This window comes from Leucoraja erinacea, chromosome 17 (genome assembly GCF_028641065.1).
Source record: "Leucoraja erinacea ecotype New England chromosome 17, Leri_hhj_1, whole genome shotgun sequence".
Classification (NCBI taxonomy): Eukaryota; Metazoa; Chordata; class Chondrichthyes; order Rajiformes; family Rajidae; genus Leucoraja; species Leucoraja erinaceus.
The window spans coordinates 16,560,961-16,677,610 of NC_073393.1; the positions used below are offsets into that span (position 1 = coordinate 16,560,961).

General features: G+C 44.8%; 2 protein-coding genes across 4 annotated transcripts; both read left to right on the top strand.

The window, feature by feature from the left end:
• The first annotated feature begins 29,520 nt into the window (after nt 1-29,520).
• exoc3l1 (exocyst complex component 3-like 1) lies at nt 29,521-86,171 on the top strand. Of its 2 annotated transcripts, none has more exons than XM_055648683.1 (13): nt 29,521-29,869; nt 50,401-50,561; nt 53,865-54,084; nt 57,920-58,592; nt 64,752-64,872; nt 68,195-68,320; nt 68,979-69,079; nt 69,883-69,990; nt 72,743-72,893; nt 73,443-73,565; nt 75,149-75,304; nt 78,627-78,751; nt 80,999-86,171. In XM_055648683.1, the coding sequence occupies exons 1-13, from the start codon at nt 29,836-29,838 to the stop codon at nt 81,183-81,185; spliced, it is 2,286 nt and encodes a 761-aa protein (XP_055504658.1). In that variant the 5' UTR covers nt 29,521-29,835; the 3' UTR covers nt 81,186-86,171. The 2 variants fall into 2 exon arrangements, with proteins under 2 accessions (XP_055504658.1, XP_055504659.1); XM_055648684.1 differs by having other exon boundaries at nt 64,755-64,872.
• Nucleotides 86,172-89,351: 3,180 nt separating this feature from the next.
• tmem208 (transmembrane protein 208) lies at nt 89,352-104,426 on the top strand. Of its 2 annotated transcripts, none has more exons than XM_055648685.1 (6): nt 89,352-89,456; nt 91,552-91,650; nt 92,532-92,591; nt 95,156-95,292; nt 99,182-99,266; nt 102,228-104,426. In XM_055648685.1, exons 1-6 carry the CDS (start codon nt 89,451-89,453, stop codon nt 102,363-102,365), a joined length of 525 nt encoding a protein of 174 aa, XP_055504660.1. In that variant the 5' UTR covers nt 89,352-89,450; the 3' UTR covers nt 102,366-104,426. The 2 variants fall into 2 exon arrangements, with proteins under 2 accessions (XP_055504660.1, XP_055504661.1); XM_055648686.1 differs by lacking the exon at nt 89,352-89,456 and adding an exon at nt 89,968-90,117.
• The last annotated feature ends 12,224 nt before the right edge of the window (nt 104,427-116,650 follow it).

Here is a 116,650-nt window from a genome sequence, read left to right on the forward strand (position 1 = left end):
TTGCAGTATTGATCACACAGGCGGGAGGTCTGCCACATCCATATGTCCATTTTTAGGTCCTGGAGCTGATTGGAAGGTAAGGTGAAGTCAGGTGTAATTGAGATTTTCAATTTGTCTCTGAAAATGGAGCAAAGCAATTCAATGCAGGAAACCTGTTTCTAAAGTCATGAAGAGAGCATCATTTGATTCAGTACCCTAGCATCAGGGATTAAGTATTAACTAATGCAAAAAAATTAGAAAGAAAGGCCCCAACGTGAAATGTCACCTATCCATGTTCTCGAGAGATGCTGCCTGATCCACTGAGTTACTTTGACACTTTGTCTCTTTATAGCAATGAATTAATTGCATATGTTGCAACAATTGGTTACACATACTGGTGACATTGTTGCATTTCCTGTGGAATATTTTTAGTTACAATGATGGATTGTTTTTAAAATGTGGATGTTGTTTTGAACAGTTCTATCCAGTTCCAGTATATTGTTACAGTGAGACTTACATCTTCTCTGACAATAAAGTAGCAGTATTGCTCACTGAACACACAAGCCTTTTGAACAATTCAGATTCAGATTCAGATTCAGATTCAGATTCAATTTTAATTGTCATTGTCAGTGTACAGTACAGAGACAACGAAATGCATTTAGCATCTCTCTTGAAGAGCGACATAGCAAACGATTTGAATAAAAAATAAATAATAAGCGTCGGGGGGGGGGGGGGGGGGGGGGGGGGGGGGGGGGGGGGGGGGTCACCAGTCACCGAGGTACGTTGTTTAGTAGAGTGACAGCCGCCGGAAAGAAGCTGTTCCTCGACCTGCTGGTTCGGCAACGGAGAGACCTGTAGCGCCTCCCGGATGGTAGGAGGGTAAACAGTCCATGGTTGGGGTGAGAGCAGTCCTTGGCGATGCTGAGCGCCCTCCGCAGACAGCGCTTGCTTTGGACAGACTCAATGGAGGGGACACCGGTGATGCGTGGCAATTTTCACCACCCTCTGCAGTTTCCGGTCGGAGACAGAGCAGTTGCAATGAAAGATCTTGATGCGAAGCTCTGACTATCCATCCCTCCACAGATGCAGCTTTAATCCTCTGAGTTCCTCCAATAGCTCTTCTTTTTTTGCACCAGATTCTAGTATCTGCAGTGTCTTGTGCCTCTATTGAACAATGTGGCCTATTTTCATGGATTGTCATCTTGTAGTGGTGGAGAAGCTTGTGCGGTCCCGAGATCCTGAGAGTGACGGCGTCTGGAGCTATGCTCCTGGTAGGGCCAATCATGGCGGTAAGGTCGAGGGGGAGGACACTGACAAAGAGCAATCCAACCAAGACCTCAACGGTGGAACAGGCAGAGGATAATGGCTGACCTTAGTGGAGCATCACAACAGCTGGGAAGGCAGATGAAGGCTGCAGCAGAAAAGGGTCTCCAGTCGTCTTGGACTCCATGCCACTGGATCCTGACCTAGATCTGTCAAGGACCATATGGTGGCTGTCTGTGCACCAGTCTCTCCACGTTAAAAAAAAAGTCACGCACAGGCGTCCTCCAACCCTGGAGACACCCATGGTCAGCCATGAGGGATTTTGAGATATATTTCTTTCAACCTTTTCCCTACCCCACATTCTCCCAGTAAAGAAACGTCTTCATTATTTGTGTCCATTTTACTCTTGCATTGGGAAACTTAAATCTCCCACAAAGCAGCTCTTGGCTTGACACCTGATAATGAAGAAGATACGATATTTTGTCAGGCACGAGTTTTGAAGACCAGAGAACAGTGTATTACATTTTCTCTCCACATCCTCTCATGATGAAACAAAGCAGTGTTGGAGGAAAAGAGTTGGAGAAAGGAGCGTGTCAGATGGCAAGTGATGAGGTGACGGGACTCAGTTGATGGGGGAAGAGTGGCAAATTAGGCTGATGTTGGGGATGCAGGGGGCTCGGGCAAATGTTAACCAAGGGATGCAGAAGATAATGGCAGTGAAGAGAATGGTTTGGAGATGATCAGTATAGGTGGAAAGGTAAGACCTGTAAGCTGGTTAGTTAAGATGAAGCTCTTGAACTAATGCAAAGCCAGAACTTAAATTGACGGATAAGATCTGCTTCCCTGTTTTTGTGAGCCACTCTGATAGGTAAAATGTGCACCATTGAGGTAAAGTTAGTGTCTGGCACCACATTGCATGCTTAACGTCCATCATACACTCATGCATTGCCTGCTGGCCACAATGTTGGCCCACCATCTTCTGCCCCAACCCAAAGGTAATCGAGCACCGCCACACTCCTCCATTATAAGCCTCACCATGTGGCATAATTGTTGGACTGAAGATAAATAGGATGTAATAAGTTTGCTGGTTAATTACGGTTCAATATTTCAAGGAAGATAAATAAATCATTGTGGAAGCTATAAATGATCAAAAACAAAATAATCTAACTATTTTATTTTATTTTCTCCAATTTCAGGTAGTACTTGATTTCACCCTCTTTCCCCTCCCCGTCCCAGCCCTCCCACAGCCCACTGTCTCCTCCTGTTCCTTTCATCTTCCCGCTCCCACCACCCCCACTACAGTCTGAAGAAGGGTCTTGACCCAAAATTTCACCTTTTCCTTTACTCCATAGATGCTGCCTCGCCTGCTGAGTTTTTCCAGCATTTTTATCTAGCTTTAACTATTTTAAGTGGTTTCATGTGATCTTTGAGTGGTGTTCTTTTCTTCCATATTTATCTGTAATAATAGTCAGTGCACTAAATGATTTACTTCCTCAAATGCCTTGCGTGACTGAGCTGTGTCAGACCGAGTGCTCTCGTGATATGGATCTGTTATTATCTGGCAATGATGGGTGTTGCCTCCTTCAAGCTTGGGCTGAGCGAAGTTAAAGAGAATCCAGCATCAAGCACACTTCCTCCAGCTCAGTTACAGTCTGTGCCTGCAGATAACTGGCACATTAATTCCTCCATGGCCATTTGTCAACTATACTGTGAGCTTCAGAGTAAAAAAATATGCTCTGATGTGAAGGTAAAATGCTGTTAATACATTTTGTTATTTACATCATGTTAACGGGGTCAAGGAAAGAGTGTTCACGTCGCGGCCCTAATCCACCAATCTTTCCACCACCGTGCACAAGAAGCTACAAGACAGACACCACTGTATGCAGATGCCGAGAAGCGTGTTCAGTTCTGGCTGAACAACTTCTAATCTTGGTAGACAAAAGTGCTGGAGAAACTCAGCGGGTGTGGCAGCATCTATGGAGTGAAGGAAATAGGCAACGTTTCGGGCCAAAACCCTTCTTCAGACTGATGTAGGGTGGGGGGCGGGAAGAAGAAAGGAAGTGGAGGAGCCAGAGGGCTGAGCAAAGATCTTATAGCTTCGCTCTAAGATCTTTGGGGCTGAGGGAGAGCTGAGAAAGGGAGGAGTCAATAAGGTAACGATGTTACAAAACCTACCTTCAGCGGCGCTGCAGTTCTGCCACTGGCCATGTGCGCGACTCGGGCACCTTTGGGGGGGGGTGGGGGGGGGGGGGGTGGGGAATAAAATGCAGGAATGCAGGTTTGTATCGCTTGTCGGAGAAGGATTTCCTCGGGCTGGTAGCGGTTCCCGGTTTATTTATTTTTTTAATTGATGCACAATTTAATCGCTGGATTCAAGTAAAAGGCGACATCGAACGCCCTCGACGCTTACAACCTGACGGATCACAAAAACAGGACAAAACAAAGGGTAAGTCGTGTATTTCACAAATAATCTTGCTTCTTGGGGTGGCTTTAGTCTCATTTTATGTTGCGAAAATGTTATTTGGGCCCCATACGGATCGGCAGTGTCTTTCCTGCCAATATGGGGTTACAATTAACTGCAACGGCAACGTTCCGATCGATCAAATTCCAGAAACACGCACACACAGGATGATTTAAATCCTTTTTTTTGGACAATCATGCCATAAGCCGCCTAAATCGTCTATATTTTGTGTTATTCTGTCTCCATGATCATTATTTTTGAACTAAATATTCACAACAGTTTGATTCACATGTATTGTGCAAAAAATAATGTTTTTGATTATATAGAGATTAATTGTCCGATCAGCTGAAAGGGCTATTTGCTGCAACCTTCCCTCCATTGACGAACTGTACATTGCAAGAGCCAGGAAGCGAGCGGGTAAGATCATCTCTGACCCTTCTCAACCTGGCCACAAACTCTTTGAATCACTTCCCTCTGGAAGGCGACTCCGGACTGTCAAAGCTGCCACAGCCAGATATAAAACCAGCTTTTTTCCACGAGTAGTAACTCTACTCAATAACCAAAAATCTGTAGCATCCTTTTGCTCTGGTATTTTATTTAATTCACATATTTAATCAATAATTGTTTATTATTAATGTGTAATGTTTTATGTGTCACTATATGTTCACTGCCACCATCTGTAGCTCACCCTCTCATCTTTTCAAACATTGGCCAAAATTAGAATGCCTCCAAATATGAAAATAAGTTCACCACCAGACAAGAGGTTAACCAGCATCTAGATAGTCATTAATCACTTCAGTTTCAATCATGAAATCCTTATTTCTTTAATAGTGTGATGAACTGTGCTTGATTAAATCATGGCACCGGCCCAAATCTTATTTACAAAATGCTGTTGAAAGTTTCAAATCAATATAATTTTATCCAGTCTGCATGCTGCTAATGTTTGAGTACATATTAGAACAACCCTTTTTTACTCAACTTAGCATAATATCCACCTTCATAACGTCTCCTGTGCATTCTTGCATTTCCACTTCCTTCTGTAAACCTCAATAACACTCAAATGTTATATTTCTTCCCTTCTAATACCTCCCTCCACACATTAATGCAGCTGTCTCACAAGTCCAGTGACTCGGGTTGAATCCTAACCTGTGGTGCTGATAGTGTAGAATTTGCAAGCTCTCCCCGTGACTGTGTGGGTTTCCTTTGGGTCCCCTTGATTCCCAATGACCTGTGGTTTGTTAGATGAATTAGTCATGGTGTTGAAGGGTAGTAAGAGAAGCGCGTGTGTGTGGGTTGATAGTGGTGTCAAAATCGGTGTGTGAGAGAGAATAGTTTAGAAGGAAATAATAGGACAACTGGGATTGCTCTTATAGCTAGCTTTAATGCCACAGCCTAACAGGCCCTTCGGCCCACCGAGTCTGCGCTGACTAACACTTACATAGAAAATAGAAACATAGAAAATAGGTGCAGGAGGAGGCCATTCGGCCCTGAGCCAGCACCGCCATTCATTGTGACCATGGCTGATCGTCCCCAATCAATAACTCGTGCCTGCCTTCTCCCCATATCCCTTGATTCCAATAGCCCCAAGAGCTCTGTCTAACTCTCTCTTAAATCCATCCAGAGATTTGGCATCTACTGCCTTCTGTGGGAAGGAATTGCACAAATTCGCAACTCTCTGGGTGAAAATGTGTTTTCTCACCTGTCTTAAATGGCCTCCCCTTTATTCTTAGACTGTGGCCCCTGGTTCTGGACTCGCCCAACATTGGGAACATTTTTCCTGCATCTAGCTTGTCCAGCCCTTTTATAATTTTATATGTTTCTATAAGATCTTCCCTCATCCTTCTAAACTCCAGTGAATACAAGCCTAGTCTTTTCAATCTTTCCTCATATGTCAGTCCCTCCATCCCAGGGATCAATCTCGTGAACCTAAGCTGCACTGCCTCAATCACAAGGATGTCCTTCCTCAAATTAGGAGACCAAAACTGTAAACAATACAGCATTCCCTGCACACCAACACTATCCTACACACACTAGGGAGAATTTTCCATTTTTACCAAGCCAATTCGACTACAAACCTGAACGTCTTTGGAGCGTGTAAAGAAACTGGAGCTTCCCGAGAAATCCCATGCAGGTCACGGGGAGAACGTACAAACTCCGTATAGACAGCACATGCAATCAGGATTGAATCCTGGTCTCTGGCACTGTAAGACAGCAACTCTACCACTGTGCAGTCCTAGTCTGGGTTTGAAAATGTGAAATGTCTTGTTTATGCTTGCCATTGGTCAAACAAGTGAGCCATCCTGTTTAGTTTCCTTATGTGAGAATTTTTAATTTATGTGTAGAACATGGTGAGGAATGTTTGTGTGGTGGACTTCCACCTCAACCCTCAGCTGGAGACCATCTCCCCCAATATGACACTTCCACCTGATAGAGTTCTAATGACCTCCTGCCAGCTTTCCAAAAGTGCAAGATTTGAATAATTTGACCCAAATGTAACCAAGAAAAGGGGTCAAACTCCACTGAGTGCCACTTGTGATATTGAAATTCATTCTGCAGCCAGACACCTTTGTCCTGTGCATGAAATATTAGGATTTTAGTCTCAAATTAAATAATTTAAGAAATAAAGGCCTGGATCTTGTTTCCATCCCATTGTCTGCAATAGTCTCCAGGGTGCCCAGCAAGGATGAATTTGAGGAGATCTGCTGGTGAGCTCAGTGTCATCCTTGCAGAATTATTGTTTGACCGAGATGTTAGTTCTAATTTTCTGTACGTGCACTGCGATGTACAGGTGTAATACAAAATATAATCAATCATCAAAATAACCTTTTTTTTTAACCATTTATCGAATATATCATATTCCAGACTCTATTTAGCATTGTGTATATTGATTAAAGTTTTTAATCAAAATTGTGTCATGTCTCATTTATTTCCTGGTATGCTTTCTGTTTGTGGTCTTTAAGTGAATAAGAAATGGCGGGAGCAGTCAGCCCAAATGTTCCTGCTCTGTATTTGAGGAAGATCATTGGCAATCTTAGATTAGATTACATTAGTTTATTGTCATCGGCACCAGGGTGCAATGAAATTCTTTGCCTGCATGAAGCTTTCCATCTAGTATACTTTGCTGCACTCAACCTCATTTCCCTTGGCACCCTTATTATCAAAAACACCATTGCCTGTTCAACCAGCATGAAGAGGCAATTCTCATCATTGAGCCCAGGATATCCTTGTGGAAAATGTTCTTTGAAGTTTGAAAAAAATAATGATTCATGGAAAAAAAATCAAATAATACGTTATTCATCAAAAATACATGCAGTGAATACAATGCAATCAGTGGGTGTCTTTCTCTATATTCATTGTACAATCAAATCCATCCGTTATTTACAATACATCAAAGCTACTCGAGGTGTATAAACAATGCTACTCGAGGTTTATAAACAGTTTTCCCATGAATTGTTTGGGAGGCTAATACTCAGGAACCAGACCCGCTGAGTCCATGCCTTTGTACTTTGATCCTGTCCCCAAAAACATTTGAAAAGGCTGCACTGAGCTTCAACACATCCCCTAGCGCCTTCTCCTGCATCCTGAAATATGTTTTAAATATAGTATTTCTTGTTTCATCTTTATGGTTACACTTCAAAATCGGAAGAGCCATAGTGTAGAGGAGCACCTTTATCCAGCGGTGAATCAGGCAGCACTCCCACTACGTCATCACAGGTTTCAGCAGTCACACATATCCCTGATTCTACAGGTATGTGGAAGGCTTGAGTGATGTGGACTGGGAGATCAAACGGTTTGGAATAGAGCTGCATCGCATTTGTCTTCCATTCCTTTGTCCTCATCCAACCATTACAGCTCTGGCTTGGCACCAATGTGAACCTAGCCCAAATGTAACCCTTTCCTAAATCCAAGACTGCTTGGGTCAACTGCAGTAGTAAAGAAGACTGAGTACCATGCAGACAGAAAATTGAGATCCCAGGCCTGTGGATTTTGGCCTTGACAGTGACCAGCTCATGGAACTGGTGAATGGACATTTGGTTCTAATGTTAGAGAACAGAGTGTTGTTATCCATAGTACATGGTGTTGTTGCGTTTCAGATATAAAATCTATTCTTCCTGGACTTCTGTCATGCAACTGTGTGGGGAGCCAGTGAATTGATACATGCTGACTGGATAATGGGAGCTCATCCCTCGTTGTGTTGAGAAAGAGCATAAGTTGGTCCAGTTGATTCTAGTTCTTTGCACAATAGAATTGGAAAATGTTTTACACAATAGAGTTATTCATTGTATCCTTCACTTAGCACACCCACCCCGGATTCTGGACATGATTTCATGGTTGGATCCGGTTTATCTTCATGGGTGAACCTCGTCTTGCGGTGAGCTGGAGATCAACAAAACATCCTCGATAGACAAAAAAGCTGGAGAAACTCAGCGGCTGAGGCAGTATCCATGGAGCGAAGGAATAGACGATGCTTCGGGTCGAGAAACGTCGCCTATTCCTTTGCTCCATAGATGCTGCCTCACCCGTTGAGTTTCTCCAGCTTTTTTGTCTACCTTCGATTTTTCCAGCATCTGCAGTTCTTTTTTAAGCGAAACATCCTCAATCATTTCCGAGGTTGATCTTGTTGATTGTTGTTGTTCGTCATTTGTTCTCGAGTGAGACCATCTAGTTTATAGCGTTTCAAAGCGTGCATAGATGGCTGAGTAGGCCAATATGGGCACATAAATTCCCTGATACATGTATCATTGACATGTAGGAATGCTGTGGTTCTTGAGTTTTGGTTCCTCTTTGCTTCCTCCATTTGAGCTTCTTCATATGAACAAAGCATGATGTTCTATCCGGATCTGCCAAACAGAATGATCCAATGCTAGTTGATCCCAGTCATACATTACTTCACATCAGTGGCAAGATAAGATTCCAGACACCCAGAGTCAGTCCTACACAAACCTCACCAACATCTACACATTGCAGAAAGATCACAGATTTTAGTCTCGTTTTTCCCCCAAGGTCACCTAGTCTGTGCACGCTTGCTATGTTGGCGAGCACATGAAAAACCAGAAGGGTCAGACAGGTATGGAATCACATCCATGCTTTAGGTTACCATTTCCAAAAGAGTCAATGGGATAAGCGTTTCATGTCTGTACTGTGGCTAATTAGGATAAAACCTTCCTCAAAAATGTGTACAATGGCGCAGCTGGTAAAGCTGCTGCCTTACAATGCCAGAGATCCAATGGGTTTGATTCTGACCTCAGCTGCCATCTGTATGGAGTCTGCACATTCTACCTGTGACCACACGTGTTCCTCCGGACGCTCTGGTTTCTCCCCCACATCCCAAGGACGTGAGGGTTTGTAGGCCTATGTAAAATTAGCCCAGTGTGTAGGGAGAACTAGCGCAAAGTAGCTAGCGTGATAGAACTAGCACGATGGTACTAGCGTAAATGGCGGGTCGATGGTTGGTGTGGACACAATGGGTCGTAGGGCCTTTTTTTCTATGTTGAATCTTTCGATCAATTAATCAATCAAAATCGGCTGCTAACCTACTAATTCTAGGCATGTTGGGTGGGAACTTGCCTTTTCCTTTTGTTCTCAGTCTTTAATCAAGCTGTTCCGATGGGCCAAAACTTGACTGACTGTGTTGTCAGTTCCCTGAGGATTGTTCCTGGGACACCGTGGTGAATGCTAGAAAACTGGTGTTAAACAAAAAGAGAAATACTGAAAGTGCGCAATAAGTTTGACCACCTCGCAGTGAAAAATTAGTTTGTTTTTCAGGGGAACCATTCGTTCAGAGACCTTTGGCTAATCTGTTTTCAATCTATCACGTGCTAACACTTCAGGTTCTCTGAAGCAGGCTCTCTTTCCATTTTGTTCAAGTAACATAATTTATGGCTTTTTTAAAAGAGCTTTCCAATTAGTTTCACCCCTCTGTGGTCATTCCGTTGCCATGGAAATTCTTCCACTTCAAGTATATCGTGAATTCCTTCTGAAAGCTACTTTCCCCACTTTTAGACAATACCATTGCAGCTCAAAAATAAATCATTGTGTTGGAGGAAAGACGTTTGGGAGTCATACAACACAGAAACAGTCCCACAGCCCCAGCTCGCCATCGAAACTAGTCCCATTTGCCCGCATTTCATCCATGTCCCACTAAATCTTTTCTATCCATAGCCCTCAAAACATTTTCCATCCATACATATTCCTTCTGAATACATTTAATTCGGTGGAATGAAGAGGAAAAATATCCATGAATGAAATCAAAGGTCCTCTCAATCATTTGCTAATCACCTTGTAAATTGTCCTCCAGTTGCTAATCTCTCCTAAGGGGACAGTACTTCTCCGTATTAAAATCTCCTCACAATTTTGAAATACATTCTTGTTTGAGGAATTAAGACAACTCAATGCCCAATAATTTACACCGATCAATAAGGTCCAGTGTTAGGGCTGAATACACATGAGGCACGGTACTCTAGTTTGCTTCTGTTATTGCGAGGGCAGGAGATGGAACCAGCCAGAGTTTGTAGTCTTGGTTGTCTGGGGATTGTGCACTTTGCTGTAATTAGATGAAATACCTAATGTTATCAGAAAGACTTATTTGCATGATGAGCTGGGCTGCATTCACAACTCACCACAAGATCAGTATGATGGCAACATTGCAAGTCATGTTGATGGTTACATAATAATACCACACCATCCTGGCCACACACTCGTCTCCCTGCTACCTTCAGGCAGAAGGTACAGGAGCCTGAAGACTGCAACAACCAGGTTCAGGAACAGCTACTTCCCCACAGCCATCAGGCTATTAAACCTGGCTCGGACAAAACTCTGAACATTAATAACCCATTATTTGTTATTTGCACTTTATCAGTTTATTTATTCATGTGTTTTGTAGTAAATGCCTATTATGTTCTGTGTGCTGAAGCAAAGCAAGAATTTAATTGTCCTATCAGGGACACATGACAATAAACTTGAACTTGAACTTGAACTTGAACTAAAACAGCATGGAAGCAGGCAGTTCGACTCAACTCATCCACACTGATTAGTGGCCTCAGTGGAATGACCATCACCCAGCACTTGGTCCATAGACTTCTCTGCCTGGGCAATTCAAGTGCTTGTCTCGACACTTCTTAAATGCTGTCATTGACTCTGCTTCCACCACTCTCAGGCAGGGTATTCCAGGTACTCACCACAATCTGGGTGAAAAAGGTCCCCCTCAGATCCCCTCTACATCTCTTATTCATCACTATATGTCCTCCGGTTTCATTCACCTCTGACATGGGGATAAGTTTCCTGTAGCCTACTCTAATAATACCTTTCATGTTACGATACGATACGATATAATTATTTTTATCCCAGGAGGGAAATTCTATCCCAGGAGGGAAATATATGTTTTCATATATCTCAATAATATCCCTCTCTTAACTCCCTCCACTCTAGGGAGGACACATCAAGCTTCTCCAATCTATCCTCATAGCTGAAATGCTCCATCCCAGGCAACCTCCTGGTGGAACACCTGTATACCTTCTCCAGCACTATAACATCTTCCCTATACCTCAGTGACCAGAACTGCACCCAGTTTTCATGTTTTATGTTCAATTCTATAGTGTTGTGTTTATCTTATCTGTGTGCTGCATGGTAACTCAAATTTCACTGCACCAATTGGTGTATGTGACAATAAATGTCCTTTGTCCTTTGTCCTTTGTCCTTTGTATTCCAGCTGAAGTCTGACCAAGGTTATATAAAGTTTGCGTATAACCTCCTCACTTCTGTATTCAATGTCCCACACACTAAGGGACAAAAAAAACAAACTGCTGGAGGAACTCGGTGGGCCAGGCTTCAAATGTGGGGGGAAAGAGATGGTCAATGTTTCAGGTTGACCATCAGACTAAAACTCCTTTTGCCCCCATAGATGCTGCTTGACCTGCTGAGTTTCTCCAGCCGTTTGTTTTTTTTCTCATGATTACAGAATCCGCAGTCTCCTGTACTCAGGGACGGAATTTTGTAACTGCAGTTATTAAGATGTTGTGGAACTTTAATCTCCGGCTCCAGTTTTGGGCAAAGATCCGCTATAGGATCTTTGGTTTTGGGTGCAGCTTGTCTGGATGTGATCACATTCGGACGAAGAGATCATCCTCTTCAATGGATTGAATGACCTTCTGTGCTGCGATAAGATGCAAGTTATTAACAGCAAATATAATTTTTCAGACCATCATTTTTTGGGACAATCATTTTTACGAATATCAGCATCCAGTTGTGAAAAGCATCACGACCATTTGAACCGTGATATTAAACTCACTTGAAAGCCTTTTTTTAAAAGAGTGAACATTTTTTTGCGTTCTTCTTATTTTCATTCACATGTTTATACTTTCATGTACACAATCCAATCGTTGAGCTTTTTTTATTTACACCCACCCCTCCCCCACAACCCAGCTCAACATTCTCGCATCACCCCCCCCCTTCACTGTCTCTTCTTCACTGACATAGGTCTGCTCATATTCTCTGCTCTGCTCAGTGTGTTTGCTGCATATGACATGAGGCAGAATGAGATCATTGCTTTGCCTTCATTGCCGCAGTGCTGATATTATTGATTGTATTCCCATTTGGCTTCTTCAGTTTCATTGCCAGTCAGTTGCTCTCCTCCTGCACAAAACAACCATGTTATATTAACCTTTTCCCAACTTGATGAAACTCTGTCCTACTCTGGTCTGCTGGAGAGGTGAGGGCTGTTCCTCCACTTTTGTACAAGTTTGTTTTTCACATTGGTGCTTTTTTCATTAAACCCACAATGTTTGTTTGACATCAAAACTCAATGAAAAGTAATTGACTTAGATCAATACAGACACTGGGGTATTAGAAAGATCTTTTATGAATCCTATTAAAATACAGAATTCAAGAAAGGTTTACCTCATATGTTTACATTTGTAGGCAGATATGTGGGGAGGTGAATTAAAATTAAAATATTCCAGATTAGAACTGGAGAATTAAGGGTGTAGAAAGGAACTACAGATGCTTGTTAAACACTGAAGATAGACACAAAATGCTGGAGTAACTCAGCGGGACTTAAGGAAAATAAGGGAATGACTTGCATTTACTGTATGCAGTAACCTGAGCAATATTCTGAAGCACTAAACAGGCATTGAAAGGTGGGAGTAAGATTTCCTTCCTTGAATCATCATTGAATTGGAAGAACTTTTACAACAATACAACGGATTCCAGGTCATAATTACAAATGTTATCTTCTTATTTCACGTACATTTCATGAACTAGTCTCATTCACGATCATTCGTCTGAGTGTTACAGACACCCCTGGAATATATCCATTGGATTATCCTGGTCTAAACTACCATTCAGTGGAAGTTGATATCATTAGGGAAGGAGGACTAGGCCATGAAGTGTAAGGAATGAGCCAAAAACTAGCAGTCTGGCATCTCTCATCAGACCAACAATGAGCAATGACCACTTGAGGGAGCTACTGGGAGATTTTTGGGAGCCAGGAATTGGTTCTGGGATGAAGGAATGTATGGAGACACAAGAGAGTGTGGATGCTGGAATCTTGAGTTTCAAAAAAAAACTGCTGGAGGAACTCAGTGGATTAGGCAGCATCTGTGGAATGAAAAGGACAGGTAATGTTTCACGCCAAGGTCCTTCTTCAGACTGATGGGATAGAAGGAGATGAGGAGAAGAGGCAGGTCAGGATCACTGGCAAGTGATTCATATCAATCGGCAGATGGGAGACGGGGAGAGAGGGTTGGTGATAGTAACCATGGCTGGAGGTGAAAGTGGGGAAAACAAAAGGGTGCAAATGGTGGAATCTAATAAGAATGGAAGGTGGGGAGTGACAGGGAAGGTAGGGAGGAGATTATCTTGGCATCATGTTCAACACAAACATTGTGAGCCAAAGGACTTGTTCCTATGCTGAACTGTTTTATGTTCAATATTGGGCGGTGCAATGGTGAAGCGGGTAGAGCTGCTGCCTCACAGCACCCAAAACTTGAGTTCAATGCTGAATATGGTTGATGTCTGTGTGGAGTTTGCATGTTCGCCCTGTGACCTTGTGAGTTTCTACTTGGCATTCTAGTTTCCTCCTATCTCCCAAAGATTTAAGAGTTGGTAAGTTAATAGCTAATTGGTCGATGCAGATTTGGTGGGCTGAAGCACCTGATTCTGTGTTGTATCTCTCTATGTCTCTACTGCCCCAAACCAATGCTTCTAAAGAGACCATTGTTATGGGATTTTTGAGTCCAAGAATAGTACTTCAGAGAGGTTTATCCACACAAAGGATTGCAGAGACATTGGATAGATTGATGAGAAGTACAGTAGACGGCCTTAAGCAGGATAAGGGGGTAAGGCAAATGGAAGAGGAGAAATCGAGGTCTGAGGAGTTAGTTTGGAGAGGGTGTAGGTTATGAGTGTGCGGGGGGGAATACAGAAGGAGGAGAGATGGGCGAATAGAGAGATTGGACCAATCAAATGTATATAATAATGAGGTGGCCTATAGGTCTACTGTTCACATGCATTAGTTACAAGAACAGTAACGAGAGGCAGATGTGATTTGCTGAGTAACTTCCCCAAGAAACACTTTATTTCTTCTCGGCATATTAGACCATAGCTCAGAGCTACAAGCCCCCATGAAGCAGCTGTGTTTGATACCTGACTGGGACAATAACAGTCTGACAGAGATTTTTTTAAAAAGGCCTTTGTTGGCGCAGTGGGAAAGAAGTTGTATTTTCCAAGCTTACCCCATGTTAATAAGAGCTGCCAATTGTTTTTGGCCCTTTAAAATATCCTTGTGGAAGTGGTTTTATTAAAATAGAATCCAAACGTTCTTCCTGTTGCTCAAAAGCAAGGCACAGACAGACTCTGAGTCACCACAGGTTAAATGCAAAGAATTTGGGTTCGCTTGGAAGAGTAAGCAAGACAGGACTTTCTAGAAAAGTAAATATACTCTACCTGGACAAAGTTCAAAAATGTATTTAACAGTGAAGAAATAGACTTCCTCTCTCCCTTTCTGGGCTAAAACAAAGAACTTTTTTCCTTATTGCTTCTTTAGGCTGATCCAATCTCTGTTTAAATTGAGCTGATGTGTATTACTCTTATGAACATTTCTGCATTGACATTACTTCCAGGATTTTCACTTCTCAATAATACCTTGGAAGACAAACAGCAAGTAAATCGTTGAGAGGCTTTCTCTGGCTGTGTCATTGAGTAAGCATGTCATGACAGGATAGTCCCAATGCCAACGTACAAGTGGCCCCTGAACTAGTTGGGAACGGGTAAAGAATCACACCTAATGAAACACAGAGACACAAGGGACTGCCTATGCTGGAACCTTGATCAACACACAAAGTGCTGAAGGAACTCAGCAAGTCAGGCAGCATCTGTGCGGGAAATGGCTAGATGATGTTTTGGGTCGGGACCTTCTTCAGGCATTTGAAGAAGTGGCCAACCCAAAACATTACCTATGCTGCCTGACTTGTTACTCCAACATTTTGTATTTTATCTGGCTATCTGCCATTTTGCCCATATCTGTAACTTTTTGGTCATTGAGCTTGCAGGAATTTACAGAAGATGCTTGCCTCATTGTACCTTGAGCGTTCGATGGCTCTGGGGCTGTACCCGCTGGAGTTTAGAAGCATGGAAACAGGCCCCTTGCCGACGAGTGATCACCTGTACACTAGTTCTATCCTACACACATAGGGACAATTTTACAGAAGCCAATTAACCTACAAACCTGCAAGTCTGGAATGTGGCAGGAAACCAGAGTACCCGGAAAAAACCCATGTGGTCACAGGGAGAACGTACAAACTCCATACGGCCAGCACCCGTCGGCAGGATCAAACCTGGGTCTTCGGCTCTGTAGGGCAACAACTCTACCATTGTGCCACTGTACTGCCCTTACTGCTAATTAGTTGTACTCTAGAATTGTACTCTAGAACCCTGGGGAGAGTCTGAATTCGGGAAGATAATTTATTAACTACAGTACTTCCAGGTGAAGGTTTCTATGTGTCAGTATATTAATGCTGGGGATTTTTTCCATGTTTTCTTGCAAACAATTGGTGGATATTTGAAGGCTACGGCTGACCCTCCAGAATGCAATGTTCAATTGATATAAGATGCCCTCCTTTGTAAAGCAACTTTCAGAAAAGTACCTATATAACAACGTGATAAACATTCACTATCATGGATAGAATAAGCACACTCTCAATGTGATAAACTCAGACAGAGGAATAGACAGGTCTTTCCTTAACCGATGATTTGTGTATACTCAAATATCCAGGGCTGACCTTGATAACTCTCTTCTGGTCAAGCTCGTTATAAGGTTATTATTAAATGCAGCTGGTCAGTGATAGCTCAAGGAAGATTACTTTATGGTGCATATCTGAGTTAATGTGAGAGTAACAAAGAAGATTATTGCTTAAAATACAATTCTTAAATTGTTGGTCCAGAGAACAGAATAGTTCACAGAACATTTACCAAATTGGATGTAAGTTATCAGGTGACATTGTTATGTTGAGTCAAGTAGTTTTGTTTGATGTGTGCTCTGTGGTTATTTGGTTGGTATCATTGCAGCTAGTTGGCTTTATCTTTGGTTTCCTGATGTAGGGATGATGTAGGGATGCAGGTGAAGATTACCTCCAAAAATGGGTGAATCAGTACTCAAGGTTCACATGGCCCAAAGGCACTCCACTCTATGAATGTTCCAACAGCATTTCTCCTCAACCTCAGCTCCGCAGCCAGCTTCGAACTATCAAAATAGATCTCAGGAAAATCCAAGAACAATCTCCCTCAAAAGAACACGGAAAATGTACATTAGACTTTAAAGGTACAGTATGGAAACAGGCCCTTTGGCCCACTGAATCTACACCAAGTAGTGATCACCCCGTACACTAGCACTATCCTACACACTAGACACAGTTTACAATTTTACAGAAGCTAATTAACATTTAAACCTGTACATCTTTGGAATGTGGGAGGAAGCCAGAGTACCTAGAGAAATGATTCAAATGATTCAATTTATTGTGGGAGGAAGCCAGAGTACCTAGAGAAAACCCCCACACGGTCACGGGGAGAACGTACAAACTCTGTACAGACAGCTCTGTACAGACAGCACCCGTAGTCTGGATCGAACCCTCGTCTCTGGCGTAGTAAGGTAGAAAACTCAAATGCTGCACCACTGTGCCGCCCTCACACCTGAAAGGTTTTGGTGGAATTGAAAATGAACCCTTGAGAATGCTCATCTTTCGACCTGTTGAGAACATTATGGAGGGAAACATCAAAATGCCAGATCAACTCTATGATGCAGGTCTCTGATCGGACAGCAGCAGTGAAGGAGCTGTTGACTTGATTAGTTTTCTAAGAAATGAAAAAACCTATCCCGTCTACAGCTCCCCGGTGCTGTCCTGGATGGTTTGGAATAGATATCACTGTGCGACAACAGAGGATTTGGAACTAAATCACCAAGCCGAACAGATAAAACATATTGTGCTTGACAACTTGAGGAGTGAGTTGACTTCCAGTTCTGTTCCTAATAAATAATTTCCAGAAAACACTAGCTCACATATTGGGCACAGCTTATCACTGGTGACTGAGGGCTGGTGCTGTGCTCAGTTGAGGTCGCTGCGTTCTTCAAACATTGGAACCTGCTGGACAACTACGAGCAAGGAGTCCCCAGGCAGACAGCTGCTCTCACCTCAGTTCCCTAGAGGATTCATTATCACATCCTGTCATCTCCAGGCCCTGAAGCCTCCAATATATGAATTTCATCCGGGGAATACATTCCCAATGTGACTTGGTCTCCATCGCAGCCAATTTATCAATGAAACCGAGCAGACGAAAGGAAAAGTCCGAACGGCAAAGTGGATACCACATTCACCCAGCTGAGTATTTGTAATAGTCAATCCAATTGGCTGAATGAATCCCAGCCAATGACACCCGGTACAGCCCTTATGTGGTGAAGATGCACAGAAGTCTGATGGAAGTCAACCCAAGATTCCAACCCAAAAAGATAATAGGTTTCATTGTTCCTGTTGGTCCTCAAGATGTTTGGAACATGGTTCAATCCTGTGAAGATATGTTCTAGAACCGCAACATCCAGGCGCAATAAACACCTTAACCTGCTCAGAAGTTAGGTCTCTTTGGTCCAATGTTTCATTGGTTCATTGGTTCTTTACTATCACCTGTACCAAGGTACAGCAAAATTCTTTTTTTTCATCCAATTCAGGTAGATTCACCTCCATCGGGATCGTCCAGCGAACTATTGTCTCTCTCCTAGCCATTCATTCATTCATTCATGCATTCATTCATTCATTCATTCATTCATTTGCCCGGTGTGTGCGTGTGTCTGAGTGTGTGTGTGTGCGTGTATGTGTCTGAGTGTATGTGTCTGAGTGTATGTGTGTGTGTCTGATTGTGTGTGTCTGAGTGTATATGTGGCTGTGTCTGAGTGTGTGTGTGTGTGTGTGTCTGTGTGTGTGTGGCTGTGTCTGTGTCTGTGTATTTGCAAGTGGTATTTGAGTATGATGACTTAGGTCTGGTGTTGGTGCTTGCAGGATAATCGGTGTTTCCCCCTAAAATTCATCTTAATGCCTTTCATCACCACATTATCAAACTATGTTAATCAATAGATACTTCACAGATGAAGGAAGAGAAATCTTTATTTTATCGGGCTGATGTAATATATTTTATCGACCTGATGTAATATATTTTAAGCTAAATACCCATGACTACGATCGCTGGGGAGCAAGAGAGAAGACCGACAAAATAGTTCATCATATGTGATCTGGTTATGAGGGAAAACTGGAGCAATCCAGACCTTTCATTCTGGAGGAAGGATGACTCCTGCATTGTGCAAAATTACTTCTAATTATTATTGGAAGTGTAGAATACTGAGAGGCTGTTTAAACTAATCAAAGACAACTTTGTACCTAACTTCACGTTCATTAACACATACAGTAAGTCCAAAATAGAATAGCAGAGATTCAAATTTGTGGAATTGTCAAAAGGCCAACAGGGAATGATAATGACAAAGTACCGGGTCTCTCTCAAAGGGACAACTATAATTAGACAATTGGCCTTCCTCAAATCTATAATGTTCTCACATGCTCAATGCAGCACTAATGACAGAAGTAAAGTGCAATGCACCTTACTGGTTAAATAGTGTTACAAATAGCTGAAAAGCCAAGAGGGGCAGCACAGTGGTGCAGCTGGTCGAACAGCTGCCTCACGGCACCAAAACCCTAATTTGGTCCTGACCTCGGGTGCAATATGTGAGAAGTTTGTGCGTTCTCTCTGTGATCGCGTGGGTTTCTTCTGGGTGCTCCAGTTTCCCTCACACCCCAAAGACATGCAGGTTCACTAGGCTAATTGTAGGAAGTGGCTGGTCAGCGTGGATTCAGTGGTTCAAAGGATCATTTTCCATGCTGTATCTCTAAACTAAACCGAGATACCTGATTGAATTCTTGACTGCTGCAGGTCACATTGGCCTTGGTCAGCCAATGCTACAATTGTTCACTGTGGTCCAGCTATGGAGAGGAAAACCTGTTATCTCATCACGTTAGAACTTAAAAAAAAATCTATCTTAGTGTTATCATAAAATGTCCTGATGGACTGCTGGATTTATAGGAACATATCTGGACACCTTAAACCACTTTCTATAATTCTTTTCTATAATTCAACAACTACGACGGTTCGGTGCGTGAATTTCGCATGCAGCCACCTTTGCCTGCATCTCTCAAACATATGGTCAACAAAATCCTATCAGTGGAGACACTAGAAGCTGCAAATGACGGAATCTGGGGCAATAAAAAGCAAACCAGTTCCTGCAGTTCCTGGTTTCTGCAATAAACGCACTGTTGGAGGAATTCAGTGGGTCAGATGTTGCCTAACGTGCTGAGTTCCTCCAGAAGTTTGTTTTTTGGCTCAAAATCCCACTCCCATCAGTTTGGATTTAAAATTAACGACTCAGCTAGAGTTTGAAGGGAACATTTGTTTTGTTCCTGAGCAACAGAAAAGATTTGGGAAATGCATATTTTTTGATGATATGAAAATGGTGTAACATGCTGCTTTACATTTACATGTAATCAGTTCCTGAGATATAGATTCTGTGTTGCATTCCATTCTCCTATGTTTCTCTGTGGTATAAATTGTGCTCTGTGCTATCTGAATATGTGTGTGTAAATCTGCAATTTTCTCTAAAATTGTAATACCAGCTCCACCTCTTTCCCTCATTTTCCCAAAGGTGAAAACTCTTTTTCATGCCCTTCTGAAGTGTAAGCTGCCACATAGACCCTGATTGCATTAGTGTGTGTAGCCCAGGTATCATTAATTAGCTTTTCCTCAGAGGGCCAATCTTAATCTAATAGATTCCTTCCAAGGCATCCTTGCAAATGCTACAAATGAATGCATCTGGGTCCCATACTTGCCAAGGGTGAAATTACCTGATTTTAGTTGAACCACTGGAAGTATTTGCCATGTGAACGTTCTCTAAGTTCTGGGACCATATCGGCTTTATGATTTTAGTGAAGGCTATCAATGTCTGTGATAAGGCTGTTTGCCAATAGAAGCTATTAGCCTTTACCTCAAGAGCAGGAGTAACACTGAAGTCCAGTTCAGTCAACTTCAACCCCTCTAGTGCAATGCTAGAAATCCTAGACCATCCAATTCCATGTGGTCATTATTCATGTTTGACTTTATACCAGGAAATACTCTTTCTGCAATCTGCCCAGGGTTTCTGGCACTGTAAGACAGCAACTCTACTGCTGCGTTGTGTAGCCACGGTGCAGCCACTGCACAAGCCAATGAAAAGGAAAACTGTGCAAATAAAGAAGTCATTAATGTAACACAGAATTAGAAAACAAGGCCGTGATAATGCAAGAGGTGGTCCTTGGTGCTCTGTTGCTGATGTAGGATTCGGGTTGTGCAGGTTGGTTCAGGAACCTATGGTTCAGGAAAGTAGCTGTTCATGAACCTGGGTGTTGTGTGACTTCAGGCTTCTGTATCTGCTGCCATATGTATAGCAGCTAATCCAGTTTCTGTTTCCGTTCTGAAGAGACTGTCCTTTGCCCATTGACTGCGGCTGTGTAGATTAAACCCTTTTTCCATAGACTGTCAAATGGACAGGGAACACGGTCGGCAACAGTACCTGGCAGGTCAGGTTCTCTGATCTAATTATCCTGGATCTTTAGAAAGAAATTTAGAGTTTCAACAAAACACCAGCTGGGGCAGCAGTAACGATTAATAGTGCTGTCCCGTTGTGTGCTAATATTAGCAGTGAGCAGTCTTCTCTGTCTGTGCCTGGTAACCTTGCAAGTAACCTTTCTGCAGTTCCAAAAGTCACATTCCTTTAATAATTCAGGCTGTGAATTGTCTTTTACTGAGAATCAGAGCCCTGTTGATATACCTTCCATTTGTATTTTGACTCTATTCCCTTGTCCTGTCAAGCTGCAGTACAATATCAATCATTCCATTTGTATTTCTTACAGGATTTTCAAGTTTTAGTTCTTCTTCATTTTCATGATATGATGAAGATTTCAGGACCACAATTTTGACTGTGTGAGCGAACCACCTAGATGTGACAATCCTTTCCTTTAAAATACACCCTGGATATTTTTCTCCAGATGAAACCCCTCACCTTTGATTCATCCCCTGGAAAGTGACAACATCGATGTCTGATCTGTGGTGAAATAAAGAAGATCAGTTGCAGGATTTGTTCTGTGCCTTTTCATTCCTCTAGTTTCCCTTTCCTCTGACACTCAGAATGAAGAGGTGTCTCCCAGTCTGAAGAACCGTCACCTATTCCTTTTCTCCAGGGAAGCTGCCTGGCCTGCTGAGTTACTCCAGCAATTTGTGTCTGTCTTCAGTTTCAGGTCAAAGATCTTTCTTCAGAACTCAGCAAAGTTAGAGGTGACTTGAGTTTTAAGAAGCAGAGAAAGGTAAGTGAGGATGGATAAAGGACATGTTCTACATCAGGATGGACAACAGGGAAGGTGGACAGAGCAAGGTGACAGAAAATGATCACTGTTAATAAGCAGTCTGGAGAAAATGTAAGTGGGGAAACAGAATTATGATCTGAAATTATCAGAGGAAGGTTAGCTGGAATACAAATGGTAGACACAGTGATTCTGCGATGATGTTGAGCTCAGTGAAGAGTCTGGAGGCTGTGATCGAGGTGTTATTTCTCAGCGTACTCTGAGCTTGACTGCAACAGGGAGAGATTGAGCTTAGAGTGAGAGTGGGATGAAGGATTAAAGTGGCAACTGACTGGAAAGCTGGGAGTCGCCCTTGCAGATGGGACAGAGGCGTTCGGCAAACCGGTTGCCTGGTCTCTCCACAGAAAAGATGAACACATTGTGATGCTAAGCTGGAGGAAGCGCAAGTAAACCACTGCTTTGCCTGGAAAATGATTGGGATCCTGGACAATGGAAAGGTTTAGTAAAATGAAAGGATGAGGGTGGCAGACCCCACGATTGTACAGGGAGCTGGATAATGGAGATTGAAGTATGAGATGGTGACCCAGAACAGACGGTCTCCTTGAAGGAGAAAGGGAGATACATCTGTTACATCTTCAGGATCAAACCCAGGTTCCTGGTGCTGTAAGGCAGCAACTCTACTGCTGCACCACCATGCCACCCACAATCCTTATTCCTTTGTCCTATCCATCCCTCCTGTGCCTTCTCTGCTATATAAAATTAACTTGTTTTTTCTCACTTTCCCAGTTCCTATGAGGGGTCTGTGACCTGAAATGTTATCTTTGATTTTCTCTCTCCTCGGATGCTGCCTGACCTGCTGAGTGTTTCCAGCATATAGTGTTTTTATTTCAGATTTCCAGCACCTGCAGCTTTTTTGATATTCACTGTTCTCATGTTTGATTACTTAATGCGTTTCTGTTTTCTTACCATTTCCCCACTACATCCACAGTTTATTTTCACAACCCTCTCAATTTAGCTATCATTTTCTTTATTCCTGAAGTCAGACGACTTTCCATATAAATTATGGCGGCACGGTGGCGCAGCGGTAGAGTTGCTGCCCTACAGCGTTTGCAGCGCCGGAGACCCGGGTTCGATCCTGACTACAGGTGCTGTCTGTACGGAGTTTGTACGTTCTCTCCATGACTGTGTGGGTTTTCTCCAAGATCTTCGGAGTCCAAAGACGTACAGGTTTGTAGGTTAATTGGCTTCGGTTTGTATACTTGGTATAAGTGTAAATTATCCTCGTGTGTCTAGGGTAGTGTTAATGTGAAGGACTCGCCTGTTTCCGGCTGTATCTCTAAACTAAACTAAACTAAATGGTAGGGAACAATATGGAATTATTCCATCTTTTTCTTTTTCCACGTGAGTCCTCCATTCTTGCTCAGATCACACTGTGCATGCATTGTCTTTCATTGCATGACTGGCAACATTTTCTTTTTGTGAATGAAACATTATTCACATCTTGTGTTTATTGTGACAAAATAATCAACAGCATTTCACAAATGCAACATAAGCTGTTACCCAGTGTGAAATATTCAGGATTGTGAAACACAGTGTGCGTAGTCAAGTTAGCCCTTGTTTTAACACTTCCCAAAAACAAAACAATCCTCGCAATATGAATTGTTTTTGCATTAAGAAAGGATTGACCTTACCTTTTCCTAATAGTTCATGACCCAGGAGAGAATCCTGGGTCATGAACTGGCCTTGACGGAATGGGATGTTGAAGCAGAATCAGGGTCGTAAATTAGTGCTCCCTTTGTACCACACTATCTACCTGTGATGCCACCTTCACAGAACGATGCATCTGCACTTCTAGATCCTTCTGCTCTACAACACAGCCTTACCAGAGCCTTACCTTTCACTGTGTAAGTCCTGCCCATGTTAGACTTTCCAAAGTGCCACACCTCACATTTCTCTGGGTTTTAATGGACAGGCTAGATGCAGGAAGATTGTTTCCCGATGTTGTTCTCAGGGAGACTGTAGTCCAGAACAAGAGGTCACAGTTCTAAGGAACTAAGGGGGAAATCTTTTAGGACCGAGAAACTGAGGAAAAGGCAATTTTTTACACAAGCTGAGTGGTGAATCTCTGGAATTCTCTGCCACAGAAGGTAGTTGAGGCCAGTTCATTGGCTATATTTAAGAGGGAGTTAGATGTGGCCCTTGTGGCTAAAGGGATCAGGGGGGTATGGAGAGAAGGCAGGTACGGGATACTGAGTTGGATGATCAGCCATGATCATATTGAATGGCGAACGTGCAGGATCTCGCTCTAAGGGCCAAATGGCCTACTCCTGCACCTATGTTTCTATGTTTCTCTCTGTATTAAATTCCATCAACCATTCCTCAGCCCACCTGGCCAACCGATCGGGAACCTGCTCCATGATCTGCAATACCACCCATTTTGTATCATCTGCAAATTTGCTAATCTTGCCATGTACATGCTCATCCAAATCATTGATATACAGTAGATGACAAACAGTAATGGGCTCAGCACCGAACCTTGAGGCATACCACTAGTCACAGGCCTCCAATCCGAGAAGCAACCTTCCACCATTACCCCCTGCTTCATTCCATGAAGCCAATTTTCTAACCATTTAGCTATCTCTCCTTGAATCCTATGCGATCTAACCTCCCAGTGTAGACTACCATGTGGAACCTTGTTGAATGCTTTGCTGAAGTCCATATATACATCTACAGCTCTGCCCTCATCAACCTTTTTGGTCACATCTTCAAAAATCTCAATCAGATTCACGAGACATGTACAAAATCACACTGACTCTCCCTAATCAGCCCTTGCCTAAATGCATGTATAATTTAGTTAATACTGAAACACTTTTTATTATTGTTTTTTAGATGTTACACGGTATAATAATACATTTCCCAAGAAGTTGATGGGAACTGGGGCCCTAGTAAGCAGAACGAATGCAGGGCTAAAATCACCTGGTGAACCAGAGGGTGAAACATTTGGATTTAAAATAGTTGGAAGGTAGATTTGCAGAGTTTTGCTGTAGTCTGTGTTTATTGATGAAATATAGGGAACGCACTGTCCTCCATGAATTGGGAGTTTGGCTAAACTCTGACCACATGCTGCCAAATGTCATGTAACCACTGAAAAATATAATTAAAATGGTCCATTAGAGATACTTCTAGGATAAAAATGGCTCTCTTGCTTGAGCTCCTCTGCTTCAAATAAATAGTTGCAATATGATGAAATGTGTCAGATGTTTGAAGTTCCTTTCTGCCAGACTTTCAGACATGTGCACAACACACAATATAGAGAACACCTCTCCAACCCATTCAAAACCAAGACATATTCCGACAGTCAGGATGGACTGACAGCTCACTGCATTGTCCATCAAAGCAAACTATCATAGGTACTGAGAGAAAAACATAGAATGCTTCAAGTACTCAGCAGGTCAGACAGCTGCTGCAGACAGAAACAGTCAACTTTCCAGGGTAACAGTGTTTCAACAGAACTGGAAGATGATAAAGAACAGCTTATAATGGGTACTGAGCCAGGTAGGAGAAAGAAAGAGACAGAATGGAAGGGAGAGTCCAGCAAGTGGCTGGAAATAAGGGCCAGGAAATGATATAAAAGAGGTACCAATATAATGTTTGAGAAGATGTGAGCCAAGAAATGGGATACATGGATAAGAGATTGCAAAATGGGCAATGTGCAGTGGGTGTGGGTAAACAAATGAAGGGAGTCTGCCTGGTAATCCAATTGATTATAAATTGAGAAAGGATATCTTTAATTTTGCTTGGATTGTTCATTTTGCTCAACTGAGTAATCTCAATCAGTTATTATGTGTTAGTTGCCAGCAAGATCTTTCAGTTGCAATCTCACTAAACTGATAATGAGCTCAATTAGTTTTTTAAAGAAGCAAACTTATTGTGGCAAGCAATGGAATGATGTCAAGGCCGCACCATTCTCCCTCTGCTTCACCCATCCAAGGCAAGTCATGAAGAAAGCTGCTCATTCCATTTGGTGACACAGCAGAGAGCTTTTATTTAAAAAAAAAGGCCAACAGGAAACAGATGTGAGCACGTTACTGGTAAACAGAAGTTTCCTCTCCTTAAAGCAATTGTAAAGATTGACAGCTTCACCACCCAGTGTTATATTAATCACTGGCCTTTCCAGGTTCAATTTCACACAATGAAGGCAGGTGGAATTTACACATCCTTCCATCAATATTATATATCACCCACCTAGGTCTTATTATAAAATCCTCAGATTAAAATCAGCAATGGGAAATAGGGGAAAAATCAAATTCAAACCCCATTTATACTAATCCTATATTGATCTCATTATTTTATTCTTACCACATTGTCATCAACTGCTCCTGGATTCTATCACTCACGCATACTAGGGCCAATTTACAGTGGCCGATTAACCTCCCAACCCACATTTCTTTGGAATGTGCGAGGAAAGTTGAGCAGCAAGGAATCCCACCTGTTTGCAGGGAGAATGTGATCACTCCGCACAGGTAACATCAGAGGTCAGGCTAGAATCTGGGTCTCTAGCACTGTGGGGCAGGGCAACAGCTCTATTAGCTATGCTGTATGTTTGAAGTCTGTATGTCTGAAGAAGGGTTTCGGTCCGAAACGTTGCCTATTTCCTTCAATCCATAGATGCTGCCACACCCGCTGATTTTCTCCAGCACTTTTGTCTACCTTCGATTTTCCAGCATCTGCAGTTCCTTCTTAAACACTACTAGCTATGCCACAGTGCCAAACCGAACATTGCACTGTACAGCGCAGGAGCAGGCTCTTTGGCCCACAATGACTGTGCCCAACATGATGCCAAGAGAAACTAATCTACTCTGCCTGCATGTGATCCATATCCCTGCACATCCATGTACACATCTGGTTGCCCCAGTACAGGAAGGATGTGTATATAAATCAACTCAAACTCCCTCATTCTCCCGGTTGTCAACTCATCGTGATACGCAGTTTCCCTGATTACATTTCCCCATGGTAACTGCCAGTCTAATAGAAGCAGCCTCTGTTTGTGTTTTGTGCCTTGTATTACATTTTCAGGTCATAAATGTGACTCCTGCAGATGTGAACGTTACATGTGAACGAGAAATTTGGGATGATCAGTGCCTGTCAGATTCAGCAGATTATTAAAGCGGAGATTGACAGGTTATTGATTAGTAAAGGTGTCAAACAAAGGTTATGGGGAGAAGGCAGGAGAATGGGGTTGAAAGGGAAAGATATATCAGTCATCAATGGTTTAATGATTCAATGTGTCAATGGTTCTTTATTGTCATGTATGCACCGCACATTGAAATTTGTTTTACATAGCTTACACACGCACATCGCCATTTTTTGATGCCATTTACACATAGAACATGTACGAAGTTCGGTCCACATGCTGAATGTACTGGAGTGCCACAGGAATGAATGGTGGAGTAGACGGAGTCACAGATGGAGTTTAATGCTGATAAGTGTGAGGTGCTACATCTTGGCAGGACAAATCATAATAGGACGTACATGGTAAATGGTAGGGAATTGAGGAATGCAGTTGAACAGAGGGATCTAGGAATAACTGTGCTCAGTTCCTTGAAGGTGGAATCTCATATAGATAGGGTGGTAAAGAAAGCTTTTGGTGTGCTGGCCTTTATAAATCAGAGCATTGAGTATAGATGTTGGGATGTAATGTTAAAATTGTACAAGACATTGGTGAGGCCAATTCTGGAGTATGGTGTACAATTTTGGTCGCCTAATTTTAGGAAGGGTGTCAACAAAATAGAGAGAGTACAGAGGAGATTTACTAGAATGTTGCCTGGGTTTCAGCAACTAAGTTACAGAGAAAGGTTGAACAAGTTAGGTCTTTATTCTTTGGAGTGCAGAAGGTTAAGGGGGGACCTGATAGAGGTCTTTAAAATTATGAGAGGGATAGACAGAGTTGACATGGATAAGCTTTTCTCACTGAGAGTAGGGAAGATTCAAACAAGAGGACATGACTTGAGAATTAATGGGCAGAAGTTTAGGGGTAACATGAGGGGGGACTTCTTTACTCAGAGAGTGGTAGCTGTGTGGAATGAGCTTCCAGTGAAGGTGGTGGAGGCAGGTTCGTTTTTATCATTTAAAAATAAATTGGATAGGTATATGGACGGGAAAGGAATGGAGGGTTATGGTCTGAGCGCAGGTAGATGGGACTAGGGGAGAATACGTGTTTGGCACGGACTAGAAGAGCCGAGATGGCCTGTTTCCGTGCTGTAATTGTTATATGGTTATATGGTTATATGACAATGGGCTGAATGGCCTAATTCTGCTCCCATTACTTATGAACATGAGCACGTATGCCTGTGGACCAACTGCAAACGTTTGTAATGTGTGAACACCATTATTTGAAGTGGTTTGAGTGTTTTCTTAACTGCTCACTGCTTCTTGCTGGCAAGCCCACTTAATGCTCACCCCTAACAGTTGTGAAGAAGGTGCTGTGATTTGTTTTATTCCACCTTCCCAGTCCTTTTGTTGAAGGTGCTCCCACAGTGTTGTTGGGGAATGGGTTCGTGGACTTAGACCCAGTGGCAATGAAGAGTGGAAAATATATTTATAAGTCCGGATGCCAAGTGACTTGGAAAGGAAACTAAAAGATGGGTGTTCCCAGGCACCTGCTGCCATTAGTATGCCTTGGTGCTCCACATGGAGACAGACCCATTTAGCGTCACTTGAATGCCCTATTGTACAATGGGGAGTGCCCTCAGACTGAAGGCAAGACTGTATGTTGACATGGACTGGGTGGCCACTTGATGGTACCCTGGGCAAGTGACAGGTGGATGGTACACACTACAGCCATTATGTGCCACAGTGGAGGGAATGATGTTCGGGTTAGTGGGGTCTGCCATTAAGCAGGTTGTGAGCTCTTGAAAGTTGTTGGAACTGCGGTAATTTGGGCAAGATGAGATACTGTCCATGTAACTACAATGTTGCAGATAAAGACAGTATTACATCATTTATTTATGCCATCTCTTGAAATGAGTGAAGACCTCAAACTGAAGACAAGACTCTAATTTGGACTGGGGAATGGCCACTCCCATTAGTGGTGGCATGGACGGAGAGATTGATGAGGGCAAGTTGAGTGGATTTATGCTTCACGCCGGTTCTCTCACCAACAGCCACAGACCCAGTCAGGCAGCTTTGGCCCGAAGAACTCAACCAATTGTGTGCTAACATGACACTCGGGGTTGTGGGCAACCACACCGCCAGTCAGAATGCATTCTGTTTTTGGTTGCTGCTAGTTCTTCATCCAAACGTTCACCAGCAAGGATCGGTGAGATCAACTGAGGAAGAAGAACATACAGTAAACCCTTGTTATAATGGACAATCTAGGGAGGGGGGGGGGGGGGGGGGGGGGGGTACATTACATTATTGCCGATTGTCCACTTTCACCGAATAAGGTATTATCAATTTAGTAGTAGAAACAGCAGTCTGGTTATTACACAAAAGGACACAAAGTGCTGGAGGAACTCGGCAGGTCAGGTAGCAGAGGGCGAGGGGACTGATAGTACGGGGTGGGGTGGCAATGCGGGGGTGGGGGATGGCAGTGAGGGTTGAGAGGGCGAAAGGGGGACGAGGGCGGGGAGAGGAGGAGACAGCGCGGGGAGAGGAGGAGACAGTGCTGTGCAAGTGTGAGGGGCAGTGCAGGGTGGGGGAGGGGAGCAGCAGTGCGGGGTGAGGCAGGGGGTGAGGGAGGGTGACAGTGGGGGTCGAGGCGGGGACAGTGTGGAGCCAGGGAACAGTCCGGGGGGAGGGGAGAGGGGCGGTGCTGAGCTGGTGGGAGGGGCTGTGCGGATCGAGGGGGAGGGTCAGTGCGGGGCTACTGGGTGTGGGGGAGACCCTGTGGACTGAGGAAGTGTGGAAGTTGGCTGCACACTGTGTCCGGAGCTTTCGGCCCTGCCCTGCCCTCCCTTTTCCTGACTGATGCCGATGTGCAGCATCCGAGACCGGGCGCAGGGTTCCGGCCAGTTGCCCGGCTTCGCCCAGTGCCGGCCCTCTCCCCATGCCCGCTCCTCCCGCCGCTGGAGCCTGGTTTCTGAGTCTCCAGAGGGAACTGACGGAGCGCCGGTTGTCCTCTCTCCTCCTCCTCCTCCTCCTCTCCTCCCCCTCATCTCCCCGCCTCTCTGACCGCTCATCAGCACCCAGAGCTCGTCGGCGGCCGAGCAGGGGATGTCTACAGAGGCTGCGAACAACGACAAGCGAGGTAAGGGAGCAGCTGTTCCGGGAAGCCCCGGCGTGTGTGTCGCCCCCGGGAACCGGCCGCTCGGCTCCACCTTGGGGTCGTCCATCAATTGCCCAGAAGTTGAGAGCGGGCCCCGCTGCCGGACAACAACAGACTGCGGCAGACGCACGGTAACCGAGGGACGACCAGCAAACGCCAGCATATTACCCGCTGCCCCCTCTCCCTGCCTGGGCGAGGAGATATATAGCTGTGGTCTGATTTAGTGAAGACACAGACAGGTGCTTCTGATCTCACTCGCTGCGTTTAAATGAGAAATTCTTCAACATTAATTACTTTCCACTGACTCTCAGTTTGGAGAAGGGTCTCGACCCGAAACGTCACCTATTCCTTCTCTCCCGAGATGCTGCCTGTCCCGCTGAGTTACTCCAGCATGCTGTGTCTATCTTCGGGTTAAACCAGCAGCTGCAGTTCCGTCCGACACATAATTATTTGAATAAGTCGCTTGTCCCAGAATGAGGTTCTCACTCTCTCTCTGACCCACCCACACATACCTCTCCCGTAGTGTCTACTTGGGGCAGAAGCACCAGAGGAGTCAGCCACTCGCTGCCCCTGTGAATGTATTATTGGCGAGGTGTCCGGGTGCCAGATCGGGATGAGTTTGCTCGGGATTGTGTGGGCTGCTCTCGCCTGTATCGGGGAGGACGGGGCAGGGTGACTTGCAGAAAGTTATTGGGACTGTGCCGCACACACCGGGGTCCCGCAAGGACAGAAGATTAGTGTGTAGGAAGGGACTGCAGATGCTGGTTTACACCGAAGATGCTGGAGTAACTCCGCGGGACAGGCAGCATCTCTGGAGAGAAAGAATAGGTGACGTTTCGGGTCGAGACCCTCCAGTCTGAAGAAGGGTGTCTCAAGTCCACACGAAACGTCACCCATTCCTTTCCCCCAGCGATGCTGCCTGTCCCGCGGTTAACTCCAGCTTTTGTGTCTTATGGAAGATTAGCTCGAGTTGTTTGAACACAGACAATGTACCCGCTATTTTTAAAATATAGACAGGAACCCGGGCGGAAATGAATAGGCAGCGTATTGTCGGAGATTGACCAGACTTCCCTTTAGGGAGCTAATGGCCGTGATTAGATCCGATGACATTATCTGAGTATTATTAGCCACACGTAAAGACAGTGTACTGTGCTGACGTCCGTGCATGAACCAGGTTCACCGGTTTGGAACTGCAAAGAGTTAAGAAGCGGTGGCAGCCTCGCTTCATTCTTTGCATTCCCGAAACAGCGGTACCCAGCCCAGCGCAGACAGAGAAGGTCCCGGACCGCAGCACCTGTTGATAAAAGCCCAACGACCCCATCATCGGGGCGCCTCAATGAACCCTATTTTAAGTGGAGTATTGTAATACAAAGTGGGGGAGGAGTACAAAGTTGTCTGGCATCAAGCGATGATTTAAACCCCGATCGAGTTTAATCCAAACAAGTGTGTGAATGTCAGGGGGAAATATATAGACCCTTAACACCAATGATGTGCAGAGGGATCTTAGGATCCAGGTCCATAGCTCCATGAAAGTGGCAACACAAGTCGATACAATGGTAAAGAAGGCGTATGCTATTCTTGCCTTCGTTGGTCGAGGCATTGAGTATAACAGTCACCATGTGTCCCAGCACCTTAAAAAAAAAAGTACTGTATTGTGTGTAGTGCAATATAGAAAGGAGGTTGAGGGTTTGGAGATGATAATAAAAGAGATTTACCAGAATGCTGCTGGAATAAGATGACATAAGCTACAGGGAGAGATTAGACAGACTTGGATTGTTTTCTCTGGAATGTCTGAGTTTGAAGGGAGACCCGATAGATGTATATAAAGTAATGAGAGACATAGATTGGATAGACAGAAACTTTTTCTCTGGATGGAAATGTCAAAGACCAGAGACCCTAGACTAAAGGCTCACAGCTTTAAGATGAGAGGAGCAAAGTTTAAAGGGAGTGTGTAGGGCAAGTTTTTACACAGGGTGGTGAGTGCCTGGAATGTGCTGCCAGGGGTGGTGGTGTACGCAGATACAATGTAAATTGCCCTTGTGGCTAAAGGGATCAGGGGGTATGGAGAGAAGGCAGGTGCAGGATACTGAGTTGGATGATCAGCTATGATCATATTGAATGGCGATGCAGGCTCGAAGGGCCGAATGGCCTACTCCTGCACCTGTTTTCTATGTTTTTATGTTTCTATGTTTCTAATATACTAATGGATTCATTTAATCAGCCACGTTATTGATTAAATCAACAATCCATATTACTTGTTCATGGAGTTCCGAAACAAACAATACTTGCTAATGGAAAAACCAAACCAATACATCTTGGAGGAATATCTTAGCCAGTAGCTTGTACATCTGAGCCCATTATGCTGATTGGTAGTGTAATGCCCCACAGTATATGGCTGATGGTGTACCTGAACCTGTGTACTTGTCTAGACTGAGGCTAACTAATGGGCCACTCTAACCATTACAATTTGCTGATGACGTGTCTGTAGAAACAGTACACGAGGACCTGCGTTTGGGGTAAATAATAGTTCTTTCTGATCATATATGAATAATTGCTACTTGTTGATGGATATCTGAACCTTCAGCACTTGCTAATAGTGTATCCAGTTAGTTTCTCCCTTGATTGATTTGTACTGTTCTTTGGATCATTGGGACTTTGTGCTCATTCTCCTCTGTGGTCTGACACTGTATAACCCCTCAACAATTCCCCCACTTCCTGACCTCTAATTGCAATTTCACATCTATCCTTCCTCACCGCCATTACGGAGCTCACACTGAGTACCATCTTGCTCTCTTTCTCTCCATATGTTCGTAAAGATCTTTAGCTTTGCCTTGATATCCCTTCTCTAGATATCATTTTCCATACTTGCCTTCCACTGCTTCACAGACTGGCCTGAATCGTGTCTAGTCATCTCGTCACCTTATAACATCTTCCTTCCCTAGATTTGTTGATAATAGGCTCTCTGCATGAAAAAAGTTCTTCTCAGTGGAGCTCTTTTCCTTTGAGAACAGCTTCCATCAAATATCATTATGAACATGTTTCCACTGGAGCTGCAGCTTAATCCATTTACAGTGCAACTGTCTCTGTTGTAAAGGATCCCTCCCAAAGCTATCTTCAGGTAAACTGAAAACTTGTTCTTTCCGAAAACATTTTGAATTTGAATTTCATTGAATGTACATTCGCTGGTTTATGCATAACCGCAGAATGATTAACGGTTACACATGTTTTGGCTTGCATAAATTTATGAAACCACTTAACAAGTGTAATGTTGTGGAGTAAATTATATAGAGCTATCCACATGTGGTACGGGTGATTTATGAGGGTTTCTGATGCCTAAAATTAATAATATTTCTATCTGACAACTTGCTGAACATTGTGCACATTTCTCTGTGAGGTGATGATGGGATCAGGCATGGTTGTGGCTCCCCACCCAAACAAACTTCCTCCTGACAGCCCTAACCATGTAAGATTAATGGTCACCTGGCTGAGATGTTGCCAGGCGTGAGACGGATGCCTATTAAGAGTCAGTCGGTGCCCCCAGGAGAGGAGAGACTGCAGGCTGGTAATTAGTGACATTGCCACATATGCCAGAGCAGTGCCTGTCTCTGTGCAGTCAGACAGCAGGACATTGCAAATTCCTGCTGACGGAAGAATATTGGATGACTTTGCCAAGGGCTGCTGCCATCTGTATCAGTTGTACACCAAGCTGCTCCCTTGTTGTTATCTTCCTTTCGCATTCCCTTCCACTCCATCTTTTTTTATTTTTTTTATTTCTCACTTTCTCGTTCCTTCTTTTACACTTTAATCTCTCACTTTCACGTCACACCCACTTCATACCTCTTTAATAATTTGCATTTTATTCTTCTCTCATTCTCGCTCCCTTGCACCTTCCCCTCCTTATCGCATCATTCTCCTGTTCTTGTTCTTCCTCTCTCCATCCTCTCTGCTTATTTCTCTTTTTCCGCATTCCCGTCCTCGCCCTCTCTCCTGGGTCGAATGCTGCAGTCAGTGTAAGTATTTCAGCATTCCAAGACCTGACCAAATTCAAGGGGTCAGCAGTATCTCAAAAAACTTGACGAGTGTTTTCTTGGTGAAATTTGAAGGACAACATATGAAAGGAAACAAAAAAAGATATGAAAATGTGTTACACAACTTCAAGCCCAAACTACTGTATAGACAATGACATGCAGTGCCTATTATAAGGTGAGGAAAAACAACAGCCAATTTTTACATACAAACAGCAATGCAAAAGTTATCAGCCTTTAGATCTGTTGATTGAAGGATAACTATTAGCCAGGACACTGGAAATACTCTGAGACAGAGTACTCTGTCTTAGGACACTGGAAATACTCTGAGACTGTCTTTGCCAGATAAAAATTACACCTGTGACAAGGCAACATTCACTCAGATCGAGACCAGAGTGTTGCTATTATTTGAGGTGTTCCCTAATAAGCAACACTATGAACACACACACACACACACACACACACACACACACACACACACACACACACACACACACACACACACACACACACACACACACACACACACACACACACACACACACACACACACACACACACACACACACACACACACACACACACACACACACACACCAGCCAATCTGACTCTTGCTTATTTTTCCATCTAATAGTACTAATGTGTGCACTTAAACAGACAAAACCAGGAATGGTAAGTGCACCCACATTACTTGGTGAGTGAAAGATACAATGCGTAGCTTGTCGCATTCCCTAAGCAGCAAATTCTAAACACTTAATCGCTGATGCAGAGTCACTGTGAGCTTTCTGGAAAGGGATACTTTTGTTAATGTTCCTCGGCATAAGGTGCATTCAGCGATGGTAAATAATTGTTCCATTTCAGTGTTGCTAGGCTGTCATTAGTGACCTTTGCAGTCCTCTTGCTTAATATCGATCTTGGCTGCAGAATGATTTCAGCACAGAGTGATTTAATTTGCGCTGACTGATGCATTACCTCCATAGCATGCCGCCCTGCAGTTCCGTCAGCACTGGCAGGCTGCACGTGAAGCTGTTTGTTTTGGATGAAGTGACTGACGTGGGGCGGGCGACCATGCTCTTTGCATTGGCCGAATTTGTGTCAAGAAAGAGATTGAGTAGGAGTGAAGCACTGCTTAGACCCTTGCTGCTTGTCTGCAAGATTTGTATTCACATCCAGTTTGAGCTGATGGAATGAGAGCCTCTGGGATGATTCTAAATATATATATATAGCTAATGAGCAGGTATCCCCCAGAGTCATACTGCATGGAAGCAGGCCTTTCAGCCCAACGCATCTATACCTCACATCCTCATGTCATTAAAACCTCCTTCTTTCATCTCCGCAACATCGCCAAACTCGGACCCTCTCTCACACTGCCCGCTGCTGAAAGACTCATCCATGCCTTCATCTCCTCCCGACTGGACTATTGCAACTCACTTCTCCTTGGCATCAGCTCCACCTACATCAACGGACTCCAACTGGTCCAGAACGCAGCCGCCTGACTTATCACCCACACCAAATCCTGGCATCACATCACTCCAGTCCTCAAACAACTTCACTGGCTACCCATCTCCCACCGGATCACCTACAAAATCCTGATCCTCACCTACAAAGCCCTCCACCATGTGCCCCCCCCCCATATCTCACTGACCTCCTCTCCCCCTACCAACCCTCACGGTCCCTCAGATCCACATCAGCTGGTCTCCTCTCCATCCACGTCCAACCTCCGCAGTTTTGGGGACAGAGCCTTCTCCAGGGCAGCTCCCAGGCTTTGGAACTCCCTCCCCCAACTGATCCGCAATTCCGTGTCCCTCACCATCTTCCAGTCCCGCCTCAAGACCCATCTCTTCACCTCTGCCTATCCTTAGCCCCACGTGCCGTCCCTTTTCATCTGTGCATTAATTGCCTCGTACTGTGTTTTGTATTGAATTCTGTATTTACTTTGTGTACTAGTCATGTCTCTACTATTTATTTCATTCCCCTTACATGTTTTTCCTCTACCTGCTAAATTTTTGTAAGGTGTCCTTGAGACTCTTGAAAGGCGCCCATAAATAAAATGTATTATTATTATTATTATTATTATACCGACCAAGATGTTCATCTAAGCTAGTACCATTTGCCTGCAATTGACCCCAATATCCTTCTATTTGTGCCCTTTGATGTGGTTTGCCAATTGCCAAAATGGTATCATCTCAATATTTGTATCCCAATTCCAATATTATAACCCTCTGAGAGCCATGAATTTACTGGACTTTCTCTTGCACAAAACATTATTCACATTATTCCCTTTATCATGTATCTGTACACTGTGGACGGCTCGATTGTAATCATCTATGGAGCGAAGGAAATAGACAACGTTTCAGGCCGAAACCCTTCTTCAGACGTTTTGGCCCGAAACATTGCCTATTTCCTTCGCTCCATAGATGCTGCCACACCCGCTGAGTTTCTCCAGCATTTTTTGTCTACCTTCGATTTTCCAGCATCTGCAGTTCCTTCTTAAACATCGATTGTAATCATGTATTGTCTTACCGCTGACTGGTTAGCACGCAACAAAAGTTTTTCACTGTACCTTGATACATGTGACAATAAACTAAACTAAGCTCAAATTCAAACTCAGTTCAACGTGCACATGTTATTTTTTCCAGCATTGGGTGCATGAGATAAATAACTCATTTCTGAAGGTGCCAATGGATAATGCATTAAATTCTCTAAAAATTAGCCTAAAGCCCTTGAACCCTTGCTCCAGGAGTATGATCTTTTACAAATGTTAACCGATAGTGTATAGGAGATTGCATGGGATCCTTTCCAAGATAACTCCTCTACATCAAAAAGAAGCAAATACCATGCTGTTAGCACATTACCATTAGGTTAAAACTGATAATCAGATTTAGTCACCGGAGACTGCAACTGCTGGAATCTGAAGCAACAAACAATCTGCTGGAGGAACATCCGTGAGAGAGAAGAGTATGGTTGGTGTTTTCGGTACCAGTTTATTATTGACAGGGAATGGAACGGAATACAACATATGCATAGTTTTTGTTGGAAAAGTTGTAAAAGTTCTTCCAATAAAATGACACTGGACCACTTAGGCCATCAGGAAGTGGTCATCACGGAATGTCCTGCAGACAATGATGTGATGGACGTTGTGTGGTGTCTGTCTCCCGGAGCAGAGGGTCCAAGTGATCTGGTGGAATGCCTCATTGCTAAAACTCACCAACAAGCACCCAGACCCCGCTGGGTGGGCAGCAAGAGGGGTCCTCTCTGTCAGGTCCCTTCTGTATGTTTGGAATCTTTCCCAATGAACTCTGCACTCAGAATGGCCACAATGGAGTCGACCATCTCTTTGCAGTCTGTGGATTTGCATAGAGGGCCTGAAGAAGGATGCAAGGGTCCTTGTCACGGTTCCTCCTGAGCAGCATGTAACCGATCTACATGCTGTTCCCAGGGACACACGAGAGATGGACATCAAGTGTTGCTGGAAGATGATCAATGCAGCAAAAGGAGCTCTTAGTCTGCCTGAAACTCGTTAATTTCGAGTACAACAAGATGCTCGTAAAAGATATTGCCGACTGGCACATTCCAGGCTGCAGCAGTACGTGCTGAGGGTTCCACCGAATCTCAGTGCAGCCATTGCAAAGGCTCTGTGGAGAAGAACTGCAGTCTAGGATTCTTCTGCTACTGGACATTGAGAGGCTGAATCCAGTGGGAGGACGTTTTCAAGCAACTGAAGTTTATATCATCCCAGTAGGCACCATTACTGGTAGTGGTGCCCTGTACACAACAAATGTGCTAACGTTGCTAATGTATAGAACCAACTGCGTACGTAAAGACTGAATGTAAAGAACCTTGAAATGAGAAAAACTGATTGAACAATTCCTTCTTATTCATCAGCAAATTGAGGCATTAGCTTACTTTCAATACTTTCGCAGATACAGGAACATATTTTCACATTTGTCAAGTCAAGTGGTGTTTATTGTCATATGCAGCATCACAGGCACATAGACTCAGACAGCACACAAAACAGAATTATACATAAAGTTTACGTAGGTTATACAAAATAATGAAAAGAAAATCAAGGCATTTGTGCAAAGATACAGCAGAAGCAAGTCCAGGGTAGTGCATTTGCTGGCATGAACAGCGAAACATATGCCTGTTTGATTAGCTTGGTTTCACAGGCTATTGAGTCGTTGCTCAAGAGAACTCTTGTGATTAGATTTCAGTAAGTGAGGATAATATCCATTTAAAAGCCAGCTACTTTAAAAATTGCCTAAAATAATGGACTTTCTCAACTGATAAAGGGTACGATGTTTGCTTTCAGTAAAATTATCCTGGTCATCCTCTGTGCTTCCTGCCTGACGTTAGAGGCAGTTCACTTGATGCTAAGCCTAGCTCCCCCATGGCAAATTGATCTTAATCGGTAGAGGCTGAAGGAAGGCACAATGCCTTAGCCAGCAGAGCTGCTGCCTTGTAGCTGCAGTGACCCATCACCTCTCTTGTTCCTGGGTGATGCTGTCTATGTGGGGTTTGCATGTTCTCCCTATAAATTCATGGGTTTGCAACCCAGATGCTCAGTCTCATCTCGCATCCCAAAGACGTGTAGGTTGGTGGGTTAATTGGTCACTGGATATTTTTCCTGGTGTGTAGATAAGTGATGGAATCTGGGAGCAGTTGAGCGATATTTGCGGAGAATAAACTGGGCTTGGTGTAAATGGATGCTCGATGTATGGGCAAAGGGCCTGTTTCGCATTGTATGAGTCTGTGGTGACAGATGGGGAAAGAAAGAAGAGTATAACAGGGTTGTTAATAGAGGGTGAAGGTAATGCACAAAAGGATAGATGTTCGAATAAAGACATATTTATTTACCTGCCAAAAATGCAATTTATTCATTAAAATATCTGTATATACAAGAAATATGTTTTCCTTTATATTCATGGTGTCATACAGTCTAGACGTTCACCGTATTGTCAAGTCAGCACTTTCACAATGTCAACCGGTTAATACATTCTGTGCACAAAACCCCAATCCACTTCTCGCCTCTAACATTGCACCCTTTATGGGATATAATCTGTTATGTACCTGACCTGCAACCTAGTAAATAGGAAGGTGGTGACATAAAGCTGGTGGGCCAAGGGAGAATCCCATGATCACTTTTGATGCAAATTTTTATCCTCCATTTACTCCGAGTGGCTGTGCTTGAACTGCTAAGTAATGACTTTGGAATTATGCACCTCAGACTGAATGTGTCCTTTCAATCTGTTGATGTTTGAATAATGGAGCAAGTGGCAGCACTGAGTGCTCGGAAGATTGATGAGGTGCTCTGAATGGGAATATGAACGTGTTTATTCCAGAGCAGGCTCTTCCCATAAATACAGCCCCGAATCCGGCTGGAGGCTTCCTGACTCAGTGTAATCTGCAGCGCCGTGTACCATGTGATTCAGTGTCTAATACTAACCAAGTTAAATAGTAAGATTAAACGAGAACTTACCAGTTTGAAGTTTGATCTGTATTTTATGAGGAGTTACGATGAGGGATTACGTGAAGAACCCCGCCAGGACGCATGCGTGTCATTCTTCAAAGCAGCAGTGTGAAATCACAGATAACTGTAATGACTAAACATAGTAAGATTAGAGAAGAGACACCAGTTCAGTATATGATCAGGGTGGGAGCGGAGGGCACGTAAATCCTCATAAAATACAGATCAAACTTCAAACTGGTAAATTCTCGTTTAATCTTACTATTTTACTTCAAAGTCACGTGAAGATTTTAAAGCTCTGTGATTTCATGCCGTGGAAACGAGTCCATGCATCACATCTACCTTGACTGTGGGAGGAATTGTGTTAACATAATTTGGACATGAATTTGACATTGAAATCATTAAAAAAAAAATTTTACACAAATTTATAACCCCTTTTTATGAGTTTAAATTAATTTACAGAACTTAAATTGTTTCTGCAAACGTTCCAAGTTTCATTACTGGTTTATTATAAAATAATTGGAATGTTTTCTCCTCCAGACCATCCTGCTGACTTGAGGATTTGGTCCATTGGTACATCCAACTGTATCGCTGCCGATGTAGCTGCAGCCCTGGTGGAAAGAGATTTTTTAAATTAGTATCCACCCCAGCCTGTGTTAGCACCTGTTTCAGCCATCTTGAGATGGTCTGGACCGTCACCCTTGGTGTGGTTGCTAGTGGCTGACCAAAATGTGCCTTTTCATTGCCTCTTAGGATATTCGTTTTCTCCATGTATAACGACGATGTCTTATTATACACAGACGGTCATCTGTTGGGTATGACCTAATTGTATATTGAGGCCTGCTGATCCCTTTTCTGTTCTGCTTACTATCTCATAAATATGAAACGTAAGATTTTCTGTTGAGGAAGTCATGTTGTCCAGTCTAGTTTTTGCAGTGACTGTATCCTTTGTGCCGTGACCAATACCATTAGCATGACTGTTTTAATGTCAGTCTGTGTAGGGACAGAACTGTTGCTGGAGACCAATTCCTGAGCATCTTCAGGATTATTCTCACATCCCATATTTGGGAGTATCTGGTTCCCCTCATAGGTTTTGTACCAGTGGGTGAGTCCCAACAGTGTAATGGTCTGTCCCCTGCCATAGGTAAGTTGATAGGGCACTTCTGGCACAGTTGATGGCACTGTAACTGAGCCCCTCATCATAGTGGAGGCCTGCCAGATATTCCAGAACAGATGGGATGTTCATGTCTCTGATACCATGTTTGATACCACTGGGAACCATGGTTGTGTAGGCCAATCGGGTACTACCAATACCAGATGCAAATACTATTTTATTCAACATCCATTTGGTGTTTTCATTAAATTTGCGTGACCTGGTGTCTGCCACTGAATTTAGTCTTCCTGGTAGGTAAGTGGCTGATATCCAAATATCTCTCTGGATACACCATTGTCAATTTGTATAGCCAGATTGTCACATGATCTCGATTTGTTTCCACCCTGTGGTTAATGTATGCTACCACGGTGGTATGGTATTGGTGGCTCCCCACCCAAGTGCACTGGCATCAGTTTGTAGTACCATGGAAGGGTTACTGACAATGATTGGATTGGTACAAGGCCAGATGTTATCTATCCACCATTTTAGTTCCATTTTAGCTTGATTGGTAGTTTCACAGATCTGTCAAAGTGACCTGCATAATTTAGAGTGCTTGTATTTAGCTCTCTGTATGTTTTGGTAATGTAGAGGTCCAAATTGTGTGGCTGGAAAGGCAGCCATCATTATGCCAATTACTTTAGCTACCAATCTGATGGATGGTTTGCTGATGTCAGTGAGGTTATTGCAAGCCTCTATTAAATCTCTAGCCTTTCCCTTAGGCAGAGTCACCGACATGTGAACTGAGTCAATGGTGAAACCCCAGGTAGTCCATGGTAGTGGAAGACGTTAGTTTAGATTTAACTGGATGAAAATTAATCCCAGTTTTCCAAATAACTTTTTTGTGGCTGTTACAGTTTGTTTGGCCAATTCTAAAGTTTTGCCCATAATTGCCATGACCATGTGTGTACGTTTCCATAGAAACGCTAGGACTGGTTTCAAATTTTTTGTGAACAGCCTGGGCTGATGATAACCCATTTGGCAGTGCTTTATACTGTCAGAGTTGTAACAAAGGTATCTATTTTGTCAGATCTATGATGATGCGATGACCATCATCTATTTTGTTTTTGATAAATATATTGGGCACACGAATTCTAATGGTTCGTGTTGAGTTTTCTCAATTACACCTTTTATGTGAAGCCGCTTCAGTTCAGCTTGCGCTTTTGATTTTCCTTTATCAGAAGGCACGAACATTCAGTTCAGTATATGTTGAACTGGAGGGCTGTACTTGTGTATAAACTCTGTTGTATATCCCTGGATACTGCTTAAGATGTAAGGATCGGTTGTTATCATGCTCCATGCATTCAGAAAAGAGTGTAATCTCCACCCAATCTCCGTGCCCACTGTATATTGTAGGGAACCAGACCCACCTACCTCCATAGTTACCAGTGGCAGGTTTACTTTTTGTAGGTTCTTCGCTGCTGTTGTAGCGCTGGGGTCTGGATTTTCGGTTTGGTTGGCGTTGGAGGTCCCCGCATCTTCCAAGAAGGCCGGCCTGGGCCATGGCCTAAAAAGACTCATGTTTTGGGTACCGGTCCTTCGAGCTTTCACCAGTTCTGCTGGTGGGTGCGTGGGGGTGCTGTCGTTGGCCGTAGTGGGTTCCAGTAGGTTCTCTTGTTCCTGCACCCCCTGCACACTTGTCTTTTCTTCTGCGGACCCCTCTTCCAGGTCAGCCCAGAACTGACCCGCAGTGCTCCCCTCTGATGAGGTAGAAGCACTGTGCAGCCCTTCAAGAGGTACTGCTGTGGGTTTATCATAGGGCCCACAGTGACCCGACTCCATCTCCCGGAGTCTGTCACGTTGGAGCAAAGCTCCATACACCGCTTCTTCCGGCTCCAGCGCTCTCGGGCGCTGGCCGCCCGCGGTTGTTCAAAGTCGGACTCCTCTGAGTCCACGACCTTGTTTGTTTTGTGTCTAGCCTTTCCGCCCGGCCGCGTGGATCTGGCCGGTGCGGAGGCGACATCGGGCACAGCTGATCCCACTACGGGTGATCCAAGTGCCGCTGGCTGCTGCTGGCTGCCCACTGCTCCACGGTCCTCCTTCTCCAGCTTTGTCCTTACTGTCCTTCCGTGGAGTGGATATGGCTGGTGTGGAGGACATCTGGCACAGCTGATCCCATCTAGCCCACCAGCTTTGTCGCAGCCCGTTGGTTTCTGCACCTGCAATCAGCATGGTAAATACAAAAAAGACCGCAGCTCTTACCTGCAGGTCCAGGTTAAAATTGTTGCTACAGGTGAACGTCGTTCCACCCTGTCTGCTGCCATTATTGACTTGTCAAAAAGTCAACGGCCCCATTTGAATAGTCTCCCGCCCGGCCGTGGTGTTCTGGCTGGCGCGGGACCAAAAGTCGGCACAGCTGATCCCTTACGGGGCTTGTGCCTTCAGCTGCTGCCGGCTCCCGCAACTTTGCGGTCTTCCCCAGCCAGCTTCCTAGCAGCACTTGTGGACACTATTTTGTCCAGCTTCACCCCCCTGTGAAACCAGCGCGGGGAACATTAGTTTTGCTTCCCTCTCCCGCCCGGTCCGGTGCGGGAGTGAGTCGGGAGCGAAAGTCGGGCACAGCTGTTCCCATTACGGGAGTTTAGCGTGCCTTAGGCTGCTGCTGCCGGTTGCCCGCTACTCCGCGGTTCTCCCCCGCCAGCTTTCCCGCAGCCTTCATGGATCCGGTCCATGTTTCCACCTAAAAGGTGAGTGGAAGGAACGCAGAGTCTTCTTACCTGCTGTTCCCGACTTTCAAATTCTGGAACGCAGAGTCTCCTTACCTGCTGTTCCTGGTTTTCAAATTTTGCCGCTGGGGGAACGTCGTTCCCCCCCTTGCTGTGACTTGTTGCAATGCGTGTAGCGATATATGACACGCATGCGTCCTGGCGGGGTTCTTCACGCAGTCACTCACGTGACTCCGAAGTAAAATTACCAGCCAAGCACCTCTGGCATGGTAATATCTTTTCTGCTCCATGCGCTTATTTGAAATAAATCTGCTGCAAATCCCACTGCTGGGATTAAGGAAGAAACAAGATAAATATTTGTACTGCATTTTAGATTGAGGCTGCCTGTAAGATTTAATTGTGCATTATTACCTGAACCTGTAGTGTGCAGATTCCCCATATTCTTGGATCTGAGACCAAAGGTTTATTTCTGTGCCTGACTAACACAGTGTACCAACACGGTGTGCCAACAGTAGGAGTTTCTTAGAGATTATTTCACACTGCCTCGCTCTCCAGTTGCTGAAATTCATTCAACGACCTTTCACACTTTGTTATTTTAAAGCTACAGCATGGAAACAGGCTCTTTGTCCCACCGACTCTACGCCGACCATCGATCACCCTTTCACACTCGCTCCATGTTACCCCACTTTTGCATCCACTTCCTACATCTTTGGTGCAATTTACAGCGGCCAATGAACCTACGGTCCCACGCGTGTTTGAGATGTGAGAGGAAACCGGAGCACCCGAAGGAAACCCACGTGGTCACGGAGAGAGTGTGCCAACCTCCACAGGCAGCGCCCGAGGCCAGGATCAAGACTTTACAGATGCTGGCCTAACCACTGAGTTCCTCCATCAGTTTGTTTTTCACTCCATCATATTTGTAACTGACCAACAAAAGATTTCAATGGATTTTTTTGAGGGTTGTGGCTTCTTCACTGAAATCACACGGTCCCAGAGTTTAATCTGTACTTCCAGGAGAGTTGGCAAATATTGCACCAAGACCAGAGGCAGCAAAAGCTTGAGGAGAAGACTGGAAAATCTCCATCCCATCCCACATCCATCCGCCATTAAACATTCATCCTGTACATGTAAGACAACTATTATTTTTGATCAACACTTCTTTGGCCTCTGTAAACTGTGCCCTTGTGCAGGGAGTGGATGCAAAAGTAGGATAAAATAAAGCTAGTGTAAATAGGTGATCAATGGTCAGCATAGACATGGTGGGCCAAAGGGCCTGTTTCCATGCTGTATCTCTAAAAAAAAAAAGAACAGGGTGGTTATGCTCCAACTTTTCCAAGCATAGATCTGACCTCAGCTGGTGTCATGTGTGCAGTTCTGGTAACTGAGCGGCACAAAGTAGATGATAGCACTTTATCTAATATTCCCCTATCCTAACTTTTTAATCATTCAATTAAATCTAATGTGTGGCGAGGCAGAAGTCCTGAGCCGTGTGAAGCAATTTGTATGATTCATCAAAGGCTTTCGGTAACTGGCAAGGTGTCCCATGCACCTTAGCCACTGAGAGACTGTGATTCTAGGGAGTGTCGTCCTTTCAGTGTCAAAGATGTTCAGTAGTAGTGGGCTAGATGGCCAGGCCCATTTGTAATCCATTTGTTTTGATATGTAGCTTTTAGCAGGTGTTGCTTGGGCAGCGGAATCTGGTAGCATACAACATTCTTTCCTTCATCAATCAGAAGTTTAAGTTTAAAAGTTGAAAAATCACATTGTTGCTGTATAAAACCTTGTTTCGGCCGCTTCTGTTCTGTTCTGGTTGCTGCACAACATGAAGGATGTGTACGTTTTGGAGAGGATGCAGCAGAGGTTGATCGGGATTATGGGGATATGGGGGAAAAGCCGGAACGGGGTACTGACTTTGTACGATCAGCCATGATCATATTGAATGCCGGTGGCTGGTAGGGCAGAATGGCCTACTGGGCCTGTACCTATTTTCTATGTTTCTATGCATGGATTCGAGAGTATTAGCCGTGAGGAGAGTTTGGATGAACTTGAATTGTTTTCTTTGGAATATCGAAGCTTCAGGGGAATCCTGGTAGAAGTGTACAAAGTTATGAGAGGCATAGTTAGGGTAGTCAGTCACAATTATTTTTCCCCAGGGTGGAAATGTCAAATGCCAGAAGCCATAAGTTTAAGCGGGGAGGGGGGAAGTCATACGGAGATGTGCGGGGTAAGTATTTTTACACAGAGTGATTGTTGCCTGGAACATGTTGCCAGGGAGTGGTGGTGGAAGCAGATATGACAGCAGTGTGTAAAGAGGCATTCAGACAGACACATGGACAGGGAGTGGCCAGAGGGATATAGACCACGTAATGGCATTAGTTAGATTGGCATCACAGCTGGCACACAAATTGTGGGCCGAAGGACCTGTTCCTATGATGTCCAGATTCATTCATTCTGTTCTAACTATCCTGCTGACTCTGGCAGGTGTGAGAGGAGAATGGACTGCGAGATGAAGGAAGGCCTGAATGTGATACCCATTATAGTCCATTGTCAGGCATTTGATTGCTAGGCTGGCTCAGCTGATGAATGGAAACTGCCCAGGGTGTAGATAACGTTATCTGTATGATGTACAGTGAACGTGGAGGAAGGTAACACTGTTTCCTGGTGGCTCTCTATCAGCATCTCCCATTGTTGACTGATTGAGACTTGTCAGTCTACGTTCCCCCTCAGCTGATGCACTGTGTGCCTCTCGTTGTTTCAACTTCAGCCAGATTACTGAGCAACAACACAAAACAATGCTGAATGGTTTGATTATGTTTCAGTGGCCACGTGCCTGCTGTGGGAAGTTATTTGCGAGAATGAGAATCGTATGTTTTCAACCCATGATCTTCCAGGTCTATGTGTCTGAGTTCAGGGAATATCCATCCTTTAATCAGAGCTAGACACAAAATGCTGGAGTAACTCAGCAGGTCAGGCTGCATCTCTGGAGAAAATGAATAGGTGACGTTTTGGGTCGAGGCCCTTCATCAGACTGAGAGTCAGGGAGCGGGAAGCTAGAGGTATAGGAAGGCACAACACATAGCAATATGGGCAGTGTTCACTGGAGTTTAAGGTCACATAGGCTTGAGGTCATGTTACTGCCTGATCCTGGATTAAGTATTGGCAATGCTCCTACTACTCCTAGCATCTCTGTGAGGTGACCAACAGCTGAAAAGGCTCTGCTTTTAGACTCCTCCATGGCTGATGCTTTCTCAATAATGGGCTTAACACTTAAGAGACCAATTTCCCTGCCGTCCAGCTTCCAGCCTGTCCTCACATTCTACACCACTCTTGACAACCTTGTTGACGTTCTGATCAAAGGGTCACAGATTCCAAAGCAAAGCGCAAAATGAGTCAGTGACTTCAGGAAAGGAGGGGAGGAAGCTGAAGGGAAGTAGCTGCAGGGGAGAAGTAACAGCAACCTGTCGGATGCTGTACACACTAAAAACGGAGACAAATGAAAGGATGTTGTAGTTAATCAGAGTTCCTTTTGAACTGGTTTTAGAAGGGCAGATGCACAAGCTTCCTCTCTATTGAAGAAGCAGTGGCTTCTTCTGGTCTTGCACTGCGTACAATATTTTGCTTGCTTCCTAAGTTAAATCTTAACATTTATTTTAACTCAGTGTCTTGGTCCTTACAAATTTGTTAGTCTTTACATTCACCACGTGATAACTGAAAAGTAATCCATAGATCAAGGTCTGTTCACTATTGAGGGGGTCTTTACATCTATGTGTGTGCTAGCCAGCTGGAATTACATTTGACTCTAGATGTCTGAAACAACTGCTGCAGCTCTTAAACAGCTGTTCCTTGCAACACCTAGCCTGACACTTGGAGAGGGATTGTTCGAATTATCCATCAGCCAGGCAGACCCAAGCTCTTGTACAAGCTACATTGAAATGTTTCCAGTCTGAGGAAGGGCAGTACATAAGACATGAAAGTTATGTCCATGGGGTCCATTGTTGATGATAGTACTAGACTGATAAGTTGGGGGTAATGAGTTGCAATTGCAATTCAGCTCGTTTTGAAACTGAAGCAATAAATCTGGTAACTTTTGTGCTGATACTAAAGAGAAATGACCATGAATGCTGCTGGTAATTGCTTCTGTGATGTCCCTCATCCATCTTTCACAGCGGACTTTAAACCAAAGCCTGCTCTATCCTCTCGCATTAAAAGGAAGATCCCAAAGCATTTTTTTATGGAGAAGTAAGGGAGTTCTGCAAAACATCCAATCCAATATTTATAACATCCAACATCGCTAAAGTGGCTTGGTATAAATGTAAAATTGTTCCTCGTATGTGTAGGGTAGCATCCGCTGGTCGGTGCGGACTCAGTTGTCTGAAGGGCCCGTTTGCACACTGTATCTCTAAACTAAAGCAAATTATTTTGTTATTATCTCATTATGATTTGTTGGAGTTAACAGTGTGAACATTTGTAACAATACGTTGTGTGGCCACACTAGGAAGATGACTTTTATAATGCTGGGTTGTGCTGTGCTTGTGAAAGGAGCAATATTAATCTTAATCCATCGGTCTTTCTCTCCTTTGCTCTCTTTCTCGCTCACTGTCCCTTTTATCTCTCTTCTCTCTCCCACTCTCTTTTCTCTTCCCTCTCGCTTCTCTCTCTCTTTTTCTCTTGCTCTCTTTCTCCTCTTTTACATTTGCCAGCTCATGAATGCTCCAGCCTATGTCTGACTCTAAGTCGCAATAATATGATCGGACTGGAGAGAGCTCAGAGGAGCATCACCAAGATGTTGCCTAGTTTACATATAACAGTACACATAAATATTAATAGTAAACACAATAATAAATACAATGCATGCAAAACAGCAGAATGGTGCAAGACTGCAGTGTAAAAACTGAGGAGTGCAAATGTATATTAAAGTAGGATGACGGAATAACCAATGAGATAGAATTGAGAGTAAGAGTATGTGGCTGCACCTCTGGGAATGGAGTGTGAATGTGGAGATTGGTTCAGGAGTCATTCCTAATGTGGGCAAATAGGATTAGTGCAGATGGACTAAAAGGTCCGTATTGAAATGATGGGCCGAAGGGCCTATTTCTGCACTGTACAACTCTGAATCAATAGCGCAAACAGTGGTACACCTCCTTTCAAGGCAGCTCCAAATGGGCAATATGCTTTAGTTTGTTGGCCTAATGTTTACATCACATTTTCACTGTAGTGGTTCTGGTTGTAACTCATAACTGACTTGTAAATCAAATTCAAATCTTTCTGCAAACTACAGGATTTCTGTCATTTAAAATAAGGTGCTTGAAAGTAGAAGCCAAAAGATCACATTCAATGTCTGGGTAATAAATACTTTGTTTTGTTTACGTTCCCAATGTCCATGGAACAATATGGAAATGGTGCAACTGAGTTTATTTCTGCTAACCTAATGTGGGTTCAAGGCACAGCGGTATTATTTATTGCTTCCAGTTACGTTGCGGGGAACAGGAATGGGCCTGCAAAGGCAGTAAAGAGACCGACAATCGGTTTCCGCAGATCTGTGTACTTTGCTCATGGATTACTCTCTGATGTACCTCATCCCCAACTTCCCATTGTTCATTGAGCAAGAAGTCCAACACTGTAGACCAAGAATCTGCAGATGTCTGAGCCTGGAGCAAATAACAAATTGCTGGAGGATCTCAATGGGTCAGACAGCATCTGGAGGCAAATAAATGGTTCACATTTCAGGCCGAGACCCTGCGTCAAGTCTGTTTGACCCATTAAGTTCCTCCAGGAGTCTGTGATTTGCAGCCGTTTGTGCAATGGTTTTTTGCCAACAAACTTAAATGTCATCTTATCATCCAGATCAATATTTTCTCTTCTGGTCAATGTGATTATAGTTCATGAATTACTTTTTTTTTTAATGTTCCAGTTTATTCCCATAGCCTGACAGTTTGCAAAGGCTGCATTAGTGCCATTGTGAGTTAAGTGACTCCTCAGTAACAAGAGTGGCTGCTCACTCATCTCATCTAGGGCAATCCATTCTTACACCCACAGCTAGTTCAATGCCAGCACAGGATCTAACACTCATTGGATTCTCATAAAAGTCAAACTCAACATCCATGAGCAAGTTATTGACGGGGCCACATGGGTCGATCGTTCCTTGATCATTATCGTGTACAGATCCTGGTCTCCCCCACCTAAACAACACAGTGGAAGTGCCTACAACACACCACCAACTGCTCACAGGAATAAAGAAAGGGCATTATATATCTGATGCCCACAAGATATAAATAATCAAGTGGAGACACAGGGGACTACAGATGTTGGAATCTTGTGCAAATCAGCAGGACTAGATGGGCTCAATGGCCGCCTTGAACATTGTATTTGTTATAGAAACAATGCATATAATACTCTCGATTTTGTCTGGAATGAATAGAAAGGGGAAAACATCAAAATAAAAGCAATTAATGGAATTCAAACGATCTCATTTGTAAGAAGAGTTATGCAATTGTTCTATGGTTATTTTACATTGTTATAATTTGAATGTGCAGCACGCTGGGTTCTTTGTACAACATGATACTGGGTCAGTTGTGCTATACAGCTTGGTTTATCATGACCTTGGAGAGTGAACATGTACTTATTCAGCTACAGAAGGAAATGACGGCTTGCATTTACCTTCACTCCCTGCTATTGGGAAAAGCTTTCATCCGTCCAGGTCCAACAAAGTCACGGGCAGGCGCTATGCAAAGCTCACGAGTGGCCCGAGCAATTCCTGAGCGGTGCGTGGCCTCCTAGCCTGGCCACTGGTTGTTGCCTGGTCTGCTACTTGTTCACTGGTCTGAGATATTGCAATGGAAGAGCAAGAAGGTGGGCACACACCACTGGGGTCACATCAGAATGCCTTAGATCACACAGGAGTTTACGCTCAACAATAGCCATTACTGTTGTATCCACTATCTACATGGATCTGTGGTGGGTACAACTTTTGGACCTTGGCTTTGGAGTTGGTGGCAGCATTCGAGGGAAACCAAGCAACTTCCAGCAGGGGCAGGGGAGAAGCCAATCGCTTGGAAAGTCCCAAACAATCTCTGAAATAAAACAACTAGTGGAGCAATGGTGCCATTCAGAATAATCCTTCTGGTCTTTCTAAAGTAAAAAGGAGACTTTCGATACATAGAAGAGAAGGATTCTTTTACCCTTCTGTCCACTCTGTTTCCTCCAGACAGCGCATGGCCTGAGCTGGAGAAAGCTGAAAAGCTGGCCCGAGGAGCTGCCTTAAAATGGGCCTCGGGGATCTTCTACCGCCCAGACCAGTTAGAGAGACTGGGCCAGTATCGCAAGAGGGAAACGCAAAGAACGTCCTCCGTTCAATCCAGGCTGAAGGTAAGTGTGAAAAGGATAGTGCCTCATCCCATCCAAAGTGCCCAGCAAACAGTGGCTGAGCTTGCACCATGCTGTCCTTGTCCTGCCCCTAGCATGGAGTAGCCATGCCTCCTCTAAAATCCTGAAATCTATCCGTAGCTGTTCCAAAGCAATCAATGACTGATCCACGGTCCACTATGACTGCGAAATCCAAAGATTCAGCAACCTCCTGCATGAAGACATCTCTCCTCATTTCAATCCTCAATGGTCCAACCCTTATTTTGAAACCACCAGTTCCAGATTCCTCAGCCAGGGGAAACCTCTTCCCTGTATCTACACTGTCAGATTCTCAAAGAGTTTTGTATGTTCCAGCAATATCACCTCTCATATTTCTAAACCATTTAAAAACATATCAGAAATAAACTTTATTTGTATAAATACAGGCAATAAATAAAAAACGGAAATAATCCATGGTTTTCTATATGTTCTCTACGTTTGTGGTGTAATTTGGTCCAAATCAGGTGACAGGGGTTATGGGGCGAAGGCTGGAGCATGGGACGGGATGGGACAGGAGAATAGATCAGCCATGATTAAACAGTGGAGAAGGTTTGATGGGCCAAATGGCCTGATTCTGCTCCTGGAACATATGAAATTATAAATCCCAGAAACTTGTCTGCATTCTACTTTATGGGAAGCACGCCCTTATTTAGGCAACGTGCATGATATTCCAGGTGTGGGCTCAACTGCACCTCATATAATTGCAGGACTATATTTTAGCTCTTATTGCTCAATTAGCACTGGTCACTTTCAGCAGGTGCCCGGATTTCCTGAATTTACTCCTGCTCATCATGAGCTAACGGGTCAGATGTCATGGCTGGTCCTTGGAAAATGCAGAAACAGATGAAAGGCGGACACCACCACAGTGGAACAGAGGACAGGACCTCCCACCCAGATCTTTTTCAATGGGCTATTGAATTTCAGCCCACTGACCCTAGTGATGCACAATACAAAGGTCAGCTTGAGGAATGCGGGGTTGGTGATCCTTTGGCCCTGCTGCCCACCAATCACACAACACTATCTTAGTCAGGAACATGAGCTTTTCAATCTCACCCTGTCAAAATCACAGCATTAATGTTTCCGTTACCCACTACCTTTAGTTTGGAACATCCAAGCACTTAGTTTCACAATGCTACTATATAACTCTGATTCCCAAGCAGAGATATACTCGCCCTGTCCTGTAACATTAAGCAGCATTGTTGCCAACCATTTCTATTGTTGCAAGTCACATCTCCATGACGTCACCGGACCGTGTGCCTTTAGTAAGTGTTTCGCAGGGTGTAAGGAAGATTCACTAGAAATATGGCAGGGCCTAGGGCTTTGATTACGTAGGAGCCAGAATTATTCTTATAGGGTGGCACAGGGGTAGAGTTGCTGCCTTACAGCACCGGAGACCCCGGTTTGATCCTGACTATGGGTACAGTCTGTACGGAGTTTGTATATTCTCCTTGTGACCGCGTGGGTTTTCTCCAGGTGCTCCAATTTTCTCCCACACTCCAAAGACATTCAGGTTTGTAGGTTTATTGGCTTTGGTTAAAATTGCAAATTGTCCCTACTGTGTAGGATAGTGCTGGTGTATGGGGTGGCCGGTGGTCTGTGCAGACTCGGTCAGCAAAAGGGCCTTTTTCTGCGCTGATCCCTAAAGTTAAAAATAAAGTCTAAAGATATAATATTCCAAATTATATGTAGAAGGGAACTGCAAATGCTGGTGTATTACTGAAGATAGACACAAAGTGCCGGAGTAACTCAGCGGGTCAGGCAGTAGCTCTGGAGAAAAAGGATGGGTGACATTTCGGTTCAGGACTCTTCTTCAGACTAATTCCAAATTACAATGGGTTCTGATCAGATGGAAAGGGGGAAAGTATTTCCACTGGCAGGAGCCTGGCCCTTGCAGACCACAGATGAGTTAACTGGAAAAAGTATCAGCACAGGGGAGAGACAAGAGAATTCATTTTTACACAGTGTGTATTACAGAAGGTCAAATGACAACTGCAGAAAGGGAGTTAGATTAGCCCTTGCCAGCATAAAGACTGCAGGGTGATGGGGAAAGAGAGGAACTAGTTGGTTGCAGCTGGTTTGTGTCAACCAGGAAAAGTGTCTTAACCCTGGAGAAGGTGCAAAGGGGCTTTATGAGGATCTTGCCAATTTCTACAGCATGGAAACTGAGCTTTTGACCCACTACAACTATATCTCAGGCAGCCATTCAATACTAATCCTGTGCTGAACCCCATTTTACTCACCTCACATTCCCATCAACTCTCCCCAGATTGTACAGGTGCCATTACTTCAGGAAAGTAGCCAATACCATCAAGGAGCCATACCCACTCTGGCCGAGTTCTCTTCTCCCCACAACCACAAAGAAGGTGAAAGATCCTGAAAACTGTCACCTCCAGGTTCAAGAACAGCTTCTCCCTATTGACCATCAGGTCCAGAACCATCTTGCAGAAATGTAACCACAAGCCTACCTCAGTACCAAACTACTATAGATTTTGCTCCATTAAGGTTGCACAGCATACTTTGGCTTACACTATCGTGGTCTGGTTTACCTTGAATAACGGATAAATTATTGTTGTGTTGAATCAAGAGCAGGTTTGGAGGATTTGTTTGGCAAGGAACACATGCAATGGCAATGAGATAAGATTTAGCTATATAATCCTAAACATATTACATATATACTCTAAACTGCTGAGATCCTTATATACAGTATATGAACAGAAAGGAAAGGGACATTTCTAAAGGGTTCAGATGGAACTTTGTTAGGCAGTGGAACTAGAACAGAGTTACACAGGGGTTTTTAACTCAACCAATAATTGGAGTACCTAACTCTTGGAAGGATGGAGGAGACAGAATCTATCCTCATATTTAATGTGCACTTGGATCTGCTCTTGAAGGGCCTTGACCAGCAGGATGCAGACCCAGGAAGTGGGATCAATCAAACATTTCGGCAAGTACGCACAAAGCCTGTTGAATGTCCATTTAACAGAAATTTATAAAGTGTTTTTTATTGGAGAGCTCATTCAAGGAGATACCATGGGTGATGGGCTGAAAGGTCTTTTCTACAGGGTAACGTTCTGATAACAGGGAGGATCCAGCAGTGAGAAGGCTTCAGAGTGCCCCGCTATTCCCAATGGCCGGCTACATTTTGGGAAGGATTCCAAGCTCCAGTTGGGAATGCTGAGATGGGACTCCCCACTTTCAGCCTGCATGCAGCATGAGAGCACGAGGCTACTGTCCATCTGAGGGAGTTGTTGCTCTTCTGTTCCGCAGTCAGCTGTTCAGTCCTACCTGGAAGGGGTGGGGACAGGCCTCGGGCAGCTGAGAGCCTCCCTGGACGACATCCGAGCCGTGGGCCGCACAATGGTGGAGGTCCAAGAGGAGTGCCAGAACAAGGTCAACGGCTTTGAAAGCTTGGGGCAGCTGAGCAGCCTGGTGTCCGATCATGTCCAGCTGTCCACTGCAGTGCACCACCTGCATCAGGTCTTCTCAGGTAAGGAGGCCCAAAGTGTTGTCTCTTCACCTTTTTCCCACTGTCTAATTAATTCTCCATTATTTAAGGGTGTTCCACATGACCAGTTCTCTCGCAACTCCGGTCCAGGGTTAGTTACCATGTACACCAGTTCATCTCACAGTCCCAATCCATATGTAATGAAGGATGTTAGATGTAGAGACAGATTGTACAGGCTGTGTTTGTTTTCCCTGGAACGAAGGAGATTGAGTGGGTGACCTGATAGGAGTATATAAGATTATGGTTGATAGTCAAAATCCTGTTCCCAAGGTAGGGGCATCAAAAACAAGAACGCATAGGGTTAAGGTGAGATGAAGGAGTTTTAAAGGATTGGCTCTAATCATCTTGACAGAAATTATATCCAGTCAATAAAAGTTACAAATAAATTATGTCAATTATTCCTGGGAACATTGCCAACCTTAATATTGATTCTGATGGATACGTGTTTACACAGAGAGTCGTTGATATCTGGAACACACTGCCAGAGGAGATTGTGGAATCAGATAGTTAAGATATTTCAAAGGCATTTACACAGGCACTTACTGTAAGTAGCAGGATGCAACCTAATGCGGGCAAACAGGATTCATATAGGTGGGTTAAAGCTGGTCAGCATAGATGTGATGGACTGAAAGGCCTGTTTCTGTGCTCTAAGATTCTGGCTGGCTAAAACACAGGCAGAGTTCTCCATTGATCAGTGAAATAGTGATGTGCAACAGGTACATACGTGCATACCTCATCCAGGAGACAGTGTAAATAACGGAGAGCTCAGTCAGTGTGGTAGGAGAACACCAGCTTGGATTACTTACTTAAATCTTCGGAGTGGAGCATGAGCTCAAAACGTCCTCTCGCAACAACCAGTGACCTGTCTGAGCTGGCCCTCCAATTTCCTCAGTACAGCAATCACGCCTGAGTCCACGTCTTGCTCCGGCCTAGAAGGATAGATGGCATAGGACAGGCTGGTATCAGAAAAGCAGGGCTAAATTGAAAGTGTATAAAGGATATTGAAGAAAAGTGCAGGACTTGAAGGATGGTTACCAGCTGTAAATTGGATGCTTGTCCTGGATTAGAGCATAAATACAGAAGTTACGATGAAGGAAACAAGAGTCCAATCAGCATCCATATGAATCAAAGTGCAAGAGGAGATCATTGTTGCCATGATCTCCTTAGTGAATACAGAAGCTAAATACTCACTTAGTATCTCGCCTACATCCTCTGACACCAAATGTAATTTCCCTCCTTTATACTTCAGTGGTCCTACCTTCTCATTGGTCACTCTCTTATTTTTAATGTACAAATAGCCTTGGAATTTTTGTTAATCCAACTCACCAATGACATTTCATGGCACCTTTTTACCCTTCTAATGCCCACTTTAGTTCTTCCTTGCTTGCTTTATCTTTCTCAAGGTCCCCGTCTGATTTCATCTTTCTAAACCTTCCATATGCTTCCTTTGTCCTTTTGACCAAATTTAGAACCTCTTTGGTCATCCAAGGTTCCCTTGCCTTGCCATCTTATCCTTCCTCCTTATTGGAACATGCCAGTCCTGAACTCTGATCAGCTGGCCATTAAGCAACTCCCACGTGTCAATTGTGGACTTACCCAACAACAACTGCTCCCAATTTATTATCCCAACTATTTCCTGTTTTTACACAGAACGGTGGATGCCTAGAATGTGCTGTAAAGGCTGGTGGTGGAGGCAGATATGATAATGACATTTAAGAGGCTTTGGAATAAGCACATGGATATGGTGGGATATGGATTACGTGCAGGCAGAGATTTGTTTGACTTGTCAACATGTTTGGCACGGACATTGTGGCTGAAGGGCCTGTTCCTGCACTGTACTGTTCTGTGTTCCATGCACCCTGCTGTGGCATGCCTTATGCCACTGACCTGACTGCTGCTGTTGCTCTCTCCTCTGTGGTCATTCCCACAACCGTATTCAGAAGTGCATACCTGATTTCAAGGGGAATGGCCACAGAGGATTCCTGCACTAACTGCCTACCCCCTTTTCTGGTGGTCATCCATCTGCTTTCTGCCTGCACCTTGGGTGTGACCATCTCACAGTAACTCCTATCCTTGGCACCCTCATTGTCCCGGATAACCCTGAGATGTCCATGCAGAGCTCCAGTTCCCGCACACGGCCAGCCAGGATTGTTATTGACGGCTCACAGTGGCTGTTATTCCTGGTAGGATTGCTGTGTGACAGATGGATATAGGACTGTTTCAGCCAAAAATGGAAACAATGTCAAGGTTGGCAATATTCCAAGGATTAATTGACTTCTTATTTATTTGAAATTTTTATCGACAGGATGTAATTGCAGTCAAGATAATTGGAGGCATTTCAAATTTGCTTTTTTGGTGGGGGTTGGGGTTAGATGAGGCTCATTCTGAATAAAGCCACAGTGAGGGCAACAATGTCATCAGGTCTCCTCTTCACAACTTACTGTTGCTGTAGAATGATGCAGTGATCCCAGTGTTAGTTTACTCCACGTCTCTCCTGTCTGGTTCATGGCCTATTACTGTGGAAGACAATGCTTCCTTTGCTCTTCCTGTTTTAAGTAGGAAACATATATTTCCCTGTAGTGGCTTATCTTGGGCACAGACATATCATTGGGAGAGAGCAGCCAAAATAATTGATTAAATGGGATGAATTATTTTTCTGCTTAAACAAAGATATCAGCATTACGTTTAAGAGGCATTTAGACAGACACTTAAACAGGCAAGGTACAGGATACAGTTCTAATGCAAGCAAATGGGATTAGTAAAAATGTCGACATGGGCATGATGGGCTGAAGGACCTGTTTCTGAGCTGCATGACTCCATGACTCTATTACTGGTTCTATGTACAGTTAACATGGAGTCAACTCCTAGAGCCATATTTCTATATTTACTTCTTGTCACTTCCAGCTTACTGATGATTTATAATGTCTGTCTTTTGGGTGCTCTAGTTTTCTCCCACACCACAAAGACATACTATTTGGTGGGTTCACTGGTTGCTGTAAACAAACCTTGGTGTAGTTGGGAGAACCAGGGTGGAATAAATGGGCATGAGAGAGGTTTTGGGTTGCATATGCTTTGGCCAATGTACACAGCACTCTGCACTCGTTGCTGCCTTGTCCACATCCTTCAGATAGCCATGAACAACACCCCGGGTCCTGGTGTATATCCACATTTCTCACTATCTATCTGCTTTATGACTATCTATCTTTCCTTCATTCTTCCAGTCAGTTTAATTTTGGGGGAAACATAGAAACAAGAAACTGCAGATGCTGGTTTACATAAACAGATACCAAGTGGCCAGGCAGCATCCTTGGAGAACATGCATAAATCAGAACAATGGGAAAAACTTCTGTTGTTTTTTGCACGGACTTGACCATCTTTCATCCTCCAGACAGACAGGGTCCAAATGCGGCTACTTTGCTCACTTGGGCTCCATGTTATAGTACTGGTGTATCGGTCTAGAGAATGCAAATTCAGTTGTCCAACATAGGGGAGAGTGGGGCGAATTGGACATCTGTTTCAAAGGTACTCTACAGGCACTGACGCTTAAAATGTATATTTTTTTATTACTGATTACATTCTTCACCCCTCAAAAGGAGGGAGAGTTTGCTGGCATTTTGGTTGACAGCAGTGGGCATTGCATGTCTTAAAATTAGGGGAGGGTGGTTAAAAAAAAAAAGGAGGAGGTTGCAAAAAGATGGCAACAAGGGATGGGGAATGAGTGAACCAAGCTTGCAGCACAAATGTAAGTTCGATTACATTAGGCGATTTGGCTGAAATTCAAAGGCGGTTACAAACAGAGTGAACTGTTTGCTTGCAGTCCCTGAGGTTGTGGCAGAGACACGACAGCTGATAGAGGAAAGGAGGCTACTGGAAGCACACACCAAGCTGATGGAGATGGAGTGCTGGCGTGACGACATTCTCTACCAGCTGCACCGTGCCGGGAAGCAGAGCACAGAAGGAGAACAGGTCGTCCTGTCGTACTTCAGTGGTGTCGGGCAGCTCAACGAAGACCTAGTCAAGGAGCTGTGGGACGTGGTGAGCTGTGGACTGACCCTGGTAAAGCAGGACCCCGCACTATTCGTCTCGGCGATCCGCGTGATCGAGCGGGAGGAGAAGATCGATCAAGTGACCTTGGACAGTCAAAGCCAACACAAGTTTCTCCCACCTGGACGGCCCAAGAAGCTGAGGCATATGTTTTTTAAGGTTATCGAGCAATCAACTGCGGCACAGTTCAGAGCAAGGCACACGGACACAAAGGGTCCAGGACTGGCCAACCATTTAGCAGCCTTGCAGAACAATGTGCTCAATGATTTGAAAGTCGTCAAACACTTAATGGTGCAATGTTGCCCTCCGCACTACGATATCCTCCAGACCTACGCGGTGCTTCACCACACCTGCCTCTCGGGACATCTGCAGGATATCATATCCTGGGACCTGGAGAAGGGTGAGATCTACACTGTGCTGAACTGGATACGTCACGTCTACCACAGGTAGGTGGCAGGGCAAACGTTCATCTTGACCTTTGGGAATCCAATGCGTTGAGAAATTGAATGGTACGGTTAGAATGGTAAATTAGTTTATTTGTATTGTTAAAGGTAGAGAAGGTCAGGGATTTGAGATCAAAGCAATGGGTATTTTGACGATAGATAAAGTCACAAAGAGATACAGAAGGGAATCTGGTCCTTTGTCCCACCAATTCCATGCTGGTTATCAACCACCCATTAGCACTAATCCTAGATAGACACAAAATGCCAGAGTAACTCAGCGGGAAAGGCGGCATCTCTAGAGAGAAGGAATGGGTGACGTTTTTGGTCTTCTTTAGACTGAACCAAAATGTCACCCATTCCTTTTCTCCAGAGATGCTGCCTGTCCCGCTGAGTTACTCCAGCATTTTGTGTCTATCTTTGGTGTAAACCAGCTTCTGCGATTCCTTCCCCTATATTGATCCCTATATCGCTCTCCCGACATTTCCTTTAACTCCCCTCAGATTCTACCTACCTTCCAACACTCTAGTGGCGATTTACAATGGCCAATTAAAAACTACCAGCTCTCTGTCTTTGGGGTATGATAGGAAATTCCCAAAGGAAAACCATGGATTCACAGGAAGAATATGTGAACTATGCAGACAGTGCCCCAGGTCAGGATTGTGCGCAGGTTGCTGAGAACTCTTGAGTTAATAAAATTAATTGAGGTTGGCTGTTTGAGATGTAGTAAAGATTTTGAGAAGAGTGTCTGTTGATAATTTTGGCTCAGGATTGCATGTTAAAAGTGCCTTGAGTTTAGAGCATCACTTGTTTTTACAATGATAATGTTGAGCATTAGAAACCCTGTGCTGGACAGCCTAGGAACTGATAAGTTTGACCATGAGAGTAAATCACCGCAAAAGGTAAAAATGGATTGTAATACCTTCTATAGGTGTATAAAAAGGAGAAGATAAGCAAGGGCAAATGTAGATCTCTTACAGAGAGACAGAAGAATTGATAATCAGACATCAAGAGATGGGAGAGGATTCAAACAACTAAGTTATATCTCCTACAATTGAAGAAGTTACCTACCCAGGTATTCCAGAAAACGAAGCAAACATAAGAAATAAATATTTGTAAACAAAATGAACTCGGGGAGAATTTGTTGAGGCTAAAAGCTGCAAAAGCCCAGGGAGTTAGGATTTACGTCACAGATTTATTGAAAGAAGTGGCTTTAGTGATAGTGGATATTTGTTATTGACTGTCTTGATCGATGTTATATTTTCAAGTCTGCTGCTGATACAAAATTAGGTGGGAGTATTAAAGATGCCATAAAGAAATCTCAAGGGGATATCGACAAGCTGAACAAGTGGATGAGGACGTGGCAGATGCAATGACATGTGGAATAATGTGGGTTCCAACTTTGGTGCACATAACAGAAAAGCAAAATATTATTAGTTGACGAGAGACTGATGTTCAGAGAGATAGGATTGTGTTAGTAGACAAGTTCAATCAGGTGTAACTAACAATTAGGAAGCCAAACGGAATAGGGGCTTTTATTACAAGAGGGTTTGAGTACAGGTGTAAAGATATCTTACTGGAGTTATGTAGGAACATGGTGAGTGAGACCACATGATGTATTGTCCATTTTCTTTGTCAATCCATCAGGAAAATTTGCTCCTTAGTCTGCTTACAATCCACTAGATCTCCCCCAACTTTCAAAACGGATACCTTTTTCTATGGTCTGTCACAGGATGAATTGCCAGGCAGACAAAGAAAAAGATTCAAGAATGTCCTCAAAGCTTTCTTGAAGAAATGCAACTGCCCTCCATTAACTCCTGGCAATCTCTGGCCTACAGGTGCTCAGAGAGGCAACGGAGCACTCAGGATTGTGTCCTTACATCAGAGGTGCGGAGAGGCCCATGTTAAATGGTAGAAGGAGTTCACAAACTGCCCAGCTATCCATTACCCCTCAACCACCTCCTGCCCCATCTGTGGGAAAAGCTGTGGGTCCCACAATGGTTTCAGTAGTCACTTCAGAACCAACAGAAACCATAGTGGAAGCAAGTCACATGCGGGCAGGGGAAATGAACTGGGCATTATGTTTGGCATGGACATTGTGGTCGAAAAGGCGTGCTCCTGTCCTGCAGTGTTCCATATTCATCCACGATCAAATGAAGAAGAGGTCTCCTCCACTTTCACAGACTCCACAATTGTTAAATTCCCACAACTTTCTCATCCCCCGACTCTATGAATAAGCCGCGATTAAGCAATCCCATCTAACTAATTTTGAAGAAAGATCATTGATGAAGCAGCTGAAGATTGGCGAACCGCAGACAATGTCCTCTGACAGCAACGTCCTGAGAGTTCCGCTGTTGTCCTGTGACCCAGTGGTGTACAGCACAACAGGGTGATTTGTCATGAGCTGTCTGAGGTTATTTGCAAAAATGGGTCAAGCCTATATGCAATTTGGGCCTGGTGGTACTTTTGGAAAGCAGATTCTATCTAATGAACAAGAAATCGATAAACCTGTGGAGGCTGGAGATGTGAAATGACAACATAAATCCTGATAACGTACAACACGTCGGGCAGAATCTGTGGAAAGAGAAACAGTGAAAGGTTCATGTCTGAAGCTCTGGTAGAATGAGTCTATTTAATTAACTAACTTAAAATTTTAAGACAGTGAGGTTTGAATTCATCGCTCCTGATCATCAGCCCTGGCCACAAAGTTATTGGCGAGCAACAAGACCCGCTATATGCTGCAGCATTAACTGCATTGTGGTAACCTATCACAGTGATGTCAGTGAGGGGAGGGGATGTACTAGTGCTGGGTACAAAAGCACAGGGGTTATAGTTAATGGATCATTACTCCAGAGAATGCAAGTTCAAATCCCACCATGCCACTTTGAGGAAGGAGAGATTTGTTTTTTCGGGTAGCTGGGGAGTCAAATGTCTAATGATTGATGAGGAATGCGCTGTTTTTTTTGGCCAGCCAGGTTCACTGGCAGTCACCAACAAAGGCTGTTCCAGCTGCTTAACGCTTAGACAACAGCAATAAAACAAAACGGATTTATTTGTCAAAACCCATTCAGTCTCCAGGATGCCGAATGTTGTGTTATCTTATCTCAAATATTATTCTTGCAAAGACTCCCTACTCGTGCTTTAATCTTTCTGCTTGGTTTTATTGTTTGAGAACCTCTCAAAACATTGATTTAAAATGGCTTCACTTGCATGAGCTAGTCTTGCTCCCATTCTTGAACTGACTTTGTGGCATGATAAGACTTCTTGCTCGTGGCGATTGTGACGCAAAAAAAAACTATTGTAAGCCACGATATAATGTCAATCAGCAGTATTTTTTTTACTTGTTCACTTGAGCTTCTATGAGCTGCTTGGTAAAGCCAGCATTTATTGCCCATCCCTAATTGCCCTTGAGTAGATGGCGGTGAACTGCCTTCATGAACCATTAGGGCGGCCACGGTGGCGCAGCGATGGAGTTGTTGCATCACAGCGCTTGCAGCGCCGGAGACCCGGCTTCGATCCCAACTACAGGTGCTGTCTATACGGAGTTTGTAAGTTCTCCCCGTGACCGCGTTGGGTTTTCTCTGAGATCTTCGGTTTCCTCCCACACTCGAAAGACACACAGGTTTGGAGGTTAATTAGCTTGGAGTATGTGTAAATTGTTCCCAGTGTGTTAATGTGTGGGGATCGCTGGGCGGAGCGGACTCAGTGGGCCAAAGGGGCTGTTTCCACGCTATATCTCTCAACTAAACTAAGCTAAACTAAACTAAACGACTGTGATCCTGGTGAAGGCATTGCAACAATGGAGAGGAGGAATGTTCAGGGTAATTAATGGAATGCCAATCGAGCAGGCTGCTTTACACTGGATGGCGTTGTGCATCATGAAAAACGTTGAAGTTGCGCTCATCCAGGCGATGGGAGAGTCCATCGTGCTCCTGGCTTGTGCCTTGTAGATGGTTAAACCCCTTTGGAATGTCAGAAGATGAGTCAGTCACTGCAGGATGCCCAGCGACTGACCTGCTCCTTAACTGTTGGTGTTTATTTGGCTGCTCCAGTTGAGTTTCTGGTCGATGGTGATACTCAGGATGTCGATGTTCAGGCATTCAGCAAAGTTAATGGTATTGAAAGTCTATGAATGGAGGCCATTAAAATCTCTCTTTTTGGAGATGGCAATTGGTTGGCACTCTTTTGATGTATACTGTATATTACTTGGCTGAATTAGTTTGAAGTAAGGTCCAGGTGTGAAGCCTCACCTGTCCATTGCACTCCACAGGTGCTGCCTGGCCTGCTGAGTTTCTCCAGCATTTAAATTTTTGCTGAAGATTCTAACATCTGCACTCTCTGGTCTCTCCTTAGCCTTGACCAAGAACCTTAGACTCCAGGTTATAACTAGCTGTTATTACCAGCTCCGATCTCCTCACAAAAATCCATACCTCCAGATTCAGGGGCAGTTTCTTCCCAGCTGTTATCAAGCAACTGAATAATTCTAACTATAACTAAAGAGCGGTCCTGACTCACCATCTAACTCATCGGAGACACTTGGACTACCTTTAATCAGACTTTATTGGACTTTATCTTGCACTAAACATTATTCCCTTTATCCTGTACCTCTACACTGTGGACGGCTTGATTGTAATCATGCATAGTGGACTTTATCTTGCACTAAAACATTCCAAACATTTTGTAGGTATTCCTTCTTTAATCCTGTGTACCTCTACACTGTGGATGGCTTGATTGTAATCATGCATAGTCTTTCCTCTAACTAGAAAGCATGCAACAATAAAGCTTTTTAATGTACCTTGGTATACGTGACAATAAAGTAAACATTCCAAACATGTGTGCCTTTGTAGGTTAATTGGCCTCTGTAAATTGCTCCTAGTGTGTAGAGAGTGGACGAGAGAGTGGGATAACTTGTGTGAATAGGTGATCAATGTTCTGAGTGCACATGGTGGGCCGAATGCCTGTATCCATGGTCCTTGTAAGAGCAGAGGAAAATAGGTGCAGGAATATGCCCCACTGTTCAATATGTACATGGCCAATCTGTCCCAAGCATCTCCTTGCCTAGTTCCTCTTTAAATACCCGCCAATGATCTGACCTCCACAACCCTCCAGGGTGGAGAATTCTAGTGTTTCATCACTGGCTGTGAGCAGGAGTTCCAAGACTCCTCATTTATAAATGACCACCTCCCCTCTAACCATGTCCCCTCATTCAGAAATCTCCCACAATTGGAGGGGCGATTAGCTTAGAGATACAACCCTGGGGGCATACAGAATTCCCCAATTCTATTAGTCCTTGCCCACCCCCTTCCTCATCTTCGATCACCAGCCTTCTGGCTATCCTCCTTATCCCAGTTTCTCATCCCCCACCCAACCCCGTTCCCGATAGTCTGAAGAAGGGTTCGGCACTAAACGTTGCCTATTTCCTTCGTCAATTTGCAGAGACCATTTCTCCAAACCTGGACACAGACCCTTCTGCCCACCAGGACCATCTTGACCTTCGATCACCAGTTCTATGTTATCCCAGTTTCTCATCCGTTCCCTACACACTAGAGTCAATTTGCAGAGACCATTTAACCTACACGACTGCACGCTCTCGGATGTGAGAGGGCACCTGGAGGGAAACCGATGCAGTCACAGTGCTAACTCTACACAGACAGCACCCGAGGTCAGGATCGAACTTGGGTCTCCGTCGCTGTGAGGCAGCAGCTCTACCAGCGACTACACTCTGCCGCCCATTTCTTAATAACTTCCCTATGACTGATTCATAGAGTGGTAGAGTCATGCATCACAGAGTGGGTCCTTTGGCCATTGTACCTAGCTATACCAATCCTTTCTGCCCACATTAGATCTGTAGCCTTGTCCTTGTGGATCTTGTACATTTCAATAAGATCACCGCTTATTCTGCGAAACTCCAAAGAAACTCCAAACTGCTTTCAGTTTGTTTCTCCATTCACTGTTCAATTGAACTGTTTACCCTCACATTACATTCCTTGGCTTTACATATTGCGAATGACAGGAAATAGCCATTGATTGAAGGGAAGGAGCCCCGCCCACGAAGCAGCCAGTGCTTCCACTATGTTCAGTCAATGTCTCAAAAACGGTAATCTTTCCTGATGGTGTTATCGCATCCCTGCTTCCTGTTTTTGTTTTTGTTTTCTTTTCCCCCAGCAGTCCTGAAATGATGGATCATCCGGATCTCTTTCCTGACGTTGATGTTGCTTCGCTGGGCCCTCTCGTTTCTCAGGATGCACTGGAGCAGCTACAGAATAAATACGTGAATGCCGTCAGGGTGAGTCCACAAGGCTTTGACCTTGGGAGAATCTGTCAGGAATTGGATTTATCTGATGCTTTTTGTAAAAACCATAACTTTAAGCAGCAGCCACATAAATACTCCCGAGGGAAATCAAAGCAGTGAATCACGGTGTGAAACTGGGTTCATAGTGAAAGAGGTGAGTGCTGGGCTACATTAGTGTAGTGCCTATATTACCAGGCTGGTATGGAGCTGGCTGCCTTGATCCAAATATAAGGGCAAAGCATAAACCAGGCAGGATTTAAATTCAAGTATTATTTTAAGAAGGCTGGGAGTAGTGACCATGATAGGAGAAGGAGTAAAGGCAAGAGGTGAGGAAGAGAGTGGAAAGAGGAAAAATAAAGGGAAGCAAAGGAGGAGAAGAGAGAGGAGTGGCAGGAAGGAGGATGCAGGAGTTGAGGGAAGATGCAGGAGTTGAGGGAAGGTGCAGCAAGAAAGGGAGTGAAGAATAAATAGGAGGTGGGGTTAAGGCAGAGGAGTGATGGGGAAGGAAGGTGGAAGAGTTGAGGGAAGGTGAAATAGAGGGGAAGGTGCTAGAGTTAGGCAGTGAGGAGGGAGCTGGGATGGGAGGAGAGGAGAGAGGCAGAGGGGAAGATGGAGATGGAGACTGACAGGGCAGAAGGGGTGGGAAGGAGAAAGGGAAAGACATGTTTATGAAAGACTTGCAAATCCTTGTCAAAATATACCAAAGCAGCTCGCAGCTATTTGGGATCATGTGAAGTGCAGACACTGCTGTAGGCAGGGCCGGCCTTTGGTGGGGCGGGGCCCAATTGGGAACAACTTTCATAGAAAATATTAATATATAATTATAAATGAGTCATATTCAGGCAAGTGCCGTGAGTAATTACTCAGGGTAGGCAACTTTATAAAAAATCTTAAACCGCGCTTGCGCAGATTGTTATCCTCTCCGTTAAAAAGTAAATAAATAAATAAATAAATAAAGTGACAATTCAATTTGCCCAAGGCTTCCAAATCTCCTACTTTCTGAATTATTGAATGGGGGTGGGGGGTGGAGGGTGAGAGCAGGTGGAGAGATGGTGGGAAAAACGGGAGCACACTGGGAAAAGTTGAATCAGTTGTGATCTTATTGAATGACAACACTTGTTCAAAGGACCAATTGGAGGGAGAGTTCCTTTCGCAGCGTGTGGGGAGTCTGGCCAGGGGTAAAGTTGCAGGGAGGGCAGAAGCGTTGAGAATGAGGGGGTCGAGGATCATGCCAGTAACCCACTCACTCACCGCTGTGTTCCGGGCGCGGAGCCACCGCATTGTGGCCAGGGAGGGAAGCAGCTCGCGTGGCTCCGAGCGGCCGCCGGGACCTCAGCGCCTTCTGCCAGCCCGCTCACCTCTGGCAGAGCTCTCCATCTGAACAGTGAGGGGACCAGCTCAAGAGCAAAGATCATAGAGCGGAGTGGATCACTGGGTGATGGATAACAGGACAGCGGGCACTGGAGCTTACTCCTGTGTCAGTGCGAACAAGGGACCAATTGAGGTTACTCGCGCTGACATATGGAGTAAGCTCTACCGCCCGCTGTCCTGTTATCCATCGCCCGCTGAAGCACTCTTGAGCTGGATGCTGGCATGATCCCCGACCCCCTCCTTCTCAACGCTCCTGCCCTCCACGCAACTTTGCCTCTGGCCAGATTCCCCACACGCTGTGAAATTCACTGTTGCACATGTGACAAATAAAGTGTAATTATGCTCCTAGAGCTAACCCCCTTAGTCTAGTTCAGTAAAACACTGAATCAAGCGCTGGACAACCAAATCATTTATTTTAAGAAACAATGGCGAATTGCCTATACGATACCTAGCCACACCGTGGGATCAATCCTTGTCTCTGCTTGTCCAAGCCTTTCAGCCTCGTGCAAGCAGATACTTCCAAAAGGTTACGCAGTCCCAAGCGCTCCTCCAGAAGATTAACAAACGAACCTCGTGGAGGTTACCTTTTATCGGTCATCGGACCCTGTGGGGCAGATCTACATGGGGGTGGTGGCCCCTACAAACCAATCACAGATATCGATTACATTAAAGTGTTATTGACAGTCCCCCAACCCAATTACAAAGCATCCCATTACAATATTTCTACAGAAGCTTCTGGAAGGAAGTCAATCAATCAAGTAATGTAACATTCTCCTGGGGAGTATAAACAATTCAAACAAGGTTTCACACTTCAGCCAATCCCCAAACAGTAACATAAACACCTTGCAACATTATTACCAGTATTTACAATCCTTCTGCAGCCAGCATATCATGCTAATGCAGTCCAACACCTTTGGGTTTCTCAGCAAAGTGCTCATACATTTTAACAATTGTGAGAACATCTCGACCTCACCATATCTGATAGTTTAATCTAGGACCTAGACTTCCTGGCACCAATCAGCTTTGCACAGAAATTGACCAAACAGGTTTTGTAGGTGCCCTGATACTCCATTTTATATGTCTCTATTTTAGCCCACATTAACAAAAGCACCATTGCACCACTTGTGAATTTCACAGAGTGGCGTCTGAATACAAGCTCATCCCTCGGAGTGAGCAGGTGGCTCGCTGAGTGATTTGCCTTGCTCGGGAGAGAATGCCGGCACCCGCTCACCTATTCCAGGGAGCGTCGTGATTACGGTAGAGAGGGTGGAGTAACAATTCCCAATGATGTTGATTGGGTTGGAGAGCTTGAGTTAGAAGGAGACATTGTAAAGTCTAGGAGTAACATGAAAAGATGTATAATGTTGTGAGTGACGTGGACGGGGTCACTAGCAGAGAGTCTAGAGAGGTATCAAAGGATACAGGTTTAAAGTGAGGGGAACGAGATTGAAAGCGGATCTGAGGGTAAGCGTTTCACACAAAGTGTAATATAGAATGAACTATCAGAGGAGGTGGTGGAAGCAGGAACAGTTGCAACATTTACGAGACATCTGAACAGAGACTTGAATGAACAGGGCATAGAGGGATACAGAATTAATGCAAGCAAGTGGGATTAGTACAGATGGGTATGATGGTTAGTATGGAGGTGGTGAGTTGTAGGGTCTGTTTCTATGCGGTACAACTTCATGACTATGCAGAGACAAAATGACATGTTGCCATTATCTCCATCTCACCATATGAGCCAGGCCATTGCACAACCAGCCCCAGGTGTATGTCCAGCACAGTCACAGATCAAGTATAAAAGGCAGGTCCAGGGTAATAAATCTGCCCAGCATTAGAAGCAGAGCTTTGCTTGAGGGAAGCAGTGCAATTGGCTAAAAGCTGTGGAGAAGGCAGCAGGGTCTGACTCAACGCAGCCTTGATATCCGCTGCTTTCCCATTGCAGGTGGCTTTGTCAGACTGGATGCAGAAGGCGCTGGAAGCTGAGGTGAGCGACTGGTACAGCGAAGGGGAGCCAGAGTCTGACCACGAGGGCTACTACCACTCCAGCCTGCCGGCCATTGTGACCCAGGTCAGTGTACAGCGGGCAGGCAACGGTTCACCCGCTTCAGCGTTGTGGTCAGTGCGGGGGTTTCAAAGAACACAGCACAGGAACAGGCCCTTTGGCCCAAAATGTCTGTGCCGAACATGAGGTAATCTAAGATGGACACAAAATGCTGGAGTAACTCAGTGAGACGGACAGCATCTCTGGATAGAAGGAATGGGTGACATATTGGGTCAAGACCCCTCTGCAGACTCCTCTGCCTGCATATGATCCATTTCCCTCCCTTCCCCGCATATCTAAAAGCCTCTTAAATGCCACTATCATATCTGCTTCCACCATCAACCTTGGCAGCGTGTTCCAGGCACCCCTCACACTGTGTAAAAAATATTTGCCTTGCATGTCACCTTTAAACTGTTCCGCTCTGACTTAAAGCTATGCCTCTAGCACTTGATATTTCCACACTGGATTGTCAACCCTATCTATGCCTCTCCTAATTTTATATACTCTATCGGGTCTCCCCTCCAGTGAAAACAATCCAAGCATCTCCAACTGCTTCTTATAGCTAATACTCTAATCCAGGTATCATTCAATCATGAAATGACTCCTGGAAAATGTCAAATGATATGTTGCAATACGTTTTGTGTGTGCTTGCATTGACCTTCAAACGTTGCCCTTTCCAAATCAGATGCTGGAGGAAAATGTCCAGGTGGCCATAATGATTGGCGACCGTCTCAGGGACCAAGTGGTGGTGATGGCTCTGCAGGAACTGGAGACCTTCCTCTACAGGTAACTTCCGATACGTAAATGGAGGAAGAAGTCGTATTCTCTCCACTGCTTACAACTCACATCCAAGATGTGCCATGATTTTCTGAGATAATCTATTGATAATGGATAAATTATTGTTTGGAGCTGAAGTTGAACACAACCGGTCACGAAGTTAATTTTTCATGCTGGTTGGACCAACATTTACTGCGTCGCCCCGTAAAATGTACAAACTCTGTACAGACAGCACCCTTAGTCAGGCGGGGTGGGGAGGGGGGAGAAGAGGAAAGAAAATTAATGAGAAAAGTATTTCAACCAGCTCTGGAAATGTGAGCTGCTGCAATCTCAACTCTCTTCCACATGTCCACTCTCTGTTTTCATGACTTGAAAACCATTATCCAAACTGGAATTCCGATGGATTGAATATTTTGCTATGACAGAACCAATCTATCCAAATACTGCAATCCAAGGATATCCCACAATACGCACTGCGATAAATTGAATGCTTCATTCATAAAAATTTGCAATGGTTGAAAGTTTCTATGAATTAAAAAATGCATCATTATCTTTCCAGGTTGTCATTGTTTCACCTAGCTGCATGAATTGTGATGTTGTGGAACATACAATGTTCATTAATATTTGCATCTCTTTCCCCTCAGTTTACAGAACCCTGGAATGTACTTCAGAACCAAACTAATGCCTGCAATAGCGAGGGCATTTAATGTGCATTTACCCTCTGTAGGCGGCTACCTGCAATAAGCATGAACTGTATCAGACTCTGCCTATCCTGAACCACTCGGGCTTTAATGACCTGCTTTATCTTTTAGGTTGCGAGAGGCTGTAATCTGTTTTGGGAAGGAGCGGAGCAAGGATCCGCAGCCTAAGTATTACTTGCTGTACCTCCTGACCACCGTCAACAACTGTATCGCATTCAGGTACTAGCAGCCCTCTGATCTGATCACACTGAAGAAGGGTCCCGATCCAAAACCTTCCCATCCTCTTTCTCCAGAGATGCTGCCTGACCTGCTGAGTTACTCCAGCACTTTGTGTCTATCTCTGATCTGATCAGACTAAAGAACGGTCCTGACCTGAAACGTCACCCATCCTCTTTCTCCACTGATGCTGCCTGACCCGCTGAGTTACTCCAACACTTTGTGTCTATCTTCAGCACTCTCATCTGTTGGATGTTGGTCAGATACCTTGGCCAAGAGAATGGATCCCTGCATTTCTTACAGTTCCTGAGTACAGGACAATGGAAGCTGCAGTTTGGGTTCATGTCCTACCTTCATGGCCTGCTGCACCATGGAGCTTCACCCTTCTGGCCCCACTGATTAGATCCAGCACTCGGTCAACCAACAGACCAGAATTTGTGGGTTGACTGATGCCCCTGTCCCACTTAGGAAACCTGAACGGAAACCTCTGGAGACTTTGTGCCCCACCCAAGGTTTACATGCGGTTCCCGGAGGTTCCCAGAGTTTTTTTGTCAGTCTCCCTACCTGCTTCCACTACCTGCAACCTCCGGCAACCACCTGCAACCTCCGGGAACCGCACGGAAACCTTGGGTGGGGTGCAAAGTCTCCAGAGGCTTCCGTTCAGGTTTCCTAAGTGGGCAGGGACATTAGGGCACTCATGGATATAGTCTGTATGAAGGAGAGTTGTAGCAGGGGGAGAGGTTTGATGTCCCTGTTGACTGGATGAACAAATGATATAGAACATAGAACGCAGAACAGTGCAGCCAGGAACAGGCCCTTTGACCCACTGCATCTATGCTGAACATCAATACACTAATCTAATCCCTTACACTAATCGCTTCACATAAACTAATCCCTTCTGCCTGCATTTGCTCCAGATGCCTCCATTCCTTGCGTATTCATTGCCCATCTAAAAACCTCTTAAACGCGATCATCGAATGTGCTTCCACCACCACAATTCTCCATGTAAAAATATTTGCCCCACACACCTCCTTTAAACTATTTCCTTTTGACCTTATGAACTCTGGCCTCTAATATTTGACGTTTCCTCCCTGGGAAAACCGTTTCTGAGCATCTACGCTATCAATGCCCCTCGAATGGTGGCCTCTTCACCTGCTCACTGGCCTGGAGCAGTTGGGGGCGGGATCCTGGAACTGGCTGTTCCATGCAAGGAACTGCAGATGCTGGTTTACAGAAAAAGACACAAAGTGCTGGAGTAACACAGCATCTCTGGAGAACAGTCTGAAGAAGGGCTCCGATCTGAAACATCACCTATCCATGTTCTCCAAAGATGCTGCTTGAGTTACTCCAACACTTTGTGTCTTATGTGTAGTAAGGAACTGCAGATAGACACAAAATGCTGAGGTAAATCAACGGGGAGGCAACACCTCTGAAGAAATAAGTTGGGTGATGTTTCAGGTCCGGACCCGATCTGAAACATCGCCTATCCATGTTCCTTAGAGATGCTGCCTGACCCTCAGTTTAGTTTAGAAATACAATGCGGAAACAAGCCCTTCGGCCCACTGAGTCTTTGGTGACCAGAGATCCCCGCACACTAACACAATCCGACATACACTTGGGACAATTTACAATTATACCAAGCTAATTAGCCTACAAACCTGTACATCTTTGGAGTGTGGGAGGGACCTGGAGAACACAGAGAAAATCTATGCAGGTCACGGGGCGAACGTACAAACTCCATATAGACAAGCACCACCAGTAGCAATGTTACAAAATTTTGAGATTTTAAAAATCAAGTCTGCAATTTATCCCATCAGATAAAGCATAACAATAAGTTTAATTTGACACCAAATTCACTTTCATATCTCACGTATTAAAAAAGTTATGGCCATTTTCATACTCGGAAATTAGCATCTTGTTCCCTATTGATTTTCAATGGACATTACAAAAAGCTGGGATCTTGGATAGTCAAAAGCCCATTTCTTAAGGAAAGATTAACATTTTTAAATAGCCTAAGTGTCCAAAGATTATTCACAAATAATTCACAATATAACATGATTTTTATATCTAATTTACATTAATTTATAGGCCAAATGGAAGGAATTTAGTGTTCAATTGCTGTAAATAAATGCCCATTTAAATTGGCTTTCTAGTGGGTTCCTGTGAACGCGCTGGTTTAGAACGTTCACATCGCGCTGGATTAGTGCCCTCAAATGCCGAGAAAAATACTGCGGGATATAAAAAGCCCAAAATGAACTACTCGCTATAGATAACTTTAATTACAGGGTTATATACATGCCCCATTTAATGTAAAAATAAGGTAGATACCTTTAATTGTTTGCTTTATAAAACCCTGGGGCTGTGAGAGGTTGTGGAGTGAGACAGTAATTTTAAAACTATTATATCTATTATTCGAGGCCTATAAAACTAATAATACCTTTTGCGACCGGGTCTTGCAGCGATTTTTCGTTAATGATTTACTAGGCTGAACATCTGCGATTAGAACAGCCTAATAAAAATCGCGTTTTAAACCCGCCCCCTCCAAACAGCGCCAAAATCGCGGACATGGCTTTGGGCAGATTCCCAATGACGATTCAGGTAGGTTTTGTAACATACCTACCACCAGTCAGTATCGAACCCGGGTCTCCGGCGCTGTAGGGCAGCAACTTTGTTCCTGAGCCACCGTGCTGCAGCACTTTGTGTCTTTTGTTCCATTTGGACACGCATTGAGTGGCGTCACCCTCTTGTACTCCAGAAAGTCAGTCCAGTGGCTGCAGCAGCAGAGTGACGGGGGCTCCCGGAGCGACGGCTGCACGAAAGCCTCTCACTCCATTGACACGGCCGTGGATCGAGCTATGAAGAAAGGCTGCAGGCTGTTGATCGATAAGATGCTTCTGGAACTGCAGGTACTAAACTGAGCAAGCACTGGGAAGGCACTAAGTGGGCTAGACCAGAAAGACAAGTTTCCGCTCTGAGAATGGTAGTGTTAATTTTAGATTACCTCAGCCAATAAATCCAGCAAACAGTGAGTTCAGATCCCTGTGTGCCAATTTAGGATTCAGTTTACAATCCTGGCAACAGTAATTGAACCCGCTTGGATTGGCATTAACCAAAAATCTGATCACTAGGAGGTCGGAAACTTTGACTTGTGTCCCATGCCAAGATGGCTGACTATTGACTCTCCTCGGAGATGGCCTGGAAATGGTCTATTCAATTCAGAAACTAGTCAGGCAAACAAACGTTGACTGTATTACTGCTAACCCATGCCATATCTGCCTTGCGAAGGTTAAATCCTGGAAAGGTAGAGCAAACAAGGGAAGATAATCCCATTTACCCATTCAAAGAATTTTCAACTTCGCTTACGTGAGGTTATGTCCCAGCTTAATCTTGTTATTATTAGCTGTGTGTCGGTTTTGCTTATCGGGCGTTAAACTCACTGGGAATCCTCTCTCCAGCCTCATTTCCTCCAGTTGCTGACTGGGTCCTGGCTCTCTGGCTGCGAGTTCATTGATTCCACCTGCACTGTTATCGACACGTACTACAGCTACTTCAGCCACATCCGGGAGCCCATCTTTCAGGTGAGAGTTGATCTCCTTCATTCACTCAGCGCCTGCTTCCCCTCCATCTCTAATTCGACCTGGCAAGAAGATGGTGAGCTGCTGTTATGTGAGAGGAAGAGCAACCCACAGATTTAGCTGTCACCCAATACCCAGTTGGAACCAGTGCAACTTCATGACCAATAGGTCAATCGGTGCCATTTTATCAACACTGCTCATTTTTTCTCCGATTTGACACGTTTCCCTTTTCACAGAGGCAGCCCAACTTGCTGAATGTTTCCAGCATGTTTTTATTTCAGATTTCATGCATCCGTGGGTTTTTTGTTTTTTTTTTGCTCATCATTTTATCTCCCTCTTGTTTTATCTGTTGCTTATGTAACAATGCTTGAAGGGAAATCCATCAGTGCCTCTTGTACATCATTATTTTTGGTCTTCTTGGTTGAGAGGGATTAGCAGGGCCAGAACAATGTGGGTTTGTGACAAGATGGATTAAATGTGAAAGGCAGGTTATCACCCTACTGCCAGTAGTTGTGAGGGACTCACTGGAATCTAGAAACTCCAAGACTAAGTGACACTGGGGCTAAAAGGATGGCACAGTAACGTAACAAAACGATGCTGCCCTACAGCACTAGAGATCCAGGTTCGATCCTGACTACGGGTACTGTGTCTGTGAAATTTATACGAAATGTCCCTTTTAGGGTAAAACCGGGGTGAATGTGGAGATAATGTGTAAACCAGTTCTTCTGGTCAATAGGTGAGTGGGAACAGTGAGAGACGGAGGCCATGGACAAATAATGTGGGGGATGTGAACAACAAACTGAGAGGTTGGACACAAAGTGCTGGAGTAACTCATCAGGTCAGGCAGCATCTCTGGAGAACATGGATAGGTGATATTTCGGGTTGAGATCCTTCTTCAGACTGATCTCTCAGATTGAAGAAATATCTCGAGTCGTAACGTCACTTATCCATGTTCTCCAGAGATGCTGCCTGACCTGCTGAGTTGCTCCAGCTCTTTGAGTCCTTTAGTGTATTAATCAGCATCAGCCGTTCCTTGTTTCTCCAAAATGAGAAGGTGGACCTGGGATAAATCCACACTGGACAATGCATTCATACAATGAGCAACCTTTCTTTGTTATTGGGCATCAATAAGTTTCTAGTAGTGCAGTAGGCTTGAGGGCAAGAAAAAGTGAAGATTAACCAAGAAGCAGGCGTATAATGGAAGGGGAAAGTAGTGATGAATGAGGTGAAGCTCAGAGTAAAAGGACGTGCCTTTATAAAGGAGTTGAGAAAGAATTTCTTTAGTCAGAGGGTGGTAAATCTGTGGAATTCATTGCCACAGACAGCTATGGGGGCCAAATCAATGGATATTTTTAAGGTGGAAATTGATAGATTCTTGATTAGTACGGGTGTCGGGGGTTATGGAGCGAAGGCAGGAGAATGGGGTTCAGAGGGAAAGGTAGATGAGCCATGATTGAATGGAAGAGTAGACTTGATGGGCTGAATGGCCTCATTCTGCTCCTAGACCTTATGAATTTATGAACTTGAGCTGCCTGTTTGCAGCCACCGTGTGCTCATCATGCTTCCCTGCTGTGTTGCCTCCACAGTTCATGCTGGTCGAGGGGCTGCGTCTGGTGGTCATTGAGTACATCCGCCGGCTGATGCTGAAGAAGCTAATCTGCAAAAACGGGGGCGAGCGAGAGAAGGTGTGGCACAGGTTGTCACGTGATGCCACACAGCTGCGGGAGCTTTTCAGCAACCTGGTGAGTGCGCTGAGGTAACTCCCTCACTTATCACCATCGAAGCGCTCACTGACCCTGACCCTCTTTCACTTTGTGTGCGACGGTGTGTCGTTCATTGCTTGTGCATGTGTGTGTGCGTTTGTGTGTGTGTATGTAAACCATCAGCCGTGTGCTTAAGGGATAGTTCTCGCTGCTCAGTCCTCGACCACCAGTTTGTCACGTTAGGTCAGCTGGACTGGTGCTTTTGGAATATCATACCTTAATCCAGATTAATGTTCTGTGAGCAGTTTTATACAAGCTGAACGTTTCTACATTTCCTGATGTCATAGAAGGAGACCATTCAGCCCATCAGGCCTATGTCAGCTCACCGAACATTTCCATTCCCCCATTAATTTTCCCTGCAATCTATTCCCCCATTGTCCCATCAACTCCTCCCAGTTCATACCTCTCACCTACTCTCCAGGGGGGCAATTTACAGTGGCCAGTTAACTTCCCAACCCGCACACCTTTGAGATGTGGGAGGAAACAGGAGCAGCCAGGGGGTCATAGGAAGAACATGCAAACTCCACACAGGCAGCACCAGAGGTCAGGATTGAACCTGGGTCTCTGGAGCTGTGAGGTAGCAGCACTATTAGCTGCATGACTTTGTCACACATGTAGTGAGATTGCCTTTAGACAAGGCACACCTACTAGGCAACATGCAAATTAATGCTACCCAGCATCGCAGGAAAGCCTCCATTCCCTACATTATCTGACTTGCAAAGAGCCTTTCCCTTGTGATGATGTGTGCCACTGTGTGTGTCCTTTCCTCCACATCCCGGTTCTGATCTGCTCCACAAGGGCTGAAGGCTTGAAGCAAAGTCACACCATTTCAGCAGCTGCCACATCACTCAATGAAGACCTTAGCACCAATGATGCTATTGGTCGTTCTTCAGCTGTTGGCTATTCTTCAGCAACCTGGTGAGTGAGCTGAGGTAACACCGTCACTCATCATCATCGAAGCATTAACTGACCCTGACCCTTTCACTTTGAAATTGGTATTGTTTGTACTTGACAGTTCGTAAGGTCGTGATGGGTCAAAGAGCCTGTCCTTATGCTGTAAGGAACTCTGTGATAGTCACGTGTACAAGGATTGAAGACAGTGCCTATGAACACATGGGCATAAGAAAACAGGAGCAAGAGCAGGCCACTCTGCCCCTCAAGTCTGCTCTGCCGTTCAATGGGATTATGGCTGATCTGCCCCAGGCCTCAAATCTTCTTCTGTGGCAGTTCCCATACATCTCAATTCCCTGTTTTTCAAAAACAAAATCTGCTTTAAATTGTAATTTTAAGTTTTCAAACCAATATCTAGAGGAACTCATCGTGGTCAAAGAAAAGCCAATATATTCATTTATACTAAAGCAGAGTAAGCAGTTGATGAATGTTAGACATTGTGTGCACACAGAAATGGCAGAAGCTGTAACCCTGGCATGCTCCTAATTGTAACATCATGGGTTTGGTCTGGTAAAACATTGCAACATAAACTGCAGGAAAGACACCATCTAAAGAGACCGTACACAACCTCAAAAAAGCGATCTCTTGGTCTTTAACATCGGTTTTATTTTGCAACAGTAGTTTCTGTCCTGGATATTTCTTTTAAGTCTTCAATGCTGCTCCTGTTCCTAAATCTGATATTGCTTTGACGAGTGAATTCATGGCATTTTGGATACTGTGAATGGACCAATACAGACAGCTCAACTTCCTGCCCAAACTCTCTGGAGGAGACGGAGGAGCGACATTCTGAGGAACTATCAAAAGTCCAAGTATTGTATATTCAGCAGCTGCTAAATACATGGATTATTGTTTTAAGATCATTTGGTTCACTCAGGCTCCATGGAATGAAATCTGCTCTCCCTACCGAGCTTACCAGTATGTCTCAGAAGCAATTAAGATGCATTTTGCCAAACAAGTGAATCACCAAGGCAAAAGATCTTTTGGAACTAATGTGGGTTATTGGGATTAGTAAAAATGGGGGCAGTGGTCAGCTGAAGGGTCTTTTTCAATGCTGTAAAACCCTGTGATTCCAACTGTATTTTCCAAATCTTAAATGTTCTCGCCTTTCACTCAATATTGAGATAATTCCCGTTGACTTTAAAATGCTGCCCCACCTGTAAGTCAGCAACTTTCCTATTCAATAAACTTCCTGTGCCTTCTATTGGCTTTGAAATTGAAATCCTTTTACAGATAACATGTTAATTTGCTGTACTTCATTGATGTTAAAGCACTTTGGTGCAGCCTAGAGGTTGGGAAATTAATTACAACAAGTTGTCAATGTCTTTTAGAGTTTAGTGTAGAGTTTAGAGATACAGCGTGGAAACAGGCCCTTTGTCCATGCTGATCATCAATCACCCGTACACTAGTTCTATGTTATCCCACTTTTGCATCCTACACAGAAGGGGCAATTTTGAGAAGCTAATTAACCTACATACCTTGTGCAGGAAAGAACTGCAGATGCTGGTTCAAATAGAAGATAGACACAAGATGCTGGAGTAACTCAGTGGGACAGGCAGCATTTCTGGAGAGAAGGAACGGACTGGTGAATGGTCTTGACCCGAAACGTCACCCATTCCTTCTCTTCAGAGATGCTGCCTGTCCCACTGAGTTACTCCAGCATTTAGTGTCTATCTTCAACCTACATACCTTCATGTCTTTGCAGTATGAGAGGAAACACACATTTCCTTATTTTATACCATTCCTGAAACATTAGTTTACTTGGAACGGCGCATCGTACATGTTCCTTGAACAAATGCTGTATTTAAAACACACTGCATGTTACTGCATTCTCTGTCCTGTGCATCTGGGTAAGATCTCATAACTGCTGACACATTTACTTTCCACAGACAGGAGGCTAACCTTTATTGTGCCCCCATGTTTTATACCAAAGACAACCCAGTCTATTGGGATTCACCTAAAACTTCCTCCTTGGGTATCTTTTCCACTTCCACTTTTGGAGAAAGGGTCCACCACAAGGCTCTGTGAGACAGTAAGCACGGTGATCCTCTGCAAACAGTCCCCAGGTTACAACAGGGTTCTGTTCCCGAGAATTGTTCATAACTCAAACTGTAAGTTGGAAATGACCATAAACGGTATGTGGATCACAGGAACAGCTGTGGGAGGAGAGTGTGCGGGCACAGGAAAAGTGGCTGCCAGCTGGCCTCACTGACTGACCACAATTTGCTGCCAAGGTGTCCGGCCTTGCTGTGGTAAAGGTGCGGAGCTGGAAGGGAAGGGCAGGGTTCACTGGGTTGAAGCGTGACCTTGCTCCTGGTCCTGACCGCTCACCCCTGTTTTCTGACTGCACCAGGGACTGGAAGAGGCCGAACAGCTGACCAACGCGATTTCCTCCGTGTCGGAGCTCATCAAGCTGAAGGACAGCTCCCTGCTCAGCCTGGAGGTTTCCGGCCTTGTGGCCAATTACCCCGACATCAGGTAACTCTTCCCTCATCGAGCCCGCAACTGCCCTTCCTTCGCCGGTCTAGTTCCAGCAGAGCAGCAGAGTATGCACCAGAGACATTGCCACTTCATCCGCTGAGAGGAATCTGATTTGCAACTTGGTGACATAGCTCAGTGGACTATAGTGTGGAACTCAAGCCTGAAAGTGTGAGAGGGCTCTGGCTCTTTATTCCGTTACTGTGACTGTCTTTATGTGAGATGACAAGTTAGTTAGTTGACACCAAAGGACACTCCAACCTTTTCTGTTTATATAAAGATGGCTACATTACTGCCCTGGTGAAGGCAGTGAGCTGCATTCATGAACATAGAAACGTAGAAAATAGTGAACCACTGCTGTCCTTCTGAAGAAGGGTCCTGACCCAAAACATCATCTATCCATGGTCCCCACAGATACTGCCAGGCCCGCCGAGTGGCTTGTGTTCAAAGATTGTTTGGTCCTGAATTTTATTGTCAATGATTGGCCATCATTTATCTCCCATCCCAGATTGGCCAACATTTATCATTAGGCCTGATTGACCCGTAATTATCAGTCAACCATATTGTTCAAACAGGAGCCACACAGAGGTCAAACCATATGGCAGATTCCCTTCACTGGAAACCTTTAGTATAGTGAGTAAAACTCTATTCATCTGTCATATTGGTGACTTTGATGGTGACAGAGTAGCAGATGTTCTGAACTATTGGAAGTTATTCTTGTTAATTAAACAACACACAAACATTTTTCAAGATGTAATGCAGCAGAATAATACATTTTCCAGTGAACCTACTAAGTTTAAAGAAAGCATGGGAGCCCGAAGCAGGTGAACAGATGGGGGAGCAGAGGAACTGGGGGCCTGGTGCTTGGAGTGTAACCACTGTGGTCAACATTAAGTGTAAAGGAAACATCTGAGATGGGGGAGAATGAGCATGAATTAAAACAGGAGGCAGCCAGCAGCAAGTGTAAGCAGTAGAAAGTGTGAAGAAACCCCACTGCTGGGAACGGTTGGTGTAGATTACAGCAGGAGACCGTTCAGTAACAATAGGTTTTATTGATAGACCATCTATTCTGAATTTCATTTCCAATCCGGCCAATGTGAATCAAGCTGACGATTTGCGATCACCCCTTTTATGCCTACTGCCAGAACAAACGTCACCCCAGCACTTTTAATATGGTCCTGGTAACACCGAAGAGGATGGAGACAGGGGAGACAGAGGAGGGTGGGTAATAAAGCTATGTCTAGTTTAAGGTACAAGAGTTCTGGCAAGAGGTGGGAATGCCTGGTGGTGTTTGTTTGCGAGGTTGAATGGCAGGAGGTGCTAGTGGGGGCTATAGACAGGGCAGCTTCTGTGCAGCACAGGGAACCAAGCGCAGGAGGTTGAACACCAACCCGGCAACAATCATGTAAATATTTCAACTTGTTTTTACACCCAACACCGACTTGTTTGGGTTTTACATTGAAGGAGTTCAAATATATTTGCCTCAATGTGACTGTGTGACAACCGATAAACGAAAGCTGATTTAGACTCTGCTCTTTGGCAAACCAACCTTGAGTCAGGGAATGGATGCTCCACACTTCTGTGCTGGCCAACTATGCATAACGGAAGAAGAGCAACTCGAGACGAGCAGGAGAGGTTAGCAGAGAGATACAAGAGACTGCAGATTCTTGAGCAAAAAGCAAAGTGCTGGAGAAACTCAGTGGGTCGGTCAACACCTGTAGAGAGTAATGGACTGAGGATGTTTCAGGTTGGAACCCGTCTTCAAACTGATTGAGTAGAGGGGAGAAAGCTGGTAAACAGAGGTGAGTGGAAGTGGCGGCAAGTCTTAGGTGGTTTCAAATGAGGAAGGTCGATTGGCAGATTAGTGTGGATAGGAACAAAGGCTGGAGCTGAAATGGAGACAAACGGGTACGGGTGGAATCAGATAAGAGGAGGAGTGATGGGGTGAATGGGAACAGGGGACATAAAAGAGGGGGGAAGGGGATGAAAATAAATGGGGGGTTGTGTACGGATAGTTGGGAGGAGCGGAAAGAAACTGGGTAATGGGGCTGTGGGATAAAGGTGTATGCATGGAAGTGGGTGCGGATGAAAAATCAGGTGGGTGAGAGGATGGGGATTACCAGAAATTGGAGAATTCAGTGTTGATGCCTTTGGGTTGTAGGCTACCCAAGCATAATATGAGGTTAACAGAGACATTCGTAGTCTCCTTCCTTAATGATTGAAAGGTTTCACCATTCTCTTCCCTAGTGACGAGCATGTTTCAGTGCTGTTGGACATCAGGGGGGACGTGTCCAAGGAGGTCCGCGGCACTGTGTTGGAGATGCTGGAGCAGAGCAGCCAGATGCCTCCTGAAGACTACCAGCCCATCTTCTCCGATATCCTGGTGCCAGCTCCCGTCCTCCCCTTCTGCCTCCACACCGTCAAGTGCGGCTAGGCGGCCGGCCGTTAAATCTGTCCTTGGAAGTGACGTCCTCGACCGGCGGGCCGGAGAATTGGCAGGCGTTGGCGGCTGAGGTGGCAGTGCCAGCCGAGGTCTTGCTCCATCATACAGCCGGAGCCGGTAGACGCGGAGCTCTGGTGGGACGGGGGACCAGGCTGGACAGGCAACCACTAGCATGAAGCTGTGTTGCAGCGCATCAGATCTCCGCAGCACCTACAAGTCTCGCCTACTTACAAAGCATGCCAGAATTTGCTGGAATGACCTCCCTCCTTGGCTCGGCGCTAAAGCCAATGGTCGTGTGTCCCTCACAGCTGTGGTTCCTGGTGGATCATCCATCATCGCATTCCAGTGGAGTCTGTATGCAAACACTGGATTAAGATGGGCTTTGAAGCCTTCCTCGGCTGAATAACCCACCTACATTCCTGGACAAGGCACCCCCGAGGAGGCTGGTGTTGGATGGAGCAAGACAAATGGGATTAGTTTGTATCGGTATGATAGTCGGCATGGGAACAGTGGGCCGAAGACCTGTTCCTGTGCTGTCATGCGCCATGACACCAAACGCTCCCACAGATGTCTGCTGGGCAAAGGGTAGCTTGGCAGCATCCCTGCCAACTACTCTGCCACCTGCCCACAAACCCAAGCATGCCCTTATTTCCAGGCCTCCGTGTGTCTTTGGGAGTGAGCCTCCAGGAATGCTCTCTGTGGAAGGAGCTTCCCTCCCAAAGACATGCGGAGGCTCGGAAATAAGGGCATGCTCAAAGGCACTGTCTCACGGGTAGTCATGGGAATGTCAGCATTAGTGCATGGGTTAGGGTGGCCACTGGGACATTAGGTTGGGTTGAATTCTCATGGAACTGGGTGGAGATCGGGTATGGGGTTGGCAAGATGGAGAGGAGTGGAAGGGAAGTGTTGCCAGCTTTGCCTTGATTTCCCCCAACCATCCAAATTACCCACGGCTTACCTGCACCATGTCCACCAACATTTCACACCCATCTCTGCCTCCTGCCTCCATGCATGCCCCACTGGTTGGTGCCCCCTCCCCCATCCTCCCAGTGCATTTGATCTGACAGATCAACCAGTCCCTGAATAAAGTGTCACGGTTAACCGTGATCCCATTGATAAATAAAAGAATAGGGTTGTAAATTTCTGGAGGAGTCATCAGTTGCATCACAAGGCACAATGTCAGCTCACTGACATGGACGGTGGAGTCTGTGGTAGAAGATATCTAAAATAAATGTCACTGCAGCAAGGGATCCATCACTATGAACGCTGCTTTTAACATCACAATACATTTCTTGTGGATTTATCTTTGATTGATAGTTCATAGGTTCATAGGTGATATGAGCAGATTTAGGCCATTCGGCCCATCACGTCTAATCTATGTCTCCATCCTAACCCCATTCTCCTGCCTTCTCCCCATAACCCCTGACACCCGTACTAAACAGGAAGTGATGAGACCGCTGGGCAGTTTGACCTCTTGAAGACATTGTGAAACTGACACAGTCCGATCCCATTTGATAAGTTGCAGGGAGAAGGGAGCGAGATCTCCCTGTCAGGAACTCATTGGCCAACTGCGGGCAGTAACCACTTGAGTTGGGACATCGCTAGGTCATGCTTACACAACTTGGACTGTGGTGACCTGGATTTCTTTGCACCAAAGTTCCTAGAGCAAAACCAAATGGCCATCAGGTCAAACCCAGAACCTGCCAGAGTGTGAGTGGGATGAAACTCTTTGAGCACTGTACAGCTTCCTCATTAATTTCTGCCTGGTTCAACTTTGTCCTCTCACAGTTATTGGAGAGGCTCGAGCAAAGAGCCCTTGGATTGGAGAATTGTCCCCTTCCCTCTCACTGAAAACCACTGCGTGGTTCTCACAGCAAACCTTATTAATAGTACATCTGCTGTAATCTGTTCCTTACCCTCTGAGAATTCACTGCTTAAGCATCTCAACCCCTGTGAAGTCCACTTCCTGTAGCATCCTCTGTGATTGCTGCAGTTTATTTAATAGCACATCAGCTTTCTGTTCTGATTGGAGGAACTTCAAGATGTCGTCCCTCTTCATCCTTGTCTTGAAGCCTGAAGGCCAACCCTTCCCCACCCAGTCACTCGTGAAGCAAGTTCCCCCGCCCCTTGCCCCCCTCCCTTGTCGTTCTTGATCCCCAGCGGTGAACCCCACCTCGGGTAATCTTGTTTCTAGTCAAATATTTACTTGTGCAGTGGCTCTCACTTGGCCTCCTGCCGCCCTTCTCAGCAGCCACCCGTACTTCACCCAGAAGTACAGAGTGGATGATCCATCACAGCTTCCTCTTCAGGTCCCCTCCATCACAGAACTGGTCTTTAGCCAAATCAATTCATTCCATGCAATGTCAAGAAATTACCGTAAGTACAACAACAAAGGCCTCAGGGCCCCCTGCTAACAGCCAGTTGTAGGACTAAAGACCTGAATTCCAGAAGCCGTTGAGCTCCCAGCCAAGCTGTTACAATACGGTTGCAACACAGTGTCTCCCCAGCAAAGTGGAACAAGTCCTGTTTGCATAATGCAGCACAAATCCAAATTAGCTAAATACCCCTGAATGAGTCCACTTTGGAGCCTGGATGTGTACAGCTCACACAACTCTTGAAAACCTCATCATTAGCCAGGACCAATGAGCCGACTGATTGGTACCTCATCCACTACCCTAAACATTCACTCTCTCCATCTCTGAAGCATAGTGATGCGCCATCAACAACATTTGCTGCAGTTACCAGTCAAGTCTGCTCCGACAGCACCTCCCAAACCCACAGCCTGCACTGTTTGATAGACCAATGTCAGCAGGTGCAAGGGAACACCGCCACCTGCAGGTTCCACTTTGACTCACACATCATCTTGACTTGGAACTATGTTGCCACTCCTTCATCGTCACTGGGGACACATTCTGGAGGTCACTCGCTGTGGGATTATTCGAACCAGAAAGGCAGCAGCAGTTCAAGGTGGTGGCTCACACCCACCTTCTCAAGGGTGATTGTAGATGGGAAATAAAGGCTGGCTACTAGCTTTGCCCAGACCAGCAAAATTAATAAATGAAAATGTATCATCTGACTATCCTTCACCCCCCCTCCCCCCACCGCTCCCTCACCTGCCCACTCCTTTATGAGTCTGCTGCCCCGTTTCCTCCACCCTGCTGCCCAATTATTACACAGTAGTCAACACCAGGCCTTGATATCCTGACCATACCATCAGGTCCACCCCTACAACCGTGACTGGGACTCAGACCCAAGACTGGGGCTCTCTACTTGGGTCTGTAACTGCACGGTTTCTGTGGGCCTGGGGCATGAGCAGTCCTGCAGGAGGATCTGTGAGGCTCTGTTACAAATCCGTGTAGGAAGGAACTGCAGACGCAAAATGCTGGAGTAACTCAGCGGGTGAGGCAGCATCTCTAGAGAGAAGGAATGGGTGACGTTTCAGGTTGAGACCCTTCTTTAGACTGAAGAAGGGTCTCGACCTGAAATGTCCCCCGTTACTTCTCTCCAGAGATGCTGCCTGTCTCGCTGAGTTACTCCAGCATTTTGTTAGTCTCTCCTGTACAAACCCTATTGGCATACAGGCACTGCCGCAGTCAGCAGCCGCCATTCCCAGGTAACGCTCTCTCCTCTGTGGCTATGACGAGAATTAGCAGGAAGACGCTGACCTGAGTAGGTGACTCCTTCTGTTGATCAGTTCATGTAAGGATCCTGAACACTGGACTTTCATTACCAACTCTTACGATTCACAAACAGAACCTGGATTCAGCTTACATTTTCAATGACAATCAGAATGTAAAGAAAGGCGTACGTTTATGATAATCCTTTTATAATTTCAGGATGTACCAAAGGACTCCACAGCAAGTTCAGTGGTGTGGTCCACATTCATGTAGGAGTTATGGCAGCTGATTTGTGAGGTACCTCAAACAGCCATGCTTTAATAGAGTCACATGGCACTATAACAAGCTCTTTGGCCCATTAAGTCCTGCCAACCACCAACCACCGATGTACACTAATCCCATTGTATTCTCTTCACATTCCAATCAACTCCTGTCAGATTCTCCCTCTCACCCATACACGAGGTTCAATTAAATCACCATCCTCTGTGTCTTTGGGATGTGGGGGGAAACTGGAGAGAACCTACATGCTCACAGGGAGAACATGCAAACTCTACAGAGCAACACCTATGGTCAGGATTGAACCCTGGGTCTCTGGAGTTGTGAGGCAGTAACTCCATCATCTGCACCACCCTGCCACATAGAGTATTCATTTACTGATTTGATTAAGGAAGGGACATTGACAACCCATGGCCCTTCCTCAATATGCTGGTGATGGAATGTTACTCATCTGACAGGCACTCATCCACCAGAGTGTTGGCCTGATTTTGTATCCACTCTGCTGCCTTGACTCGTGAAGCTGGGACCCCTCACTCATGGGATACCAATGAGCCCCAGCAGATGTATTCCAGATTGGGTCGTAATCGGCCACCTCCATAAAAGGTAATCCTGAACTTCAGATGCACCTCCACCTGAATGTGACACATGGAACCATAGGTTAAAACAGGATATATGGTTATAAGGGACTGTTCCATCCCCCAATGTGCACACTCTACCATATCCATTCTGTTGTATCAAAACCTCCAGGAGCAATGCTCCTCATGAGGCATGTTGGATTCAAATGAATGTTGCCAGTGAGATGGAACCAGCTTTACTTGGTGGAAGATTCCCCTTTCCAAGGTCCTGGACTTCAATGTAAATTAATGCAAAATCAAAGAGCAATTGGAAGATTTGTCCCAATGTCAGAGTGAAGCAATTCAGCAAGGCAGCCCATGAATTGCCTGTGTTAACTGAATTTTCCATGGGCCCTGGAAATATTGTCTACCCTGGGGGTACTGATGGATATTTTTGGTTCAGAGGTACTTTTGCTTACTTGCTAGCATTGTTTGTTCCTGTCTAAAAATAAAAGCCCAATGGACTAGGACACTGAGAGTCTGTTTGGCCCCTTCTTTGCAAATGGCAAGTTTCCAGCCATCGGTGCTGTCAGAGAACTGCATGTAATGGGCACTGGCAGAATAATCCCACACATGCCGCACTGTGCAATGATCTCAAATCTGCAGAGATTGGGTCTGAAATTGTGTCATGGTACACTTTTTCCAAATCACTCTAGCGATTTAAGTAGGCTGGAAATGGTTTAACCTGATTTTGTTGATAATGGAGATGCATTTATCTTGCATGCACTCAGCAATAACTTTCAACGGTATTCAAGTCCAGTCGAATTTATTGTCATTTGCATAAGTACAGTGAGGTATAGGTACAACAAAATCTTGCAGCAGCATCTCAGGAACATGGACTCATGCAGCACCACAAAAATTGATACATAAATTTAACAAGGTATTGAAAAGAAAAAGACTGCAAAAACAAGACGAGAGTGCAAACATACACAGGCCCAAGTAGTGCAAGAGGTGGCCCATGGTGTTCCATTGCCGAGGTAGGATCAGGGTTGTGCAGGTCAGTTCAAGAACCTGATGTTTGTGTAAAAGTAACTGCTGCTGAATTTGGTGGTGTGGGACTTCAGACTTCTGTATTTCCTGTCCAACAGTAGCAGTGAAAAGATGGTATGACCCAGATGGTGGATATACTTTATATGGTGGGGAGGGCTGTACCCTTGATGGACCCAGGCTAAGTCCACCGCTCTCTGTAGTCTCTTCCATTCCATGCATTGGAATTGCCATACAAACCATCGGGATACTTTTGGTAGATGAAGGGGGTGAGCAAAAGTTACCAGAAGTGACAAGAAGCACATTTATTTACATGCAGAGGTGGTGATGAAGAGACAGGGTGGATGTGGAATGCACTGCTGGGTCCACAAAGGAAACTGATTCAGTTGTAGAATTCAGAAGGGAGATGGTTAAATATCTGAAAGGAAATAATTTGCAGGCCTCTGGTAGCGGGAGTGTGACCAGCTGGATTGTTCTTGTGTAGAGTGTCAGGGATTTAATATATCGTAGCTTTATTCTGTGTTGTAATCATTCTGTGAGATTCCACTGCTAACATTGTGGTACAAATTGTGCCTTAACTTATCAAGGTCTGGTTTACCTAGAATAACTGGGAATTAATTTTGTATTAATTTGTTGGCACTAAAGAAAAACAAGGTAGAGTGCCTTAATGACTACAATCCAATGGCTCTTGCATCCAGTATCATGACTTCTGGAGATGGGGATTCACACAGATTTGAACTGAAAGGTGGTCAGGGTAAAAGAGAACAGGGAAGGTGTTGATAATCATGATAGACACAAAATGCTGGATGAACTCAGCGGGACAGGCAGCATCTCTGGAGAGAAGGAATGGGTGACGTTTCAAGTAGAGACCCTTCTTCAGACTCATGCATTGTCTTTCCGCTGACTGGTTAGCACACAATTGTTCACTGTCCAACGTAAGGTTGCAAACTTTCTCACTCCCAAATAAGGGACAAAGGGTCAAAATTCTGGACTAATTCCCGACGGCAATTCGTTGACCGATTCAGCCATAGCTGGGTGAATGATGAGTTGGCCCGGGAGCTGGACTGCACACAAAGCCCAGCCGGCGGGCCAGCTGAGGAGTTTTGGCCCGCGTGATGGCGCTTAAAGTCTGGCACCCCATCCAACTCATGAACCGATGATCAGCCATGAGAAGGATGGGTGGTGGTGTCGGCGGTAATTGAAGGTCCGAAGGTCAGACAGGTGGCTGGGCTGCCGACTGACAAGGCCACATGCGAACCAGCAGAGAGAAGAAGCGCTAACTCCACTGCTCCGGGCCGGTGTCCCATCAGTCCAGTGCTGTCGGTTAACCTCGCGGGACAGGCAGAGTTGAGCTGGAGTTAGAGCTTCTTCTCTGTGCTGGCTGTAAGCCTGGGCCGCCACTACAATGGGCCGGTGTTCCGTTAGTTCAGGGTCACCCCGGACATCTCCAGCCGCCCCCGGATTGGGATGGGACACTCGGGAGGGGACGGGGATGGTCCAGTAACAATTCAACAACGCTTGCAGTGCTGGAGACCCAGGTTCGATCCTGACTACGGGTGAAATGCAGCACAGCTGCCGAGAATGTTTATCGCGAGTGACATGTGCAGTCGGAATACCAAACTCGCTTATAAACAAAACTCAAACTACACTGAAACTCAAACTGTTGCCAAGGTTGAATCAGCCGTGATCTTACTGAATGCAAAGCAGGTTGGAAGGGCTGAATGATCCACTGGTGCAGGGGTGGGGAACCTTTTCATGTTGGAATGCCACATTAAGTTAGCTGTAATCTAATAAGGCTGCATCCAAGAAACTTCAATTAGATATACTTCAAAATGTACATTATTTTGTTAAAATAGCCCTCATGACTTACTAATGTTTTAATTGTGCCTGTCAGTCGGGGAGGATTATTTTGTTGAATCTTCTTTTACTCTTTGGTATTTTAAATACGTTCATTTTAAGATTAAAATAAAATGAATAAAAGACGAAATAAAAACATATTAATAAAAATAAAAGGGTAGACAAAAATGCTGGTGAAACTCAGCGGGCGAGGCAGCATCAATGGAGCAAAGGAAACAGGCGAAGGGTCCGAAGAAGGGGCTTGACCCAAAATGTCGCCAATTTCCTTCGCTCCATAGATGCTGCCTCATCCGCTGAGTTTCTCCAGCATTTTTGTCTACCTTCGATTTTCCAGCATCTGCAGTTCCTTCTTAAATAAAAATAAAATGATTTGTTCTACAAAATGTGGATTCATTCAAAAGGCCGCACTTAATGGCCTAGAAGGCCGCAGGTTCCCCACCCCTGCACTGATGCTTCTTCTGTCAGGAGGTAATAATAATAAATATAATATATTTTATTATTAGGTAGTATGCATGTCAAAGGCATTGCCTGGGCTTCGCTTTGGCAGCTTACAGCCCAGCGGAAAAAATATTGATTTCTCTAACTGAAAGTAGCCCTTAGTTTCCCCTCTCTCTCTCTCCGTCCTTCCCCCCACCGAGTTCTCCGACTAGTTTCACTGTCCTGATCAATGTTGCTCTTTACCAAAGATCCTATAGGATCTTTGCTCTTTGTGCGCAGGCGCGGCGCACAGGTGAACTGCACTCGCACACCTGGTCTGGGGGCGGGGCCTCGGCTCTCTGACGTCATCCGGGCGCCCGACCAATGCTCTCCCCCCGACGACAGCACTGTGCGCCGGAAGTGGCGTGGAGCGGAGCTGGGCGCTGACTGTTCGTTTGGCGGAGATCGCTCAGCGAGCCGCGGGAGCCATGGCGGTGAGGGGGCAACGAGGCAGCGCAGCGCGGCCACTTCCCCAGCTCCAGGCCCAGGGTGGGGGGGGGAGACCGTGGGGGGTTCGTGGCCCCGGCCCAGGGTGGAGGGGGGAGACCGGAGACCCGGGTTCGGGGAAGAGGACCGAGGTCCCGGGACCAGAGGAGAGGAGAGGAGAGGGAGGGGAGGGACCGCGGTGCCCCGGTTGCTGTTTTTCCACATCCCCTCAGAACTGGACCATTAGGATAAATCATTTTACATTTAGTCCTCCCCATAAGGGAGCCCATAGTCCTTCGTCCCTAGAAAGTTCATGTCCATAAATCATAGGAGCAGAATTAGGCCATTGAGTCTACCCTGCCATACAATAATGGCTGGACTATCTTTCCCTCTGAACCCCAATTTCCTGACTGCTCCCAGTAACCTTTGACACCTGTATTAATCAAGTACCTGTCAATCCTTGCTTTAAAAAAACCCAAGGACTTGGCTTCCACTGATGTCTGGCAATGGTTTCCACAGATTCACCACCCTCAGGGTAAAGAAATACCTCCTCATATCCTTTTTAAAGCTGCGTCCTTTTATTCTGAGGCTTTGCCCTCTGGTCCTAGACACTCCAATTAGCGGAAACATCCTCTCCATATCCACTCGATCCAAGCCTTTCATTATATGGTAAGTTTCTATGAGATTTCCCTCTCACCCTTTTAAACTGCAGCGAGTACAGGCTCGGAGCTGTCATATGCTCATAATATAGAAACATAGAACACATAGAAATTAGGTGCAGGAGTAGGCCATTCGGCCCTCGAGCCTCCATATCCATTCAATATGATCATGGCTGATCATCCAACTCAGTATCCCGTACCTGCCTTCTCTCCCTCCCCCCTGATCCCCTTAGCCACAATTACATCTAAACATCCTCTTAAATATAGCCAACAAAATGGCCTCAACTACCCTCTGTGGCAGAGTTTCTATGAGATTCACCACTCTCCCTGTTTAAAAAGTGCTTCGAGTACAGGCTCGGAGCTGTCATACCCCTTTATCCTTAAGAAGATATGTTAACCGAACCATCCCCCGGATCATTCCTCCTCAGCCTAAAACTGCTCGCAATACTTCAAATACGGTCTAACCAGTACCTTATAAATCCTCAGCATTACATCCTTACTTTTATATTCAAGTCTTCTCAAAATGAATACGACTGATTGCCTTGCTTACTGCTGATTCAACCTACAAATTAACCTTTTGGGAATTCTGCACCACCATTCCCAAGTATCTTTGCACCTCCAATTTCAGAATTCTACACTACCTGCTCCACCATCTATCTTCATATTATCAGCTAACTTGGATTTAAATAATTAATATACAACGAGAATAGTAGTGGACCCAACAGCGACCCCTGCAGAACATCACTGGTCAACCAGTAAAAACCCTTTATTCCCACTGTGCCTTTTTCCATTCAGCCAATCTTATAAATGCATGCTAGTATCTTCTAATAACATGGGCTCTCATCTTATTTAGCAGCCTCATGTGTAGCAATGTTATCAGAGGCCTTCTGAAAATCCAAGTAAGCACCATCCACTGATTCCTCTTTACCAATCCTGCTATTTACTTCCTCAAAGAATTTCAACAGAATTGTCAGGCAAGTTCTCCTGTTTATAAAACCATGCTGACACTTTGGAAACTGCTGGCACAATGTGATGAGTCCTCTGCACTGTAAGGTAGCAATCTGGCAATGCTCTAAATATCCTGGTACGCAGTATCGCTCTCTGTGAATGAGCACCCAGTATTGTGAAGGTGATTTGTGGGTTGGGTGATTGCTCTGATGTTATCAGTCAGTCGTCAGAGCGGTTTCCATCTGGAAGATTGGTACAGTTTGTGGGGTTGCTGTTGGAAAAGTGGTATTGTGTGATTCTGTATGATGGCTCTGTGGATTAGAGAACCAATCAGATGTAAAATCCAACTTCATTAATGTTGGCTGATGAGTTGTTTTTGAATTTTCTATTTGTGTCTTGAGGTTTATTTTGAAGTGGTGGGTCGGGTGATACTTTTTAAAGTATAATGTTATTCTCTGCATCAACGATTCTGATGAAATTATTTCTTGTCGTTTAGCTGAAAACTGGCAAGGTTGGAACAAAAGGCAAGAAGCAGATTTATGAAGAGAACAAGGAGACACTGAAATTCTATTTGAGGATTATTCTGGGAGCTAATGTAAGTTGATGCTTTTGTACAGTGGTTTCTTATGAACAAAGTAGTGTGCCACAGTGGTGCAGCTTGTAAAGCTACTGCCTCACACTGCCAGAGATCCCAATTCAGTCCTGTCTTCCAGGGCTGATTGTGTGGGATTTTCACATTCTCCCAATGTCCGTGTCCTGGTTTTCTGCCATGCCCCCAAAAGCATGTGCACCAATGGACACTATAATTCTGTGACGTGAACCTTTCCACAAAATCATTTGACTGGTCTGGGTTTGATTTTTGGCACATTCCTCTCCCTTTTCGAATTAGTATTTAGCCTGGTCTATGTGCCACTTTATTCTGCTGCTTCTCTGGCTTTTTGTCCATTCATTTATCTTGCCATTCACAACATTCCATGCCTCCTCTATGGAAAATGATACCTACAATGATCCTTTGGGGTAATCTCTATATTAGATTTTATTTTAGAGAGACAGTGTGGAAACAAGTCCTTCAGCCCACCTAGTCCTTGCCGTCTGACGATCACCGCGTACACTAGCATGGGTCTCTGGCGCTGTAAGGCAGCAACTTTGCCAATGTGCCACCTCTAATCCGTCTGTGTATTTTGATGTTATATTAACCTTCTCTGTGCTCTCAACTTTCACTAGAGCCACAATATCTAGACACGTGTCCCTCCCAATTCTATTCTGCTTTATTTTTCTATCAGAGCTTGATTTCAATCGGGTGGAAGGGAAAGCATAAAGAGCACTCATGAGGCGTGCTCTGTGAGTTTATTCCCTCATTTTCCAGTGAGATGTGTGGGCTTCCTTCACACTACTTATGCACTTACTTTATCAGAGAACAAAATCAATGATGTAGTGATTTTCCTCTTTCTGACAGCCTCATTGTCTTTTCTACAGGCTATTTATGGAGCACTGAACCTCTTCCTTTTCTACAGTTCAGTCACATTCTGGACCTGGGTGAGTCAAAATTCTGTTCTGTCTTCCCTTGTGGTCCCTATATCAAGATTGAACCTGATGGTGAACTCACTTTTTTTCACATAAGCACGCATTCAGACAAAAGCCTTGAGTGAGTTTTATTTATCAGATTTGTAGCCACGTGGTACGGAGGCCAATTATTTGTGATATTAAACATCAGGCTTGACCTCTAATTTTTTTTTTCCCCTCAATTATCTTGATTCTGAGATTGAAGACTGGTGTTATAGATACAGATGCTTTTTGTTGTTGAACTAAGTGTTTCTTTGTGGTAATGGAAGTAATTAATGGAGGGCAATTTGACTACAGAGCATTACAGGAGGGACCAACTTAAATTCATGCCGTGTACCTACTCACAAAGATTGCTGGATAGTGGGCAGCACTTCGGAGTGGCGGCGCGGCTCTGGCTGCAGCGGCTCACCGGCAGTCCCGTTTGTTTTGTGGTGTTTATTTTGTTTTGGTTAGTCTAGTTTTTGGTTTTATTTTTTGGTTTTAGTTTGTGTTTTTGGGGGGGGGGGGGGTTGAAACGGGGTTTGCAGTCTCTCCCTGCAGGGGAATGCGACCTTTTTGTCCTATTCCCCTTCTCTGCCTCCGTCTGCGCTGAGGCCGAATGGAGCTGACGACCTCGAGGCTCCGGAGGCAGAGCCCGTCAGGACTCGCCCTGAGCTCGCTCCCGTGAGGGTGGTCCGGCTCAGGGCTGGAAGAGGTTGGGACGCTCCCGTGAGGGCGGCCAGCCCGAGGGTGGAATGAGGCTCCCGTCGGAGCGGCCGAGCTCGGGGAGGTGCGGCGCTCGCAGCCCGAGGGAGGTTCGGCGCCCATGTCGGAGCGGCCCAGGCCCGAGGGAGAAGCGACGCCCAAGTCGGGGCAGTCCGGCTAAAGGGAGAAGCGACGCCCAAGTCGGGGCAGCCCGGCCCGGGGAAGAAGCGACGCCCAAGTCGGGGCAGCCCGGACAGAGGGAGAAGCGACGCCCAAGTCGGGGCAGCCCGGCCCGGGGAAGAAGCGACGCCCATGTCGGGGCGGCCCGGTCCGGTCCGGGGGAGGTTCGGCTCCCATGTCAGGGCGGCCCAGCCCGAGGCTGAAGATGGTGCGGTACTCACGTGAGGGTGGCTGGGACGGTGTTCTGGCGGTGGTGGCCTGAGTCCGGGGTTCGGCCGCGGGCCAGCGGCTGCGTCTGCAGGACTGGTGGGCGGCAGCTTCAACCAACCCGGGCCGCGGTGTTTGAGCCGCGGGACTGATTTATAACATCGCCCGGGGGTTATCGCCTCAGCGCAGAGGGAGAAGAGGAGGGAAGAGACTGCAGACCTAAGACTTTTGCCTCCATCACAGTGAGGAGATGCTGGGTGGACTCACTGTGGTGGATGTTAATATGTGTTTATTGTTGTTTTTATTGTATTATATGTATGACTGCTGCAATTCCGTTCAGACTTCGGTCTGAATGACAATAAAGGCTTCTATCTATCTATCTATCTATCTATCTATCTATCTATCTACTACCTATCACAGTGGCAGAGTAGGATTACTGATGCTTTACAGCTCCAGTGACCCAAGTTAAATACCGACCCTTACAGACTAGGTGGAATTTGGATGTTGTTTCTGTCACTGCAGGATTCCCCTTGGTGCTCTGGTTTCTTCCCACATCCTTCTTTGTTTGGAAACCAGCACCTGCAATTTCTTGTCACCCATGGACATGGTGGTAAGCGTGTGGGTCACAAAATTACCTCTATGTGAGTGGTAGAATATGGGGGAGCAGAAGAGATTATGGGAAGAATGCATCAGAGGGAAAATCAGTGGTCAAATGATAGTCCTCCTTTGAGCTGGTAGTTTAAGATAGAGCGTGAAAACAGGCCATGCAGCCCACGCAGATAACAGGGAGACGTACAAACTCCTTACCGACAGCATCAGTAGTTAGGATCGAACCCAAGCTTGGATCTGTGGCACTGTAAGGCAGCAACTCTACCACTGTGCCACCATGACGCCCTTGACAATTGTTAACATGTGTTATCTAACTGATCTACAGAGCAAAATATGCCAAAGTCTGTTCCTCTTGGCACCTTCTGAGCCCCTTGGTAGAGGCCACCCTGTTCCTGGGAGCAGAGTGAGCCTTAACCCTGATGGCTTTGTTCCCGTTTGTAGTTGGCTAACTAGATTGCAGGTGGAAATTGGCCCCTTAGTATGTTAGTACCCAAGAAAAATTGCATGTGGCACCCTCCCCACCATCTAGATGAGTCAGCTGCTTGAGGGGCACAGCAAAAAGGAGTCAGCTACTCAGGAGTTGTTGGACACCGTTTTATTTTTTCACAGATTTTATCTTGCTTGAGGAGGTTGACTGAGTGTTCCATGGTCCACATGGCATTCTGGGCACCTCCTGTTTTGTCCAGTTTTTGGATTAGGCGGATGGGGCGAATGATGGGAGCGTGAATCACACGTGTCATTGCTCTCTGAACCTTGGCCGCTGAGGTCAAGGACACAGTTACACGAGGTATCTGACTATAAAAGTTTAATTTTGTATCTCTGTCTCCCTTCAATAAAGCTCTCTCTTTCTGTGGCAGGGATTGCTGGCCTTTGCCCTGGTTGTCTACAGCTTCAGCTATCGTTGGATGCAAGGAATGGCCCATCCCGTGTTCTCCCCGGACAACGCCCTCCTCGATGGCGGCATAGACTTGAACATGGAGCAGGGTATGGCAGAGTGAGTGTCCACAGTGCAGCACAGATTGGTTGCAGTAAACTGTTCATTGTTCAATTATTTGAGTGTTGTTAGATGTTGGTAATTTAGGTAAAGGGGAACCTGTGCAATTAACTTTGATTTGTGTTATCAGAACATCTTGCTTTCATTCTTTTCTGTACTGTGACTTTCATTATCTTGTTGTCGCCCTCTTCCGACTTGCTCTGTTATCACTCCTTTTGCAAAAGCCTAATCCAAAAACTGGACCCACCCGTGATCCATTGATTGTTCCCTTGGATCTTTCTCTGGCTCTGTATTTATTTAACTTGTTTCTCTGAGATCTGATCCTGAAAATCAGATTCAGATTCAGATCGGATTCAGATTCAATTTTAATTGTCATTGTCAGTGTACAGTACAGAGACAACGAAATGCATTTAGCATCTCCCTGGAAGAGCGACATAGCAAACGATTTGAATAAATAATAATAAGTGTCCGAGGGGGGGGGGGTGGGTGGTGATTGGCAGTCACCGAGGTACGTTGTTGAGTAGAGTGACAGCCGCCGGAAAGAAGCTGTTCCTCGACCTGCTGGTTCGGCAACGGAGAGACCTGTAGCGCCTCCCGGATGGTAGGAGGGTAAACAGTCCATGGTTGGGGTGAGAGCAGTCCTTGGCGATGCTGAGCGCCCTCCGCAGACAGCGCTTGCTTTGGACAGACTCAATGGAGGGGAGCGAGGAACCGGTGATGCGTTGGGCAATTTTCACCACCCTCTGCAATGCCTTCCATATAACCATATAACCATATAACAATTACAGCACGGAAACAGGCCATCTCGGCCCTACAAGTCCATGCCGAACAAATTTTTTTCCCCTTAGTCCCACCTGCCTGCACTCGTACCATAACCCTCCATTCCCTTCTCATCCATATGCCTATCCAATTTATTTTTAAATGATACCAATGAACCTGCCTCCACCACTTCCACTGGGAGCTCATTCCACACCGCCACCACTCTCTGCGTAAAGACGTTCCCCCTCATATTACCCCTAAACTTCTGTCCCTTAATTCTGAAGTCATGTCCTCTTGTTTGAATCTTCCCTATTCTCAAAGGGAAAAGCTTGTCCACATCAACTCGGTCTATCCCTCTCATCATTTTAAAGACCTCTATCAGGTCCCCCCTTAACCTTCTGCTCTCCAGAGAATAAAGACCTAACTTATTCAACCTATCTCTGTAACTTAGTTGTTGAAACCCAGGCAACATTCTAGTAAATCTCCTCTGTACTCTCTCTATTTTGTTGACATCCTTCCTATAATTTGGCGACCAAAATTGTACACCATACTCCAGATTTGGTCTCACCAATGCCTTGTACAATTTTAACATTACATCCCAGCTTCTATACTCAATGCTCTGATTTATAAAGGCTAGCATACCAAAAGCTTTCTTTACCACCCTATCTATATGAGATTCCACCTTCAAGGAACTATGCACGGTTATACCCAGATCCCTCTGTTCAACTGTATTCTTCAATTCCCTACCATTTACCATGTACGTCCTATTTTGATTTGTCCTGCCAAGGTGTAGCACCTCACATTTATCAGCATTAAACTCCATCTGCCATCTTTCAGCCCATTTTTCCAAATGGCCTAAATCATTCTGTAGACTTTGGAAATCCTCTTCATTATCCACAACACCCCCATCTTGGTATCATCTGCATACTTACTAATCCAATTTACCACACCTTCATCCAGATCATTGATGTACATGACAAACAACAAGGGACCCAACACAGATCCCTGAGGCACCCCACTAGTCACCTGCCTCCAACCCGATAAACAGCCATCCACCATTACCCTCTGGCTTCTCCCATTCAGCCACTGTTGAATCCATCTTGCTATTCCTGCATTTATACCCAACAGTTGAACCTTCTTAACCAACCTTCCATGAGGAACCTTGTCAAAGGCCTTACTAAAGTCCATATAGACAACATCCACTGCTTTACCCTCGTCAATTTCCCTAGTAACCTCTTCAAAAAATTCAAGAAGATTAGTCAAACATGACCTTCCAGGCACAAATCCATGTTGACTGTTCCTAATCAGACCCTGTTTATCTAGATGCTTATATATATTGTCTCTAAGTATCTTTTCCATTAATTTGCCCACCACTGAAGTCAAACTAACAGGTCTATAATTGCTAGGTTTACTCTTAGAACCCTTTTTAAACAAAGGAACAACATGCGCAGTATGCCAATCCTCGGGGACTATTCCCGTTTCTAATGACATTTGAAATATTTCTGTCATAGCCCCCGGCTATTTCTACACTAACTTCCCTTAATGTCCTAGGGAATATCCTGTCATGACCTGGAGACTTATCCACTTTTATATTTTTCAAAAGTGTCAGTACTTCTTTTACTTTGAACCTCATAGTATCCATAGCTACTCTACTAGTTTCCCTTACCTCACATAATTCAATATCCTTCTCCTTGGTGAATACCGAAGAAAAAAAATTGTTCAATATCTCCCCCATCTCTTTTGGCTCTGCAGATAGCTGTCCACTCTGTCTCTCCAATGGACCAATTTTATCCCTCCTTATCCTTTTGCTATTAATATAGCTGTAGAAACCCTTTGGATTGACTTTCACCTTACTTGCCAAAGCAACCTCATATCTTCTTTTAGCTTTTCTAATTTCTTTCTTAAGATTCTTTTTACATTCCTTATACTCCTCAAGCACCTCATTTACTTCATGCTGCCTATAATTATTGTAGATCTCCCTCTTTTTCCGAACAAGATGTCCAATTTCCCTTGAAAACCAGGGCTCTTTGCAATTTTTACTGGTCTTCCAGTCGGAGACAGAGCAGTTGCCATACCATACTGTGATGCAGTTGGTAAGGATGCTCTCGATGGTGCAGCGGTAGAAGTTCACCAGGATCTGAGGAGACAGATGGACCTTCTTCAGTCTCCTCAGGAAGAAGAGATGCTGATGAGCCTTCTTCCACCATCAGTCATCCACCAGACCTGCTAACTGTTTCTCTCAATACATTTACTGCCTCCTTTGGTGAATGCAGCTTTTCGTGGTGGTTCATAATTTGAGGCAAAATGGCATCACTTACAACAGATCTCCAGCAGAAGTATGGCTTACCTTCAGAACTAACGGGAATATCTGTTCCTGCTGGTTTATGTCCACAGCATTGGAGTACAAGGGTGTTGAAATTCTGTCACCGCTGCACCAACGCTTGAAACAAAACCTGGAATAATGAGAGTAATGCTGGGCACCAAATGTTTTGAAGAATTTGTAGGCTTTCTCCCATGTAGATTTACTGAAGTACCACCAGAATTCTTTAATTTAAATGGCATCATTGCATTCACTGGAATTTGGGTGATCTGATTTCCATGATCTAAAGACATATGACTTGAGTAGGAGGGAAACAATTTCCATTTGATTTGGATAGTTCCATGGAACACATGCTAACTGTTAAAGCTTGGCTCTTCAACAGGATTGCAATGGAATTTGATGCCCTTTTAGACCATTAATTCTGATTCAGAGAGGAGCACGAAAGAGAGAACTTTGTGAACTTTTTTCTACTCATCTCTTAATTCAGACAGTAAATGTGATGCTCCTGTCTTAACTTAATTCAAGTGATTTATTCTGCACACTGAAGGTTGGAAAATGCAGAGCTCAGCTGGGCCAGTTGTTAATTTAAAGAGTTGAGTTTAATAACCAAAGCTTTTAAGTGATAAAGCAAAGCTCTGGATTTGGGTGACAGATTAGTCACAACCTCATTAATGCAGCAGTCTTGAGGGACAAAGAGCGTGTGTGTCTAAATTATTGTTTATGTAACTGAAATTAGTTGGGCTGTAAAGTTCATTTTGTTCTGTAGAGGTCGGTGTGATTGGGGCTAACCATGCATTCTTTCCCTTGCAGGCATTTAAAGGATGTCATTCTACTGACTGCCATTCTACAAGTCCTCAGCTGTTTATCCATGTACTTCTGGTATCTATGGCTACTAGTAAGTTCTAATTGTATCTGCACCATTTTGGCAATTTTAAGGGGATATTTTGAATGGTGATGGAGTGTATTTAGAGAAGGAACAAAGGTTAGGGGCATAAAGTCGTATGCAGTAGGTGATGAAAGGATCTTTATCCAGCCCTAGTGGCTCGTGAGGCACTTTTTGTTTAATGGTAATGCCTGCACACTATATAGGCTGAGCTGCATTTGTGGGCAAACAATTGTCTGGTGTAGGACATACACAATGAATGGTAAGTACAGTAAACCCTTGCTATAATGGACCATAGGAGGGGGAATGGTGTTCCTTATTGCCGATTGTCCGTTATAACCAAGTACGGCATTATCATTGTATGTAGTTGAAACAAAGAACTGCAGATGATGGTTAATACTTAAAAAGGCACCCTTTGTCAGACTGCTGAATTACTCCAGCACTGTGTCCTTTCACCTTAAAACTAGGCGCCGATCCGCTAGTCTGCACCTGCGAGCCCTTTTTCACCAGTTGGAGCATATAACCAAAATCCATTTCAAGGAGCCTGTTAAAACAAGGGTTTACTGTATTCAGCAACAGGGAAATCTTGGTGAACAAGTCCAAGTATCCCTGGAGATGGCAGTACATTTAAATAAGGTGGTGAGCGAGTATATTGGATATTTGTTTCAGTTAGCTGGAGTGTCGAATACAAGAACGGGGTTATGGTACAACATTATAAAACATTGACTAGGCTGCGGCTGGAATACTCTGTGGAGTACTGGTTGCTGCACTATACGTGGGACAAGAGAGGGTCCAGATGAAGGGTGGGCCCAGGTGAAGTGTTTGCTGCATAGAGGCTGGGTTTTTCCATGGAGCAGGGGAGACTGCGTGGGGGGGGGGTAGAACCCAATAGAGATATACACAATTATAAGAGGGGTAGGTGGGAAATAAGGTAAACAACAAGAACTTTTGACTGTGGCATAAGTATCTAAATCAGAGGGAATAGATTTAGGATAGGGATTAAGAGGATTATAGAGGATCTTGGTAAGAGTGTTTTTACCCAGAGGGTGTGTGGAATCTGAAATGCTGTGCCTCAGCGGATGGACAGTGGAGGCAAGTGTGGCCACAGGGCGAGATGGCTGCCCTACCGGCAGTCTGTTGTCTTTTCATTCTTTTCATTCTTTTTGCTTTTTTTTTTTTTTTTTTAGTTTGTTCTAAGTTTGTTTTATTGTTCTTTGGTGTGTTTTATGTTGGGGGAGGGGAGTGGGGGAAACTTTTTTCCATGTTCTTACCTTCCCGGAGATGTGATCAATTTTCGGATCTCATTCTCCGGGTGCTGCGGCCTACAATCGCTGGAGCTGGAAGCCTCCTCGGACTGTCGTGAGCCCCAACCCAGGGCGCGGATTTAACATCGGAGCGGGTCGCTTGCCTGGGATCGCTCCCACCGTGACCACCGCAGACTTTAACATCAAGGGCTCGCAGTCTCGGGTGAGGCCGAGTCGGGTGCTCCAACGCCGCGGAGGGCTCGACCAGCCCTGACGTGAGATACGATTGCCCGGCGCGGGGGAGCTGACATTGCCCCCCCCCCCCCCCCCCCCCCCCAGATGCGGGAGTGGAGCGCCTCGACGCGGAGGGCCTGAACGCCGGCTACGGGAGTCAAGATCGTCCCGCAACGGGGGCTCGAGACCCACGACCGAGGAAGAGCTAGGGGAAGGACTTGAACTTTATTTTGCCTTCCACCACTGTGAAGAGTGTGTAGGAGTCACTATGGTGGATGTTCAATGTTAAAATGTGTTTTGATTGTTCTGTTTCCAAGGTGGCTGCCGGAAGGGAGAGTGAACGCTGGCGCGATTAGCTGCCGCTGCGCTCTCTGAATTGGGTATTGTTGATGTCCTTACTATTTATTTTTTGTCGTTATTTTTTTTTGTTTCATTCCGCTTACATGTTTTGTAATCTGCTTACTACATTTTGTAAGGTGTCCTTGAAAGGCGCCCATAAGTACAATGTATTATTATTATTATTATTATTATTATTAAGTGCTTTCGCAACAATTTTAAGCAGTATCTGGACAGGCACCCGGATCGGCTAGACCATGGAACATAATGGTCTATGATGGTCATGTATGTGGTGAGCTGAAGGGCCTATAAGGGTTACAGGACTCTGACATGCTTTTCCCCCACCCTGAGCAGTTCCTCAGCAGTGTAATAAGACTCCTCATTAATAACTACACAGCGGTAGTTGTGTAGTTGGCCCAGTAATAGGCAGTATATTATTGCAGTGGTAGAGCTGCTGCCTCACAGCGCCAGAAACCCGGGTTCAATCCTGACTATGGGTACTGTCTGCTGAATTTATATGTTCTCCTTGTGAATGTGTGTTTCTTCTCTGGGTGCTCCACTTTCCTCCTGTATAACTAAGACGTGCATGTATGTAGGTTAATTGGCTTCTGTAAATTACCTCTACTATGTAGGACATAGAACGTGTGTGTGTGTGATCGATGGTTGACGTGGACTTGATGGATCAAATGGCCTGTTTCTATTTTTCCTTTTCCTTTTCCCACATACACCCGAAAAAGATTATTGCACATTTATAACCTTTTGTGTTACGGTCACGGTGGCGCAGCGGTAGAGTTGCTGTCTTACAGCGAATGCAGCGCCGGAGACTCGGGTTCGATCCCGACTACGGGTGCTGTCTGTACGGAGTTTATACATTCTCCCTATGACCTGTGTGGATTTTCTCCGAGATCTTCGGTTTCCTCCTACACTCCTAAGATGTACAGGTTTGTTGGTTAATTGGCTTGGTAAATGTAAAAAAAATTGTCCCTTGTGAGCGTATAATAGTGTTAATGCGCGGGGATCGCTGGTCGGCACGGACCCGGTGGCCGAAGGGTCTGTCTCTAAACTAAACTAAACTTGTGACTTGAAAGAACTTGCTCACAGTACGGCACTCCTATTGAACCTGTATTCCCAGATTGATTCTTACTGTTTTAAATTTCAGGCACCAGGGAGAGCTATGTACCTATTGTGGGTGAACTTCCTTGGACCATGGTTTACTGCAGAACCTCCCACGAACCAAGACATATCGGAAAAGAAACAGAGGAGGCAGGAGCGACGACAGATCAGGAAGATGCAGTAGGAGACTGGGCCGTTCCCAGGCCCTTGTTTACAGATCGCTTACCGGAAGCTCCTACCCTTCCTCCCATCGCCAAGGTTCCCAGCCACCACCTCTTGTTAAGAGCTCTGGCTGTGCTGGGGGACTCTTGCTGCTTCTCCACCACAGTCCCTACTTTACACTGCATTTATTCCCAGCCTACAGAGCACTGCTGTGGGAGATGTTGAGCATGCTAGGTGGCTCTCTGGTCAGGCGTTACTGACCAGAGATGTGGTGCAGAGGCCCTGCCTTGTTGTGTCACTGAACCGGTAGGTGGATCGAAGGTAAAATTATTGGGATTTGTGAACAAAACTTAAATGGCGATAAATCACTACCTCATGCTGTGACATCTGCTCCTTGTAGCTTGCCCCTGTATTTGTTCCTTGCAGTGCTCTTCCCCAATTCCTCGTCTACTCAAGGTGTCTTTCTCGACTGGGACATAATTCCTCTGTAATTCATATTTTTTTGGGATGCAATTGGACATTGCTAATGGGAATATTGGCCAATAGAAGAACAATAATCGAACTGGAATCTACATCATTGCTTGTATATACTTTACAGTGCCGAGTCCGAGCGTGGGGCTGTTGGTGCCACTGGAGACTCATCGTTGACCTAGCTGAACTCCAGTGAAACCACGGGCAGAGATCAACCTCAGAACCTCTCGCTCAGTGACCAGGACCTGAGATTGTTGCTGTTTGTGTTTACTGATGACTCCGAGCTTTTGCCAATATTGCCCATTGATGCGTCATTGCCACTGCAACTGCCTGCCTCCTGCGTACACCCTCGCTGCCTTCACCTCGCACGCATGTGCATCACCAGCTACGTTAATAAACCCGATCCAGTGGTTCATTTGCTCAGGATGTGGTGCAGAGGCCTGGTTCTTCTCGTGTAGAGTTGATTAAATAGAAACAAATATGTTCCTCACTCTCTGCACCTCCTTCCAGCATTCAATATAATTTTGCAGTCCTGCAACTCCGTCCATCTCTTTGGTTTTTATTCCCCATAGTTTTCTCAGCTAGCCAAAATATGATTTTTTATTATTTAATTGAGCAATTAACTGCATTTTTGTAGAAGGGAATGCCATCCTAAATATCCTGCTTCTGATTTTTAAATTATGATTCCTTGTCAAGTGTGTTTGATCAAATCATTTCAAGTTCTAAAAACTACAATCATATTATTTTGTATTGCATCAAAAATAAGTGTGGTTTGTAATAGCTCCTCAAAATCGAACTCCTGGATTTCTGGAAACCTGCCTTTGCCTGTAGATTGGTCTTCAAAGCTTGCTTTCTTGTTGCACTTCTCTCTTATCTATTCTTGGGACAGTTTGTTGAACTCTTGCATCTTGCAAAATCTTGCTGTGAACCCTTGCACAATATTTCAGCCGGCACTGCAGCATCATTCTGAGTACAGGATGCCTCTGCTGAACCGGTGTGTTAGTGAAAGAGCCAAAGGCATTAATTTATGAAGAATTGTTCCCTGGTGTCATGGTAAGTATTTATCTCACAGCAACATCCCTAAATCAGATTCTGGTCACTATCTCATTGCTGTTTGTGGGAGGTAGCAGCATGCAAACCTTTGGTTAGATTATAACATTGAAACAATACTTTCAATGAGTACTTTGTTGCCTGTGCCATCCTGGCACCATGAAAGGCACTATATGTGCAAGCCTGTCTTCAAGTGAATGAGTTCCTACTTTACAAGTACATATCGCCATGGCAAAATGGTATGCCCCTAATTCAGACACTGAGCTCCATGGATTCAAATAGAGTTTTACAGCTGCAGAGACTACATTGGAAAGGGAAATAGTGGCAGGATTGGCACAGGCACCAAAGATATTAATATTGACCCATCAAAGTCTTAATGCATGGACTGAAGTGCCGAACAAGTGAGGAAGGAATGGCTGAACGAGTCAACGGCCACCGCTGAAGGACTTCGATCATTTACTGTATTACATTTGTGACCAATAATTTAAAGTTTTATTAAAATGAAGCAATCAATTTACTGAATGAAATATTGAATAAATACTATATAATGTGCTACATTGTGCAGCTGACTGCATCAGATTTCATTTTTGCTCACAGGGCTGAGTGTGATCATTGGAAATTACATGGAAAATCAATATCTGTTTTACCAGTTTTCCTGCTGAATCAGCAACTGGCTTTTTAAAAATTCATTCATGGGATGTCCTGAACATGAAGTCACAAAGGGTTGGAGAGGGCAGTTTGAGATTAAGAAGAAGGTGGTGTTAGGGCCCATGAAGAACTTTAAATTGGATAAACCCTTAGGCAGTGATGGGACGTATCCCAGGTTATTGAGAGAGGCAACAGAGGAGATTGCGAAGACCTTTGTGCCATCTCTAGTTGCAAGCAAGGTCCAGGAGAACTGGAGAGAAGCCAATGTTCTTTTGTGTAAGAAGGGAAGCAGAGGGAGTCCATGGGGATATAGGCCATTGAGCCTCACATCAGTGATAGGGAAGCTATTGGAGTGAATTCTTTGCAAGAAAATGGGTTACTAATTGATTTTTTTTTTTGAAATGACGAAGGTGATCCATGAAGATATTGTTGATCCATCACCAAGACGAAGGTGATCCATGGCAGTGGATGTTGTCTACATGGATTTTAGCAAGGCATTTAATAAAGTCTTTGCTGGCAGCTCTGTTAGATAGTTTGGTAAGTAACTTTGCAGATTACACCAAGATTGCTGGGGTTGCAGACTGAAGAAGGCTGTCAAAGTATACAGCTAGATATAGATAGCTACAGAAATGGGAAGAGAAATGGCAGATGTAGTGTAATCTGAGCAAGTGTGAGGTGTTGCCCTTGAGTTAGAATGTAAGAGGAAAGTATACGATTAACGGCCTGACATTTTACAGCATTGATGCACTGAGAAATATTGTCCAAATCAACAACTTCCTGAAAGTAGATACAGTGGTAAAGAGGGATATGGTATTCTTGCCATCATAGGTTGGGGCATTGAGTATAAAAGTCAGGAAGTCATGATGCAGCTTTAGGATCTCGATTAGGCCACATTTCAAATAATGCATGCAATTCTGGTCATCCCAATATAGGAAGGATGTGGAGGCTTTAGAAAGGGTGCAGAGGAGATTTACCAGAATTAGATTAGGGTGTATTAACTACTCGGAGAGTTTGGACAGACTTGGATCGTTTCATCTGGAATGCTGTGGACTGAGGAAAGTCCTGATTGAAGTATACATCATTATAAAAGACATGAAGTAAAAATCAACCTTTTCTCCAGGATGGGAATATCAAATACAGAGAGCATAGATTTCCCAATGCAGGGAGAGTTGACACTCGTGCATGTGAACAATCCCTGCGTCTCATTTGTTGATGTCTCAATCTCAAGCTTCCTTTCCAAATACTGTACTTCCAAGGATCTAGAAAGACAGTAACAACCTGTTGGTGACCAAAACACGCAAACATCAGGTCAAAGGTTGCTCTTAAAAGTAAATGCAAAGGAGCCAATGTTGATCCACGTGCTTTGCAATCAGTGAAGGTTGCAGCTGCCTGGTCAGTAGGATAGCCTAGAGTGTGCCGTGCCTGCAGTAAACCTAGGTGCATGCCAGTCCATGCAGTGCAATGGCCTGCAAAGACTATCAGTTGCAAAGTAACTGGACCAAAGATTACAAGGAAAGTGAGTGTGGGGGGTAAGGGGGTTTAGATCACTTTTACAGTACCTATTCCAAACCTTCACCTGAGGCCAGTTCATTGGCTATATTTAAGAGGGAGTTAGTTGTGGCTAAAGGGATCAGGGGGTATGGAGAGAAGGCAGGTACAGGATACTGAGTTGGATGATCAGCCGTGATCATATTGAATGGCGGTGCAGGCTCGAAGGGCCGAATGGCCTACTCCTGCACCTATTTTCTATGTTTCATGTAGCTACCCACAGGTCTAAAGAAGGAAGCTGGCAACAAATTTAGTTCAACAAAGGAACTGACAAGTTACTAAAGAACCTTTAGTGGGGGGGTGGAGGGGGAAACTGTCTTTCAGGGTCCCTACCTGGTCGGAGAGTCAGCTTTTCTCCGGGCTGCAGCTTCGACCCGTCCTCACGGCCTACTAGCGGGCCTGGAGCGGCGTTTCCTGTCGCGGGCCGCCCAGAACCTCGGCTTCGGCCGCGGCACAACGCTGGAGCGCTATCGTGGAGCGGGCGATGCCTTGCCTGGGTCTCCGGTGAGCTGCGACCGCCGGGAACAATATCGCGGAGCTGCGGGACTGTGGGGCGGCCAGCTGCGGGCAGCGGCGCCGAACTTTACACCGGGAGCCTGGGATCTTGCGACGAGATCGCCAGTTGTGGAGCTCCATCCGGCGCGGCCTTGTCAGCTTCGGAAGCCGCGGCCTCCAGTACGGAGGCGGCCGTTCCAGGGTTCCCATGCCGCTGTGAGGACTCTCCCGACGCCGGAGCACCATCACCCGGCGAGAACGGCCAGGAACATCGCGCCTCCATAGAGGCAACTATGGAGGCCTCAATAGGCCCAACTATGGGCGAACTGAGGTTGGGGAATGGACTTTGTGCCTTCCCTCATGGTGGGAGCCGTTGTGGGGGGATGTTCTTTGTGTTTAAGACTCTCATTGGTGTTATGTCTATTCTTTTTTTGTGTGCTGCAAAATGGCAAAAAGCATTTCACTTCATTACACCTCGGTGTATGTGAATGTGACTAATAAAAACCTTTGAATACTTTGAAATCCTTTTGAAATCTATCTATCTCTATATTACTAAATCTCTGATCTTGACCACTTTTGGCCCACTGTGCTGCGATTTCCGACAGAACGCCGCCACCTACGGCTGACATTTTTGGCCACCTCGCTCAGAGCCCCCCTCCGCCTTAGCTCCGCCTTACGGGTGCGGTGGATTTTTCCCATCGATGACAAATCAGAGATATATTAATGTATTTTTTTAAATCACCAGGTAGGGGGAGGGACTATAAAATCAGGAAGTGGTGTGCCTCACCCAGTCTCTGGAAGATGGATGAAGCCACGGGTCACGTCTCTTTGAGCTCTGAATAACACTGAACAAATGTCTACACAACTGAGTACCCTTAATGTGGTTGGAAAAGGAAAATATGATTTGTTTGAAGTAAAAAGGTACTGCCTGAAATGGTTGGCTTGGGTGTTTTGGCTTGACATTGAAAGGCACTACTTACTGCAAATGGTGGGTGTTTTGCTTGAAGTTCAAAGGCACTACTTACTGCACATGGTGGCTTGGGTGCTTAGGCTTGAAGTTGAAAGGCACTACTTACTGCAAATTGTGGCTTGGATGCTTTGGCTTGAAGTTGAAAGGCACTACCTACTGCAAATTGTGGCTTGGGTGCTTTGGCTTGACATTGAAAGGCACTACTTACTGCAAATGGTGGCTTGGGTGTTTTGCTTGAAGTTGAAAGGCACTACTTACTGCACATGGTGGCTTGGGTGCTTTGGCTTGAAGTTGAAAGGCACTACTTACTGCAAATGGTGGCGGGTGATTTGGCTTGAAGTTGAAAGGCACTTCTTACTGCAAATGGTGGCTTGGGTGCTTTGGCTTGAAGTTGAAAGGCACTACTTACTGCAAATGGTGGAATGAAGTTGAAAGGCACTACTTACTGCAAGTGGTGGCTTGGGTGCTTTGGCTTGAAGTTGAAATACACTATTTACTGCAAATGGTGGCTTGGTAGCTTTGGCTTGAAGTTTAAAAAATTCACCATTCTCTCTGCTGCACCTGCTGGAGGGAGGGGGAGTGGCTATAAAACCAGGAAGTGGTGTGCCTCATCCAGTTTCTGGAAGATGGATGAAGCCAAGGGTCACTTCTCTCTGAGCTCTGAATAACACTGAACAAATGTCTACACAACTGTGAGTACCCATAACAATGTTTGAAAATGAAAATATGGTTTGTTTGAAGTAAAAAGGCACTGCCTGAAATGGTTGTTTGGGTGGTTTGGCTTGAAGTTGAAAGGCACTACTTACTGCAAATGGTGGCCTGGGTGCTTTGACGAAGTTGAAAGGCACTACTTACTGCAAATGGTGGCTTGGGTGCTTTGGCTTGAAGTTGAAAGGCATTACTTACTGCAAATGGCGGCATGAAGTTGAAAGGCACTACTTACTGCAAATGGTGGCTTGGGTGCTTTGGCTTGAAGTTGAAAGGCACTATTTATTGCAAATGACGGCTTGGGTGCTTTGGCTTGAAGGTGAAAGGCACTACTTAGTACACATGGCGACGGGTGCTTTGGCTTGAAGGTGAAAGGCACTACTTACTGGAAATGGTGGCTTGGGTGCTTTAGCTTGAAGTTGAAAGGCACTACTTACTGCAAATGGTGGCTTGGGTGCTTTGGCTTGATGTTGAAAGGCACTTCTTACTACAAATGGTGGCATGAAGTTGAAAGGCACTACTTACTGCAAATGGTGGCTTGGATGATCTGGCTTGATGTTGAAAGATACTTCTTACTGCAAATGGTGGCTTGGGTGCATTGGCTTGAAGTTGAAAGGCACTACTTACTGCAAATGGTGGCATGAAGTTAAAATGCATTACTTACTGCAAATGGTGGCTTGGGTGCTTTAGCTTGAAGTTGAAAGGCACTACTTACTGCAAATGGTGGCTTGGGTGCTTTGGCTTGATGTTGAAAGGCACTTCTTACTACAAATGGTGGCATGAAGTTGAAAGGCACTACTTACTGCAAATGGTGGCTTGGATGATCTGGCTTGATGTTGAAAGATACTTCTTACTGCAAATGGTGGCTTGGGTGCATTGGCTTGAAGTTGAAAGGCACTACTTACTGTAAATGGTGGCATGAAGTTAAAATGCATTACTTACTGCAAATGGTGGCTTGGGTGATATGGCTTTAAGTTGATTGGCACTACTTACTGCAAATGGTGGCTTGGGTGCTTTGGCTTGAAGTTGAAAGGCACTACTTACTGCAAATGGTGTCTTGGGTGCTTTGGCTTGAAGTTGAAAGGCACTACTTACTGCAAATGGTGGCTTGGGTGCTTTGGTTTGAAGTTGAAACACACTACTTACTGCGAATGGTGGCTTTGGTGCTTTGGCTTGAAGTTGAAAGGCACTATCTGCAAATGGCGGCTTGGGTGCTTTCGCTTGAAGTTAAAAGGCACTACTGCAAATGCACTTACTTCCTGTTTGCACTGTATATTGATTTTAGTTAAAACGCTACATCTTACGGCTGTGATTTTTGGCCATCTTACTCGGTTCCCCCTCCGCTGAGCAGGTGCAGAGAATTCTCCCCATCAATTAAAAATAAAAGTGTTATTAGTGTTTAAAAAAATGTTGAGAATCTATCTCCGGTCAATCATGCCCTGAAAGCCACACCTTTTCCGGTGGGAGGGGGAGGGGTTATAAAACCGGAAGTGTGGGTGTGGCTCAGTCTCTGCATGATGGGGGAGGGAGAGGTCATGACTCTGTCTGAGCTGTGAATCAACTGAACACACTGAACGTCTACTGAACTGTGAGTTTGGTGTTTTATGGTGCATAACCCTGCATGAAATGGTATGCATTTCTGAAGAAGGGTTTCGGCCCGAAACATCGCCTATTTCCTTCTCTGCATAGATGCTGCTGCACCCGCTGAGTTTCTCCAGCATTTTTGTGTACCTGAAATGGTATGAAGCTGCATTTGAATTTGGTGGCCTTGGACCCTGCTTGAAGTGGAATGAAACTGCACTTGAATTTGGCAGCCTTGCATCCTGCTTGAAGTGGTATGAAACTGCACTGAATTTGGTGGCCTTGCACCCTGCTGAAAGTGGTATGAAACTGCACTTGAATTTGGTGGCCTTGGATCCAGCTTGAAGTGGTATGAAACTGCACTTGAATTTGGTGGCCATGCACCCTGCTTGAAGTGGTTGGAACATGGATTTGAATTTGGTGGCCTTGCACCCTGCTTGAAATGGAATTTCAAGGAATAGTCATGAGTCAACTGCCAGCCCACCAGCCGTGAGTGAGCTGCCAGCAGATCAGGCTTGAGGGACTGAGCTGCCACCCCAAGAACCCATACCAGCGCTCCAGAAAGCCCCCCCACTGGCCACCAATTTTGGAATTATTGCGTCGGGGGACCAGCTCTCCCATGTGAACATGGGACCCAACGGGTCCCACTTAGTCTAGTAAAAAACATTCCCCTCCATCTGCTAGGATCTGGCTGCGAACGTGCCCAGCAAGAGGAAAGCAATTCCAGCAACCTCAAGCCCCAGTGTCAGCCCCCAGGCGATATAGTCAGTGGAAGAGGACAGCTGGGGGAGAAATAGAATGACTAGATGTGAAGAAGGGAAAGAATGATTTAAAAAATTTCCTTCAAAAAGCAAATTGATTTCCAACTGCAAGGTGAGTGGGAAATGTCCTGGGTGGGCACTAGCACCTGTTTGTCTTCTGAAAGGCAGCTGAGTGAGTTGATGCAGCAGACAGAAGAGACTAAATAAAAGAAAAGGAGCCTTGGTAATCTGCAAGGGAAATAGCAGATTCACATCTGAACCTGCTTACTGCACATCAGTTCTGGAAGAAACTTGACTTCCGACATACACCAAGTCCAGGAGTCTGAAAAAAACACAATGGCAGGTGCACCCTACCTCCAGGAGTCTGGGAGACACAGTAACAGGTGTACCCCAACTCCAGGAGTCTGTGAGAGATACAGTGGCAGGTGCACCCAGCTCCAGGAATCTGAGAACACTTTCTGAAGACTGGAAGCAGATGGATAATGCAGTGCTCGACACCCAGGCTGGCCTCGGCTCAACAAGATAATCAGCTTTACTGCACTTGAACTCCCCATCCCCTAAACAAGTTCAGAGCATGTACGTTGCACTGGAACAGGTGCAACAATTTACAAAGCCTTGGGCACACTTTCGAAATACAGTGCCCTCCATAATGTTTGGGACAAAGACCCATCATTTATTTATTTCCCTCTGTACTCCACAATTTAAGATTTGTAATAGAAAAAATAACGTGGTTTAAGTGCACTTAGTCAGATTTTAATAAAGGGAATTTTTATACATCTTGGTTTCACCATGTAGGGATTACAACAATGTATATACATAGTCCCCCAATTTCAGGGCACCATAATGTTTGAGACACAACAATGTAATGTGTTATGTTTAGTATATTGTTGCATATCCTTTGCATGCAATGACTGCTTGAAGTCTGCGATTCATGGACATCACCAGTTGCTGGGTGTCTTTTATGGTGATGCTCTGCCTGGCCTGTATTGCAGCCATCTTTAGCTTATGTTTGGTTTGGGGACTAGTCCTCTTCAGTTTTCTCTCGGGCATATATAAGGCATGCTCAGTTGGGTTTAGATCAGGTGATTGACTTGGCCACTCAAGAATTGACAATTTTTTATCTTTGAAAAAATCCTTTGTTGCTTTAGCAGTATGTTTGGGATCATTGTCTTGCTGTAGAATGAACTGCCAGCCAATAAGTTTTGAGGCATTTGTTTGTACTTGTGCAGATAGGATGTGTCTATACACTTCAGAATTCATTATGCTCCTACTATCAGCAGTTGTATCATCAATGAAGATAAGTGAGTCAGTACCTTCAGCAGCCATACATGCCCAGGCCATAATACCCCCACCACCGTGTTTCACAGATGAGGTGGTATGCTTTGGATCTTGGGCAGTTCCTTCTCTCCATACTTTGCTCTTGCCATCATTCTGATGTAAGTTAATCTTCATCTCATCTGTCCACAAGACCTTTTTTCCAGAACTGTAGTTGCTCTTTTAAATACTCTTGGCAAACTGTAACCTGGCCATCCTATTTTTGTGGCTAACCAGTGGTTTGCATCTTGCAGTGTAGCCTCGATATTTCTGTTCATGAAGTCTGCGGACAGTGGTCATTGACAAATCCACACAATACTGTTTCTGATCTGTCTGACAGGTGTTTGGGGATTTTTCTTTATTATAGAGAGAATTCTTCTGACATCAGCTATGGAGGTCTTCCTTGGCCTACCAGTTAATTTTGTGATTAGTAAGCTCACCAGTGCTCTCTTTGTTGAGCTTACTAATTCTATTTTCTCAACATTCTATTTTCATTCGACTTTCTCCTTTATCAAACTTTTGATCATATCCTGCTGGTGTCTCAACCCATGTGCGTATAATACTCATTATTGTTATACTCCAGGCACCATTTTAATCTCCTGTTGTAGTCTAACATCTTTCATCGACTATAACCTTGTATTTCTCAATGTGTCTCAATATATTGTTTAAGAATTAAAATATATACTTCTTCAAATAGGGTAGATAGTCCGAGTCTTTTTCCCAGAAAGACGGCAGTTAAATACCAATGACATAGGTTTACGATGAGAGTGGGAAAGTTAAAAAGTGATTTGCAAGGCATTTTCTTGCGGAGAGAGTTCTAATTGGCTGGAATGTACTGCCAGGGGAGGTGGTAGAAGCAGATTTGATTGCGATGTTTAAGAGGCATTTAGACAGGCATGTGAACAGGCAGAGAATAGTGGATCCTAGTGCAGGCAAATGAGATTAGTTTAGATTAACATCAAAGTCAGTGCAGACATGCTGTCAAAGAGTGTAGGAAGGAACTGCAGATGCTGGCTTAAGCCAAAGATAGACAGAAAAAGCTGGAGTAACTCAGCGGGACAGGCAGTATCTCTGGGGAGAAGGAATGGATGACGTTTCGGGTCGAGACCCTCCAGCTTCTGAAGAAGGGTCTCAACCTGAAAAATCGCCCATTCCTTCTCTCCAAAGTTGCTGCCTGTCCCATTGAGTTACTCCAGGTTTTTGTGTCTATCTTCATGTTGTAAAAGAGCCCGTCTATGCTGCTTTATTGACTAATGTTCTATTTACCATTGCTTATGTACCAACATACTGTTTAGTTTAATTTGCTTATCTACCTTTGTCAATTGTCATAGGTTCATAGCTTTAAAGCTGTCTTAATTCAAGTGTGCGGCAACAGTTTATCACTATTCAATTCAGTGCAATACCTTGATCGCTCTACCCATGGAGATTACCCGTTGATTGATTCATACTTCATGCAGTCACATTATACATGGAATATTCTGCATTGTCCTGCTCCATCACAGGTACCATAATACTGTTAGGACCCCACACAATAGTGCAGCAGGTAATGCTGCTGGTTTACAGCTCCAGGCATGTTCTCTATGTAACCATACAGGGAACTTCCCCAGAGGTTCTGATGTGACAGGGAACCAAAATTACTGTACCTTGGTGGAGGTAAGTCAAGTCAAGTTTATTCATCACATACACATACGAGATTTGCAGTGAAATGAAAAGTGGCAATGCTCGCGGATTTTGTGCAAAAAGACAAACAAACAAACAACCAAACAAACTATAAGCACAATCATAAACACACACATATTCTTTTACATATTAAATATTGTGGGCGGAAGGAAAAACGTTCAGTAAAGTTAGTCCCTGGTGAGATAGGAGTTTACAGTCTAGTTACTTGCTGCGTTTACTTTCTGAGGTAAGTGTTTAACATAGCTCAAAGGGGAGTGATGGAGCATTTGAGAGAGATTATTGCAGAGGTACAATGAAATAAGGAGAGGGACAATGGCTGATGGATTGGATCCTAGGGAGGTGGCATCGACCCGACAGGCTAAATGGCCTTCTTCTGAGTTGTAGCAAGTTTAAGATCATCTACCTTGGGATCCTCCAATGCTGTGAATCGTGTTGGGAAGGACAAGACATGCTTTCCAGTTGAGAGATCTGAAACATAACCATTCTTTAACATGCATCTGAAACTTACTGTAAACAGTAGTTCACTGGTCATTCAATTTCCTGGTGATCTGTTTTTACCCTTTCTCCCTGACCCTCACGTTCCACTCCACCTACCACCCCATCCATCAAATCATTTTCTGCTGTTTCCATCACCTCATGATCCCTTGACTGAGTACATAACCTACTGCTTTACTCTTCTCTATAGAAGGGCTGAACCCTTGGTGATATCACACATTGCTCTTCCAACTGTGCTATCGGTAGCACCTCAACATCTGTCCAGTCATCTACTCATCAGCAAGTCACCAGCCACTCATTCAGAAAGACAGGGATTTATGAAGTTTAGTCTCTGGTCTAATGTTGGAAGCATAATCACCAATTTCCAGATGAAATGATAGCAATCTCATCTGCTTTAAGAGTTTGTATTGAGAGGAAAGTATTGATCGGATACCAGACACAACTATGTTGCTTTTCTTCATGTAGTTGCACAGGATTCCCGCATGCCCAGCACATGCGACCTCTCTTTAAAATGACATCTGAAAAATGACATTCTAGTTACTTGCTGCTTTTACTTTCTGAGCCATTGACAAAGTGGTGCCAATGGGAATGTGGAGAGCTTTGATCTCTTCAAAGTTGGAAGGCAGGAAAACACGGTGGCAATAACTCAAAGACTTAAGAAGAAGCTAAAAATGCTCAGCCTCCGCACCTACCAAATATGCTTATAAAATCTTCAAATGTTTTATGATCTCGAAATCCTGTCTGGCCTTCCAAGCCATTACCCTTAGCAAATAATTTTCTTGCCATTCATTCCGAAAAGCCAAATAATTTATAGTTGCAACAACCTACTGCGGACGAACATACAAATCTGTCTGAACACAAACCTTCCTGAGTCTCTAAGTGTGCATCTGTAAGGTCTTTTCTCCTGGGTTATCCAGCAGACTGTGTCGCCCTGTGTTTATTGCTCTGAACTGTGATTTGTAATTAAAGCTACACCTCCTCCTTCTGGAGTCAGAACCACCCATTCACCATCAGCACGAAAAGATACTGAGCCAAATTGTGCATTAGTATTTATCACACCAAACTAATTCCAAGATGATTCTAATACAGGAAATGGGGGAAAAGTGTCTGTCGTAATGTGTGGGTAGAAATGGGATTGGCCTTGGCGATTTACTTTACGCAGCTGCAAGAGTTTTCTTCAAAAGTGCGAAAAGCAAAGATCCTATAGCTATAGGATCTTTGGTGAAAAGCTCAGAGGTCACAGACAGGCCTATCTGCAAGGATCTGCAAGACTGAGTCAAGGGAAAGGGAAACGGAAACGGGAGATATAGGCATATCTTTCATTCATTTGTTGTTAGTACCATCTATATCTCTTGTTCCTCTTTCCCCTGACCTCAGTCTGAAGAAGGGTCTCAACCCGAAATTTCACCTATTCCGCTCTATGATCGTTGCTTTCAACTGTCTGTCCGCGCGTTCGCTAGCCCTTGGATTAAGTCGTGCAGGATAAAGCTGCGAAATCATGTACAGGATGGAAAATGGAAACTGAAAAGTAGGGGAACGCCGTCCCCCTTCATACCCCCCATTTCCATCACTGCATTTGCCCAGTAATCAACTATGACTAGGTCACCAACCAGGGGGTGATGGTCTATCTGACTGTGACAGTGCCACACCTGTGTAGCATGTTATATATATATTCTGAATGAGTGGCTGGTGACTTGCTGATGAGTAGGTGACTGGACAGATGTTGAGGTGCTACCGATAGCACAGTATATATATATATATATATATATATATATATATATATATATATATACTCATACTCATACTCATACTCAAGGTATATATACTCAAGGTATAAGAGAGAGAGAAAGAGAAAGTGTGAGAAACCTACACCTCACTCCCTTGTCCCACCTCAAACCTGAGCAAATGTAGCCCAACGGTAAAATTGTAGCATTCTGAAATACCACTGTGTTCCCTGTTCAGGCTTGGAGCCTAGAAAGCTGGGTGTTTTAGGTGTTAAATGTTACATTGTAACAATGATCTGATAAATGTGTATTTCCTTTGATTAAAGGCAATAGATAGAATGTTAAACATCATGTTCTGGCACCGGAGCTGTGTCTGCCTCTTCATGTTATCGTTATAATGTAAACCATCCCTTGCACTGCCGTGGACTTGTTTGAAATGTGTTTTGCAGTAATGTCTTGATTTTTGCACAAAACCTTTTTTTTTACTATCTTGCAGAATTTATGTATGATTTATGTTTTTGTTCGTTTTCTGATTCTATGTGACTGTGATGCTGCTGCATGCAAGCTTTTTCATTGTACCTTGTAAATCACTGCACTTGTGCATGTGACAATAAACCTGACTACTTTGACAGGGAGAATTCACAACTCGGAAGGAAGCTATACTTCATGTAACCCACTTAGAGGAAAATCAATTAGCAGTCAGGTTAGTATTCAGTTGCCAAAGAGGAGGCTGACAGCTGTATCTAGGATAGACACAAAATGCTGGAGTAACTCAGCGGGACAGGCAGCATCTCTGGAGAGAAGGAATGGGTGATGTTTCGTGTCGAGACCCTTATTCAGACTGAAGTTCAGACAGTATATA

Bases quoted from the DNA above. Each gene is read 5' to 3' on its own strand.
- exoc3l1 (XM_055648683.1), top strand. From the start codon at position 29,836: ATGTCTACAGAGGCTGCGAACAACGACAAGCGAG. The intron at 29,870-50,400 runs GTAAGGGAGCAG...TGTTTCCTCCAG, and splicing joins TGCGAACAACGACAAGCGAG to ACAGCGCATGGCCTGAGCTG. The intron at 69,080-69,882 runs GTAACTTCCGAT...TTTATCTTTTAG, and splicing joins CTGGAGACCTTCCTCTACAG to GTTGCGAGAGGCTGTAATCT.
- tmem208 (XM_055648685.1), top strand. The intron at 92,592-95,155 runs GTGAGTCAAAAT...TTTCTGTGGCAG, and splicing joins CAGTCACATTCTGGACCTGG to GGATTGCTGGCCTTTGCCCT. The intron at 95,293-99,181 runs GTGAGTGTCCAC...TTTCCCTTGCAG, and splicing joins ATGGAGCAGGGTATGGCAGA to GCATTTAAAGGATGTCATTC.